This window comes from Lemur catta, chromosome 2, assembly GCF_020740605.2.
Source record: "Lemur catta isolate mLemCat1 chromosome 2, mLemCat1.pri, whole genome shotgun sequence".
In the NCBI taxonomy this organism is placed as follows: domain Eukaryota; kingdom Metazoa; phylum Chordata; class Mammalia; order Primates; family Lemuridae; genus Lemur; species Lemur catta.
Window position 1 is genome coordinate 111,615,490 of NC_059129.1, and position 144,179 is coordinate 111,759,668.

At 35.9% G+C, this 144,179-nt stretch overlaps 2 long non-coding RNA genes and 1 pseudogene across 2 annotated transcripts; all 3 read left to right on the top strand.

Annotated features, from left to right (window-relative positions):
* The first annotated feature begins 22,007 nt into the window (after positions 1-22,007).
* LOC123632232 lies at positions 22,008-38,680 on the top strand. The gene is made up of 3 exons (XR_006733306.1): positions 22,008-22,060; positions 38,235-38,293; positions 38,629-38,680. It is a non-coding gene; the product is annotated as an uncharacterized LOC123632232 (long non-coding RNA).
* LOC123632231 lies at positions 38,676-101,474 on the top strand. The gene is made up of 4 exons (XR_006733305.1): positions 38,676-38,756; positions 73,743-73,806; positions 100,255-100,292; positions 101,452-101,474. It is a non-coding gene; the product is annotated as an uncharacterized LOC123632231 (long non-coding RNA).
* A 13,182-nt stretch (positions 101,475-114,656) lies between these two features.
* LOC123632131 lies at positions 114,657-117,834 on the top strand (annotated as a pseudogene).
* The last annotated feature ends 26,345 nt before the right edge of the window (positions 117,835-144,179 follow it).

Consider the following 144,179-nt stretch of genomic DNA (forward strand, 5'->3'; position numbering starts at 1 on the left):
TTCAATACCAAAATACTTTTATTCATACACAGTAGTTTTGTCCCCCACACCAAATATGCTACATGTACTAAAAATGTTTAAAACTCAAACCTTATTTCATTCTGGTGTATTTAAAAGTGTTCACTGTGAACACACTGTGCTGTGAAGTTATACACCGACTGAATGTGTTTGGTTTTAGCAAAAAACCAGACGCCAACCTCATGGCTGTCTTGTTCCTTGCTGTCTTTCTTTGGAGCAGAAAACTATCTGACACAAAACACAAATTATATTTTCATTCAAATAAATGATCCTTGGGAATACAGAACAGATACTCTTTCTCATGCCAACTCTATCATGACTTGTGATTGAAGCAATTCATCAAAGGAGGGAATCTGGTGAAAGAACACACTTTCAGTGACAGAGATCAACTGTCATGAAGACTACCTCCATGAAAAGTTGCACAAGCTTATATTTTAGTGACAAGGATGTCAAACAACTCATCACATGTGTAAAATAACACACAACTAAGACCTTTCCAATAATATCAAGGTCATGAGGCTTTCATTATTTTCAGACATTGTCATTAAATTTTAGTGTTTCAAAGCATGCTTAGCTTTTGATTGGGCCTTAACTTCATGGGGAAATATGTAGTGAGGAAAAAAATTACCTGCAAATGATACTGATCAGTAAAGCTGGACTTTATAACTTTATATTAGTCCGTAATCATCTAAAAGGTAGGAATTTTCAGAATCATAGACTAGTTGAGTTGGAAGGAAACTTATATTACTCAATACAACTATAGTCATACCAGGTTTTATTGTGCTTTATTTTTTATTGCACTTTGCAAATACTGCATTTTTTTAAATAAATTGAAGGTTTGTGGCAACCTTGCATCTAGCAGGTCTATTTGCATCATTTTTCCAACAACATGTGCTCACTTTATGTCTCTGTGTCACATTTTAGTAATTCTCACAGTATTTCAACTTTGTCATTATTGTTATATGTTATGGTTGTCTGTGATCAGTGATCTTTGATGTTACTATTGTAATTCTTTTAGGGCATCTGGAACTGCACCCATATAAGACAGAAAATCTAATTGATAAACGCTGTGTGTGTTCTCACTGTTCATTGACTGGCCATTACCCTGTCTCTCTCCCTCTCCTCAGGCCCCCCTATTCTGTGAAACACAACAATATTGAAATTAGGCCAATTAATAACCCTACAATGGCCTCCAAGTGTTTAAGTGAAAGAAAGGGTCACATTTCCCTCACCTTAAATAAAAACTAGAAATGATTAAGCTTCATGAGAAAGGCATATCAAAAGCCAAGAGACCAGCCTGAGCAAGAGCGAGACTCCGTCTCTACTAAAAATAGAAAGAAATTATCTGGCCAACTAAAAATATATAGAGAAAAAATTAGCCGGGCATGGTGGTGCATGCCTGTAGTCCCAGCTAATCGGGAGGCTGAGGCAGTAGGATCGCTTAAGCCCAGGAGTTTGAGGTTGCTGTGAGCTAGGCTGACGCCACGGCGCTCACTCTAGCCCAGGCAACAAAGCAAGACTGTCTCAAAAAAAAAAAAAAAAAAAGGCAAGAGAGATTGAAAGCTAGGCCCTTACATCAAACAGTTAGACAAGTAGTGAATGCAAAATATAAGTTCATGACGGAAATTAAATGTGCTCCTCCAGTGAACACATGAATGTTAAGAAAGCCAAACAGCCCTATTGGTGATTTGGAGAAACCTGAGTGGTCTGTATAGAAGATCAAACTAGCCACAACATTTCCTTAAGCCAAAGCCTAATCTAGATAAAGGCTCTAACTCTCAATAATTCTATGAAGGTTGACAGAGGTGAGGAATTTGCAGGAAAAAGTGTGAAACTAGCAGAGATTTGTTTATGAGGTTTAAGGAAAGAAGCTGTCTCCATAATATAAAAGTACAAGGTAAAGCAGCAAGTGCTGATGTAAAAGCTGCAGCAATTTAACCAGAAGGTCTGTCTCAGATAAAGGTGGCTACACTAACCAACATATTTTGAATGTGGTGAAACTGCCTTATATTGGAAGAAGCCATCTAGGGCTTTCATAGCTGGAGAGAAGTGAATGCCTGACTTTAAAGTGTCAAAGTTCAGGCTGACTCTCTTATTAAGAGCTAATGCAGCTGGTGATGTTAAATAGAAGCCAATGCTCATTTACCATTCCATAAATTCTAGAGCTCTTAAGAATTATGCTAAATCTATTCTGCCTCTGCTCTGCAAATGGAGCAAAGTCTAGATGACAGCACATCTGTTGACAGCATAGTTTACTGAATCTTTTAAGCCCACTGCTGAGACCTACTGCTCAGAAAAAAAGATACCTTTCAAAATATTGTTGCTCATTGACAATGCACTTGGTCACCCAAGAGCTCTCGAACTCTCATAGAGATGTACAAGAAGATTAGTGTTGTTTTCATGCCTGGTAACTGAACATTCATGTTCCTACGAAACCAAACACGTTCACGTTGCAGCCCATGGATCAAGAAGCAATTTTGACTTTCAAGTCTGATTACATTTTGTAAGGCTACATTTTCTTTTCAATTCAGGATATTATGGGGGTACAAACATTTTTAAAAACTTTTTTAATTTGAAAATATTAAGGGGCTATAAATGTTTTGGTTACATGGATCACTTTTATAATGCCTAAGTCATGGGTATGAGTGTGCCCATCACCCAAATACTGTTCATTGTACCCATTACATAGGTTCTTGCCTCTCTCCTCCTCCCCCTCCATTTGATTTCCACTGAGTTTTACTTCCTTCTGTGCACATGTGTGCTCACTGGTTAGTTTGAATTTAATAGCAAGTACACGTGGTGTTTGTTTTTCCATTCTTGAGATAATTCATTTACTATAATGGTCTTCAGTTCTATCCAAATTGTTGCAAAAGGCATTAGTTCATCCTTTTTTATGGCTGAGTAGTGCCCCATGGTATACATGTACCACATTTTGTTAATCCATTCATGAATTAATGTAAAGGTATAGCTACTACAGGTAATGATTCCCCTTATGGATCTGGACAAAATAAATGGAAAACCTTCTGAAACAGATTTACCATTCTAGAGGCCAGTAAGAACATTCAAAAGGATTCACCATTCTAGATGTCATTGAGAACATTCATGATTCATGGGAGGAGGTTATAGTATCAACATTAACAGGAGTTTGGATAAAGTTGATTTCAATCCTCCTGGATGACTTTCAGGGGTACAAGACTTCAGTGGAGGAAGTGGCAGTTGTAGTGGAAATGGTAAGAGAACTAGAATTAGAAGTGAAGCCTGAAGATGTGACTGAATTGCTGCAATCTCATGATAAAACTTGAGTGGATAGGAGTTGTTTCTTGCATATGAGTAAAGAAAGTGATTTCTTGAGATGAAATCTACTTCTGGTGAAGATACTGTGAACACTGTTGAAATGACAACTAAGGATTTAGAATACTACATAACTTAGTTGATAAAGCAGAGGCAGGATTTGAGAGGATTGACTTCAATTTTGAAAGAGGTTTTACTATGGATAAAGTGCTATCAAGCAGCATCACACGACACAGAGAAATCTTTCATAAAGAGTTAATCAATGTGGCAAACTTCATCATCGCCCTATTTTAAGAATGGCCACAGCCATCCTAACCTCCAGCAATTGCCACCCTAATATCCAGCAGCCACCACCCTGTTCAGTCAGCAACCACCGGCATTGAGGCAAGACCATCCACAAGCAAAAAGATTATATAAATAACTCCCTGAAGGTTTAGATGATTTTTAGTATTTTTAGCAATAAAACAGTTTTTAATTAAGGTATTACACGGACTTTTTAAAATACATAATGCTATTGCACACTTAATAAACTAGAACATAACTTTTATATATACCGGGAAACCAAAAAATTTGTTTGACTCACTTTATTGCAACATTCACTTTATTGCAGTGGTCTGGAACTGAACCCACAGTATCTCCAAGTTATGGCTGTATATTACTTTATGGATGAGGAAGCTTAGACTCGAAGATATTAAGTGACTACACAGCAAGTCGTGGGCAAACTTGGCCAAGACTCAGTTTTCCTGATCCCCCAAGCTCTGTGCACATTATATTTTAGCACAATTCAGGCACCTCCTGGAGTGATATGCTTTTCTCCATTCCTTATTAGTGACTTCAGCATCTAGAATTTAAAAGAAGAAGGTACCTAGATTTGGGTTGAGGAGATGAGAGTGGATGTAAAACCAAGTTCTGCAGGATATAGAGGCAGTGCTTCTCCTGATTCTAGAAATACTTGACTGCCCACTTTAAATAAGTATAGAGTGAAAAGAATATTTGTCTTTGGAAGACAATGACAAATTCAATTTCTAAGAAAAAAATAAAAATCTTTCCTCCAATGATTTTATCATTTTGATGAGTTTCTGCTGGAAGCTGACATTATCTTTCTGAAGACAAATATTCCTACAAAACCAAAATAAAAAGGAAAATTGCTGTTATAATTTTTTAAATGATCTCTTTTTCAATTCCATTTCTGTGTGTGTGTGTGCATGCATGCATGTGCATAAACTATGTTAGTGTATTTTTAATTATTTGGACCACAAAGAAAGAAAGAAAATTTTAGAAGTATTCATTAAATAAAATGTTCCAAATGTAATTGTCATGTTCTGAACTGGATTCACTTTATGATTATTTTGTTTGATTTTATTAGAAATAAAATTACAAAATTTAAAGCAGAACCTGTTTAACAGACTGAAAGGTTAATCATTGTTAACTGTAGCAGCAGGTGATTAAGAAGGAGTTCAGAAACGATTTTACATGGGCCTCCAAATCATTCATCATTTGAATCAGTTCAGTGTGTTCAGCTTTCACAGACCAGCTTAGTATTGCTGCCAAATTAATGTTGGCAAGTTAAGAGCTTATTGATTCTTTTTGACCAAGTGTTTGGTTGTTGTTTAGAATTTTGCAAAGTAAGACAGAATAGTTATTGAAGGTGGAAAAGTACTTGACCATGAGAATAAGTTTTTAACATCATTTCTCTAAGGATAGTGCTCTTTTTTAATGCCTCATATTTCTCTTGTATCCTAGTGACTATGCAGCTACTCCTCAACACCCATCTCCTGCAAACTTCCCCTATCTCACTTTAACTCATAACAGTCGACCTCTGGCACTATAGGATAGGGTAATTTAACCCTCCAGGAAACTAATACTGAAAGTATTATTTCCAATCACATTGTCCTTTGAAATGTACCTTCAAAGCCACTTAATAAAAGCCAGCTAAAACAAAAGTTCCTATTTTCCCTTTCTCTCATGGGAGTTTACTTTTTCTTAAAAGAGGATATTTTTCATAATGTTGGGAACTATGTTTCATATAGAAAATTATGAATTAACTTCTGAAAATGCAATATGCACAAATTGTGAATTATTTGCAAAATATTTGTTGCCTATAATACATTCTATACATTATGTTAATATATCCCTTAAGGATCACCAAAAGGGCTATCTACCTCATTTTACTCTGAGCAGCAAGAAGAAACCTGATGGGATCTTCAGTGCACCTCCTGGAAATCTCTAGCTAGATCACGCAATTCATTAGGCACATTTTTCACTTTCCATGTTAGTGTAGCCACCAGTGTTGCTAAGTTTCTGCCACTGTATGACAAAGATCTCTTTCTTCCAGGATCCAATAACATTCTTTCAAGCTTTTACTGAAAGTCTCTTCAGGGCCTCTTATGTTTTCATTAACATTCTGCAAAGGTATCTCCAGCTTCTTTCTATTATGTCATTCCCAAAGCCACTGTTACATTTTGAGACTTTGGCTGTGATAGCATCCCACTTCCAAGTACTAAAATTTGTATTGGTTATGTATTGCTTTATGACATTTCAACCCAAAACTTAGTTCCAAAAACAAAATATTATTATTTCTCATAATTTCTGGGGATCAAGAATTTTGGAAAAGCTTCTGGTTGGCTCTGTCTTGAGGTCCTTCATAAGGTTGCAGTCAGATTTCACCTAGGAAAGCAGTCATTTGAAGGTTTAGTTGGGGTTGGAGGATCCACTTTCAAGGTGCTTGGGTCACCTGGCTGGCAGATGGTGCTGGTTGCTGGAAGCAGGCCTCAGTTCATCACCTCAAGGGTCTTTCTTTAGGGGTGCTTGAGTGTCTCATGGCTTTGTAATGTTGGGAGACAATTCTCCATGGATCTCTCAATTCTGTGAGCAGGGGAACTGAAAAATTCCCTTGTTCTGGCCTATCTCTTCAAATATGTTTGTATACCAAATAGCCTTGGTAGATAATGATAGTCCCCTCCAGAACAAAGGTCAAGATTTTTTCTTTCATCTCCCATATAATAAAGATAATATCTCCTTAAGGCAAAGATCAAGCAAATTTATAGCTCATTATAAAAACTTGTGTTTCCTAACTAGGGGTTCAGCTCTTTTAACACAACCCACTGCATGTATAGGTATCGCTTGGTCCTTTTGTATTGGCCTGTGGGAATTAGGGCTCCAAGAATACACATATACACACTTCTACTCTGGCTACTTCCATTGTTTTGAGTAATCAACTGTCCTTTGACTATGACCCAGGAGTCTCAAGTCTTCTGCTACCATTCATGAAACTGTGGCAGGGTTATTTGTTTGTTTGCCAGTAGGATAAAATCTAAGATCTGTTAAAGTTCTTGACAGGCAGCTTATTTCCCCAGAGTAGGTGATACAACGGGCTAAGGCAGAAGCTGACTTTTTGAACTGGCGTAGCAGGTCTCATACCATCATTTCCACGGTGTTCCATTGGCCAGGCCTGATGCAGTGTCGAAAGGGACTGTACACAGTTGGGAACACCAGAAGGTAGGATCATTAGCTGTCTTGAAACATGGCTACCACAGCTCCCCTAAAAATTGTAAAAACCTGAGCTTAGGCATAATACATTGATTATTTTTATGTTCCCTGCAGAACACAAAGTAGTATCTTTTTATAATATCTACTCAAAAATATTTGTCGAGTTGCCTTGCTCTAAATATACTACCTGTGGTATAGGGAGCAATAACGCCATATGAAATGTGATGAGTAACCCTATAAAAATAGAAAATATTTCCTAATGTACCTTTTCTCACCTAATAAATAGAGGTCTTAGCATAGAATTAGAAGCAGTACACTAGCCTTGTGAAGGCCCACTGTAAGAGAAATGACTAGCCAATTTTTATTGCCTAATATTATCTCTTTTAATAATATCTTCTGAATATTAGTGAATAGAATCAAAATAATAAGACTTGTGAAATTTGTAGCCAAATTTCAACATACCCATATGAATTTTTTAAGAATGAGGGAAGGAGGAAAGACAAAAAGAAGAACAAAACCAGTCAGTCCAACTTATTCAAATAACTTAATTGAAGAAGAATCAGTAAAATCAAAGATTTTGTTTTAAATCAAAATTTTTAACTTAAAATAATTGTTTAAATCTTTATAGAATTAATTGTTTAACTAGGGAATGATTTATTCTAATCCTTAGATTGCTTACAGTTATATTTATGAAGTTCAACTGATTTTTTGTGGACTAGTGCTGAAATTACTAAAAGCAAGTGACTTGGGATGAAGTGAATTGGGATGGAGTGAATTGGGAATATTAACATAGAGTCGTATGCCATTTAATGTATATTTAATCTTCTAAATTAAGCTTTATGAATTAAGGATAAAAAGGAAGAAAAGTGATTTTCACAAAACAAGGCTGTTAGCCATAAGCAAATTACTTCCTCTGATGTTCGACAAAAAACAGCAATCTATCCCTACTCCAGGGAAAAAAATTTACGGTTGTGTTGTTCTTGAGAGTTGGAATGATAGCCAAACCATGTTTACTCAACTTCATATGCAGTTTAAAGTACTTCCAAGGTTAATCCTTCACCTATAAATATATTTAGAATTCAATCGCTGAAAATATCACAACCACACTGTGCAACATTGTTATTAAATTTTAAGACAGGGTGGGGGGGAAGAGATTTGAGTGTGGTGATGTATTTCATCTAAATTTATTTAAATCAAACTGCCATCTTCAAGTCCTGCCCAATTTGGTTAATGATATTAGCTCAGCAAAAAGCACAGATTTCTTTGAAGCTCAGTGACTGAGATTTGCCAAAAGGAGCCAAAAAAACAAAAAACAAAAAAACCTCCCATGATCTGTGGAAATAATTTCCAAATTCTTATGCAGTTATTACATTTCCTGGCCTGGAAGCATAATGAGGTTAAAGCATTAATTAGGAACACATTCCATCTTTTGCCTCCCATGGTTAAGCTGTTTAATTAAAGGCCTCAAAGGCTTCTGGGCAAACAAATCAGCACATGGTGTGATCATCTCCTTCTTATTTTCTTTGCTTTGTGCTTCTTCATCTTTAGAAACGTAATTCGTTTATTCTAGGACTGTTTAGCACTTTGCATTTAGCCAACAGTAGACAAAAGAAGTCAGTAGTAGTTTGGTTTTGTAAATTCTTGGAGAGGTTGATTTCTGATGGTTGTAGAGAGAGCCATTCATTGCATAAATATTTGTTGAGCGAGTGCCAACTAAGAATCCTGTTATTATGCTGGGTGCTTTGAAACAATTGATGAATCGGATGTAGCTCTGTGTATACATCTAAAGGAACGCTCAGGAAAGAAGGGGAGATGAGACATGGACATACCTATCTACAACCCAAAAAAGCAAGGGGTAAACGTTGTAGTAAAATGTTATAAAAGTGCAAACAGTGATTATTTCTTAATAGGAGGAATTAAGAAAAGACACATAGATGAGATGGCAGTTAAGTTCTACTGTAAAGGAATTAGGCAGAGGGTGGGGTGAGGAAGAACATAGAAAAAAAGAGAACAAGTAGGCATGGGATTGTGGATCATCAAAGCAAAGGATATAAAAGAAAATAATAGGGAATGTATTTGAGCTAAGGCAAGGCAGAGAAGCTGAACTTCAAATTTCACAGGTAATAGGGAACCATTGAAGAATTTTCAGTAGAGCTGTGATGTAATCTGAAGATTTCCTTAGGACTTGAGGACAAAAAAGTGAAGGTGACAACACTGTTTACTGGGTCAAACCATGCAGGTTTGTTAGGTCTTCCTAATGATTGTAGAATTTATTGCAAGACCAAGAAGAAGACATTATTAAAAGGTTTTAAACTGAGGAACTAATTATTTAGATTTGTATTTTAAATAGCTAACTTGGGCTGTAGTGCAGAGCTTGCATAGGAAGGGGCAAGAATAGAAACAGAGAGAAAGGTAATATGGCTCTTTAACTAGTCTGTCTCCAAGGTCTTAGTATTTACAGTCTGCCCTTCTTGCTTGGTAATCAATTTTAGACAATGACAACCTCTTCTGGCTTGACTTGGTAGTCTCCTGCAAGCATCTTTTTGATATTCACCCTTGGTCTTTTACCTAAGAAATGTACTTTGTTTTCATAGAAACAACACATCAGATCCACTCACTGTATAGTTTCCCCAGTAAGGAGATGGGAGATGGCTGTGTGAGAGGGAATTAGAAAACATTACTGCTATTAATATTTGTCATGGAGGCTATTGAAGATTTTTCTCAGTTTATTTTAGAAATGTGTGCATGTGTGTGTGTGTGTGTGTGTGTGTGTGTGTGTGTGTGTAAATGAGCAGGGGCCCATGTCAGTATTGGGTGCAGAGTTGAAGTCGGGTACAGGAGGGCACGAGGTTGACCCACGTATGCAGGTGAGGGACAAAGGAAATCAGAATTTTTGTCTCAGATTCAGCAGTGTCAGGAATCACAAACCCTGCAACTTTTAGGTCTATGAGAATAGAGAACTGGCAGTGTGTCCAAAATGAAAGGTCTAATTTTGGTTCTGTGAAATGAAAAGGATGTTTGAGAGAAATCCTCTGGGACAATGGATGATGGGAGAAGTGAACATTTTTTTGAAGAAACTATAACAAAGCCTCTGGGCAGAAAGGGGATTGAACATAGATTTCTACTTCCTCACTTTCTTTTATTCTTTTTATTAATTTATTTTTAATTGCCACATTGTACATATTTATGGGGTGCACTTTGATGTTTTGATACATGTATATGTTGTATAATGATCAAATCAAGTGAGTTAACATATTCATCACCGTATGCATTTTTTCTTTGTCGTAAGAACATTCAAAAACCTCTTTTGTAGCTATTTTGTAATAAAACCTACCTTACTGTTAACCATAGTCACCCTACTGTGTAATAGAAAACCAGAATTTATTCCTTCTGTTTAATTATAACTTTGTACCTATTGATCAACCTCTTCTCATTTCCCCTTCCCCATCACCTCCCCAGTCTCCAGTTACTACTATTCTATGATATCAACTTTCTTTTTAAAGATTCCACGTGGTATTTGTCTTTAAGTGTCTGATTTATTTCACTTAACATCATGTCCTCCAGCTTTATCCATGTTGTTGCAAATGACAGGATTTCATTCTTTTTTGTGGCTGAATAGTATTCCACTGTGGATATATACCACACTTTCTTTATTCCTTCATTTGCTGATGGACACTGGAGTCCATATCTAGGCTATTGTGAATGGTGGTGCAATACACATGGGAGTACAGATATCTCTTCAGCATACTGATTTAATTTCCTTTGAATATACACCCAGAAGTAGGATTTCTGGATCTTATTGTTCTTTTTTTTAATATTTTGAGGAACCTCCATACAGTTTTCCATACAGCTATACTAATTTACATTCTCACCAACAATGTACAAGTGTTTCCTTTTCTCCACATCCTTACCAACACTTGCATTCTTTTGTCTTTTTGGTAATAGGCATTGTAACTGGAACCATTTTCTAGTCTCACTTTTCTGCATGTAGATAACCAACTTTCCCAGCACCATTTATTGAAGAGACTGTCTTTTTCCCAATGTGTGGTCTTGGCACCTTTGTTGGCAATCAGTTGTCCATAGCTGTGTGAATTTATTTCTAGGCTCTTTATTTTGTTCCATTGATTTATGTGACTATTTTTAGCTAGTACCATGCTGTTTTGGTTAATACAGTTTTGTAGTATATTTTGAGGTCAGATAATATGATGCTTCCACCACTGTTCTTTTTGCTCAGGATTGCTTCGATTGTTCAGGGCCTTTGTTGGTTCTATATGAATTTTAGGATTTTTTTTCTATTACTAAGAATGTCATTAGTATTTTGATAGGGATTGTGTTAAATTTGTAGCTTACTTTGGAGAGTATGGTAATTTCAACAATATTAATTCTTCCAATCCATGAACACAGAATATATTTTTATTTATTTGTGTCCTCTTCAATTCCTTTCATCAATGTTTTATAGTTTTCAGTGTACAGATCTTTCCCTCATGGTTTAGTTTATTCCTAGGTATTTTATTTTTTTAGCTATTATAAATTAATTTATTTTTTTGTTTTCTTTTTCAGATAGTTTACTATTAGTGTGCAGAAATGCTAATGATTTTTGTATGTTGATTTTGAATCCTGCAACATTACTAGATTTTTAAAAACTAGTTTTAACGGTTATTTGGTGGAATCTTTAAGGTTTTCTACATAAGATTATGCCATCTGCAAACAAAGACAGTTTGACTTCCTTCTTTCCAGTTTTGATGCCCTTTGCCTCTTTCTCTTGCCTATTTGCTCTGGCTAGGAATTCCAGCACTGCATTGAATAGAAGTGGTGAGAAGGAGCATCCTTGCCTTGTTTCTGATTTTATGTCTGTTCAGTATGTTAGCTGTGAATTTGTCATTTGTGGCTTTTTGGTGTTGAGGTACATACTTTCTATGCTTAATTTATTGAGAGTTCTTATCATAAAAGAATGTTGAATTTTCAAATGCTTTTTCTGTATCTATTGAAATGATAATATGGTTTTTGGCTTTCTGTTAATGTGATGTATCACATTTATTGATTTGCATATGTTGAGCATCCTTGTATCACTGGTATGAATTCCCCTTGATCATAGTGAATGATATTATTAATGTGCTGTTGAATTTCATTTGCTAGTATTTTGTTGCAAATTTTTGCATCTATGTTCATCAGGGATATTGGCCTATAGTTTTCTTTTATCTGTGTCCTTGTCTGGTTTTTTGTATTAGGGTAATGTTGGCCTCATAAAATTAGTTTGCAAGTATTCCCTTCTCTTCAATTTTCTGGATTAGCCTGAGGCAAGTTGATAGTAGTTCTCTGAACGTTTGGTAGAATTTAGTAGTAAAGTTATCAGGTCCTAGGCTTTGCTTTGATGGAAGATGAAGATGTTTTATTACTGATTCAATTTACTCACTTATGATTGATCTCTTCAATTTTCTGTCATTGTAATTTAATTTTGGTAGGTTGTATGTGTCTAGGAATGTATTCATTTTTTCTAGGTTATCAAATTAGTTGACATATAGTTGTTCACAATAATCTCTTGTGATCCTTTGTATTTCTGTGATATTAGTCGTTTTGTAATGTCTGCTTTTTCATCCATGATTTTATTTATTTGAATCTTCTCTCTTCTTTTTTTTAGTTTAACTAATGATTTGTTAATTTTGTTTATCTTTTCAAAAAACCAACTCTTGATTTTAATGATCTTTTGAATTGTTTTTCTAGTCTCTGTTTTGTTTATTTTTTTCTCTGAGCTTTATTATGTCCTTTGTTCTACTAATTTTGGGGTTTAGTTTCTCCTTGAGGTCCTAGTTCCTTGAGGTTCATCATTAAGTTGTTTATGAGAAATCTTTCTTCTTTTTTTGCTGTAGGTGTTGATTGCTCTAGACTTCCCCACTAAGACTGCTTTCACTGTGTTGCATAGGTTTTGGTATGATGTGTTTCCATTCTCATTTGTCTCAAAAACTTTTAAATTTCCTCTTTTTATTTCTTTATTGAGCTATTTGTTGTTTAGGAGCATGTTGTTTAATATCCATGCATTTGTAGAATTTCTGAAGATTTTTTTAGTTTTGATTTCTAGTTTTATACCATTGTGGTCAGAAAAAATACTTGATATGATCTCCATCTTCTTAGATTAGTTAAGACTTATTTTGTGGCCTAAACATAATTTTTCCTGGAGAATGTTCCATGTGTAGCTGAAAAGAATGTGTATTTTGCAGTTGTTGGATGGAATGTTAGGTATATGTCTTTTAGGTCCATTTGATCTATGGTTCAATTTAAGTCCAATGTTACTTTGTTAATTTTTCTGTCTAGGGGATCTGTCCACTTTTGAAAATGGGGTGGTGAAATCCTCTACTATGATTGTTTTGGAGTAAATCTAATGATATTTACTTTACATATTTGTGTATACTAGTGCTGAGTGCATATATATTTACAATTGTTATATCCTATCGTTGAACTAATTCTTTTATCATTATATACTGACATTCTTTGTTCCTTTTTATAGTTTTTATAATAGTAAAGTCTGTTTTATCTAATGTAAGTATAGTTATCCTGCTTGCTTTGGGGTCTGTTACTGGAGAATTATCGTGTTCTTTTGAGGGTGTCATCTATGACATTTAGGTTCAATGCAGCTATTTAATGCTAATAAATATAGCTTACAAAATTATTTAAAAAAAGGAGCCATCAAAGCCCAAGCCCACAAACATTCTTTAGATTCTGTTAAATGTTGTTTTCATCATGAAAAAAAAATTTATGTCTGTCACTGAATAACCATATATCCAATCTCATGTAAAAATAACTGCATTTGCCAATAGCTTTCAGTTTGAAGTAAAAAGATAATTCTTTGGTCAGAAAAACCTTTCAAAATGTTTCGTTATTTGCCTATATTAATTTTTTGACATTTATTCATTAATTTATGCCCCTAATAGGTATTTGTTCAATGTCAAATAGTGCAGGTCCTTCTTCTCATGCAATTTATACTTTAGAAGGAAAGACAAATAAGCCATAATTATGTACTAAAAAGCTGTTAAAAAATCTCTCTCTACTTTATAAATACATGAGAAAATGATATGTGGTGGAGTTTTTTTCCAGATTTCTAAATGTATGTGTAGACATCTTTTAAAAATTATTTTTATTATTTTATTATGTTACCATTGAAGTTGGCTTAATTTTTGCTACTCTATGATTTAAAAATGTGTATCTTATATATTTTTATGGTATATTATGATTTGCATTTTTACACTTATATAACTATACTTTCTAGAATTGATATAGTATAAAAGAGAATTTTTAAATGTCTAGCAGTTCACCAAGCACCATATAGCATTTTTGCCACTGAAAACATTATAATAAGTAATATTCTTATTATTGGAAATGTTTCTTTTTATTATTTATTATTTTATTTTTATTATTTTATTTTTTTAGAGACAAGGTCTTGCTCTGTTCCCCAGGTTGGAGTGCAGTGGTATGATCATAGCTCACTGTAACCTTGAACTCTTGGGCTCAAGTGATCCCCTGGCCTTGGCATCCCAAAGTGCTGAGATTACAGCCATGAGCCACAATGCCCAATTGATTTATTATTTTAAATTACTTTTTACTAATATTCTTGGGAATTTTTCTGAACTTATGTATTCCTTTTATACTCTGAATAGCTATTCCAGTGACAATTAAATCATTTTTTAACTGTTGATACTCAAATTAGTCTGGTTCCCACTACAATTTCATTTACTATATAACTTCAGCTAAACTTGTAGCACTGTTGGGCAATAATGTGTCTGTTGTCATATTCTTCCATCTACCTTGTGAATAGTCCAAATTTTTCCTCATTCATCAAAACTGTTATGTATTTATTTAAGAAATATTTATTAAGAAACTACAGCGTGCTAGGCAGTATTCCAAGTGCAAGGGATACAGCAGTGACTAATTCAAACACAGTTTTTCTATTTGTGGGCAAAACCAAACAGATATATGACATCAGGCAGTGAGTGACAAATACAACCAGAACACCATAAAGCAATGTCAGAGGGAAAGAGTGATGGGAAGTGACACTTGAGACAGCTAACCTCTTAAAGGCTTGAGAGAAGAATGTTTCAGGTTGAGGGTAGAACACAGACTTCAACTCCCAGCAAAAAAATTGTTAAGTTCTACTTTGAGAAATTTGATACCATCTGGTAAATTGTACCTTAAAATTCTTTCATTACATTTCTCCGATTTTTTCATTTTGCCATTTCTCAGTGTATGAAATAGTTTTCTTATTTTATGACTCACTCTTTATCATGCTTCTGTTTCCAATCTCTGCTGCCTCTTCAACAGTTTTGCTCTAATCATATTCTTTCTCCCTCTCATTTCCTCTCTTTTCTCTGCTGTCATTTACATTTAAGGATATAAACATGTTTAAGTCTCTCGCTTCTTAAAATATAATCATGATAAATCCAAAACACACTCCCCTGACTCTCTAACCTCCCAGCTATTTTTTAATTACTCTGCAATCTTTTCACATAAACCACCTGTTTCTTTCACTTCTGCATCCTCTTTTCCTCAACCTGTTAGGTAGATGGCGAGAGGTTCTGGGTCTCCTAGGAAGAAAGTGTGTACCATTGCAATTCACCCCCACAAATGGGTTTTCAGAGAGGCTCACAGGAAATCCACATTTGTAATAAGACTCAGGTCATATAACTCCCAAGTGTCCATCAAAGTGGCTCCATAATGACATCTGAACTACAGGGAGGTCCCTACCTGGACACTATAAAACAAGACCCAGACCATAAACAAGCTCTATTTTTGCTAGGACAAGGGCCCAGTCATCATCTGTGGCGTATGTGTCTTGTTCTGTAAACCTATATCTTGCTCTTGCTCTATAATCCTATCTTGCTCCCCCTTGATAAATTTCACCTCATGCTTGCCTTGCTTTGGTGTGTCTGTTCATTCTTCGGCCGTGAGCACACGAAGAACTAAGAACACAGAACGAGACTGCAACCTGACATATTTGGGGCAGTGACTTGGATGTCTCTGTCACCATTCTCTGCTTGCCTTTCTCCATGATAACACTCTTGCTTTGGTTCTTCCTGCCTTCTAGCCAGCACTTGAAGGGGCGCTGGAGCTTGCTTTTGCTTTTCCATACTCACCACTTCTCAGACTGCACAGCTGAGTTCTTGGCTAAACCCAGTTGTGTGATAAGGAGTTTGGGAACATGTCCCTCATGGTAGGGGAGAAGTCTTTCATTTTATTTCACTTTAGGGAATAGGGCTCTGCACTGTAACTTTTGCATTTCCAGACTTCACATTGGTTTTGATATTGTACTTTTCTTTCCGATCTGATGGGGTGTTCGTGGCCCCTTCCAGTGTTAAGGTTAAACAATGTTTCCTCCCGCTCACCTGCTCAGAGTGAATTTATACCCCTGGTAATAAGGAAAGTGGGACTTAGTCAGTGTCTACTGTGTTAAGGTTTCTCTTTTGCCAAGACCATGGGTTTGGTCATTATCTGTGGCATATGTACATTGCTCTGTAAATCTATATCTTGCTCTTGCTCGATACTCCTATCTTTCTCTCCTCAATAAATCTCATTTTCATGCTTACCTTGCTTTTGGTGTGTCTGGTCATTCGTTGGCCAAGAGCACACCAAGAACCAACATTTCAGACCATGACCCAACAAACCCACTAGTTCTGTTCCCATTATACCAGACAACTACATTGAGTTAAGTCAACAATTATGGGGAGAGAGGTATGAGAAACATTGTGAGAGAGCCATGCCTTGAAGCTGAAAAAGAAGAGAGTTTTACAAAGCATGGAATGATAAAAAAGATCAGATAATGCAGATTCTTAACAGATAAGAAGAGACAAATTACATAAGAGATCAGAGTCATAAAGAAAATGTTGCCATTTAATAGGTTGGAAGTACATTAGGTTAAATAATGATAAGTTTTACATGAGTCCAAGGGGAAAGGTAGTAGGAATGGAATGGAAATTGAAATCAATAATATTGTAAACGTCAAGGAACTACGTATTAAATGGGTCACTTGTACAAATTTTATTCAGACTATTAGAATACTGGTGAACTAGATTATGAGTCTTTAATAAAGGTGGAAGAATGACCAAGAAGAGCCTGGTAGGTGACAGCAACAAATAAGAGTAAAGAGTGACATGACTGTAAATACATGATTTATCTAAGAATAATTGCCTGAAAGTAATAACAGGACAACAAGATGACAAGGGAAACACTTTTCTTTCTTCTTGAATTCTAGCACAGGGTGGACAAATCAGGGAAAATAAAATTTCAGATCTTGAATATTAAATGCCCCCATTTTCCAAATTAATCATTTTTTATTGTTTTGTTCCTTACAAGGACCGCTTATTAGGAGCCTTATTTAAACTTATCTTTAAGAGGCAGTATCACGGTACAGTGCCTAAGAGGCCTGGATCTGAAGTATACTTGGACTTGAAGCCTACCTCCCTCTCTGACTGTTGTGTGACCTTGTGCACATTGATTGCCCTATCTAAGACTCAGTTTCCTCATCTGTAAAACAGAGATGATAATAATACCTGCCCTGGTCAATAATATCAGTTATAAATGAAATCAAAGTAGCTCCAAAAGATTAAAGGGCAATTATAAAGGAGAAAATATAAGCTGAAAATAATCACATAAAAAATATTTGTCTTCTGAACCAATTGACCTGTTGACAAAGATAGACATGAAACACCATCTTTTTTGCTTCTACATTTTTGAAGATTTTTGTTTTTTTCTTCTATTAATCAGTATTAGTGATAGTGCTGTAAGTCAGATACTCTATATGTAAAAGGAATGCAAATCGGCACAACCTTACCAAATATCAATCTGGAGACATTATTTCAGAACCTTAAAAAATTACATTTCTAAATATCTATCCTAAGTTAATAATGACTTAGGGGCACATATTGATGTATAAGAATATTTATACAACATTACTTTGAGTTTATTAAACATTGAAAGCTCAACAGAAGAGTAATAAAGAAGTTATGGTTTATCCATATGATGGAATGTATAAAGCTATTCATATTATGTTTTTAAGTTATTCTAATGGCAGGGCAAAGTCATTAAACAAAAGGCTAGGTTTCAAAAAAGAAACAATAAAAACTCAGTACAGGATAACCCCAATTATGTTTATGTAGCACAGAAAAAAAGACCTAAGGGAAATATTGCCACAAAACATTAATGATCACTATCTCTGAGTAATTGACATATGGATAATATTTTGGTTAATTTCTTATATTAAATCTCTGAGCTACTTTTTAATAAATAAATACTACTATAATATTTATGAAGAAAATGTAAGTTTAGGAAAAACTAAAAAATAAAAGTCAAATTAATTTATTAATACTTACCTTGGGAATATTAGCAAGAGCAAAACAAATTGAATTCTAGCAATGAAACTATATTAATAAATAATTTATTGAAAGATAAAGCATTAAACTAAAAAAAATAATAACTGCCTCATAGGACTGATAAGAGTATTAAATTACTTAATACACCCAAAAGATCATCAACTGTGTCTATCGCATAGTAGGAAATTGATATCATTATTGTTAATACTATTATTAGTACAACAAAGCAGCAAAAGTTACTTTATTGAATGAAGACAATAAGTTTTAAAGGTAGTTATATCAAAATATTTTGATATTTCATGAGTGAACTCATTGACTTCTTTTGTTTATGACACATTCAACCAATTATGATAATGTGAAAATATAATCTGAATGTCCCCTTTTATTTTTATTTATCACATGACACAGCTCCTGCTTTAACTCATAATATTTTCTGGACATTTTTTTACCCACAGTAGTTTTAGCTCTTCAGCCTTTCTACAGTTTCTTGAATCCAATTTTTTTATTCTACACTTTTCTTATTATTGTCTGAACAGGAATATAACACAAGTTCATAGAAAATACATGGATATTTGAATTGAACTTGAATTTGAATTTTTGTGTAAACTTTTAATTTGTGTGTAATTTATGTGTCCTTAGTGGACAAATGATTTAATTGCTCTGCGCTTGAATATCTTCAGATCTAAATTGTGAACTATAAAACCTACCTTGCAGGATTAGTATAAGCATTAACTATTACATATCTAAAATACTTTGCAAGTTGATGGTACATTATTATAATCAATGATAGTAGAAAGTTAAACACAAACAGCAGAAAGGAAGTAACATTTCCAACACATATAATAAAAATTAGAATAACCATGACATGTGTCACCTTTAGTTTTGGAAAATATTAAATATTTTAAAAATATCCAGTATGACAGAGGGTTGGGAAAATCTGTAACTCTCATAAATTTTTGGTGAAAGGATAAAGGGATACAGTTCTATAGAGGACAATTTTGTAGTATCTATCAATGTTTAAAGACACATAGTCTTTGACCCAACAATTCTACACTTATTTATCAGTCTCAAGTAAGAGAAGACCGTAAATGCAATCAATGCTAGGCCTCCAGCAAAGCAGTCTAGGCATCAGAACCGTATGAATCAAAACCAAGGTGCAGGATGAAGCATCTTGACACTGAACTAGAGGCCACCAGGTATTCACTAGGTCAATGTTCCCTCTCATTTTCATGTGAGTGTGAATCACCAGGAGGCCTACTTAAAATGCAGATTCTTGGACAAATTTCTAACAAGCTCCATGAATTTCTGATGATTCTGGTCTTCAGATCACACTTGAAATTCCAAGGCTCAAGTACTTCCTGCTAAAGAAGTACTTAAACAAGAGAGGTAAAAGCTGAACACTTGAATTCCCATCCCCACCCCTACCCATGAGTGGCCAATTGCATTCAAACACAAAGTACTTTTTCTGATGATCCCATACTGTGTCTGGAATCCAGCTCAACACAATGTCCCATATTCCAAGTATAAATTGCTCAGGTCTGCTTGCAACATATTCAAATTCTAAGCCACTTTTCACGTTATTTTATGTGGCGGTGAGAGTGGGGGTGGTAAGGATGGGGTGGAGGGTAGGTTCTCAAACTTAGGCATAAAACAGAATCAGCCAGAGAACTTGTTTAAACACAGATTGCTGGGTCCATTCTGGATGCCGGGTGGAGTTTCAGATTCAGGGAGGTGGGGCTGAGAATTTGCACTTTACCAAGTTCTCAAATGATACAGACTCTGTTGGTCAGGGACCACACTTTGAAAGCTGCTATCTTATGCAATTGCTTATGTGCAAGAAAACCAAAACCAAAACAAATAAATTTATGCCAATACCAAGTGATAAAAACCAAAAAGTTCAAAGGAAATATTTTTCTTATTTGAATAAATCAAACTGGAGAAGCAGGTGCTTTTAATCCTCCCAGAAGAAAAAGGAAATAGGATTGGAAAGGCAACTTCAAAGCAAAGGGTACCCTCTGGAAATGTTACATCCAAGCTGAGAACAGTAGAAGTGTGAAAAAAAATTTTAATCACTCTCTGAAGCAAAATCAACATTGATTCGTAAGATGTATAAGTATTGCTCTTAAAAATAACACTAGATAAGGATCCATCTTGTGAATCATGGGAGGAGAAAAAATGTCTGATGTGTACCTATATTAAATATTTCATAACTATTCTCTTAATAAGTCTGTTGAGATGAAGTACTCCAGGTTTAGGTGTAAACTTTTGTTAATATGTAATGCAGGAAGAGGAGAAGGAGAATTCTGTGACCTTCTACCATCCTCGAGCATGAAGAGGACTTAAAGAACAATCAAAGAGAAGCAAAGGTAGAAATTTTTTTATACTTTGGATGAAAAAATGCCTTTAGGAACAAATTTACCTGGCAAGGATAAGATGAAAAGTTACATCTGATGTTCTTTAAGTTTATAATTATTTGATTATTAGCTAAGTTGAAGAGACAGTGAAGAATTCATTCTTGTAACAGTGGGAGAAAGAAGGAAATGGGAGCAACAGCAACGTTCAGTTTTCAAAGGATAGTAGTTAGGGTAAAGGCTTAGCTAGTGAAATAAAAAGACCCCAAAATACAGTGGCTTAAATAGTAAGTTCTCTCTCTCCCGCTCTCTCTCTCTTTCTCTCTCTCTCAACCTCTGGCCAGTCTGGGCTGGTGGAGTAGCTCTGCTCCACACGGGTATTCAGAAACCCAGGTTCATAGCATTTGCTATCCCTAATGTATTATCCTCTTCTGTGTGGAGAGATGTGGTCTCTAGCTAGACATCTGTGTGTTCAAAAACAAAAATATTAGATTTTAGCAATTTTCCACACTGGAAATGATGCTCCTCACAGCTGCTTCTGAAATGGAGAAAAGTTGCTTTGCCCCTAAATTCTGTAGGCCTGCCCAGTACGTGCCAGAGGCCTCATACAGTGTCCCTAGGGATGGGGAGAAAAATGTTTACCAGGTAAATAGTTAGTATCTTATGAAGCTAGGGCAATGTTAATTTTCACCAATCAAGGTACCACTTTTGGAATAACAGCTAGAATAAGATTAAGTTATTGATAATTTACTCATTCTCCAAGATCCATCTAACCATTTTCCCAAGGGCTGATTTGCAGGGTCCTTCTTAAAGAACTTTCTAGGTCTAGAAACTGAATGAGAGGCTACAAGAAGTCATGAATTTTCTCTTTGGCAATTCAAGTCAGAGCTCTGTTTACCAGACATATGCTTTTTTCCAATTATATAGATCAAGTAATACCTCATCAACTTCCCATCCACTTTATTCCAGGGAACATTGTCATTAATTAGCTACAGCCACAGATTCCTGCAGGTCAAAACACTGATTGCCACTCCATCTCTGTGGCTGATTATGATAATTGCAACCACCTTTCTCTGTGGGTTAAGCACTACCACATGGCCTTTCCTACCCCAGGATCCCATTATTCCCATTGAAATGAGAAATCCCAGGACATAAAATTCTAATACAATGGCAACACCCCACACCTTTATTTTCAGTTTGCCAAGGAGAGCCAACTCAGAGCTTTCTGAGGATGCTATTCTCTCTTTGGTGAATATTCTTACTTGCTTTGATGGAAAGAATGTTAATTTTTTATTGCCTTGATAGGAAAAGTGTTCTCTGGCATCTCTTGATGTACATAGAAGGAAGGCATGTAGGTTGTATATAATAAATCCACTTCAAGTATCTCAATGCTCTAAATTCTTGGATTTCTTCTTTTGCATTAGGGGAAGGAAGTTCTGGCATCTCAACAACATGAAGTGTCGTTTTTCATTGGATCCAGGTTTCAGTAACCAACAAAGGAAACTACTAGAGGTACTTAAAGCTGTTTTGGCTGGTACACTAAATTCAAAATACTTGGTAAGTGCATCTATTATTATTTTATAAATTGGCCTAATTCACCCTTATATTTTGTCTGCCCCAGTTTAACACTCTTAGAAACCATCCTCACACAGACTACCAGGTCCCTGATGATATAATTTTAAAAGATCCTTTAAGTATTATTATGTATACTCTCTCTCTTCTCAAAATAGGCTTAAAATTCTCCACCTGAGGGCTGCTGGGATATAGCTCTATTTATGAGTATAGAGGCATTGGGACATAGTAGGGGTAGATTTTGAGAAGAACTGGCATCCCCTTGTGAGTCAGAAGCCCAGATGAGGTTATTGAACAGTCTTTCTGCATGGAAGGATTATTCTTTCATACAGAGAAGACAGTAAACTTCTTTATGTAAAATAATCTCAAGATGATTTGAGAAATCAAAGTTCACACCTTCAAATGGTTCCATCCAAATATCCTTATCCCAAGTCTCACTGTCCAACTTCTCAAACAATGCTCTTACCTTATCATAAAGGTTTTGGTAATGTAGGCATTTACAAAATGTAGCAATTCTGCAACCTACACAATTATACTTTTGGGCCCAGTTTTGAGGCAACTCTACCCTGTAGTTACTAGATATAAGGGATTCTTTTGAGGTCATTACAAGAGCTACCTGGTTCTCCACTAGTGCTTTGGATTTGGAATTTAAGTTTATGTACTTACTGTTTTGCTTTTGTAAGCTCCCCAGCACAGTCATAAACAACTAGTTCAGCTTATACTCTTTGTAATTACTGTTATGGCCATAGAAACCAAATGCAACAGCCATTTGGCACCTGACCCTCAATTCCACATAAGCACTGGCAATAATCTGAGTGCTTATGATACCATAGCAAGTCATATCCAGTTTCCCACTCTCCTCCAGGAAGACCATGCTTTCTTTCATCAAATGTTTTAACAAACCAGTCCCAGAATACCATATTGAAGAGCTACTTTGTGTGGCTACTCCTGGTATTAAATACTGTTATCAGTCACAGTCACTATGGGAAAAAGAATTTTCCCCAGATGGCTCAAATGGAGAAAATTTAACAAAGTACTACTTCATGGGGGGGGGGGGTGAAAAAATAGTGAGGCATCCATAGTCTAACATCAGTAGGAAAGTATCACTTCCAGAACCAAAAAGTGGGGGAGGAAAGCAAGTTATTTGAACACAGAGAGAGCTAGAATTATGAAAAAGGACTAACCTGGCTGAAGCTTTGGTCTTAGAGAGTTGCAGCTAGTGCTGAATCTACCTTTCAAGGCATGGAAACATCACAGAGAAATACTCTGACCTCTCTCCCTTTGTATTCTCCAGTTTTCTGCCAGTGCTCCCATTAGCTGAACCGCACCAGAAACCAATCAACAAGGGAAACCAGGAGGTGCAGTTCTTGAGGTCAGCATCCTGACTGCAGAATAAGGCAGAAGGGAACAAATTGTGGAGAAATGTGGGGATGGAGGGAGCTGCAAAAAAAGAACTATCAGCAAAGGTCACTATCTCACATCATTTCATTTTATCCTTGTACAAATGCAATCTCCATTTCCCCACATTATATAAATAAGGAAAGTGAAGGTCAAATCAGCCAAGCTGTTGAAGATATCATAGCTAGTAAATGGCCAAGCCAAAGATGAAACCAGATCTGTTTAGTCTAGTGCATACGTACATTCCTTCCTCTGCTGTATCACGTCATGACTTCAACATTTACACCTCAGTATGTAAATGAAAAGAAATTGAAAGTGATGGAGTTGGGATGGGGGAAGGGGCTTAAACAAAACATGCATTTCTGACATTCTTGAAACAAATAATTTTAGAGACATTTATTTTCTTAATAGAATTTATCACAATCTGAAGATTATTTGTTTACAAGTTTTTCACTGACTAGAAGTCTCATAAGGATAAGAATCTTATTTATTGCTAATATTCTTGGTGCCAAGATCTGTATAAAATATTTAGTAGATTCTCAAAGAATATTTGTTAAATTAAAAAGTAAATGAATGAATAAATGAGCGGTTCAGGATATACATATATTCCTTTGGAAAACTGGGAGCATAGAATTGTATCCTGAAATAATAAATTTGCAAATAATGCTTAAAACCATCCAAACTTTCCTGAATATTTCCAGGAGAAGAGATATTAAACTGTATAGGTATTTCTTCCCTTATCTAAATGCATCAATGATTATTGTTATGCCTATAATAAAGCCAATCAATTTTTTTATTCCAAGTTTTGACCTCTATAATAACAAAGGCATATTTTGACCACAGAAACCTTTTAAATAGTAATCAAGATAAATTATATAATTATTATTTCTCTTATTTAAGATAAAAGCAACTTGTTCCTTTATCTCTTCCTTATATAAACTAATTTCCAGTTAAGTTACTCTTCTGGGTACCCTCTGTGCATAGTCCCATTTTTCAATAGTTTTCTTAAAATGTTAAAACTTGGAGACATAAACTTAGTACTCCATATGTTGACTGACATGTCAAGAGCAAAGTGGGATATTTGCCTCCCTTGTCTTGGCAGACATATCTCTATTAATTAACCTATTGGAAAAAAGAAAACAATTTTCCATTGTAGCCATATTCTGTTGTTAATTCAAACTGAACACACAGGGAACTCAAAGCATTAAGTAGTTTTCACAAAAAACTACTCAAATCAAATTTATTGTGTACAGGTACACCTGATATTTTAAAACCAAATTTTGAGCTTAACTACTGGACAATTTGCTTAAGTACATCCCTCTCTGTTTTGATCACCTCTTTATCTGTTACACTTGACACGGTAACTGGAATACAATAACAACAATAATGGCTAATAAGTATTTATGTTCCAGGCATAGAATGGATATCAGATCAAATTACTGTTTCAGTCAATAGAGTTGACTTCTGATTTAGTGGGACTTTATCATTCCCAGCTTTGGCTACGTATTTTAAATTCTAAGTTTAGGATGATGAGGGGAATCCATTTTATTGTGATTTTCTCAGTGGCTCACTGGGTACTGAATAGAGATTTCAAACTCCAGACTGTTTAGTCTGCATAGAGTCACAGCGGATATTGTCAGAGCTGATTCACCTTACGTACCTAGCACCCAGTTTTTCTTATACATTTTCCTTTTCTCATTTCTTAATTTTTCAGTTATTTTTTCATATAACTTTCCTCATTCCATGCTTTACCTAAAACATAGTGAGGCAGACAGAATAAAGGAAATTCACTGCAATATGCAAAGATGTGCTGGAGTTTGGGAAGTATAATTATGTCTAATGAATGTGAGAAGAAGACAAGTGTTTGTATATATGCCTGCTCACCTGTGTGAATGATATGAAATCCTATGTCTTGATCTGTGATTGGTATTATTACATGGAGTTGATAAAATATATATTTTCTTAAATTAAACACAGGATTATTTTATTTTTAATGGTACCTATTGTAACATATAACACCTGTAGCAAGTCACACCAGGTTTAAAGGACAGCCTGAGGTGGAGTTAATAAGCAATGGGGTGTTTTACCCTACTACATCCATTCCTATTGGTCACTGTAGTAGATTCAGTTATTTTTCCTCAATTCTCCCTCATGGCCATGAATAGAGTATGTTTCTCCATTCCATAGATGTTAGGGTTGGCAATGTGACATTTTTGGCCAATGGATATGGAATTCTGAGCCGAGGTCTTAAGAGGCATCACAGGCTTTTCTTGTCTTCTTGGCCTCCTGTGAGCTACTGTGAGGAGGACATGCTTTTGGTAGCTCCTGCTCCTAGGGGTATGTGGAGAAAAACAGAGCCCACGTGTGGTTAATCTGAAGCCTGGTACCAAGCACAGCCAACCTGTATCCTGCAGCAGAGCCACCAAGACAAGCCACAGACCTGTCAGAGAGAAAATAAACGCTTGTGGTTACAGTGCACTGAACTTCTGAGGGTTCTTTAATGTAGTATTAGAGTCATCATCACTGAATAATATAGTTACATTAAATTTGGGGGAAAACATGCCAAAAGAAGGGATAAGAAAAAACAAAGTTAAGAGTGATGTTAGGAAAACGGCACAAGAGATAATTTCCCTTTTTAAAAGTTGAGAAAGAAATGAAAGTCATTAAAAAGAACCAAAGTCCCCATTGCCTTCAATTCCTGGCCTCCTCTCAAGCACTAGATTAAATGAAATGTTACACTTCCCAATAATAAAATTTTAGTTTTTAGGGTGCCTACTAATGTGAGTAGTGAATAAAAGATATCTAATAGCAAAAGAATAGTCTAGTTTTCTTAAATAAGGGTAAATTGGAAGATGAAGTGTAGGCACAGATGGGCTGTGGTTCAGTCCGCATGAATCACACTTTCCAGTGAAATTCTGTGTGCATCTCAATTAGGTTTAAATGTTAGAAGTCCATTTATAGAGTACAGCATATCTGCTTTTGATATCCCGATCACATGCCATGGAAAAGATGGACTGGGAAGGAAAAAAAAAAGTAAAAGACAACATTCTTCTCTTGGAAAAAAAAAATTTTCTGAAACATGCTGAGTTGAAGCTTCCTTTTGGGTATCCATTCGCTCTCATCCTGCTAGGAGAAGCTGAATGGAAAAACTGATCCACTATTTTTAAAATGGGGAAATTAGAAAGTTACTCTTCAATGCTTTTATGAATATATAACTAATGAGAAATAAATCCAGTTACATTCTTTAACTCCTACCCTCCCCCTCCAAGAGTGATGGCTCTAATTCAGCATGACCTGCTGTCAGCTCAGGAAATTTCCACCCTGAGATTTCCCTACCAGATTCAAAATCAGTCACAGTCAGAAACAGATAAAGAATTTTTTTTTTGTGAGAGTGCCTGAAACTGCAATTAAATTCTATCTTAAAAAGTTGCAAACAGGCTAATGATTTTCCATAGTGTCATTTTTAAACTATTTTGGCATGTTCTATGAACAGTACATACATTTAATGTTAAAATATTAATAAAAAGGCATTATATTTCTTGGAACAGAATATCTTTACGAAAGCAAAAAATCCATCCTGTCCCTCCGACATTATCCAGAATATTAGGGGTGACAGATTTAGGCCTGGGTAGACCTTGTCCTGGAAGTAGATTAGCCATGAAAGAGAAATTTGCAACAGAGTGGTCTCTCAGGCAAAATGATAGTGTGGCTTCCAGGTGGAAGAAACAGAATGGGTTTTGGAAAAGTCTCCACTCCTTTTTCCCAGCTGGGTTAATAGTACATTCTCCAAAGATTTTTTTTCTGTACAAGTCAAAGCCTCCTGTAGGAAGAGCCCTTAGATCTATTCATGTTTTTCTTTATTTCTTTCTCTGAATTCTGTAAGCCTGTTCAAAAATACCCAATGAAGAGGCAGAGACAACACATTTTGAGAATGGAGTTGTAAATAAGATACGGATTCATAACCTGGTCAGTTATTAATTGCATAGTGAGTAGACTCAGAAACAAATAGAGAACTGTCAACTCCCTATCACTGGGATAATGGAAACAAGATGGAAGAGGAAAGAGCTCACAGACAATCCAAATTACTGTTAAAGCAAAAGTAGACAAATGGATTTAATAAAAACATTTGTTTAGGCCAGGTCCAAAATTTGCAAATAAATTTACTATTCTGCAGACATCATTCAAAAGTGTTAAAAGAATATTAATTTAGTTCAAAGACCTTAAATTTCAAATAAACTCTTTCATAAATAATGGCCAAAAGGTTTTCTGGTAGTCTGAACTGTTTATGTTTTAACGGATCTATCTTTTGCCAATTATTGGAATGGGAGTTGATTAAGGCAGAATTAGAGTCTGGCCTCCCTTCCCGTCCTCACCTCATTCCTCTAATTTCACAGCCAATATGGTGGCTTTGGGTGCTGACACTGAGGTTAGACTTAAGCTGGGATTAAATTAGATCCAGGACTGAGCCCACCTTCTCACCACCACCAACACCCGGCACAGTACCCAGCATGGAGCAGAGGCTTCATAAATATTTGTTGTATGAAAGCATGAATGAGAGACTGTGGGCCAGAAGAGGAGTGCTGGCTTTTAAGGGCTCAATAAACAACACCTCTCTACTCTGCTCAGTTTATGAACCATCAGAGAAGTAGGAAAAAGAGTAATTCAGATGGAAAACAAAATAATTTCCAATAAAGCTAAAAAAACTAGAATATGGCTTAAATGTATGAGCAAGTGGACTTCCTAATACTACCTACTTTGGAATTGAATAAACTTATCGACCAGGTATGAACAGTACTGGACCACCAGATGCCCTCTCCCAAAAACAAAATGGGGAGGGAAAAGGGCTAATTTATGTATATTTAATTTCTTTCAGATTTGCCCATCAAATTGAATCTTCTGTTTTTTTGAGGAAAAATAAATGAGTGAGTGGTGAGATGCTAGAGTATCAAATCAGTGGGATTCCTCCACATAGAGACATTAACAATGCAGAAGAGCCATCTCCCACTGCCCAACAGGGGGCACTGTTACAGCTGACTGGTGAGAGGCAGGGACATTCTTCTCACACAAAATTGTGTCCATTGGTTACTTTTAGTATCGGACAGTAAATGCCTACATTTTTTGTTGACTTTTAGATAATTTGTAAAAATTTTAAGAGTTCACAGATGTGTTGTCTCACTGTTTATCTCCACAAATAAGCATTAATCAGTCCCCAGATAATTATGTTGACTCTAAGTTCCCAAACTGCCTTTCAGGTGCAGAGAAAAATTCTGAGAACGTCATTGTCACTTAATAGAGGTGTCTCTGAATGAGGCCCCTGATGGAATTACGCATAAATAATGGGAAAAAATCTAAATGCCAACTGTAAATATTTTGAAGCTATCTGGGGATTTGTGAGATATGGTAGTCTATTAGAAATCCTTTGGTTAATTCTGTCCATAATGGTGTTTTAATACCACAAAATACACCCAGGAAGAGCTTCAAAACATTCAAATATGGACTTGTATTTCTATGAAAAGCAGTTCTAATAAAAGCAAAACCTCACAAAAATTTAACTGTAACTGATTTAAGGTCAAAAATCCTAGAAACTACCAAGCAGCACATGATTGCCATCAGAATATACCTTATTCTGCTGAGCCAAAAATTCACCTCTGAATTGTCAAATGGTTTAAAAGCCATTGAGAACATGATCAAAATTATTAAATTATACTCAAGGAAAAGTTTTACTGTACTTCATTTTTTATAATGGAAATTTTTTCTGATTCTATTTATCTGAAAACAGCTAAAGCTTATTTTGAATAGTGACAAATGATTGAAAGTTATTAAATGAAATTATCTAAATAAAACAAAAGGATTACAAAGTTATAACTATCTGGGAAACTAAGAAACTGAATAGGAATGGTTTAAAAGAGGATAAGAAAAAAGTTAAATAATCAGGCCAAACTATTATATTTAGACAATTAAGTTTGCCATGGAATTGTTTTCTTCTTGAATTGAAGCTAAGTCAGTGGAAACTTCTGATAAAAATCACACATTTGATAAAATTTATGAATAATTCTGTTTCTATTTTTGGCTACCTTTCTTATGGAAAAAGTATGAAAAATCATTAAATCACTTTCTAAGTCCAACTACTATGAATTAGTTCTGATTTCATATGGGTCAATCACAAACAGATATTTCTTAATAGTTTAGACCACCTCTTCCTTGACTTTTCTTTTCCTATGATGTTTACATAAATGGGGCATAATGACCTCTTAAAATTCTTATATGTTCATATCATTTTGTAGTAGTATATTATCATATGGCATATAATTTTGTTCAATCTTCTTTTCCGAGATAATTTTAAGGAAAATTTGTATGGAGAGTCATATAAATATAAAAATACATAGAATATTACAGAAATAAAGCTTCTACATTGCTATATTTCTTATCTTTTCCATTTCTCTTACTACTACCTCTTATTTTTCCAACATTCTATTTATGACTATTTGCCCAACCTTCCAACGTGTGTATTGACTCAGAAAGCTTCTAATCTAATGCTTTCACACATTATATTCAGAACCATTTCTCTCTCACTTGTGATTCAATTCTAATTTTGTACTTCCTAAAAGAATAATTTTTGGGGAAATCCATGTTATCATCTAAAGCTCAACAGTTATAAACAAAACTCATTGCTTCTCCCTCACACTGACTTTCCACTCCAACTTTGGGCAGCAGTCGGGGACACTGTGTGTATACGTCTCTCAAGCCAGGAACTTTGGAGTCATCTTTTTTCTCCCTCTTTCCTCCCTTACATCTATTCCACCCAGCCTTTTCCTTACACCTAATTTATAATCAAACAACCAAGGTTGTTTTAAATGAAGTGTTTTCTATATGACATAGTTCTCTGATATACTGTATTTTCTACTGTGGGATGCACAAAAACACCATTGTTTCAGAGTACAAATATTAATTCCACTACTATAGAGATCACTCTGAATAGAAACTGAGTTACTACAAGCTGGATCTCATTACTCTTCACCATGGCAAAGTTTGAAGGTAGATGTATCTAGCTGGTGCCAAAATGACCATTCCAACTATGGATTATCAGCAGCCCGATCAAAATATAATGCTATGTATTTCTTTTAGATTTAGGGGTATGAAATTATCAATTAATATACACAAAGTATTTGAATCCATTCTGTAGCAAACAATGACTCTGATATTGCCTTACAGGAACTCTCAAGGTGCCGTCTCTCATTCTGCCTTCTTGCCTACTTGTGTATAAATTCTTTGGCTCAGCACAGCTTCTGATATCCTGAGTAACTATGATTCTTTAACCCTTGTGGTATTGTGACACAAATATGGTGACATTAGATGTTTATATTCCTTCCTTTAACCTTACCTCCTCATTCCTTTTCTTGCCTGCTAGTAGATTGAAGAGCCAAACATCTTACGAGACAGTTTTAAATTCAGTCCATCTAGAAGCAGACAGATGGATAAAACACATTTCAAGATTCCTAGAAATTTTATTTATTTATTTAAAAAAATTATTTGATAAGTAAGTGCAGTGATTCTGTGTCAGTGTAACCATGTGAAAGATGAGTGCAGGAAAAGTGTCATCACATTAAGGTTTAATCAATATGCAAAAAAAGATGGTTGTATACTACTTATTCATATTAATTTAGTTTAAACAGTTGTAGGCTTTGCTTTCCTCTGAATACTATTTCTTTGTCAAATAATATAAAAACTTCACTAAAATTACAGCAAGTTATTGAACATAACTATAATTTAGTTGATGAAAGATACATAAATGAGTTTAATTGATCAAAATGCATAGCTATCTCATTAATTAGCTAAGAGAGGCTTAATCAGTAGTAATTAGCCATCAGCCTCTTGTTATGGTCATTTTACTAATTAAAATGTTAGCTTTGATTTGCGGTATAGGAAATATAAATTGAAAACTACTTATTCTGACTACAGATTACAGTGAATTACAGTGACCAATACATTATTGGTTTGTCTGTTAAAATTTCTGTGAGTTGATATATCCAAGTCCTATGGGGATTTCCGTCTTAAAGATGAATGGATGTATGTAAAATTACTTACCATGTAAATGTCAAATCAAATGGAAGAATTCAAAAGTACATTTAGCTGTTATTGTCATCCCATTTAAGAAAAGTAAAAGAAAAGTTTTTATTCAAGCCTGTAAATGATTCCTTATCAACTGTCATCTCATTGAGTATCTTAAAATTGTCAAAACGGAATTTCAGCCCATTGCAAAGGACTAAAACGTCCCAAGATATGCTTGTCTTAGGTAATAAACTCTTCTGTTGCTAACATAAAAATTTAAAAAAGCCACAGGTGAAAGGGTGCAAATGAGGGATTGTTGTCCTGTTATCACTGTAACTGATATGTTTATAAACATGTATGGGGAACTGGAAAGAGAATAGAGGGAAAAAAATAAGAAAATCTAAGTTTGTGTTGTTCATTCAGGTCCTTACAGCTGTGGGGCCCAGGAATTACTATCAGTGGGCTTCCAAGTGACCATTTTCCTTATTTACCTGAAAGATTCTGTTGTGATACAAATAATACTCTTGAAGGGACCCTCAGATATTGTTTCGGGAATCCTTTATGTTTTAGGCAAACTTACACACAAATGCTCATATTAGACAAAACTCTTATTTTTATGGAGAATTCCACAGCCCCCCTGAACACCCCATTCCAGTGTTTAACAACTGTCATGAAGTTCTGCCTTATTCTATAAGGTCATTCTTTCTCCCTGCTCTGTGCTCTGACAAGATTGAGAACATCTGGTCTTCATTCCTAGTATAATGACATTTCCTGCTCCAGAGTTCCTTTTAAAATCACCCTCAACCTTCTCTTCTTCAGGCTAAATTCCAGGTCTGCTTACTCTTCTCCAGAGTCATATGTGCCCAGCTTTGCAGTATCCTTGCCCTCCTCCACCTTCACTAAAAACCACTCTCCTCTAACCGAGAACTGGTCCCTTGGCTTAGAGGAGCAGAATTTCCCACCCGACCTTTGCTGAGCACTCACACGACCACCTTCCTCGTCTCCGTAGGCAACTGTGCATTCACTACAGTTCTCAAACATGCTCAAGGAAAAGGAACTATTCTATTTTGGAAAGAGAAGTTTCTTTCCGTCAACTTGCTTTCCCTCTCTGTCCCGAGGGAAGATTGCAGATCAGACTGAGCTTTGGGAGTCAAGTGGCAGACAGCTGTGGCTTTGGCTTCTAGCGGTCACACAACTCCAGAGGGACTGGAAGGTCAGGGGAAGCATGTAGAACCTCAGGCTGTTCACGTGGCTTGGAGGAGGAGATGACCAGCCCCTAATAAAACACCGTCTGCCTGACATGCCATTGGGACTGGCATGCTAATTGAAAACAGCAGGCGTGGCTCTGCAGTTCTTTGACTTTAGCACTCAGCTTAGAATAACTTTTCCTTCCACAGGAAAGGCAGTACTCAGCCAGGAAAGCTGTGCTATTTAAAAAAAAAAAAAAAGATCTGAACAAACCACTGCTATAGTAGAAGATAAAGAAACATTTCTTTTTATTTGTCTTTTTCAGGAAGTTTCTATCTTATTTAATGTTTTTTTCTCAACTGGGCCAAAGCTTGACACTACTGTCCACAAATATTTTATCATATTAAGATAGAAAATATCTATTAGTCCAATTTTTTTCAGTATTATGAGTGCCATGATATATTTACTACAATTTAACTTTTTTCTGCATTAAAGTTACACAGGCACATAGTTCAACAGTTCTATATTATTTTTATGGAATGGCAGTAAACTGCCCACCTCACTACACCCCATTTTCCTTTCCCAGAAGCAGCTACTTCATACTCTTAGCAATTTCCTTTGTTACATACCTCTGTTCCTGTAAATAATATACTTACTCTTAGTTTGGTTTTCCAATTTTAGGCATTAGATATTGACTCTCTACTGTGAAAAATGAACATTTAACTTGTGTCATTCCACCTCTTCCTCATTCATCTTTTATTTTCATTTCTTTTATTTCAATACATTTAGGGGGTACAAGTGTTTTTGTTACATGGATGAATTGTATAATGCTGAAGTAAGAGCCTTTAGTGTATCTGTCACCAGAACAGGGTACATTGTATCCAACAGGTATTTTTATCCCTCACTTCCTTCTCATCCTCCCCCCTTCTTTGTTTCCAATGTCCATGACACCACTTACATATATCATTGTTTAGCTTCCACTTATAAGTCAAAACGTGGTATTTTCTTTTCAATTCCTGAGATACTTCATTTAGGATAATGGTCTCCAGTTCTAAGTTGCTACAAAAGACATTATTTCATTCCTTTTTATGGCTAAGTAATAATCCATGATATGTGTGTGTGTGTGTGTGTGTGTGTTTCTGTATCACATTTTCTTTATCCACTCATCAGTTGATAGGCACTTAGATTGATTCTGTATCTTTGAAATTGTGAATTGTGCTGCAATAAACATTTGGATGCAGGTGCGTTATTGATATAATGACTTCTTTTAATTTGAGTAGATATCCAGCAGTGGGATTGCTGGATTGAATGCTAGGTCTACTTTTAGTTCTTTGAGGAATCTCCATATTGTTTTCTGTAGTAGTTGTTAGTACAACTAACAACAATGTTAGTACAGCATTTACATTCCCATAAATAGTGTGTAAGTATTCCTTTGTCACTGAATCTGCACCAACATCTATCGTTTTTTGACTTATTAATAATGGCCACTCTGACAAGGGTAGGTGGTATGTCACTGTGGTTTTAATTTGCATTTCTCTGATGATTAATGATGTTGAGCACTTTTTAATATGTTTATTGGCAATTTGTATAGCCTCTTTTGAAAAAATCTGTCCACGTCTTTTGCCCACTTTTTGATGGAGTTTTTTTGGTTATTTTTTTCCTGATTTGTTTGAGTTCTTTGTAAGTTTTAGATATTACTCCTTTGTTGGATGTACTTGTTGGGAATATTTTCTCCCATTCAGTAGGTTGTCCATGTACTCTGCTGATTATTTCCTTTGCTGTGCAGAAACTTTTTAGTTTAATTAAGTCCCATTTATTTATTTTTGTTGTTCCTGTATTTGTTTGGGGGGTATTTGTTATAAATTCTTTGCCTGGGTCAATGTTCAGAAGAGTTTTCATACATTTCTTCTAGAATTTTTTATGATTTCAGTCTTATATTTAAGTCTTTAACCCATCTTGAGTTAAGTTTTGTATATGGTGAGAGATAGGGATCTTGTTTCATTCTTCTGCATGCGGCTATCCAATTTTCCCAGCACAATTTATTGAATAGGACATCTTTTCCCCAGTGTATATTTTTGTCTCCTTTGTTGAAAATCAGTTGGTTGTAGCTATGTGGTTTTATTTCCGGGTTCTCTAGTCTCTTCCAATGATCTACCTTTATACCATTACCATGATGTTTTGTCTAATATAGCTTTGTAGTATAATCTGAAGTCATGTAATGTGTTGCCTCCAGACTTACTCTTTTTGCTTAGGATTTCCTTGTCTATTCAGGCTCTTTTTTGATTTCATATGAAATTTGGGATTATATTTTTAGTTCTGTGAAAAATAATGTTGGTATTTTGATGGGAATTATATTGAATATGTAAATCACTTTGGGCAGAATGGACATTTTAATAATATTGATTCTTCTAATCCATGAGCATGAGATGTTTTTCCATTTGTTTATGCCATCTGTGATGTCTTTCACCAGTGTTTTGTAGTTCTTCTTGCAGAGATCTTTCACCTCCTTGGTTAAGGGTCCAATTTCATTATTTCATATGTGGCTATCTGGTTTTCCCAGCATTGTTGAAAAGACTTTCTTTTCCCCATTGTGTGGTCTTGGCACCCTTGTCAAAGATCATTTGACTGTTCATGTTTGGGTTTATTTCTAGGGTCCTACTCTGTTCCATTGGTCTATATGACTGTCTTTGTCACTTTCACACTATTTTGATTACTGTAGCTTTGTGGTGTGTTTTGAAGAAAGGAAGTGTGAAGCCTCCAGCTCTATTCTTCCTTCTCAATATTGCTTTGGATCTTCTGGGCTCTATGTGGTTCCATATGAATTTTAGGGTTATTTTTCTATTTCCGAAAAAATTGTTATTGAGATTTTGATAGGGACTGCATTAAATCTGTAAGTCACTTTGGGTAGTTTGGGCATTTTAACAATATTAACTCTTCTAATCTATGTTTCTAATATAATCTATGTTTCTTTATCTGGGAAAGCATTTATCCTTCATTTTTGCAGGACAGTTTTGCCAGTTATGGTTGGCATTTTTATTCCTTTTAGCTTTTTCTGTATATCATCCCACTTTCTTCCGGCCTGTAGGATTTTTGCTGAAAAATCCACTGAGTCTTATATAGTCTCTCCTGTATGTGAGAGCTTTACTTTTGCTCCTTTAAAAATTCTTTCTCTTTCTCTCTCTTTTTTTTTTTTTTTTTTTTTTTTTTTACTTTTGACAATTTGATTACAATGTGTCTCAGTGTTTTCTTCTTTGGGTTCATCTAATCTAGAATCTGTTTGCCTTCTTACATCTGGATGTCCATTTCTTTCCCAATATCGGGAAGTTTTAGGTCATTGTTCTTTAAATAAACTTTCTTCCCCTTTCTCCCTTTTTTCTCCTTCTCTCTCTCTCTTTTGTTTCTGGGACTCCCATAATGTGTATTTTGTTCCACTTGATGGTATCCCATTAGGCTTTATTCTTTCTTCTTCATTCTTTGTTTTTCTACTATGACTGGATAATTTCAAATGACCTGCATTTTAGTTCACTGATTCTTTCTTCCATTTGATAAAATATGCTGTTGAACCCATTTAGTGAATTTTTAAATTCAGTTATTATATTCTTCAGCTACAAAATTTGTTTGGTTTTTTAAAAATAGTTTCTATGTCTTTATTGATATTTGCATTTTGTTCATGCATTATTTTCCTTGAGCTTATTCCAGCATTTTTATGATGTTTATTTAAATTCCTTGTTAGGGAATTCACGTACCTCTGTTTCTTTAAAATTAATTTCTGGAGATTTATTTTGTTCCTTTGGTTGGGCTAGGTTTCCCTAATTTTTTTCTGTGCCTTGTTACTTTGTGTTGGGATCCATGCATTTGAAAACAACAGCTACCTCTCCCAGTCTTTTTGTTTGTTTGTTTTATTGAGACAGGGTCATGCTCTGTTGCCAAGGCTGGAGTGCAGTGGTGTCATCATAGCTCACTGCAACCTCTAACTCCTGGGCTCAACTATCCTCCTGCCTCAGTCTCCTGAGTAGCTGGAACTATAGGCATGCACCACCATGCCCAGCTCATTTTTCTATTTTTTGTAGAGATAGGGGCTATCACTCTCACCCAGGCTAGTCTTGAATACCTGGCCTCAAACAATCTTCCTGCCTCAGCCTCCCGGAGTGCTAGGATAATAGGCATGAGCCACTGTGCCCAGCCCCTCTCCCAGTCTTTATGAACTGGAAAAGACCTTCACTAATCAACACAGCTAGAGATTCTGGAATCTCTCAAACCTTTTCTGTGGATGTGTCTTCTCTGAACTTGTGCATGTAAATCCCCAATTAGTGAGGTTTTGCCAATTTCTTTTTTCAGGTGCTTATAATCTCCTTCTTTCTCTGGCATTTGTCTGTGGTACTGCAGGTTCTGTGGAGCTACTGTAAACTGCTTATCTCTTTTTTGTTTTCAGTGGCTTCCCAGGCATCTAGATTATGCAAAGTCCTGTCAATGCTCCAGGACAGGTGAGACAAAAACCAGTCTCTCAGGCATCATCCTGCAAAGTTGGAGCTTTGGAAACACACTACTACTACTACTACTGTTCACTCTCTCCCTGCTCCAAAGGGAGAAACTGCCAAAGTATATTGTTTTATGTGTACTATACAAAAGGTCCTCTGTAGCATCTGTAAGCTGCTCAGCTCTTTTTTCTCAGAAGTCCCCAGTCTTCTAGAGTGTGCTAGGTCCCATCAGTGCTCTAAGATAGGAGAGACAGAAATTAGTCTCTCTGGAAGCCTCCCTCCAAAAGCCAGAACATTGGATGCATATTCTACTCTTCTTCCTCCTCCTCCACTACCACCACTACCACCACCACTCCCCTGCCCTGAGAGAGAAGCTGCTGAGCTATGTTGTCCCCTTCTGCTGTACTGTGGTTCCTTTGATGCAACAGCTTATTGTCTAGCTCTTTTTTTGTTCTCAGTGGCTCCCAGGCATCTAGAGAATTCCAGGTGCCATCAATGCTCCAAGTCAAGTGAGACAGAAACCAGTAGCTAGACAATGCTCTAAGAAGCCAGAATGTTGGACACATACTCTACTTTAAACTTTCCCTCCCAAGGAAGAAGCCATGGAGCCATATTGGCCTCTTTCTTTTGTGCCCTGGATCCTCTAGAAGAGCATGAAGGTTTCTAGCTCTTTTTTGTTGTTATTATTCTTTCTGGCCCCCAGGGATCTATAGTATGCCAGATCCATCAGTGCTCTGAGAGAGGTGAGACAGAAACCAGTCCCTCAGGTAGCCTATGAAAATCTGGAATGTTGTATACATGCTCCAACTCATTCCATTTGCAGGGAGAAGCTTAGAGTTGGGGGTTTCCTCCCATTCGTCCCATGCTGAGCCACAAGAAGGGGCAATGGTGAGTGAGTACAAATTAGTTTAACTGTCATCTTTATTTTCAGTGACCCCCAACCTGGTGCCTTTCCTGTCAGTTTAGATTCAGGCAGGACAAAAACCAGTCCCTCTCAAAGAGCTAAATGTAAGATGTATGTTTCATTTTTCTCTTTCCTTTCCCAGAGAGAAGTTGGAATTTTCCTTCCAATTGCAATGGGTTGTCACAGGAAGGGCTCTGGCAAGTAAGTTCCACAAATTCTCCTACTGGCTTTAGTGCAGCTAATTTCACACTCACCTGGGATGCATATAACCTTAACTGGTTTCTGGATTTCTCACAAAGGAAATTTGTCTGTGTACTGTTATTGAATCAGTGTCTCCACTGGGGAAGGAGAGGCTGGGGCTTTCTACTCTGCCATCTTTCTCTTGTTCATGTCCTTACTCAAAGATGATTAATTTTATAAACAAGAACAAATTTCTCTAAAATATGAAACAGTTGTTAAAGCATACAGATAAATTATTAAAGGGTATTCCTGATAGCACCAACTCCCAGCCTTCCTTTTCTATCTCTCTTCTCCAGGTTACACTGCCATTGAAATTGAAGTTTGGATTCCAAAGAGAAATTCTGAAGAAAGGGGACTGTACAAGGAAATTGTACATGGGGGCCTACTGATATTTTTAGAGCATCCAAAATAAGTCTCCTGTGAAGTAAGTTTCTACAATTTCATGTCTTGTCTTTTCTTCATCACTCAGCCTTGAAGTTGGAAAACCATATTCTATATTAGTAGCTTTACACAATAAGCATCAGAAGTTGTGTTACAAGTGGTTCATATCACCTCAGTTTACCTACCCTTTTTCTCAAATATCTTTTGCGTGGAGTGATGAATCCCAACTGCAGAATTTTTACTAGCTGTCAACTTTCCATTGACCAGTGGTTCATTTTCTCATTTAATAAATCATTTCTACTCTGCTCTGCAGTAGGAAACTTCCTAAAGCATTTCCAGCATAATTGAAAAGTTTGATATTCTCAGCTTCTCCCTTAATATTTGAGTGAAGATATTAGAGAACCTCTAAAATCTCTACATTCCAAACACAGGATTATCACACAGTTTGTCAGAGTGCCAAAGAGCCAAATAGAAGAAAACCACAGTTGAAGGAAAAGCATTCTACTGGCCAAAAGGAAAGATGAGTACAACTGGGTCATACATTCTAGTTCCCAAAAACTGGGTTCAGCTATCTATATGTATATCTCCACAAACATAGAATGGAATTTCAATAATAAGCTATTCATAAATATTCTAGAAACTTTCCCCCCCTCTGGAATAGAGTATATTACTATACTAGATTTCCATTGTTTTGGAGCTCTCATTTGTCTTACTTCCATTTTCTGAAATAATTTGTTTTATTTACTAGTTACAGTGAGAAAGGCAGATAAAACACAGAGTGTGAATAAAATCTTAAGTCAAGAAAAGGTTAACAATAGTTAATTTAAAAAATACCGATTGCCAAATAACTTTCTTTAAATGAACAAACCAACCTACTCTGGTAGGATATAATGCCATTGGTGAATGTTTTGGTATATTTGGCCATAACGGTACCGGTGAATTTTATCCTAATATTAATTTTAGAAATAATATAAACAATCTTCAAGTAACATTTATTGAACATTAATCTGTTTCAGCCACTGTTCTAAGTGCTTAATACATATACATATGTCATCTAATCCCAGTGACCATATCAGAGAGGAAGATGTTGAGTAACTTGCAAAAAGTCACACAGCCAGATAGTGGCAGAACTAAAATTGATATTGAGCAAAGCAAATGCTATGTTCATAAAAATTATATTACTCTTTTATTCTTGGTTTTCAATGAGTTACAACACAGACTGCTTGTTCTATAGCCTTAAATTATAAAGAGATGTGATAGGAAAGGATAAATTATAATAGCATCATCCTACTTTGTTTTATGATAAAGCAAATCAGTCATCACAAGAGAGAAAATCACTATATATAATATATACACACATATGTAAATATATATTATTTATAAATTATAAAAAGTCTCATTTGTTATCAACATGCCCCTGCAAAGACTGAGTTGTGTGCACTACACCTTCTCAGTGCTCTATCCAGGAAAGGATAAGAAAGTTTATGTGCTTCTTTTTTTTCCTAAATGGCAAAAAGCCCAGACTTTTCTGTTACCGTTCCATGGTAAACATTTGTCTCTCCAGTCACCCAGATTCATGATTCATTTGTTAGGGTTTTAATGGGCACATTTTGGCCGTCAGCCTGCCATGTGCCCATGCTGGGCCTTGAGTGAGTTCTGTATAGAGGAAGTATCTCTTTTTTGACCATACAAGAGCATGTGCGTGGACCTTCTAACCAGACGCAGCTTAGCAATGAGAAAGGTATGCAGCACAGGAAGGGCCTAGGAGGCCCCTCGCCCATGAATTACCACAGGAGCCACACTCAGTCCTGAGCACTGTCGGTGGAGAACTGCAGCCGTAGAGCAGGAGCACAGCAGCTGTACTGTTTTATTGTGCCTCTCCATGTGTTACACAGGACATAGATGTGACTGCTTTCAGGTCCCATCACTGTTTGGAACACATGCAAAGCAAGTCTAGAACTGCTATACCACATGACAACTGGGTGCTTGTCTTATTTCATAATGATTCATAATGGTCTTTTGAGCTACGCGGCCTCACTACTTCCATCATTTAAAAGTAATGTGAGACGCTTATCCATGCTGAATCTAAAAATCTGCGTAAGACTTTTGTGCTGCGCCCCTCCCACTCCTCTTTTACCACACTTGTTGGAACTCAAGCTCTCACCTTCAAGCCAGCCATTGTGTAGAACCACAGCCATAGGAAACTTGAAGAATAGCTGAGAATGTAAATGGAGAGAAAGTGAAGAGGCAAAGCATCATCAGTTAAAGCCATATCTTTTCTTTTCTACTTTCTGTTTCTTATTTTATTCATCCTTTTAATGAATAATTACTGTATGCCTTCTATGTGCCAGGCACTGTAGTAGGAACAAAAGGGGAAGGAGATAATCATGAGGCACAGGACATTGAGGGGCAGGCTGGTGCTGGGTAGTGTGCCAATAAGCCTAATTTAATACAGGAAATGAGTATAGCACACCCAAATAACAGCGATATTCAAGTGAGAGAAGAATAAATATAAAGAAGTAAAAAATTCCTGCATATATTGCCTATGCTAAATTTTATCCACAGCCAGCCCTGTTGCCAGGAAAGGAGGAGTAAATATGTGTTTTCTGCCTCCTTCTTCCCTGAACTCAGAGCTCTGTCTCAAGTATAATAACCACAATTCAACTTAATTACACATTCAATGGGTTTCAGGTGGGAGAGGCTATAATTTGAAATATTTTCTGAGTAATTATGTTTTAAGAGCCAAACCATTTACAAGCAAATTTTGAGGGCTGTGTGCACCTACAAGGTATCCTGTTCTTTCTCCTTCGCAAGAATTAACTAGTCATATAACTATATTTTTAACTGTATAAGTATATAGAGTTTAACTACCTATGTAAAGGCAGGCTGGATATGTGGCAAAATTTTCTTTCTTCACAGTTAAAAGTTCAAGATCTATTTATGGCCAATATCTTTCTACCTATTATTGACCCAAAATGGTTTTCTTGTGGTTTTCTAGTATGAGACATTTTTATCCTAAACTTTCACTAATCATATATTAATTATACACTTAAAGTGTTCTCTTCTTGAGATTAAGTTTGTGATAGAATTCTTCTGCAACCACTTAAAAACTTAGAATTCATCCGATTGTTTCTTGGTGGAGTTTTCAAAGCAGTGAAAGGAAGGATTTTTGTTTTTCAACTCTGTACCAAGATCATTCCAACTAATGCTACGTACTTGCATTCTTACAAGTAATTATAAATGATTTGTTGAGAGATCAGCTTAATTACTCAACAAAATTTAAGGAAAAAGTCATGACGTCTAAGGATTCTGTGCTTATGGCACAGGTACATTCTTCTTACATTCTTTCCTTCTCTAAAATTTTTAGCCCCAAACACTGTATCAGATTTAATTACTTTGTAAGAATTATATTTAGAGACATTTCAGTAAAAGTCATGAGACTTCATCTGGTGTTTTTATGGGACCTGAATCTAAAGAGATGAATCAGAGCGGTTGTTAAATCTGAATTAATATTGTTGAAATTCCACTATAACACAACTACTGATTTGGAATATTTGTTGTGACTTTAATACACTTTAGTCATGAAGATTGAGTATAAAATATTATAACATTTCATAACTCGTTACAAAGTTCATTTTGGGTCGTTATTGTGGTTCCTATTTGTATTTTTCTGGTTACATATTCAACAGTAAAGTCAATGTCCAATAGGACTGACATTCTGGGGAAAAGAATAAACTGAAAGGTTTTTCTACTTTTATGGACAGAAAAATCACAAGAGAATCTAGATATCTCAGAAAGGCTATTAAAACCATACGGCTGAAATCTCCACACACTGAGTTATTGCATAGTGTAGTCACTCCGAGTCTAAGGGTGAATCTTGGCTCTGCTGCTTCATTTAACTCAGAACTTGTGATTTTATGTAAAATATTTAAACATTCTTGGCATTGATATGCACATATGTAAAATGAGAGAAATAAATGATACCTTACAGAGTTATTATAAGGCCTAAATGAGATCCTTTACAAAGAGCACCTAAGAAAGTGATTGGGACATAGCAGCTTTGCAATAAATGGTAACTGTGTAGCTGTAGATACCAGGGAAAGAAACGTTGAACAAGTAAATCACCACAACCCTGTGAATCCTGGGCCTGAGTCCTAAAGAGCCCGTGAAAAAGCATGGCCTTTTTATTAGCTGGTGTGTGTTTTGTGGAGGGAACATGTGTGTATGATGTATGGAGATTGAAATTCAGTTCTCTATTTTCTTTCACTCAACAGACATCGGAGTCTTGTGCTTTTAACTTCCTTCTTCCTAATGCTTATTTGAAGGATTGAGTCTATGCTAAGAATTTATGATTGGTAATGAAAATTAATCATATAAATTAGACCCTGAACATGTGTTAGCTACTGCTTTACCTTTCTTTGGTCTAGAAATGCCCTAAATTTATTAAAAACCTTAAGGCATTGCAATGCTTTAAGAAGGTATTGAGAAATTGTATTGTTGGAAACTTTAGGAAAGATTAGTGGGGGGTCGTTTGAAGACATATCCTATAAATTATCCTTACCAGACTTCTTTATACCCTTCTGCACACAAGGCCAGTCCTACCTGTGGCTTCTCTGTTGTTTTCACATAAGGTGGGACTGAGCTGGTTTAATCACAGCAGCCCATGTGACTTTGTGTTTTACTTATGGGATATAATCTCTTTGGAAAACAACTTAGCAAAATACACTATGAGCCCTGTAGATATCTACATATTCATATTCAATTACAATTTAGTAACATAATTTATCCACAAAAAGTAATTTAGAGACAAACAATATAGGAAAGCATTATATACAAAGATATTTACAGCAGTATTATTTATAGTAATGTCAGAAATGACCTAATTATTCAACAGGAGAAAAATGGCTGGATAAAAATCAAAGTCAGTCAATGAAATATTACGTAGTTGCTAAAGTTATAATTATGAACATTATGTAATAACATGACAATGTCATGGTATAATGTTAATTAAATAAAACAGAACAAAGATTATATTACCTCACCATTACAACTTCAGAAAATATGTAAGCATGGATCATTACTAGAAGTAAAAACTGAAAATTTTGTAGTATGATAGTGAAAATTGTGGGTGTCTTTCCTTTCTTTGTTTTGTCTATTGCCATAATTATGCTTGTACAAAATAAATAAATATTGAGTAAGTAATAAATAATTAAATATGATCTACAAGATATGCATCATTATACAAAGTACATTCAGGTAAAATTCTATATTTCAAGGTTTAACTTGAGACTACTTAAATTAATAATTGTACAGATGTTTTGATACATATAGTCACTTTTGTTTTTCAGTTAGCATATCTAGAAAAAACAGACAGTAAATGTAATGAATTAGAAGCAGAAGACATGGATTATTGCCTTGACTAAACTACTAACTGACAATTTAACCTGAGACAGTTTATTTTTTTGAAACCGAATATTCTTATCTGTAAAACTCAGGAGTTGGACTGGAAGGTATTTTCAGGTATGTTTCCAGTTTATAGTTTTGTGATTTTGAGCTTACAGTTCTCTATTCAACCCTATCTAATGTTTACCCCCTCTATTTCAGGCACTATCATGTATAATAATAATATTAATCACCATTATTGTGTTTATTTAGAACATCTGTTGAAAGTATGACTTAACTAAACCCTAAATGGTGACAAGTCTTATCTACTAGTAATTTTTTTTTTCTCAATTCCCTATCAATCCTAAGAACTTAATCTTTGGAGCTGCCTAAAGTAAAAAATATATAGATAATCAGCCTATCTGAAAGTGAAAAATAGAGTGTATTTTCTTTATACATGCTTTTTTGTTTTTCAACTTTTCAACATAAAAAAGGTTTGGTGCCCACTTTTAATTTTGCAATTGAATTATAGAATCATAGAATTATAAATAAAATTTTCCATAAAAATTGAATTGGATCAGGTATAATTTTCTTATTAATTATAACTACCAACTATAATTAATTAAAAATTGGTAAGTAAGAATTTGGAGTGAGCAAATTAATTTTTTATAAATATAAAACAAACTACTGAGGGTATTTAAAAATAAGCTCCGGTAAGGAAGTTCAAAGAACCTCAAAAACAAAACATCTTCTAATTCCTACCAACTTAGAACTAACTAGAATAATTACAAATGAACTATAAAGTTAGGGCCATTGAGAGGCAGCTTACTTTTTGACATTTTCTTCTATGTCAGGAAGGAAACTAATTACCTTCAATCACAAACTTTGGTAATTACTACAATTCAGGAGCTCACCACCTACAGGAAATGAAAAGACAGAACATAAAGTCTGTTATAGCAGCTTATGTTGCTTTGATCTTCAGCAAAACCCTGTTTGCTCTGCAGTATCCTGGCATTCTCCCCTTTATTGAATGTGAGTTTATAATGGACACAGCATGTTGCCCTCTGATTTTAGTGAGGAAACCCCACCTCCTTCTCTCTTATTTTTGTGTTTAACAAGAAGCTCTTCTTCCTAGAGATAAACTCATGAAACTTTATCAGATATGGCATGAGGTAAAATAGTGCCAATTTGAGAACATAGACAAGTTTTGAATGAACTACAAAAACATTTAGACTTTGTGGGGACCAACTAAATTTTATTGTAAAATCTTTCTTCAAACAGGTTACAGTGTACGTTCAGTCACTTATCCAACAGTATTTATTTTTCACCTATCTATTTATTTGTACCAGTACATAGATTTTTTTAAACCTCATGAAAAGACAAAAATCACAAAATATTCAGCACCAGCAAGTCAAAATTTAAAAATTCCATGGGTTTGGGGGTTTGATTATTTACTCCAAGTTGTAGATCAGATGAGAGACCTTCTGGTCAGAGGAATCATTGTTTTAAATGCCTTTTTTCCTTTGTAATATTTGTGATGTAGAGCTTCTGGAAATATAGGGTCAGGGAAGGTGCAGAAGGCAACATTTCCACGAGAGCAGGTAGAGCGCTTAAAGAGAGAGATACAGTAACAGGTAAAATAAATGCTTCCCATAACCTGTGTTTGCTACTCACCCAAGTGACTCCTCTCCCAGAAAGCAGGGATAGAACTCACCCAAACAAAGCCTGTTTGAATCAATCCAACATTTACTAAACCTCTCCCATGCACCAGGCACTGTTCTGGTCGGAGATCTGGTATTGACTGCCAAGGCAGTCCCTAGTAGGAGCAAATACTCATTTCAAAGCCACCAGCCTAAAATGGCTCCTCTAGTTTTTGTCCAGTGACCATTCTATGTAACTTCTTATAGTTCTGCCATTTATATATCTTGCTTTTGAACTAAGGCAATTAAAACAAGATAAAGAGAACATTAAGACTGACAGGGAAAAAAGGACTTTAGGTCTATTTACTGAATTTGCCTCATGAAAGGCTCCTCAGTGACATTTCACTAAACTGAAATAGCTACAATTATTTACTTCTAATTGGAAAAAAAAAATGTTTGATGTGGCTTGACTAGAGGATAAGGGAGCAAGGGAGAAGTGAGAGTTAGTTAACTGCTGTGGTTTGAATGAATCCCCCAAAGTTCACGTGTTAGAAGTTTAATTCCCAATACACCAGTGCTGAGAGGTGAGACCTTTAAGAGCTGACCAGGTCATGAGGGCTCTGCTCTTATAAATGGATTAATGCCTTTATCTTGGGAGTGGGTTAGTTATCTTGGGAGTTAGTTCCTGATAAAATGAGTTTGGCCTTCTCGTCTTGCCCTTCCACCTTCTGCCATGGGACAATACAATACAAAAGCTTTTACCAGATGCTGACACCTTGGTATTGGCCTCCAGAATTCTAAGAAATAAATCTGTTTTTTTTTTTAATAAATTACCCAGTCTCAGGTATTCTGTTTTAGAAGCTCAAAACAAGCCAAGATATTAATGATTTGCTCCATTCTTATAATTCATTTTCTTCCATTTTTCCTTTCAATTAAATGAGTGCCAGTATCTAAGCAATATGTACTTTTTAACCATAGTCTTTCTAATTGAATGAAAGCTTAGATATGGAAAATGCAAGAATTATGCCCATATCTGACAGCTTTTACCTGTGAAAAATTTTCATATGGTTCTCCTTGCTCCTTCCTTATTTTATTCCCTCCAGTAAACCTGTAATCTCATGAACAACCCTCAAATTTGAGATTTAGTTTCTAAAATTCAAAGGTAACTTTTTAACCTATTTGTTTATTGACTTATTATTAACCTTCTGAGTTCTGGAACAGAGTTTTAGAGCTTAGTTTTGTAAAAGTTTGTGTAGTCAATTCCATTAATTTATGCTAAGGACGTGAGGATTTTTTTTTGTTCTGGATTACACAATTTGTTTCCTGAAAATTTCCTGGAAATTAAAGGGAAATTTAGTTTCCTGAATCCCATCAATTTTCTTTCTGTCACATCTTCTTATTATAGCTTTTAATGCAATAATATGTATAAATGGTGCCTGATTTTTTAAAAAAAATAAATATTTCTGCTAATAACCAGCAAAATAAACATTGGACCCCAGATGGTGAATTTTATTGAGGACCCATAATCCCTGAGAAATCGAGGCAATGAGAGAAAGAAAACAAGAGCCCTCTCAGTCTCTCTTGATCCCAGTCACTTCTCAATAAAAAAATTCTCCTCTACCTGAGCTTTTTTCTTCTGAAGGACAGAGCTTCCTTGTGTAATTGTTTCAGATGCAGGATTGTAAATAAATTTATCTGAGCAACAGCTCAAAAATAAAGTCCTGTTGTTGTAATGCTTTATTTTAATAGCACCCCTGAAATTGGTTGCAGAACATACATTTTATCTGATTCTAATTATGTGGAACTCCAAAGTCATTTTGCTAAAAGAAACCGCTCCAATCTGTTATTAAACTCAGGATTTATATTTTTTAAAGGAATAAAAATTGCTTTGGTAAGAACTTTAAAATTCAGAAAACCATTAATGAATCAGACCAACAAACGTAGTCAAACGAAGGGTCTGTATCTTTATTCATTGTTCAAGCATTACTTCCACTTAATTAAAAATGAATGTCTTTAATCTTTTATGGTTACACATACAATGTAGAAAATGGTTTCTACCTCTAACCCCTACTTTATGAAGAATTAGTGAGATATAGACATTGATAAATGTCTCTAAAATTGCATTTCCTATGGATGTATCCATTTAGCTCCTGATTCTTTTGTTAACACAATGAATAAGTAAGAAAAGAAATCAGAGCTTTTCAAATTACACGCTAATATATGACCAGCAATGTTAAGAGATTTTGAAAAGTCTACAAAAGTTAAAATAGGGTATGAAAAAATTGGAGTAAAATAAAAAAAGAAAATAAATTAGCTAAGCAGTTAAGCTGTATTTATTTCAAGGAAGCATTTAGAAGTACGTGCTGATTCTCACATTCTCATACTTCAAGGTGAGATCACGTTGGCACAACCTACTAGGGTCCTCACTCTTGTCCACATTGTTTTGGCAAGCTTTAAGCAGATGCTGTTATACAGTAACACCTTCTCTTTGGATAAACTCTTCACTTCAAAGCAATCCGTAGACATTACACCTCCAGGTCTAGGAGACCTCGAGGCATAAAGTAAAAACAGGATGAATTTCATCATGGGAATATCCACAGTAAGGCAATAACATCTACAGGTAAATATGTGGGCATCAGGCCTCCTGCTGTACCACCCAGCATTTCACACAGTTCAGCGAGCTGACTCAGTCATAACTTTAAGACTAATGAGAATAAATTAATGATTCATCATTAGTAAAGGGGCAGAGTATATACCTTTATTCCTCAGTAGGGTCAAATAACTCTCCTGAGTACTTCTGAAGCAAATGTATATCAACTGCTTAGTTTTTTAAGTGACTAAATCTATGTATAATAATATATGTATTCAGAGAAGACATGAAGTTTTCAGAGTTCTGGTTTACCACTTGTCAGGCAAGGGAAACTATAAATAAATGACTCATCATATATTTAATGAGGAAAAAATTAATTGGCAAATAAGCATTGTTATGATTCTTAATAATGAATCATAGTTTTATGTGTATGGTGGGATGAAGCAGTCAGAGATCTGATTCTGGCATTTCTGTCTACATGTTCATAATTCATCCAAGGGAGGCGGCCTTTGTTTAAAGAAAGACCTTTATTTTGGCCTGCCTTTGCGTTCAGAAGTCTCACACTCTACACAATAACATTTTTCACTTCTTTCAGGTGATGTAATGATAGGAATGTATTTAAGATCAGCAGATAAGACATTACATTTAAAAATAATGTGCTAATGACAGAAGCCAAAATACTCATTTAATTGCGAGAACATAAATTCACCAAGAGTCAAAGTCCCAAATAAGAGGTCCATGTTAATCAGGGCTTGTTTTAATAATATTGACTACTTCAACAAATTATTTTCCTTTGCTTTTCTCTATTCATCTAAAATATTTAACAGCTTTATTGAACTATATTTTACATACCATAAAATTCACCCATTGAAGGTATGCAACTTTCTGATTTTTAGTAAAATTTAGAATTGTGTATGTATGATCAAAATCCAATTTTGGATAACGTCCATCATTCTAAAAACATTTGTCATGACCATTTTCAGTAAAACCTACTCCTACCCCAAATTCTAGGCAATCGCTGATATAATTTTCATCTATTTAGTTTCGCTTTTTCTATAAATTTTATATAAAAGGTGTGGAAGGTGGAATAAAAGCCCTCCAAAGATGTCTACTCCCTAATTCTTATACTTGTGAATATGTCACCTCGCATGGTAAACAAGACTTTCAGATGGGCATATTACCCAGGATTATCTTGGTGGGCCCAATCTAATCATATCCTGGATTTTCTTCTAAAATTTGTATAGTTTTAATTTTTACACTGAAATCTAAGATCCATGTTTATTAAATTTTTGTGTATGGTGTAAGGTAAGCACCTAAGGTTTTTATTTTTATTTTATTTTTTTTGCATATAACTATGCATTTGTTGTAGCACCAGTTGTGGTAAAGATCATTCTTTCTTCATTGAATTGCCTAGGCACCTTTGTCAATAATCAATTTGCCATAAATGTGTGGGTTTGTTTTGGATTCTTCAACCTGTTCTATTGATCTGCATATCTGTTCTTCTATTGATGTCATACTGTATTATTACTGTAACTTTATATTAAAATCTGAAATCACATAAGACCTCCAACTGCATGCTTCTTTTTCAAAATGATTTGGAACCATTGCTATTTGTAAATAACAAACTCTTCTTTCATCAGCATAAGAACATTTTTAAAATAAACAAAATAGATGAATCAGTTTGGATAAAAAATTAAGATGTCCAAAATGGTTTCAGAGGATTTCACCATAGTAAAAATAGTAAATTAATTTAAATAAATATTATTCACTTATTATTTTCTCAGTGGCTATGTTGCATAATATTGGAATTGATTAACACCAAAAGCAATATCCAAAAAATAATCAGTGATCTCTTCTGAAAGGATTGCTGGTTATTTATTGATAGGATGTAACTTGAGCAGCATGCGTAGATGTAAAAAGTTCAAGCTGTCCTTGTTGGACTCAAAATGTAGAACCCAGAAAGGCTGGGCATTTAATTTTCTACCACCTCTTTCCTCCCATGAGAACACATAATAAAGATTTTATTGGTTTTAATTTCTATTTTGCTGTTTCTTCACTGTTACTAATTTAAGAAGAACCATTTAAATTTTAGTTTCAGTGAAACATTTGAGAGTATGAGCTGGTACACTCATTTTGAACAGTCTGTATGAACAGGATGAGTATCTCTAATGTTGGATCTCTCTGTCATTATCAGACCATTCCAAAATGAATGAAAATGTCAAAATCTAAAATTTCCCATTCATTTCTGACTCTCAAGAGAGACAAGATGGCACACTTGACATTTAGCCTAATTATCATAATTACAATAATCATTTAGGAAAATGTCAGTGAACACACAATAATATCCTTTGTTTTATATTACCTGGTTTAGTAGTTTTCCCCAAGCCTTTGTGGGAGAAAACTTGGAGAAGCTCCTCATTGTCCGTTTATGCTTGAGCTGGGTTGTGTAAATATGTAGGAGAATATCTGGACATCTTTCAAGACAAATAAAGTTTGGATTAGGGCTAATCCCAACCCACCTATTTAACATGTAGAGTCATATTTTATTAGAATTCAATAAAGCAGTAGGTAGCATTAGGTGTTATTTGTATAAATTATAAGAAGAAACTCCCCCAAATGGTTAGGATATGTTAAATCACACATGTAACTGGTTAATAATCCTTCCTAAAGATTATTTTTCATATTCTTGAATGGATAATTGCTGGACTTCAATTTTTACATTTTTGCTGATATGAGGAGGCATGTTTGAATATATGACCCAGAGTGCAGGCAGTAATTTCTGTCTGCAAATTTTAAAAATGAATAAAGGTATGTTTATTTCATGACATAAAAATGTTTTGAATCTCACTTAAATAAAAAAGATAAAGGACAAAGCACAGTGATTTCAATACTGAGATTAGTTCAGATTTGTGCTCCATAGACAAAGATTCTATTTTTGACTGAGGCATCCGTATGCTTTCAGGAAACAGTAATTGCCATTAACATTACGTTAAAATACTTTGAACTCTTTGCTGACTGATGTGTCACTCATCCCTCTGCACTTTTTCTAATCCAAACTTTTATTACATATGCACTTGTAAAAATTGAAGTCTTTGCCATTTGTTTCCTTATTTTTATGTATTTATATATTTTAAATTTTACTAGGGAAACATGAACAGAAAATTAGACTATTATTTAGCACTTCTTTGTTGGTCATGAGAATTTAGAAACTAAATCCCTATAATGTTAGTGGCATATTACTTTTTCAAATAATTGTTATAGCATAATTCATAGATTTTAAAGAGCATTTTAAGATTACTTTCGTATTATTTATCACTATTTATTATATTCTGGTTTTTGTTTTGTTTCTCTTTTCATGAAAGAATAAAAATATCAATTAGATTACCAATGGATACTATTTTAAATAGTATTATCCAAAATAAGATTGCTTATATTACTACTATTTCAATTTATTACTTAAAGGGGACCATCTTTAACATGGTCCTGCTTGAATTGATTCTTCAGTTTTTCATTTATCACGTATCATACTATTTTTTCTTTTATAAAACATTATATTTTACATTTATAAATTTGTGTAGCACTCAGTAGCTGACAAAAGTAATACAGGAAGAATGTTTTCTTCCAGAGTGGTTAGGGGAATTGTGAGAAGCCTTCCACACCTCTCCATGTACAAGAAAATCTAGAATTTCTTTAAGGACTCTACGCTATGCACCATATTTTAACTTCTATTTATATGGGGAAGGAGACATCTTTTTACTTTTAAAGAGGAAAGCAAGGAGAGAAATACTCTCTAGATTTGTTGTACTTATATACCAATTTTGCATTGTTACACTATTTTTCAATATTTTGTAAAGTATTTTATAATGAGTATTTGATGATGGGAGTCACAAGAGGATATTTCTAGCTATAATGAAGTGCCAGTTTATCTAAACAGGTTGGGTTTCTATTTTATGAAATCAGTGGCTTTTCTGGTAAATGATAAGTGTTTATATACTTAATGTTATTTTGAATAAAGGTTGAAGATTCTGATATGGTTTGTTGAAGTTCCCAGTAGTTTTCAGTCTTTTCTTTCTAAGTCACATTAAACATGTATCATTAGAGGTAGAATGGAAATATGCAAAGTCATTTTAATAAAAGCTAAGAAGGTTCTCTTGGCAAAAGCAGCATTATTAATAAACATAACCCTTTTTGTTTATTGTCTATGGTGACATTCTTAGACTTCAATAAAAATGAGAAATGTAAATACATAGTCATTTCACAAACTAATGGTTCATACTACAACAAGTTCTAAAAATGTAATTTCCTTCTGTCAACGATCTTTGCCTTCCTTGTCTGGTTAACATGTTAAGGAACATCACTTCTGACAATAGTGTCGGATGCTGTATTCAGTGTGAGTGGCTGAGTGTAAGCAGACGTTTTTCCTCATGTCTCAGATGATATGGGCTGGGACTTGGTCTTGCCTGGCATCTTGATAAGTCTAAATGACACGACTTTTACTCTGTCTTTCCAGCTCATTGTTTTCTCTGTTGACTAACAAGACAGCATTGACATCCCCCAATGTTTCTACAAGACTCCGTCAGAACATTAGGGGTGCTGTAGTTAATACTAGTAAGTGTGCTTTGTTACTTTCTTTAAATAGTTTCTGCCATTTTTAACTGTCACAAGCAATGTATTGAATATATAGGAAACTACATTTTAATAGAATGTCAAAATAGAAAAAGGGCAGATTCATCACGAGAATTTTCAAAATCATTGTTCAAACATGATGTTTCTCAAATATATTGAATAATAGCATATGCTCTTTTCTGGCATACCCAAATCCAAATTTGAATGTCAAAACCTATTTTTTGTTGTTTCTCTATAATTTTCAAGAAAATTCTCAGACAAAATTACAGACCAATCATCAAAGGGAATAAAGAGATAATGTGACACAGTATCTTGTATTTTTTCAAAACAAATTTGGTCTTGTTAAACCTATGCACAAGCATCTGGCTTTTGCTTTCAATGAGTTAGTGGTCTTGTATTAATAATAATTTTAATTCTATTAAAGATTTTGTGTATCAGAGGTGAATTAATTATACTAAGACTTGATTTATAATTTTTAATGTATGTGGACATTAAAGAAAATTTGCACATCAGGAATTTTTTTATCATGAAAAAGGGGTTCACTTTCTTTTATAATCATTTGTGATTCTATATATGATGGTATGTGCATTTAAGCGTACCTGTATACTATCATATAATTTTTAAAATATAAGATTATCATTAGTTTTTAAACTGAAAGAACTTAAATCATATTTAATTTGGAATTTAAAAACTCAGGCAATAATGAAAATTAAGGGTTCCCTTCTAAATTTACTGGGTCAGGATGAAGTACCAAATATCATGAGCACTATCCTTTACAATTCCCAGGATTTTTTTTACCTTTGAGAGTATTTTGTTGTATCATTTGGCCTACTTGTTCTACCTCCATATTTGCCAAGACAAGTCTCAAAGGGGTGTATAAAAGATATTTGGGGCCAAATAATACAGTGTGGTTGAACAAACACTTTCCTCGTGTAAATATAATCTTACTGAAAGAATACTAAGATTTGCATCTCCAGCAATAGTACCATGTGGTCTTGGAAAACTCCTGATATTGTTGCTTTAATGCGTTTAGATGTAGAATTTTAGAGACTTGATCAATAATATTACATATAAAATGATAAATCATTCAAGTTGTTAAGTTGAAATTCCTTGTAAATTAAAAATCAGTAATGTTTGGTTTCAATGAAACATTTTCTTTAAAGGATTGTGGCAGAAATAGTTGTCTAGAAGAAAAAAGGCATCCTTAATATAATAAATGCTATCTTAAAAAGATTGTGTGCTGTTTACTATCTAGAAAACAAGTTTGTAATGGTATGACATTATACATATTATAATAAATCTTTCCTTGGATCTTATGCCTGCTTGTTTATGTTGAATTATAGAGTAGCCATTGCAATGGTTCTGCTTCTCCTAGTATTTTGCCTCATGGTGGAGGCTTATAAGAGAAGATTTTTTTCACTTAATAGCAATGCTATGGGAGATATGTTATGCATGGAGAGCTTGCTGAAACCCACTAGTCAAGGACTATATTGCACAACTCCTGACAGTTCTGTGTCTCCTCTCACAACTTGTAATTACAAAACAAATTTTGTTGCCAAGGTTCAAGGCAGGAGGATTGCTAGAGGACAGGAGTTCAAGACCAGCCAGGGTAGGACAATAGAGATTTGCCATCATACAATCCCTGGTTAAAATTCTAGTTCTGAAATATTTTACTATGAGGACAAGTTTCTTAAGCTTTCTTAGCCATAGTTTCCTCATGTATAAAATAGAGCTAGGAATTGAAGCTCAATAAGTTAATTATCTTATATATTTACTTCTGACTATTTAAAATAAGGCTAGCTTGTAAAAAGCTGAGCAAGAAGGATTACATGAAATACAATGGAGTACATAACAATGAAACACATAACTTGTGTCATGAGAGATCCTGTGAAAACATCCTTTACAAACAGTAACTCATGTATGTAGGATAACTTGTAATGTGTATAAAGTAGGGACAAAAACAGATGTTATTTCCTTTACTATCAATACAACCTCTGGGAAGGTTGATGGAGTGAGTGTGGTTGCTTAATCTTCCTTATGTTTATAAATACCAATTTGTATGTGTGTGAGAATATGCACGTGTATGTGTGTGGTGTAGGTGTGTGTAGATATGAGTGTGTAGGTGAATTGCTTGGATTCAGGAGATCTGGGTTCAGTACTCAATCATTACTCTCACTTGTTCTGCAATCTAGACCCTTAATTTTGGTTTCATTGTATTTAAAAGAGGACAATAACAATTTCTTTCTAAATGTCATCAGATTATAATGAAAAGCACATGAGATAAGTATACGAAAGTGATTTATAAACTGTAAAGTATCATAAGATGTGAGTCAGTGTTATTCAAGGTTTGTATATCTGCATTCAGAAAGCAAATGCCTCCAACACTCTAATATTCTCTCTCTATTTTTAAATTATAAAATAAAGCATAAATAAAGAAAACCTCACAAAATAATGTATAACTTAGTGCGTTATTATAAAGTGAACATCCTTATAAATACCACCCAGACCAAGAAATAGAACTCACCCACCTCAGAACTCCTCTATGTGCTCCATCCCAATCATAAATTGAATGCCCCTGGTGGTGGGTGGGGTCCTGGAACCTCAGGTGATACTAATTCCCTGCCAAAGCTGAGGCTGGTGGGGGAGTGCAGCTCGGCGGGGCTGGGTTGGGTGAACATCCTCAGGCTCCACAAAAGCTGGCAATGTACCTCTTTCAGGAGGGGTCAAACGTCTGCTCCCAGCTTCTGGGCAAAGCCACCAGGTAAGGCTGAATTGGCCCCACTCAACTGAAAGTCTCTTCGTGGAGGTGGGGTTGTCTGAGATTCACAGTCTGGCAGTCCAGGGTGGGCCTTGCTCCTCTGCCCTCCTCTGCTCTGAGGTTTTCCCCACTGGAGTCTGCCAGCAGGCAGGAGCTCAAGCCAGCCAGGCTACCCCATAACTATGATGTGGGCCAGCAAGTTCTCTGCGCAGGATCCCAGCCTGAATTGAAAGCGTGGCCTGCCTGTGGGCGGAGGGGTGCCCTGTGAACATGCTACAGCTAGGACCCACACTGCACTTTCCACCTACCCCTCTGCCCATGTGGGCTCCCTCACCTCGTAAGAATAATCCCCCCTCCCTGCCCCAAACAATGAGATTGAGATCTAGAGTTTTGGGATCTGGTCTGAGGGTCCATCCCTGGGTTCCCAAAGATCAATCCCTGACCATGCCAGGGAAAAGTGCACTGGCCCCAAGTTGCCCACGGGTTGCCCAAGCAGATTTCATGCCCCTCTGCCTCAGGACGTGCCCCACTCTGATAGGATCTCCAGCAGGCAGCACAAGGGAGAGCTGGCAGGCAGGGAGCACATAGTCCCAGCACCCCTCAGTCCAGTGCAGGGCTCCAAGAGGAAAGGTCTGATTCCCCACTCTCTGTGGAAACCTCGTTGAGGTGGTTCAATTGTCTCTCTCAGCAACTGCCGGTGGGGAGGTGAAGGGGAGAAAGAGAATCTGGATGGAGGAAAGCTAGCACTCTGGTTGGGCCTGTCCCTCCCTCCAGGAGGCTGCCCACCCAAAATGTCCAGGCACTGTAGTCATGCAGGTCACCCAGGAACCACTGGATCCCTGTGGCCCCTGCTGTCTTGTCTGGAGTTGGAAAATGTCTATGTGGGAACAAGCAAAAAGAAACCTGAGGAGTTGAAGCCTCCTGGGGAAGACAAAGGTGCACAGCTGATAGAGAAGCAAGATGGCACCTGTCATCCCGGCTCGTGTCTGTGGGCCAGGAAGTGCCCCAGTGGGGCTGGGAGCCTGGTGCTCTGTCCACAAGAAGCTCAAGCTCACTGGCGGCAGCAGCTTTGGGCTGGTGTAGGCAGAAGGTCTCTCCAGCAGCTTGGGAATGCACCATCTGTCAGAGATGCAAGGGAGGGAGAAACAACCACTCCACTTACCCTTCTCACTGCATTCCAAGCCTCTCAGGGGTTGATCTCTGCCAGTACCTTTCTCCTCCCTGTTTTGCTTTGCAGCTCCTTCCTGTGGGGTCTCTGCTAGGTTCTGGCATGTTTTCCTTGAAATCATAACTAATCTATCTTTGTTTGTTTGTTTGTTTTCATCTAAAACTGTTCCTTCTTTCTCAATCTGGCAGCTGGTCTGCCATCTTGATTCCACCCCCAGTTCAAGAACTAACTGTCTTACGATGTTTCATTAGGTTTTAGGTGTGAGGTCATGCTAGCCTGATAAAATATGGCAGAAAATGTTTTCTCTTTTTTCTATTTTCTGAACAATATTGTTTAAGACTGATATTGTTTTTTCATTATATGTTTGGAAGAATTAACTGGTAAGGCCCTCTGTACTAGAAGTAGGTTTTGAGGGAAATATTTTTATTACACATTTGAATTTCTATTTCTTTTTCAGGTCAGTTTTATTAAGGTGCATTTTTAGAAGAATTTTCCCTTTTCATTTAAGTTGTAAAATTTATTGGCATACAGTGGTCCATAATGATCTTATTATCTTTTTAATATCTGTAAAATTTTTACTGATGCCCTTAAATTCATTCCTGATATTGATAATTTGCCTTTTTTCTTTTGTATTCTGGATGCTTTATTATTAAGAGATTATTAATTTTATTAATCTTCTTAAAAACCTACTTTTGGTTTTGTTGATTATCTCTATTGTATATCGATTTTCTATTTAATGGAAATTTGCCCTTTTCTTTATTATTTTCTTTCTTCTATGTTCTTTTATTTACTTTGAAATTTTCCTTTTAGCTTTTTAAGATATAAGCTTAAATCATTGATCTAACACCTTTGTTATTTTCATATGAATTTTGTTCTATAAACCTCACAGAGAGCATTGCTTTAGCTGCATACCATAAATATTCACATGTTCCATTTTCATTAGTTTTCAGTTCAAAATATTTTCTAATTTCCATTGTGATTTCTCCTTTGAAATGTTTCTTTACTTTTTTTTGCAGATATGCTATTGAGTGTGCTCAAATTTTGTATTGTTATGTTTCTCTATTGAATTGAGAGAAATTCAAAATTCAGTAAACATCCTAAGATATTTCTGTTATTTTAAACATTGATTAAAAAATATATTTACACATTTACCCTTTTAAATACTCCAGATTTCTTGCTATTGTCCTAGAGTTTCTGGATTCCTTTGACTTGAATAATTTATTTTTAGTATTTTTTTGCAAAGCCATTTTGTTAGCAACACAGTCTTTCAGCCTTTATTAAATTACAAGCATTTTAGTTTGTTTTTATTTTTTTTATTTTTTATTTTATTTTTATTTTTTATTTTTTGAGACAGAGTCTTACTCTGTTGCCCGGGCTAGAGTGCCGTGGCATCAGCCTAGCTCACAGCAACCTCAAACTCCTGGGCTCGAGCAATCCTCCTGCCTCAGCCTCCCGAGTAGCTGGGACTACAGGCATGTACCACCATGCCCAGCTAATTTTTTATATATATATATATATATATATATATATATATATATATATATATATATATATATGTTTTTAGCTGTTCGTATAATTTCTTTTCTATTTTTAGTAGAGACGGGGTCTCGCTCTTGCTCAGGCTGGTCTCGAACTCCTGAGCTCAAACAATCCGCCCGCCTCGGCCTCCCAGAGTGCTAGGATTACAGGCGTGAGCCACTGCGCCTGGCCTGTTTTTATTTTTGAAGACTATTTTCATTGTGCATAGAATTTTAGGTTGGCATTTTTCATTCTTTTAGTACTTTAAAGATGACATTCCACTGTCTTCTTTTTTTTTTTTTTGAGACAGAGTCTTGCTCTGTCACCCAGGATAGAGTGCCCTGATGTCAGCCTAGCTCATGGCAACCTCAAACTCCTGGGCTCAAGGGATCCTCCTGCCTCAGCCTCCCAAGTAGTTGGGACTACAGGTGCACACCACTACGTCTGGCTAATTTTTTCTATTTTTATTAGAGACAGGGTCTCACTCTTGCTCTGGCTGATTTCGAACTCCTGACCTCAAATGATCCTCCCACCTCAGTCTCCCAGAGTGCTAGGATTATAGGTGTGAGCCACCATGCCCGGCCTCCACCATCTTCTAATTTTCATAGTTTCTGCTGAAAAGCCAACTATTAGTTTTTTTGTTTCGTCTTGGAAAGTAGCATTTCTTTTTTGCCCACCTGGTGGATTTTAAGATTTTTGTCTTTACTTTTGGTTTGACTAAAATATGCATAGTGTAGTTTTCACTGAATTTATCTGATTTGGGATTTGCTGACCTTCATAAACCTAGTGATTGGTGCCTTTCATTATTTTTAGATACTTGTCCATCATTTCTTCAAAAACTTCTTCGGTCCTATTCTCTTTCTTTTCCTTTTGAGACACCAATAACATGTTTATTAGACCATTTTACTATACCCCACAATTCTCTTATACTCTGCTTTTTTCCATGCTTTTTTCTTTTCTGTGCTCCTGTTTAACTAGGCTTTCTTGACATTTCTCAAGTTCATTAACCCTGTTTTCTGCTGCAACCCATTTCTTATTAAACTCATTCAATGAAATATTAATGTCTATACATTTATGTTTTTATATAGATTCATCTCATTTTTCTGTTGAAATAATCTTTTTATCTTTTTTAGATTTGTTTTCCTTTATATTGATGTATTAATCATACTTATTTTGAACTCCTTGTCTGCTATCTAAAAATATCTGGATCATTTGTTGATCTATTTTTTCTGCTCTTCTCTTTCTAATCAGCCATCTTTTCTGTTTCTTTCTATGTCTAGAAATTTGTATGTATGTAAAAGAACTTTGGTCTCCAAAAGATATTTTCCACCAGCTAGGTCTCCCCTTTAGTCCATTAAGTGGATAAGGTAAAAGTTTGATCAGTTTAATCCAAAGGTCAGGCTGTGTTGTAGTTTAGGAAGACTCAGATTTCCTTGAGTTTGTCAATGCTCCACAAGAATGGTCCTTTAAAGTTATATTAATTGAGAGCCTTGTGCAATGTCTGTTTATTAAGCCTTCTAAACTGACTAGAGGAGATTGAACTCTTATCTTTAGAGGTTTGGGGCTTAGCTCTTTAGAATTCCATCCCACACAAATTCTGGACAAAGTTTTGTGAGGGAGACTGGTCATATGTTTGAGGCACACCCCTTCTCTTTAGTGAGACTTTATTTTCCAATCACTGGGAGATTTTAGGAAAATGTCAGTCTGCCTTCTAGAATGTTTGACCCAGCCCACCAGCCTCCTGTGTAGTCCTAGAGTCTGCCAACAACTTTAAGTATAAACACTATTTTTGAATGCTAAATGATAAAGGCACTTTTTATCTCTAGAGAATATTATATTAAAACTGATATAAAATGAGAATTTATTTTTACTAATTTTCTTGACCTACTCATGTAATTTACAAACATTTATTCATATGTTCTCTCACATTGCAATCAATGTCGTTTATATATTATATTAAATTTTACAATGAATTACTTTTGGAAATATTTCAGTGATAATAGGACTCTTAGAAAACTATTTTTTTTTTTGCTAAGTTTCTTCTTATGATATCCATATGGCTTTCTTAAGTCACTCTTATCTCCTGAATGCGAACAATGAACTGTTTTTCTTTTCCTGTTAAATATTAAAAGTTGTCAAATAGTAAATATTCAGTAAAGTAACAGAGAGAGAAAAGAAAGGCCAGAAAATGATACCGCACTTTTTTCCCAGGGCTGTGTAACTAATTCTATCACTCTAACATGGATGATGTGGGTTAAAGAGGAGGAGTAAAGGATGAGTTTGGAAATTTTTCAAACCTATGTTTAGTTAAACTTTAATATCTATAAAGTTACTCTGTGAATATTAACATATTCCATACCTACAATGGTTTAATGGGAAATTATTGCTTACTTCTCTAGTTGAAGTAGAAACTAGGACGCCAGAGGTCTCATAGAATCAAGGAGAAATTGCGATTTTATAGACTAAAGCCTAAAGACTAAACACTAAAAAAACAGGATGTGTTTTTTTCTTGTTTGGTTGGTTTTTTTTTTTTTTTTTTTTTGCAATCCACCTACATTTGTGCAGTGAATGAAGCCAAGATTATTTTAATGATAAATTGAAGCTATAATTGATAGGTTATGTTCCAAATAAATGCCACTCAAATATGAGAAGCAATTATGAAGGCACAGAACAAGATTTTTTAAAAAGCAAGTAATATTTATATTTCAACATTGTATATCAAAGCTGCAAATCTACTGAAAGTTCTTCAAACTTGCAGGTACTCTAGAAAAAAATCAATTCATTTAAGAAAGCTATCAAGTTGTCTCAATGTTCTCAATACAGCGCTGATTAAAGTTCATTTTGAGTCTCTTCATTTTATTACAGAATTAAAGTCATCAAATATAAGCTCTCTCACTTAGTTGCTGAAAAACTTAATTCATAGAAGTAACTGCATTAAGTAAAAAATGTATGTAGGAATAGCACCAAGAAAATGTCTGAGAGAGTATACCAGGACTATTTCTATTTCAATTCAGAAGGAAACCAATTCAAATCAACTTAAGCAAAAAAAGAGAATGTATTGGTCTGTTCAACTGACAATCCAGTTTGAACAGAATTTGGTCACAAGCCAATCCCCAACTCATCGTCATAGATGGAGACGATGGAGGGGTAGAGGGAGACATTAAGGTGCTTGATTGGCCAAACCTGGGCCAAGAGCTCTAACTCTGAAATCCCAGACAAAAGTGTGTGAAATGTGAACATCTGAGCCAAAATTGCAGGATGAAGGCTGCATTGAGGATAACGGAAGATGAATTTGAGAAGATAATAAAAACAGAAAGTGAGAGAGAGAAGAGAGAAAGGAAATAAGAAAACAAAAAGAGAATTTTCATTGAGTAGTTAAGGATTGCAGTTAGATTTCATTTTGTTCTATATTTAAAAAATTTATATCTCTGATTTGATAAATAAACTGAAATATTTACAGTTATTCTCACTGTGAAGCACAAAAATAATAGGGAATTAGGAATAAAACCTAGGGAACTATCATATGTAGAAAAATTAGACTCCAGATAAGATGATCTGTGAGGGTCAATTCCTAGCTCAATCAACTTACTAAAAGTCCTGTATAACCAGGGTTTCTGTGCATTGCCAAGTGAAATAGTGATTCTTAGGGTTGTCAGGGGCTTGCAGTAGTCACCCTCTTCATGGAATATATCTGAGGAGAGTTGATGCCAAAATGTGTACATCAGGCCTTAAGCAAAAACACTCTCAGATTCTGAATTGATCATGGAGGTTCTAATCTTTCCCTTGGGAATTTTAATTTGTCCAGTGAATGGATCAAGAGGTGTGGCTAGGTTCAAAACACTAAAATTCAATCCTTAGAGTCAGAATCTCAGCATCAGAATTTGTCCCATTAATATATCTCAGTATCATTGTGTAAAAAGGAGACACATAGTTGATACACTGAACATTTCAACATGCTATTGCAATGGAAGCATTTACAAAATAGGTTTATTAGAAATGAATATGGGTTTTCTTTTGTTATTACAATAAAGCATTGTCATAAAGCTGATTTTCTATTATGTGCCTTTCCAACGGTAGCTGTCTGAAGAAAGAATGGGTCGCACCAATGAAATAAGATTTCTTTTTTTTAATTTCAAAACATTATGGGGGTACAAATGTTTTTAGTTACATGTATCAATTTTGTTATGCTTGAGTTGGGGTTTTAAGTGTGGCCATTACCCAGATAGCGTTCATTGTACCCATTAGGTAGGTTTTCACCCATCCCCTGCTCCCTGCATCCCCCCCACCCAGATTTTCTCTGAGTTTTATATCCCTTTGTGCACATGTGTGCTCATCAGTTTGTTCCAATTTAATAGCGTACTACATGCAGTGTTTGTTTTTCCATTCTTTATATACTTAGGATAATGTCTCCAGTTCCATCAAAATTGTTGCAAAAGGCCTTAATTCATTCTTCTTCATGGCTGAGTGGTATTTCATAGTATACATATATCACATTTTGTTAATCCATTCATGAATTGATGTACACTGGGTTGATTCCACATCTTTGCATTTTGAATTGTGCTGCAGTAAACATTCAAGTGCAGCTATCTTTTTGGTAAAATGTCTTCTTTTCCTTTGGGTAAACACTCAGTAGTGGGATTGCTGGATTAAATGGTAGGTCTACTTTTAGTTCTTTGAGGAATCTCCATACTGTTTTCCATAGAGGTTGTATTAATTTGCACTCCTACCAACAGTGTATAAGTGTTTGTATCTCTCCGCATCCACACCAGCATCTGTTGTTTTTGGACTTTTTAATAAAAGGTATTCTAACTGAGATAAGGTGATATCTCATTGTGGTTTTAATTTGAATTTCCCTAATATTAATAATTAGTGACATTAAGCATTTTTTCAAATGTTTATTGGCCATTTGTCTATCTTCTTTTGAAAAGCTTTTGTTCATGTCTTTTGCCTACTTTTTAATGGGATTGTTTATTTGTTGATGATTTGCTTGAGTTAATTGTATACTCTGGATATTAGCCCTTTATTGGATGTATACTTTGCAAATATTTTCTCCCAATCTGTAGGTTGTCTATTTGCTCTGTTGATTATTTCCTTAGCTGTGGAGAAACTATTTAATTTAATCAAGTCCCATTTATTTATTTTTGTTGTTGCTGTGATTGCCATTGGGATCTTCTTCATAAATTCTTTGCCTAGGCCAATATCTAGAAGAGTTTTTCCAACATTTTCTTCTAGCATTCTTATGGTTTCATGCCTTACATTTAAGTCTTTTATCCGTCTTCAATCAATTTTTGTGAGTGGTGAGAGATATAGATCCTGTTTCATGCTTCTGCATGTGGCTATCCAATTTTCCCAGCACTATTTATTGAATAGGAGTTCTTTTCCCCAGTGTATATTATTGCCTGCTTAGTCAAAGATCACTTGGCTGTATGTGGATGGTTTTATATCTGGGCTCTCTGTTCTGTTGCTTTGGTCTATATCTCTATTTTTGTGTCAATATCATGCTGTTTTGGTTACTATAGCCTTGTAGTATAGTTTGAAGTCTGGTAATGTGATGCCTTTAGCTTTGTTCTTTTTGCTTAAGATTACTTTCACTTTTAGGGCACTTTTCTGGTTCCAAACAAAGAATTATTTTTTCCAGTTCTGTGAAATATGATGTTGGTATTTTGGTGGGGATCTCACTGAATCTGTAAATTACTTTGTGTAGTATGAACATTTAAACAATACTGATTCTACTGATCCATGAGCATGATATGTTCCTTCTAAGACTAGTTTGTTGAAGGTTTTTATTGTGAAAAGTTGCTGAATTTTGTTGAATGATTTTTCTGCATCTATTGAGATGATCATATGGTGTTTGTTTTTGCTTCTGTTTATGTGTTGAATTACATTTATTGATTTATGTATGTTGAATCATCCTTACATCCCTGGGATGAAGCCCAATTGATCATGGTGGATTATTTTTTTGATGTGCTGTTGATTTCAGTTTGCTATTATTTTGTTGAGGATTTTTGCATTTACATTCATAGGGATATTGATCTGTAGTTTTCTTTTTTGATGTGTCCTTTCCCTGCTTTAGTATCAAGGTGACCAAGGTATCCATCCGGAACCTAGACCCCCAACAAAGCACCCACAAGCAAAGCCAAAGGTTCTTACCCAACATATGCTACAGATATTCCCCTACAAGTGAGAGGGGAAGAAAAAAAAAACCCCATATACCCAAAAGACAATTCAAAAATAAGAAGTGACAGCTGCCTCAGATGAGAAGGAATTGATAAAAGAACTCTGGAAGTATGAAAAATCAGAGTGAAAGGACACCCCAAAAGGGAACACCAGCTCTTTAGCAGTGTATATCAACCAAGATGAAAATATTTAAATGACAGGTAATGAATTCCAAATATGGATTGTAAGGAACCTCAATGAAATCCAAGAGAAAATGGAAAACCAACTCAAAGAAACCAGAAAAACAATGCAGGAAATAAATGAAAAATTCATTAAAAAATTTGACATATTAAAAAAAATAAAAACAAATAGAACTTCTGGAAATGAAAAATTCATTGAAGGAAATACAAAACACAACGGAAAGTTAAGAATAGTCTAGACCAGGCAGAAGAACGAGTCTCAGAGCTTTAAGGTAATTCTTTTGAGTTAACTCAGTCAGGCAAAAACAATGAAAAGAGAATTAAGAGGAATGAACAAAGCCTAAAAGAAATATGGGAGTATGTAAAACAGCCAAATATAAGAATCACAGGCATCCCCGAGGGAGAAGAAAATGCAGAAGAGCTGGAAAACCTATTTGAGGGAATAATTGAGGAAAACTTCTCTGGTCTTGCTAGAGACTTAGACATCCAGGTACAAGAAGCCTAATTATCACCCAGGAGATTCATTGTAAAGAGACAATCACCAAGACACATAGTCAACAGACTGGCCAAAGTCAACATATGAAGGAAGAATTCCTCCAAGTTGTGAGGGGAAACCATCAGGTAACTTACAAAGGAAGACCTATGAAGCTAACTGCTGACTTCTCAACTGAGACTTTACAAGAGAGAAGGGATTGGGGCCCATCTTCAGTCTTAAACAGAACAACTGCCAGCCTAGAATTTTACATCCTTTAAAATTAAGTTTTATATGTGAAGGAAAAATAAAGACTTTTCCAGACAAGCAAACACTGAGGGAATTTGTCAAGACTAGACCTGCCCTGCAGGAAATACTCAGAACTGTATTATACATGGATCAGCACAATAGACACCCACCAGTGTAACACTACCCAAAAGCTGAAGAGCTCATATAAAACAATAGCACAAGAGGTAAAACAAAGCAATAAGGTACTACCCAAAATTATAAGCATATCAATTGTGTAAATAAATGTGAACATTCTGAATGTACCACTCAAGAGACACAGGCTGGCTGAATGGATGAAAAAATACAACCCAACTATCTGCTGTCTTCAGGAAACACATCTAACCCACAAGGACTCCTTTGGACTCAAGGTGAAAGGATGGAAAAAAATATTTCATGTAAATGAAAACCGAAAGAAAGCAGATGTAGCCATTCTCATATCAGATAAAATTGCCTTCAAATCAAGAACAGTATAGAAAGACAAAAATGGTCATTACGTAATGGTAAAGGGAGCAATTCAACAAGAAGACATAACAATAATAAATATTTATGTACCTAATACAAGTACACCCAGATTCATAAAGCAAACCCTACTAGACCTAAACAAAGAGATAAACAGCAACATTGTAATTGCTGGGGACTTCAACACCCCATAGCAAAACTGGACAGATCCTCCAAGCAGAAAATAAAGAAACACTGGACTTAAATGGGACTCTAGAACAAATGGGCCTAACAGACATTTATAGAACATTTTATCCCAAAACTACTGAATATATATTCTTCTCATCAGCGAGCACCAGGCTTTTATCCTTCCAGAAATATTACATTTCATGTTTCACTTTTATGGAGAAGTCAGTAACAAACCACTCACCCATCTGTTTGCTTAATAGAATATTCCAATCAATGAGGCTGGTGTCTGGAGCCAGGCAGGCTTGGTGGCACTGGGCTTTAGCCAAACGTCTCAAAACATTTTTCTAAGTGTTTTAGATCCAGAAAAATACAAAGCTAGTTTTACCAAGTACTTTTTCTCTTTAACTTTTTAATTTGTGCATATTGTGAGGGAAATATAATCCATCTGTTTCACTGGCACTTAATTGGACAAATTATTGTCTTGTAAGAGGAGTTTGATGCCCAAGAACCCTTGTGAGCCTTTTTACTCTCCTCATTAGAACTCCAGGGAAGAGGGGTTTTCCAAAGACAAATGAATCTCAGAGTCTAGAAGGCACTGGGTTAGTGAAAATATTGCGATCTTAATATTCTCTATCCTAGGAAAGTTTCATCTAATACCACCAGAAAAATTAATTAAAAATACAGTCTAGTGGATTTAATTATTAAGCTTTTGTTTCCATTTTGTTGACTTCTTAATTCTTTCTAATCCCAACTACCCCTATGTGGTGTGGTATGGTACATGATTCCCAGCATAAATAATTGCTTTTTTCCATACTCTGACCATGAAGACGTTATGTTTTTCTACCGAAGGCTTTGATTGCCTCTAAGTGATCCCATTTCCCTAGGACCTGGCTCTGGACACTGGGGTATGTTTACGCAGTCCGTATAGGAACACCCCAGGCATATTCCATACCACTAACGCTGCAGGATCTTAATATGCCTTATATTTTAAAAAGCTTTGAGGACTTATGCATTGTGGAAACACCAGGTTAAAGGAGGCTAAATAGGTTTTTTTAGTTTAGGATTTCGGGGCCTTCACTATTTTAATGAGCACTGTTCATGCCCTACAGAGGACAGCATACGGAGCACTGCAGAACTAAGCTTCACCATGGAACACACTTTTCTCAGAGCATCTGCTTGGACTGGAGTTCTGTGGGGAAAACTTTGGAAATTCTGACCTACATCTTTTCTCTTTGCGTTTACTTCATTACCCTCCTGGTGTCTAGTGTCTATTGTCTAAAGACAAACAATGAACTGCCTTCTTTTAAAATTTAATTTAGTTTAATTTAATTTTCGTTAGAGAAGACAGGATTGTTCTGTTCACTGAAGAGATAATCCTACCATCAATAGAAAATCTGAAGTATCATAGAATATTTTGCAACTATTTGAACAGAAATCCCCATTGGTGGGCTTAGTGGGCAGTGTGACAGCTTGGTGCTAGAGGAGCTGCATTCTTTGATTAATTTCTACTGAATTGCACTACTATAGGCACTTTTCTATTTTTGTTTAAACTCTCTGAGAATTGGCACATATTTACTAATCTGGGAAAAAAGGAAGCATAAAGAAATTTTAAAAATAGCATAAAAGTAAAAGAGAAATAAGCCTTTTCTATAAAGGAGAGTTCCGTCTTTCCATGCATACATGAAAGGATATAGAAATTTGGAATTATTGTTTTTCTTTCCTAAATCATCCTGAGGCTAACCTCTCTGAAATGTCTTTTCGGTACTCGTCTCAATCCCACGCTTCAATTTTCTACCTGGTTAAAGCATCACTCTGGGAGATGAGTGGGTGGAGAAACTGCCTATCTGAAAACACCCTTGAGAACAGTCACATCCTTTGTGAGAGCCTATATAAATCTTTCAATTCATAAATGCCTGGGGACGTGTGTGTTTGTGTGTGTGTGTGTGTGTGTGTGTAGCAAGAGTCAGGTCATAAATTTCTGACTCAGAGAAGGAAAGAAATAACTTCCACCCTTTTCTCAGGTGAGGCAGTTCTACCCCAGGAGTGACACGGTCTTTGTTGAGTAGCTTGTTTTGGCTCTAACTTCAGTGTCTACCAAAAGGGCATAGGATGCCACTACACACACAGTCCTTGTTCACTGAAATCACCTGGGTTACACTTAAGCCTTGCCCCTCATTCCATCCATACAGTTTGTTCTAGAATGATCAATGATGATGCCCTTTTCTCCTGCCCTGATTCTGCAAGTGTCTCTCAATATTGTTCCTCTTAACATACAAAGGAAATCATAAAGGACTCATGACTTTCTGTTTACATGCCATGTTTTTTGCATTATATATGCCACATTAAATTATCCATTCATAAGCCATTCATGTGACTCTTCATTCACTCATATATTCATTAATGTATGCATTAATTCATTTAGCAAACATTTGTTCAGAACCTATTATACAGAGCTTCAGGATTTTTTTAAATTTCAAAATATTAAGGGAGTATAAATGTTTTAGGTTACATGGATCACTTTTGTAATGCTTGAGTCCCAGCTAAGGTGTGCCTGTCACCCAAATACTGTCCATTAGGTAGGTTTTTGTCCCTCCCCTCTTACCCCTTCCCCCTGGTTGGTTTCCACTGAGTTTTACTTCCCTTTATGCACATGTGTTCTCATTAGTTAGCTGCAATTTAAGGATATTTTTAAAGTTCCTCACTTTCTAACCAAGTAAAAGTCATACCATATTTTCTGCAAAAGACTTCCAGATGAAATGTAAATACAGAAGAAAATAAATATTAAAGGCCAATAGCAACATTAATGACAGGCTTAATTCATTTTAGCTTAGAAATGATGTTCTTTTCTTGGGCTCATATAATCTCCACATAATTCTAGGATTAATATGGGGTCCAGAATCCTAAAGAATAATATTTCACTTTAATATAATATTACAAATAGGAAACCGAGTCAGTATTTTACATTATCCCTAGGATTCACTTTCTGATTTCATTATGCTATAGTATGGCAATACACCTTTTATTTTAGTTGTTAAGTGAAATATCACTTTGGAATGAAAATATCTTAGAATGATATAGTTTATAGCTGCAGTCCCTAACCCCCAGGCTGGGGACTGGTACTGGCCACACAGCAGGTGGTGAGTGGTGGGCAAGCCAGAGAAGCTTCATCTGTATTTACAGCTGCTCCCTCTCGCTCTCATCACCACCTGAGCTCCACCTCCTGTCAGATCAGCAGTGGCATTAGGTTCTCATAGGAGCGTGAATCCCACTGTAAACTGCACATGTGAGGGATCTGGGTTGTGTGCTCCTTATGAGAATCTAATGCCGGATGATCTGAGGTGGAGCTGAGTGGTGATGCTAACACTGGGGAGCAGCTGCAAGTACAGATTATCATTAGCAGAGAGGTTTGACTGCACAATAAATGTAATGCACTTGAATCATCCCAAAGCCATACCCTGCAAATGGAAAAATTGTCTTCCATGAAAATGGTCCCTGGTGCCAAAAAGGTTGGGGACTGATGGTTTATAGGATAAGTCCCATAATAGAATTAAATACTTCACTGATATTTACACCATACTTTTTGTTGGTATTAGCTAAAATTTATATAGCTAGTCTGGAAAAAGGAAATAATTTCTCCAAAGAAGTTTTCAATACATTTAAAATGAAATAATTTCCCTTTTACACCTATATCACCAGCTCTCTTAAATATTTGTAGTTCTGTGCATCTCTCAACAAAGCTCACTTTTCTCTACTTCTGTTTACATCAGATCTCCCAAGAATTATCTATACTCACTGCCTTCATTTTTTTTCCTTCATTTTTTTTTAATTAAGTAAATCTTGACTCAGCTTCACCTCAATCACTGTTTCTAACTCTATCCTACCAATTGCCCAGGCTGAAGAAATTGGGAGTCGTTGACGGTGCTCTCTCTCTCTCTCTCTCTCACCCCATCCAATCCATCGGCAAATCACATCAATTCAATGCAAATTGTGTCATTCCTCTGCTTCAATGATTTCCTGTTGTTCTTAAAATAAAGTTCAAACCTCTTGACATACTGTCTTGGAAGGCCATTTGTGACCTGCCTCCTGCCTGTCTCTCCGGTCTCAACTCTCATCATCTTTTCCCTTGTAGGCTGTGAGTGTACCCAGCTGAGCTATTTTTACAATCTACAATGTGCCAGGCTGAATTCTACTGTTCCTTCCAGTATAATTTCCTCAAGGAAGTACTCTGCCTTCCACATTATTATCTCCTGCCTATATACACTCTGTAGACTGAAGTCAAGTGCTCCTGCTTTGCATTTCCCCAGCACTCTGAAGTTCCCCAGAGTACGTGTGACATGTTATTGTATTTGCTTCCTTAATCGTATCTTTCTCACAAAACTATAGTAATAATAGACATTGAGTGATTACTATGTGCCAGGTTCTCCTCTAAGTGTGATGCATAAATAAACTCATTCAATACACACAACACCTAATGAGATAGGTACTATTTATGCCTTGTTTCATAGTTGAGGAAACTAAAACACAGAGAAGTACAATAACTTATTTAAGGTCACATATCCTGGAAGTAGCAAAATCAGTATTTGAGGCCAGAAACTGTTAGCGTTCTTAACGCCTATGAATTTTGTGAAAAAAACATAATACTGTAAATATTCTTTAAAAACATTTTTTGCTTTAATTGTAAATAATTCTACAGCCAATAAAGCAAACAACAGTAACCAAAAGCAAAGACTTGAGCTCTTCCTGAAAATGCATCATCTGCACTGGACCCCGTTCCCGTCATAGCACAGTCTTCTTTACAAGAGCATGCACCTCCCAGTTTTCCATGATCTTCACTTTCTTTGTCTTCCTAATAGAACTCGTTTTCTCCCTCCTTTATAATATTTTTTTTCACTGTGGGAATTAAAGTTTGTGATTACTGCATATAAATTTCTTAGGAACAAGGATCTTGCTTATCTAACTTACTACCAGATTCCCAATATTCAGCAAAGTTCCCAGGCAAAAATATAGGCACTGGATAAATACTTACTAAGTAAATCAATTAATGAATGCCTGAACTGAAGAGAAAGTAAAGAAAGTAGAAAAGGTACATTCAGATAGGGAAAACTACCTAAGGAAAGCAATCGCCTAAAGATATTTTTATAAGGATGTTGTAGTTATGTTACCAATTTTTCTTGAGATCGTGGGCTTCTGAAGTTTCTCTAATTAGGTTATTTTTCTGGCCTTAAATAGTAGGGTGGGAGTAAATAATGACAATTCTTTGCTGTACCTTTTGGGCATTCTTGAATTAATATTAGAGCATCATTACTGATTTTCATCTTTTCTCTATTACCATGTATGCAACATGCTGTCCAGCCAATCAGTGACTACATTCTATGAGAGTGAAGTTTGTTAGCATAAAGCAATCAACAAACAAACCCCAAAACATTCTTAAATCAATACCATGAAGATGGTTAATATCACTGTTGTGGCAAAGACTCCGAGGACATGTTATAAAGGTTAATGATGATGTGATTTCTATATCCTGGAGAAATAGCAGGCTTTGAAGTCCTTTGTGGATGGTTGGTCTCTCCTTCCCTTTGGCATAGATTTTCTCTGCCCAGCAGAAATCAATTAATCTTTTTATGCCCAAATTTATGCCTCTATAAACTGGAGAAAACCCTTGCTACCTATGCTCAGAAGAATGTTTTGATAAATAATGAAGTCATGTCTGAAATGTACCATATAAAAACAAAGTATCATTATGATTTTTTTTGCTTGGAATTAGCTGAGTTTTTGTTTTTTGTTTGTTTTTTTTTTCCTCACAGTTTCTAACTAGTCTGTTATAAATGAAGGATGGTCTAATACTTCTTGACCCCTTTTTCTGGGTTACTTGAGCAGCTCCTAGGATTGCTAATGTGCACAAAAAGCACTCCTTATACTGTAAACTATTTCATGCATAAACCAATAGTATACAAGCATGGTTCAAGGCACTGTTAAAAAGAAAAGGACATAAATTTGTGTCATTTTCAATGCAACTTGTTCCTTTATATGGTTATATTCACTTTCTGTAGTAAATGTTCAAAAGCCAATTATTGGGGAAGAGCAAAAATGTGCCATCACTTTCTCTGAGCCACTAAAGAAATCTTCACAGTTTCCAGCAAAAGAAATTTCATTATAGAGCATTGGTGTTTTGGAAAGCACTTGGGTGTTGATGCAGCAAATTGTAATTAAACGACCAGTTGTTTAAAAAGGATCAGTCTGACCTCATCTTTTCACTGATATTTGTGAAGTACGGAGTCTTTATGATATACTTTTATACTAGCAGAAAAGGATATTTCCCCATATTATGCAATTATGCACTGCCTCTGTGCAATGTCCAATTATTTTTAGAGTTTGGGATATTTAGGGAAATGTCTTTACAGTTTTATGTATTTCACAACATACAATTAAATTCTAATTTTCATGGAGCAAACACACTCTTTGTTTCCCCCATGCAATTTAACAGAAAGTTGTCAGAGTATTAGCCACCTTAAACCTTTATCAAGATGTATTCGAACAGGGAAAGGCACATAATAGACACCTGAAGTTTTGTTAAAGATGTATTATTAAGATCTATTGTATTATGATTATTTTCTTGCACTTTTCTAATTATTGCAAGTGGTCATTTATATATTCTTCTTTCTGCGTCAAATTTCTTGTTCTAAAAGATCTTTGCCAAAAGATTTTTTTTCCTCTTTTTGAATAGGAAAAAAGATCTTCTGGTTCTTTATTGAAAAGACATTTGCTCTGGCATCCCTTCTCTCTTCAATTAACTGAGAAGAAATCTGAGGTGTGAGGAAGAGGTGTTATCCCTAAGAAGATCAATCCCATGTTATTGGTGTTTAACCTATCTTGGTGCAAAAGATCTGGAGAAGGGAGGAGACACAAGGGGATCTAGTTTTACACTGATAAGAAAGAGTTGTAAACATTGAATTATGTTGTAGGAGAGGTAAGGCCAACTTTCAGTTTGAAAGTGAAGGTGAGTAGGGCTAGAGAACTTCAAAGGCTCTACCTTTATTTTGGAAGAAGGGGAGGGCTGAGCATGTTTACCTTGCATTTGCCTATATAATTCCATCACTCCCTGGCATAAGCTTCCTTCTCACTTACCAGAAGCCTCCTCACACCCAGTAACATATGTTTTCAATTGGAAAGTGCTTACAAAAAGACCACCTGCCAGCAAAGGGAATGTTTTTCCTCTCCCAGTGGGGGTCTTACAGACAGGATTGAATGTAGTTAAATAGGAACAGAGCAAGAAGCCTAGAATAATGGTGTTACAGGCTAGCGTGCTGGAGATTTTCTTTTAAATAGAAAAGAAAAATGTATAAGATACCAGAATGATCATGTTTATTCCATTTTAGTGGGTCTCCATCAGAACTCCAAATCCTTTCTTCCCCCGGCACCTCCTCTTGGTATTTTTTTGTTCAGTCATGTTTTGTGATATGCCCTAATAGTTTTGATCAAAGAAATAAAATATCCTAAAATAATTTCCACTTTTGAGAGTTACTACTTTAAAGCAAATAAAAAAGTATCTGTGATCATGCTTGTAGATGAAACAAGTCCCGTTGCTTACACTGCACCTATTTTAGTTTACAGCCGCCAAAAGTGGAGAGGGAATTGTGAAGGCTACCGAAGAACTAACAGCTGAAACATGTAAGTATTGAAATTAACCTCAAGTACCAACTGACAAACTTCTGCACACGCAGGATACAGTTGTCTGGGGGGAAATTGAGGAAGAGGAGAATGAAAAGGGGAAGAAACTGAATATCCTCAAGGGGCTAGGAATGGGCCCATTCCTTACTTTTGGTGTCTGCCTTTTTTTTTTTTCACACATACTCAATCACTCTATGAAGTGTAAACAGATGCTGGGGGACTGAGTTCTGAGGTTTGATGAATTTTTTTTTTTCTTTTTTGAATGAAAGGAAAACTGGATGAGGAAAGCCCAGCCAGAATATTGGGTGAGATAAAAAGCTGTGGGTAAAGGAGTCACTACATATTTCGGTTCATAAAAATCAATCTCACAATCAAATAGCTAGAGGGACTGCTTCCTCCTTTGACATTCTCTGAATCCTCCTCCTCCTCCCCATTAGAGGTCATTACATGAATCTCACAAACATGGGGAGTGCAAGTAAAACAATTCCATCAGCAGGCACAGTCTTTTGTGGGAGTCTGAGTGGACTGGCCCTCATGCAAACACTGCAGACACATTCCACAGGGGTGAAAGTGATCTCAGACACCCAGCTACAGTTGACAAAATCTAGGAATCAGGTGACAAAGCGGTGACATGGTCAATGATGACAGCCAAAAAGCAGTTCCAAGTTAATGTCACATGCAGAGACTTGAGCCAGCTTCATTCTGTCTCATGTTGTTATGTGGGAGAGACAAACTACAGTGAGGAAAAAAAATAAAAATAAAAATTCATTCCACAGGCCTTCACTGTTGCATAATGAGATAACAATACAAAGGCTTGCTACCTATGGGAGGTCTTTGAGCAATTCACCACCCAGGAACCCAGAGTGAACTAGATGAACTCTTCTTAAAACAATAAGCTGAAGGTTCTAAACTGCATTACCTCACCAGGCAAAAGTGAGGAGAAGAAACAGGAATATAATAAGGAAATGGATAAACTTCTTACGGTTACTTTCTCATGACACAATTCTCTTGAGAATTTGTAGGCTAGCACTGTTTATATTAATAACTTCCTTTAAAAATAGCATGACAGAAGCATGTGCAATTCGTGTGTAATGACCCGAGAGCAGTCTTTTGGTAAGATGGTGTAGCTAAGTCCCTGCCAAGGCAATCCCTTTTCTATAATCCTCTAGGAAACAAGGATCGAGAATATTCCAGAAATATCCATTGCTTTCTCATTTCTTATGGAAAATCTATTTTTAATGTGATTTTTATGTTCTTTGTCCCAGAAGCCTCATTCTGCAAATCATGTGATTCCTTTTTTCTTGCTCTATGGAACAAAATCATTTACTTCTGCCAAAGGAGTTAGTACTTATCATACAGCAGTCCTCCTTTACCTACAATTTTGCCTTCTGCATTTCCAGTTACTCATGATAAATTGTGGTTCAAAAATATTAAATGAAAAATTTCACAAATAAATAATTCATAAATTTTAAATTGCACACCATTCCAAGTAGAATGATGAAATCCTGTGCTGTCCCACCTGCATCATCACCCCTTTGTCCAGTGTACCTGTGCTATAGATGCTACCTGCCCAGTTAGTCACTTAGTAGACATCTTAGTGATCAGATTGACTGTCATGGTCTTGCTGTTCAAATAACCCTTATTTCACCTAACAATGACCCCAAAGTGCAAGAGCAGTGATGCAGACATGTTTTTATAATTGTTCTATTTTATTATTACTTATTATTTTTAATCACTCACAATGCTTAATTTATAAGTTAATTTTGATCGCAGGCATGTATGTATAGGAAAAAAAACATACATAGGGTACAGTACTATCCATGGTGTCAGGCATCCATTGGGAGTCTCGGAATGTATCTCCCTATGGATGGATAAGGGAGAACTACTGTATTTATTTTATGTATAGATGATAGCCCAAAACTACATGTCTCACCAACCTTCTCTTATGTTGCATGTCTTTAGTACTAGAAATAAAAGAAAAAAACATCACAATTGAAGATAAATCTATTATTTTCTTCAGAATATTCAGAGAGATAATGTGGCAGAAATGGACATCAAGTTTTAGAACAAGATGAAGGGCTGAAAAATCACTATTTTTTCTCTTTTCATGACTTTAAGACCTTGAATTTGACCTTTATGCTTGTCACCTTGACAAAGTATTATTGCCTCTCCCTCTCAACATCCCTTTCTTGCTCCCTTCTTCCTTTCTTCTGTTGACAAAAATTTATCAATGACTATTTACTCTGTGCCAGACAATTCTGCTAGGCTCCAAAGGTGACAGAAAAGTAATGGAAATGAATAGAAAGTTTTCTCTTTTACATTTTACTTTGTATGCTTCTGAAATATTTGCATTTTGTCCTAAAAAGTATATATCAGTTTTTAAAGATATTCCAAAGAATTTTATAAAAACTAATTATTCTAAAACAGAGGTCAGCAAATTTTTTTTGTATAGAGCCAGATAGCAAATATTTTAGACTTTGTGAGCCAGATGGTTTCTGTTGCAACTATTGAACTCTGCCACTGTCGTGTGAAAGCAGCCACAGATGATACCTAAATAAATGGTTGTGTCTATATTCCAAAAAAATTTTATTTATGGAAACAAGTGGTGAGCCAGATTTGGCCTATGGGCTGTATTTTGCTGACTACTGATCTAAAATGTCAAGATAAGGCCCTGTACTCCAGTGAAATGTAGTCTAGTGATTAGTTCTAGTAGCATCATGCATGAGCCATAAGTAAGCATTAAATTAAATATCAGAGCACATGGACCTTAAGCAACTTATTAACTATCTTGGGTCTTCAGTCTTCTTATTCACATATTCATAAGGAATCCTAATTGGATATTTTTGAGTGTTTTTTTCAACTCTATATACAACCAAACTTTCAAGAATAGAAGCTGCCTGCTATAATTTCTCTGAGCAATGTGTAGAGAGAGAACAGGCATCTCTTGTCCTTAATAGGACCCGAATGGCAGAAGCTGGTGATCTGAGGGGAGTCAATTATGAGTTCTGTTAAATACATAGTAATAAGATAAGTCACACTTCATTTAAGAAGTATTTTTATGTGCATATTCTCATATGGTCTTCATTGTAACTGTGACCCTCATTACAACTATATTAGATAGCAAGAATAGACATTATTTCTGTCATCTTTCAAATAAGAAAGTAGGACGTTAGAGAAATTAAATGAGTTACCCATTGTCCTATATCAAATTCCTAGCTGAGCAGAATGTCATGCCAGCCAGGTCTTAATTTAGAACTCTTCAAACCCTGCCAGCCTCCTTCTAAAGTAGACACTTTTGAATTACGTAAAAAAAAAATTGCAATGTGAGAATAAAGTGATGGGCAGCAGTACCAAAGTGACTATTTAATAACGCCAATAAAGGTAGGTGTTTTGTAATGAAGTTCCATCAAGTAGAAAACAAGACATACCACCACCAACGGAAACAGCATAAGATGAAGCAGCTACCTACAGTGCCTGTAGACTGCACCAGAATAAAATCTCTCATGCTCAAAAGTATGAAGAGTTCAGGCCAAGCAGAGCTTTTCTGTTCTGCCCATATTTACAAAGACATCTCATTTTTACTTTCTAGAAGAAAGTATAATGATCAAACTATTAATATCTTTCTACTTAACATCCTTTAAAATAAAAATACATTTAAAAGTGGAACTCTTTAAAAATTATGTTTTTCTCTTATTAAAGTTGAACATTTGCCATTCCAGATGACAAAAAAACTCAGTTATTTCTAAAAACACTGTTTTCTTACTGATTTAGTTTTCACTTTTTTTTATGTTTTTCACACTCCATCTGGTTTTATGTATTCAGTGTCCTTTTCCTTTTTGTCAAGTTCAAAAACATGCACATGCATCACTCTGCATCTTCAAAGCATTTTACAAACGCTACCAAATTGAAATTCTTTAGTGGTTTAAAATTAGCTCCATCGAGTTTTTCTCTTGAGCTTCTAAATTAGTGGTCCCCAACCTTTTTGGCACCAGGGACCAGTTTCATGGAAGACAATTTTTCCAGGGAGGGGTGAAGGTGGAGCTCAGGCAGTGATGGGAGTGATGGGGAGGGGAGCAGCTGTAAACACACATGAAACTTTGCTCTCTAGCCAGCTGCTGGACTCTTGCTGTCTATGCACCCCCCCACCCTTCCCAAGTTTCATGGAAGACAATTTTTCCACGGATGGGGTCGGGGTTTGGAGGGATAGCAGTGCAGCCCAGGGACGGAGGTGGGGGGTGGGGGGAGTTGGAGACCACAGTTAAATAAATTACCTCAGTAAATGGTTTTTCTTTTGTTTCCTCCAAAAAGAAACTTCATTTCCATATTTAAACAAGTATCTCAATTTCATTCAGCACTTATCAGAACATACATGTAGTCTAAGCTTTTAAGGAAAAAAAAAACATTAAAAATGGGGAATCCATGTTTTGTTTTTATTTTTCTGTTAAGTTCAACATTGGTTTGCACGTTCTAGGTGTCAAGAGCTGTGCACAGTGTACCCTGATACGAAGACAATGAATTGAGCGTGCCTTTTGGGAACTTACGATTGTTGAGGGAGACAGATATGAGCATACCATTTCCTTACAGGAAGGCTGTGTTGAGCACTAGGACGTGGGAACAATGACAATGACAGTGATGGTGACAATGACAACGATGGCTGAAGCAGCAGCTAATACTAAGTCCTTACTGTGTGTGAGGCATTTTCTAAAAGCTTTCACACAATTAAGTCAGTTAATACAACAAACTATGGGAAACAACAAAGTATTTTGCAGTTATGGTGGGGCAGCCATCCCCAGGGACGGGTTTCAAGGAAGACAATTTTTCCACGGGTGGTGGGGGAGGGATGGGAGAGGCAGAGCTCAGGTGGTGATGTGAGCAATGGGGAGGGAGCCATTGTAAATACAGATGAAGCTTCCCTGGCCTGCCACTCACGTCCCCCCTTCCTAAGTTTCATAGAATGCAATTTTTTGATTGACAGGGGAGTGGGGGCACGTGGGGTGTGGAACTCTGCGGCCAGTCCCTACAAGGCCTCAGACCTGTACTGGGGGTTGGGCACCACAGTGGTAAGGGATTGGAAATTAATTTCAATTGCTTGACCTGTATTCAGCCAAGTTTGCATTTTAAATACTCTCAAATCATTTTTCTTTCCTTGCCTCTCACAGTGGTTTTATAAAGATACCTTTATGGCACTTCCCCCCCCTTTTTGATTTTATAGTCTGCAACAGCCCTCTCTTATGGGCTGAATATTACCCCCCTCCCAAATTCATATGGTGAAGTCCAACTTACAATAGTTCCCAATGTGAGTATATTTGGAGATAGAGTGTTTACAGAGGTGATTAAGTTAAAACGAGTCATTAAGTCATTAGAATGAGTCTTAATCCAATATGACCCTTAATCCCTTTTACAACAAGGAGACATCTTGTCACAGATGGGTACAGAGGGAAGACTTTGTGAAAATACTAGAAGATGACCATCTATGAGACAAAGAGAAAGGCCTGAGAAGGAACCAATCCTGCAGATTCCTTGATCTAGAACTTCTAGCCTCTCAAACTGTGCAAAACGAAATTTCTATGTGCCTGCTGTAGTACTTTGTTATGGCAGCCTTAACAAACTAGCCTACTCAGTTGTGCAGTTTTCTCACGTGGTTTTCATCATGTTTACTTCTAATTTATTTATTAATTTTGTGTATTTTCAATAATCTTGTGTAAAACTGACACAATCTCTAAAAATCATAACAGAAGGGAGCACAATTCAGGTGATAGGTACACTAAAAGCCCTGACTTCACCACTATATAATTCCTCCATGTAACAAAAATCATTTGTACCCTGTAAATCTATTGAAATAAATAAATTAATTAAAAAAATAAAATGGGAAAAAGCAGGCTCCAACATGGCACTACTTGGGCCACCAACACATCCAGTGACCTTAAGCCATTCTTCTGTCCACCTCTAGAGTTGGATTCCAGGTTTACATTTGCAGCCCTGATAGTAGAAACAAAAGCATAATTGTCATTTATAAAGTTTAGAACAGATAAAATTCACATCATCATAATAGAGCTTTGCATAACTGGAGTAAAGATCAGATGTTTCCTACTCTTTTCCAACTCAATTCTAAAAGATAATTACACAATTTTTGAAGCTGTATGCACTTTTCTGAAACATTAATATTATTAACAGCTATAAGTGTGAGTTGGGCCAGAAAAATTAATATTTTTGGAAAGCCTCAAAAAATTGTATAAATTATTATCAGAATGATTTTTAAATTCTGAGCACTTACTGGGAAAAATATCTATTAGAAGTCACTCTTTTTTCAATTAACTTATGCAGGTCTCATAGAGCTTCTAAATGTTTTAAATTAAAAATTCTCATAGCCTAGATTCTGAGATTCAGGACTGAAAACAAATGCAGAATGACTCTTTGAGACTTAATGGTTTCAATGATGAAAAATATTAATAAATAATTTTAAATTACTTCTTTCTTTCTGTAGTAAGCATCCCTTCTCTCTATGAGCAATTACTGAGACTCCTGGCTCTTCTCTGGCAGGGACTTCAGCTTCTGCCTTCTCACCTTAAAACCTTGCATGGCATAGAATCCTACAACCTGCTTACATGCACTAATAAGAAACACTTTTTTGTGCCACTGCCTTTACTCACTTGGAACATCTTAGCTGGATTGCTTTTTTCTCCCTTTCTAAATTTTCTTGGAGAATATATTTCTATTAATAATTATTATTGAACTATAATAGACTTCAAAAAATACATACATTTGAAATATATTTTTTGAAATTAGTTATCCATTTAATCTAGATTTATAAGTGCAATGCTTTCAAGTTTATTGTCTTCCTATAATTTTTCAATCTCTATTGTTTCATATTTCATTTCTGACAAATATTTGTACCTTTTAATCTTGATTATACTTGCTAACGTAGCTTATCAATCTTTCAAAGTATTGTTTTTGTTTTTATTCATCAGTTTTTTACTTTTTATTATCTTCTAATTAGTTGGTTTATGCTTTTATTTATATTATCCTTTTCTTCTATTTTATGTTTATTTTATTTTCATAGGTTTTTGTGTTAAGAATATAGGTTATTATTTCAATCTTCTTTTCAAATAGACACATCTGAGTTCATACATTTTTCTCTCAGTCTTGCTTCAGCTTATACCCTCCAGTTTTGTTACAGAGCATTTGAATTTGTTACTCAGCTCCAAATAGTTTACAATTTCCATATTGATTTTTGCTTTATCCTAATAATTACTTGGAATTGTGTTGTATGTTTAATTTCCTTGTATATGGGATTTTTTTTGAGTTGTGCAATTTCTTATAATTGTTGATGAATAAGTAACTGTAGCCTGTATAATATCACCTTTATGGAATTTGCTGACATTTCCATTGTGGTCTAACGCATGGTAAATTTTTGTGGCTGTAATCTGTGTGCTTGAAAATGATATGTAGTTTTGAGTGTATGGTAGATTTCTTTGCATAGCTACTCAGTCAGGCTTGTTAAGCGCATTACACAACTCCTCCGTATTCCTCCTTATTAGTTGGCGGTTTCTTGGTTGGTTTCTGAGAGAGGGATGTGCAGCCTCTCACTGTGACTATGATTTTGTGCATTTTACTTTGTATAGCTATGAGTGTTTGCTTTATACATTCCCTTTTGCGTGCCCCAGTTAATCATCGTGTTGGTTGCTCTAGACTCTGTGGTCCCTGGTGTCTACTGCTGAGGGCATGAAGCAGCCTTGTTATGTATCAGTTTCTGTGACAGAACTTTCTCTTGCATGTTTTGCATTCATTGTTTTTAATTTGACCTCTGCTTTCAGGACTTCTTTTCACGTTTGGCCCTCTGAGAATTCTCCTTCTTGCTTTTGAGCATCGAACATTTAAAATGTTCTTTTCTAACTTGTATATGAATTTGGTAAAGGAAGTGAGAGGACAGGCTAAAGCATGTGCTTATTTCAAGCGTTTCAAGATTACATTTGAGTTATTTCAAGATGCTTTAATAGTCTTTCTCTTCCACTACCCGGCCTCCCCTCTGATCATGCCACCTCTTGTCTAGACTTTCCCAATCTTGTGATTTTTACACATTAGTTTTCTCTGCCTGGAATCGCCATTTTTCTTATGATTTACCTGCTAATTATATTTACCCTTCATGGAATTAAATTAAATGTCACTTACTCAGACCCTTATTGGACAATCCAATATAAACCATGTCTTTCAATTCTACTTTATTACAGTAACTATACTTTAAGTAGAATACATTTCACAATCATGTATTTATCTAATTATTCACTTATTTATTCTTTCTTCCAAATTAATTTCAAATTCTAATTGGTCAGAGACCATGTCTATTTGTTCTTCAATGTAACCTCATTACCAAGACAGTGCCAGAAACAAGGTAGGTGTTAAAAGAACATTTGTTAAATGAATGAGTGAATACTAGCCCCAAATATGGGTTGCACATTTTAGGTTGAGGCTAGGAAGGTTACAAAAACCAGTATAAGACTAAAATTCCATATTGATTTTACAGAGACATACCAATTCTGAGAATTTGGGAAAATCAGAATAGCTACAAGCACAAGGCATTTTGTATTTATTATAGCTAATCTTTACAATTACACTGAAATTTACAGATGAGTAAATTGAGGATTAGGGAAGTCATGTACTCACCCAAGATCAGGTTCATTATAAGAACAGAACTGGGATTTGAAACTAGATATGTTTGTTTCCAAATCTTGCCCTTTCTTTATCGTAGGTACCATTATGCAACATTTGACAATCTAAGCAATATTATTAATTTTATTTTGACAGCAATTAATTTTAAGGAAACTAAAGCGACATTTCCAGTTTTGAACTTCATCTAAGGTGAGACAAATATAAAATCTAGCTATCAATCTAGATTTTTTTTCAAATTTTATAGAACTGAAAAAAATATTCAAATATATCACTTCATCCTAAGTTGTTCGTTTCTGTGGACAGAACCTCTCTAACAAAGTTTAATGAGTTCAATTTACCAAAATAAATAAGCGTGGCCATAAGAATTGATGGCGATGTATGAGCACCACTTTCTATTTCTTCATTAGGGCTGTGTAGATGAGCTCCATTTAATACTTTCCTCAGTCTAACTGTGCTGTACATTAAGGTAACAATTTAAGTCAGTTTGTTTCATTCAATTATTTCACATAAAGTTGACAAAAACATCTGGACAATTGATCAAACATCTCCATCCTTGATTAAATATGTGATTGAACTGATGGAACACTTGGGTATTATAAAAACAAACCAAGAGATATCTTTCTTTGACTCTTGGACAGAAATGGAAAAATCAATATTTCTCTTTAAGACCTTTCTTCACCTGCGTAATAATCTAAATATGTCTCGTAAGAAGATGAACATTGTGTGTGTTTTACATTCCTATCCTCCCTAGAGGGGTTTTGTTTATTTAGTTTCTGTGGCTGAATATTAAAACAAAAATGAGGAGAACAACTTGGAAAGACTTTTATAAAAACAATAGATTCGCCCCACCCTTATTACAACATTATTTTTATTTAGCCAGTTTTTTAATAAGTAGTTTTGCAATAAAAGCAATAAAGGATGCAAAAATCTAGAATCTACTAGATTATAAGAATTCAGAAAGAAAAATCTGACTAATATTAATACATAAATATGAAATATATCTACATAAGAAAAAAGTTAAATGATAAATCCATAAAATAAATTCATAAAAGGAAAAACTGAATACAATACATTTGAAAGAATCTCACATGCAATTCAACAATTATACTTAAATTACAATGATCATTTATACTGACAAAAAAGCTCACAATATAAGAATTAGTAATTATCTTAAACTTAGTAAATTTTATAATATTGAATTAAAATAATTTATATTATTTTTCCAAATTACTAATTTTAAAATTTCTTTTATTCACTTTTTTCCATTTTTATTCACTTTTGAAGATGTTCACTTCCAGTACAAAAAGGCCATTGTGCCTCCTCTATGTGACACATACATAAAAGTGTCTATTGGCTTTGTTAGAAATAAATAAAGATAAGCATAAAATGGCAATTAAGATTATTAGTCTGCAGCCATATTACTTTTTCATCTAAATCACATATGTAAAAGAGACATAATCCATGCATACAAAATTGCCTCCAATTTCTATTTGTATGAGCTCTGGAAAGTTATTTAATCTCTTTGTGCTTCTGTTTACCTCACTGGCTAACAAAAATAATAACAATGACCTACTGATGTCATTTTGTGAATAAATTTGATAGTACACTGAAAGCAACAGTACTTAACATAGAAAAAAATGCTCTAAACCATTAGGAAGAAAAATAATTCACTGGTGTATTTCTAGCATTAGGTGTATAAATGGGGTTCTATAAATAAATATTCATTCATACTTGTTTAATGAGTGGCCCAGTGTCCTAGGGCCATCTTTTTCACAGACAGGTACATGGAAGGGAATTAGACAAAAGACCACAAGGAAGAAGACCCAAGGGATAAAGTACAGGGAAAACTAAGCATTGGTTTCTGTAGCACAAGAGGATATAAAAGAAAAGATACTCGTCTTTGTCATGTGCTACCTTGAACATTTCACAAACTTGATCTTACTGCCTTGAAATCTCATTGTTGCTCCCTGTGCTCTATGTCATGAATTGCAAAGAACATTAGTAATTAACTCTGTCTTGAGTTTCTTCTTCAGTGTGCCCCTCATGCTGCATGTGACAATGTAGACCAACCTCTGCCTCACTCCCTTTTCCTTTTCCTTTAGATAACATGATGATATATTGATATTTTTTCTTTATCCATTTGTCCTCCCACTCTTTTTTCTCTTTTGATATATTTTCTTTTTTTTCCCCTTGGACTTTCTCCAAGAATTTTTATACTAGATAAATGAGATATACCAAACCCAGTATCTGATATATAATACATGATCAAAAAAATATAAATGCACTTTCTTCTCTTAAGCCCTTCTTATCTCAGTGATGTCACCAATGTTCATGATGTTACTAATCATTTCCACATAGAAAGGCTTAAATTTATGTCTTCTACTCACTTATCTTCTCAGATTTGCTCCTGTGTCCCACCTGCCTACTGGATGGTCAACAGCTCAGCCTCAATTCTTCCTTTCCCTGCCCAGCCCACATATCACTACCCCAGCTTATCTATTCATATTTATGGTACTGCTGATTTATTTTGGTTATTCTGTGCATATTGGGGCTGCCTTTCACCCTTTGTTCTTACCTGTACAAGACACTAGGTACTGGAGGATCTACCTTCACAGGATCTATCACATTCACATTCTCTTTTAAATTCTCATCATCATCTTACTTGTTCCAGACTATAAGTATTCAAACATGGATAATTTATCATAGACTAAACAATTGCTTATTCCAAATCTATGTTTTCACCATTTGTTGTCACCACTACATTAATCTTCCTATAAATGTGTTTGGAGACTTTCTTTGATTATGCCAATTCTTAAAAAATTTTTTCCCATGTATAAACTCAATATTTCTATAGTATTTATCATAAATTGATAAAAAGCTAAGTTTATAGACTTAGCTTTTGTGATTTTTAATTCTTAGCCCATGTTTTAACAAAACTACATTATTAAGAGTTCCCTGCTTCTGTCATATTTTTTCTTACCATGTCTTTTCCTTTATGTGAGGTTTTTCCCCACTACAATCATCACCGATTGACATTATGCCTATAGTTCAAGGCTCAATGTATATACCATTGTCTACATTGAGTAGCCCTATTCAAGTTTCAGGCTTAGACAGTGGAAAACACATATAAGACAGCTTTTCAGTATTCACAGTATCCACCACGATGCCTTGCACTTTGTAAATAATTAGTACATTTGATGAATGTAGGGATACATTTGTTCTTCTTGGGTTCCAGGTATTAATACTTGTCACTATGTGCTGCTCTAGAATAAAGCCCTTTGAGAGAAGGGGCTTTGTCCTGTATTTCATGTTTGATTTTTCTACAGTTCCTAGGAACATTCCCAAAACACCTAAAAGAAGGGGAAAGGGTTTTATTTTATTTTGATTGTTGGTTTTGAAGACAGCAGACAGTTATATCTCACAGATAGAAATATGAAATGACAACTAGCTGTGGTCAGAATAAGCCATGGCTAGAAGTCTAATTTATCAAAAATGCAATTTCAGCAGCAGGAGCAACAACCACCATAACCACCATCAGATTTGAGCAAAATATGATAGGTCTTACACTCAAAAAGCTCAGCATTTGTGATAAAGAAAAATCTAAACAGAAGCCATTAAGAGGAAGGGTCAGAGGGAGAAAAGAGTCAGTGCTGTTGACGGCTTCTTAACCAGGAAATGGGGCTGGGGGTGGGTGGGGGGATTCTGAACCTCAGCTGCTGTTGAAAGGGGATTACCTTCTAAATTGTTTTCCCTATGTTATCTTCTAATAGTTTTAAAGTTTCAGGTCTTATGTTTAAGACTTTAAGGTCTTATGTTTAATCCAACTTATGTTGATTTTTGTATATGGTGAGAGATAGGGGTCCTGTTTCATTCTTCCTCGTATGGATATCCAGTTTTTGCTACATCATTTATTGAATCATTCATTGAAGAGAATGTCCTTTCTCCAATATATGTTCCTGGTATCTTTGTCAAAAATCATTTGGGTATAAGTACATGGATTTATTTCTGGGTTCTCTATTCTGTTCCATTGGTCTATGTGTCTGTTTTTATACTAATACCATGATGTTTTGGTTATTATAGGCTAGTAATATATTTTGAAGTCAGGTAGTGTGTGATGCCTCCAGCTTTGTTCTTTTTGCTTAGGACTGCATTGGCTATTTGGGCTCTTTTTTGGTTCCCACAAATTTTAGGATTTTTTTTTCTATTTCTGTGAAAACTCATGTTGGTATTTTGATAGGAATTACATTGAATCTGTAGATTGCTTTGAGTAGTATGGTCATTTTAATAATATTAATTATTCTGATCCATGAGTATGGGCTATCTTTCTGTTTGTATCTTCTTCAATTTCTTTCATCAATGTTTTGTAGTTTTTCTTGTAGAGGTCTTTTACCTCCTTGGTTAAATTTATTCCTAGGTATTATTTGTAGTGATTGTAAATGGAATTGCCTTCTTGATATCTTTCTCAACTATTTCATTATTGATGTATAGAGATGCTTTTGATTTTTGCATGTTGATTTTGTATCTCACAACTTTGCTGAATTTATTTATCACCCCTAAGAGTATGTTGTTGGAGTCTTTAGGTTTTACTAGATATGAGATCATATAATCTGCAAAGTGGAACAATTTGAATTCTTCCTTTACAGTTTGGATACCTTTCATTTCTCTCTCTTGCCTAATTGCTCTGGCTGGGACTTCCAGTACTATACTGAATAGGAGCAATGAAAGTGGTTTTCATTGTCTTGTTTCCGTCCTTAAAGGAAAGGCTTTCAGCTTTTCCCCATTTAGTATGATGTTAGCTGTGGGTTTGTCATATATGGATGGCCTTTAATATTTTGCGGTATGCTCTTTCTATGCTAGTTTCTTGAGAGTTTTTATCATGAAAGGATGTCGAATTTTATCAAGTGCTTTTTCTGTGTCTATTGAGATGATCATGTGGTTTTTGCCCTTCATTCTGTTGATATGATGTATCACTTTTATTGATTTGCATATGTTGAACCATCTTTGCATCTCTGGGATAAATCTCACTTGATCATGGTGAATTATCTTTTTGATGTGCTGTTGGATTTGGTTTCCTAGGATTTTGCTGAAAATTTTAGTGTCTATGTTCATCAGGGACATTGGCCTGCAGTTTTCCTTTTTGTTTTTGTTGCCCTCTTCTCTGGTTTTAGTATCAGGGTGATACTGACCTTATAGAATGAGTTAGGGAGAATTCCTCCTCTTCAATTTTTAGAATAGTTTGAGAAGAATTGATGTTAATTCTTCTTTGAAAGTTTGGTAGAATTTGAGAGTAAAGTCATTTAGTCCTGTACTTTTCTTCTTTGGAAGATTTTTTATTATTGATTCAATCTCATTAATCATTATTGGTCTGTTCAGGTTTTCTATTTCTTTCTAATTCAATCTGGATAGCTTGCATGTGTCCAGGAATTTATCCACTTCCTCTAGGTTTTCCAGTTTGTTAGTGTATAGCTTTTCATAATAGTCTGTGATGATCTTTTGTATTTTGTGGTATCAGTTGTAATGTCTCCTTTTTCATTTCTGATTTTGTTTACTTGGGTCTTCTCTCTTTTTTTTCTTGGTTACTCTGCCAAGTGTTTTTTTTAATTTTATTTACCTTTTCAAAAAATCAATTTTTTTGATCCTTTGTATTTTTTTTAGTCTCTATTTTAGTTAGTTTTGCTGTCGATTTTATCATTTCTTTCCTTTTACTACTAATTTTGGGTTTGATTTGTGCTTACTTTTCTAGTTCCTTTTAGGTACATCATTAGAGTCATTATTTGAAATCTATCTACCTTTTTGATAAAGGAATTTATGGCTATAAACTTCCTTCTTAGCACTGCTTTTTCTGTATCCCATAGATTTGGGAATGTTGTGTTTCTATTTTAATTCATTTCAAGGAATTTTTTGAGTTCCTCCTTAATTTCTTCCTTGATTCAATGATTATTCAGGAGAATTTTGTTTAATGTCCATATATTTCTACAGTTTCCAAAATTCCTCTTGTTATTTATTTCTAGTTATATTCCATTGTGGTCTGAGAGGATGCTTTGTATGATTTCAACTTTCACAAATTTTTTAAAACTTGTTTTTTGTCCTAATATATGGTCTATCTTGAAGAATGTTCCATGTGCTAATGAGAAGAATGTATATTCTATAGCTATTAGATGAAATGCTCTGGTAATGTCTGTGGGGTTCATTTGTTCTAATTTGAAGTTTAAATTCAGTATTTCTTTTTAAATTTTCTGTCTGGATGATCTGTCTAATGCTGAGAGTGAGGTGTTGAAATCCAGCAATTATTGCATTAGAGGCTGTCTCTCCTTTTAGATCTAATAAAGTAATATTTGCTATATATATCTTAATGCTCTGGTGTTGAGTGCATATATGTTTAGAATTGTTATATCATCTTGCTGAATTGATCACTTTATCATTATATAGTAACTTTTTGGGTTTTTTTTTTTTACATTTTTTACTTAAAGTCTGTTTTATTTGATATACGTATAGCTACTTCTGCTTGCTTTTGGTTCCATTTGCATGGAATATCTTTTTCCATCCCTTTACTTTCAGTCTACATGTGTCTTTATGAGTGAGATATAATTGGGTCATGTTTTTTGTCCATTCAGACAGTCTATATCCTTTAAGTGGAAAGTTAAGTCCATTTACATTCAAGGCTATTATTGATATGTGAGGGCTTATTTCTCCCATTTTGTTGATTGATTTCTGATTGTTCTGTATATCCTTTGTTCCTTTCTTTCTCTCTTATTGTTGATCATTGTGCTTTGGTGGTTTTCTGTAGTGGTATGATTTGAGTCTTTTTTCTTCCTTGTTTGTGGGTTTGCTCTCCCAGTGGATGTTATATTTTTATATGTTTTCATGATAGTAGATATCTTCCTTTTGCTTCTGGGTGTAGGATAGCCTTAAGTATTTCTTATATGGCTAATCTAGTGGTGATTAATTCCTTCAGCTTTTTGTTTTCTGGGCAAGACTTTATTTCTCCTTCATTTATGAAGGATAACTTCATAGTATCCTTGGGTGGCAATGGTTTTTCTTTCAGCATTTTGAATGTATCATCCCATTCTCTCCTGGCCTGTAAGGTTTCTGCTGAGAAGTCCACTGTTAGTCTGATAGGGTTTCCTGTGTAAATGACTAGACAGTTTTCTCTTATTGTTTTTAGAATTCTCTCTATCCCTGACTTTTTACAGTTTGACTATAATGTGCCATGGAGAAGATCTGTTTGAATTGTATCTATTAATAGTTGGGGATCTCTGGGTTTCATGTACCTGAATGTCTAAGTCTCTTACTAGATTTGGGATGTTTTCAGCTATTATCTAATTATATAAGCTTTCTAACCCTTTAGTTTTCTCTTTGCCTTCCATAACCAAAAAGTTTGAATATTTGGTTGCTTTATGGCATACCATATATCACATAGACTTGCTCAATCTTTTTTTTTATTCTTTTTTCTTTATTTTTGTCTGACTGGGTAATTTCAAAAACCTGTAACCCAGTTCTGAGATTCTTTCTTCTCCTTGATCTAGTCTGTTGTTGAAGTTTTCAGTTTTAATTTTTATTTCATTCAATGAATTCTTCAGTTCCAGAATTTTCATTCTTTTTTATGATGTCTATCTCTTTGGTGAATTTCTCATTCGTCACCTAAATTATTTTCCTGATTTATTTGCACTATTTTTAAGTATTCTCTTGTATCTCATTGAGCTTCTTTAATATCATTAGTTTTAATTCTTTTTCCAGGATTTCATAAATTTCTTTTCAGTTGGAATCTGTTGCTGGGAAATTATTGTGTTCCTTTGGAGGTCTCATGTTTCCTTACTTTTACAGGTTTCATGTGTCGTTGTGTTAATATCAGTGTATCAGATACAACAGTTTCTTCTTCCAAATTTTTAAATTTGCTTTCATAGGAAAGGACCTTTTCCTGAAGATGTATGTATGGTTTTCATTGGGTAAGGCACTTTGGCTTCGGTTCTGTGTGCCTACTGTAGTGTAGTATCTGCTTGATTTCTTTGGCTGTAAACAGGATCAGTGATGTCTGTGATATCATCAGTGGCTTAGGGTGCAGTTGTTACTGGGCACTTGGATGCCAGATGGGCCAGTCTTCAGTCACCTGTAGTGGCAATGGTGGGCCGAGCATACCTGTCCTTGGGCCCCAGGGTGGCCTACACTGGCACTAATGTTATTAGATCTATGCAGGTTGATTCCTGGGCCTCTAGAGGGCTTGTTCACATGCTGGGAATGGCAGCAGTGGGCTTGATGAGTGGATGAGTTCTTGGACCCGTAGGTAGTGGGCATGGTGTGGGTGACAGCAGTAGCAGTGGTGGGACAACCTTCTGGGTCCCAAGAGGTCCAGCTTGATGTTTGTGGTGGTTGCAACTGACTGTGTGGGCCAGTCCCCAAGCTTGTAGGTGGTATTTGTGGTCGGTTGTCAGCTGTGGTGGTAGCCCCAGGTTGGCTGGGCCTGACCTCAGGTCCCCAGGAGGAGTGTTCAGGTGCCAACAGTGGTGGACTGGGCTGGGTGATGATCCCCAGGTCCTCAGTGGTATGTACTGGGGAGAATGGAGCCAGGCTGAGTGGTCCTGTCCCCAGTCCCCCCAGGTGGTGCCTGCAGACGTTATGTGTGGTAAGCAGGGGTGGGGTAATCCCCAAGTCTCTGGTAGAACGCTCAGGTTGGGGCAGCAATAGTTGCCTTGTGGCCCTTTTACAGGAGAAGGCAGGGTTGCTTCCAGTGGTAGCAGCCATAGGTAGGTAGCTGGGGGTCACAAGCTTTGCTTGCACTTCAGCCCCAATAGCAGCAGCCTGCAGTGGATGGCAACTGGAGGCAGAGAAGTTTGTCCTGTATTGTGCAGGGCAGGATTGCTCCCAGTGGCTCATCCTTGGGCCCTAACTAGCTGGGGGTGGGCTAGCCTTCACAGCCTTTCTTCTGCTCGTGGGAGTGGGGTCACTGTGAGGGCTCACCCTTTATCCCCAGTGGTGGCAGCTGCTGGCAGTGGCAGTGGCTACAGGCATGGTGGCCTTCATGGTCACCCCTCTGCTGGGTGGGGGCTGGGTGGCTGCTGGCAGCTCCCACCTTGGCTCCAGTGGCAGTGGCTGCAGGCAGAGAATACCAATGGTGTTGTAAGGACGGGAGGTGTAGGGGCTATTGGCTCCAGAGCAGTCTGGTGGTGACTGGGCTCTCACAATGGCACTGCTCTGGAGCTACTTAAGACTTGAGGGTTTATAGGACTCAACATGAGCTACTTCTCTGGAACAGTGCCCTTGCGTGGTCTCCAGGCAGCTCCTGTGTCGGTTTCCGGGCCTGTGTGGAGTAAGGGGCTCTCTGATGGTTACGATTGCAGGAGACTATGGTGAGAATGTGGACCCCTGGGGGTCTCTCACTCACCTTTCTTCATGTTGGGGGGGTCTTTCCAGGCTTCCAGCCAATCCTGGCCAGATAGGCTGCCTCACTTCCTTCTCCTTCCTTGCTTTAGGTATTTCCTATCACTTTTCTGTAGAATATCAGTGTTCTCTCTTAGAGGATCTATTTGAAGTGTGGTTATCTACTCACTATTTTGTTTCTTCTTTGTGGAAGAGGTGAGTACCAGATGTATCCAGATGTATCTAGGTAGCCATATTGAAGCCTCTCCTCTGTTTCCTAACAGTGTGGAATTTATTTTTTCTTATTGTAATTATGTGACCTAAACAAAAGGCAATTATTCTTTCTAAAAAACAGAATCAATGTAGACTCCTCAAACCCCTCCACCCCAGTGTATTCCTGTAAGTCACATAGATATTATTAGTTTCTATGTAGAATATGAAAAAGATGGGAAATGCTGCTATAAAGAAAAAAATTGGGTTCTTTTTCTAAAGGCAATAAACAATTATTGAACTATATAAAACCAAAAGGACACAAGAGCTTTTCATATAATTCTACTCACCACATTGTAGCTAGGTGACTGAGTTTCCATGTCAGGAAGTTCTTCACATGTTTAGACTTTAAAACTTTCAGCTACAGCTGCCTCGTCATGTTGAAAAGGATGAGGCAAGACCAGATACACAGAGAACATCTGCAAGGTGGTTGTAATGATCCAGGTGAGAGATGACGTAGTCTGAATCAAGGTAGTGTCAGTGGTAATACAGAGAAGTAGAAAGACACAGGAGACATTTATGAATTAAAATCAATGTGATTTTTTATTGATTAATGTGATATAAGGGGTGATGAAGCAGCAAGGAGGAATCAAGGTTTCTGGCTTGAGCAACACAATTGGCAAAAGTCCCAATGGAGAGCCCTGTGTTACCCAGGAGCATGGTGTAGGATGACGATCACATTAGTCCTCACCTTCTTCATCCATAGAGTGTGGTGGTGGCCTTCAGGTCCTGTTCTCAAAGACACCAAAGAGCACAAGAAGACCATCAGCTCTTTGAAATTTTTTTCCTTTACCAAAAATGAAAGAGAAAATCTTTTTCCTCCTTCACAAAGTCCCACAAGTCTTCCCAGAATTCTGGGTCGTGTAGAGGGAACACCTTTTAGAACTACCTAACCTAACTTTAAGTAACCGGATTGTGGCTTCCTGAACTAATCTTTATTTCACTTAAGTGAGAGCTTACTCCTTAATCATTCCCACCATGCATTCATTTAAGGAAATAGATCTACTGTGCCTTTGGGGGATTTCTTTTTCAGAAATTACAAAGATAATCAGCCCGACAGGAAAGAAGTAGATCAGAGCACATTCAAGATGGGAGGCACCTTGGAAACTATTTGATCCATCTGTTTTATTTTATAGGCAGGAAAATTGCAGCCCAGAAGTAAGGTACTGTGGGCTGGGATCCGGGAAAGATACAGTGAAAAATGTGAAAGAAGGTTACTAAAAACACAAATGTAAACGGATTCATGAGTCAGATAAATTCTTCCATCTTAACAACGATAATATTTCACCAAAATTAAGATACCATCAGTTCTAAGGCATGGAAAAAAAACACTGCCAATTAAATTATGACAAATTGCTAAGATATCATCACTGTAAAATATATCCCAGTTTCAGATTTAAGTATTAAAAAATTTAGGTGTCTTAGAATTGATGAACTGTTAGCAAAATTTCCAATCAAAATTCCTATGGCAGATGGTGACATTTCTACCCTACTTTTAAAAGTCAAGAATCTCTTAAACAGTAAAATACACAATCAGAACTTGTATACAACTCAAGCCTTTAAAACTTTTTTTTCCTGTATTATAGAAAAATGAACTCACAATTCTGTGTTTGGGCTCATTCAGAATTTTAATTACAAGAAAAAATTGCAATGATGCATAATTAGCTATTTGCATTCAATGACTATAAACTTTCATACTTTGGAAGAGGTCACAGACCAAAGGACTCCTCCCTTCTGCTTTATTTCAAAGCTCACAGCATCAGTTGCAACAAATTTAAGTAACTCTGGAAATACTCAGATGGTACAAAACACACTTTTATTTTGTAACATCCCTTAGACATGAGTCATTAGATGAATTCCTTGTTCTAAGTAAATTTACTGAATTTTTATTAGGTTATAAAATATTAAGTCAGAAGAGATAATGAAAGAACATGCTCTAAATTAGTGGAAAAAAGAAATAGGAAGGTATAGAATGTGGTAAAATGCATGAACATGTAAATGTTATCCAGCCTTCTGAACTCGGTGATTTTTTTCTTTTAAGGTCACATTCTTTCATGATATGCATGGAATAATTTTTTTTAGGGGGTGTAATTAGAAATGCAGCACTGAAATCTACCTTCCTGCAATGTGGCACGACTTACTCCTGAGAGGAGGAGTGTGATATCAAAGCATACATTTTGCTTTAAGTTGCCAGATCATTTGGAATCTTCTCCCAACAGGCTTAGTATGGTTGAGAAATGCATATTTCAGATTTGTCATAAGAGATTATCATATGTTCTGCTCACCACATTGTGTCTCGGTGGCCTTTGGGTTTTGATGCTGGGAAGTACTCTTCTTATATTTCAGAATTTAATAGCTTTTGGAAACAGCAAGCTCATTGCATTCTTGAGAATAACATGTTATACAAACATTCAGAAAATTGTATAGATTAATATAGACAACATTTTCTTTATTTTTTTTCTCCTCAGGGATCATTATAAGTGATCTCCACAATTGCATAGTAACCTCAAAGCTTCAGGAGATGCATTTTAAAATAGTTTGTGCTTACCTATCATTTATCTTTCCCTACTCTTGAAGTTTTCTTCTTATGAACACATATATTTCTTTAAATATATCTTGTAAACCATCTTTCTTTCTAGGCCTAAGTAATTGAGATTGACCATGCAATCATTATCTCCAGTTACCAGTAGCTCAACTGCATAATAAATTTCAACTTGAGTTTTAAACACTAGCTAATACATCATGCACCAAATGACTGTCCTAATGAAGGGTGTGTGTGTGCTTGCATGTGTGTATGTATTTGTGTGTATGTGTGCATGTGCGCACATATGTGTATATCTTTGGATGTATAAAGAATTTCACTGGTCTCTTGTGTCAATACCTCTACAATCCAATTCCCAAAGTGCTAATCTCTTACTGTGATGTGTGTGCTAAAAATAACAGTATATTTTAGTCAATTTCCGACCCACTGACCCACTTCATTTTAAGCCTGGTATAGTTTCCTTTAGATATTGAAAATTGACATTTTCATTTATGCAGCCTATTAACTAAGCTCGGAAGAGTAGGGCAACTCTACAGTGAATTTAGTTACATAACTGAAAATGACTCTGTGTTCTTCTTCCCCGGGGAGAGCAAGAGGAAGGGATTCAGCTATTGCTCTTCTAGGGACCTAGGTGGGATTCAGGGACGCGATGCCTTCTGGCTTACTTTATTAGAGGCTATGCTGGGAACTTACAAGTCATTCAAAGTATAGAGACCAAAATCAAGTTCTAAACCACAAACAGAACAAGATGAGTAAGTAAAGATCAAAGTAAAGAGGGTGTGGGGTTTGGAGTGCCAGTGGGTAGGAAGGTGTGCCATGGGAGGGAGAGGGGAGTGTCCTGGAGACGTCCCTGTTACCAACAAGCCAAAGAGTATTTCATTGAATTCTTTGGTGCATGGGTATTGGCAAACCTTGTAGGCTTCAGGGTCTAGTCTAGGCGAGGACAATGAGGAAGCTGACTATCTGCAAAACTCGTTAGACCTCTTTTTGACTAATGGGACTGGAGGACCAACTGGTAGGTTTTATGGCACTTTCACTCCCAGGAGTCTGTTTCTTGATTCATTCTGTCTCTTTTATGGCGTCCTTGGACATTTGTCAAGTCATATTATTTGAATATATGTTCACTGTTGACATTTTAAGATATTCTAGAAAACACCACAGCAACAGGACTTCAAACAAACATCTGAACCCAACATGTATCTCCAATCTCTGATGCTAGCTAGAGTTGATTTTTGCAGAGAAGTGAGCTAAGAGTCTTTTATTAATACACCAGTATGTGTATATGAAAATCAGAGAGTAGTGATAGTAGGCAAGTTTGAAATGTCATATTCAGTAGTTTAATTACTGTAGAGTTTGTGTGTGTGTTGTATGTGTGTATGTGTGTGGAAGAGAGAGAGAGAATGAGAGAGAGAGAGAGATCATATTTAATTTATTTGACTATTTCAATTAACCTGAAATAAAGGGATTAGATTTTTTTTTATACCTATTGAAAAGGGATCTGGGCTAAAAAATTGAGAGACAGATTTCCTATTTCATGTAGGGTTGGGGGTACGTGTGATTCTTTCCCAATCTACAAGAGTGGGGGTGGACAGAGCACAGATAGTTGTAATGTGTGGAGCTGGAAGCTGAGAGTTGCAATGAGGAAGGCTGAGCCACACTGGTCACTTGACCTTGTAGCTTAGATCATCTTGGTCACCAATAGATTATTGTTGCATGATATCATGCTGTTTCTCCTTTCATGTACTAGCTTAATGCTTCTGAAGGAATTTATTTTATGCTTTTAGTGCAGATTTCTCACTCCCAGATTCATTTTGAGTCCCCACCATGCAGGCCACTTCTTACTCAGAGTTATGGACGGCACTCCCCAGCTCTGTCCTCATGGATCTCATTAGGGCACATAGAACATACTGAAATAAAGACCGAGACCTAGACAGGTACAAATACAATGTGGTACCCTTGGCCCCATGCGAAGTATATAATAGACCTGCAAATATTTTTGAAATATTTTTATTAACATATTTTCTTCTGGACTTATGTACAGGGAATAAATAAAGAAGATAAAAGTTGAAATATAAAGATTACTTCAGAATATAGAAAGGGGCATTAATAGGTCAGCCCAAATCGTCAAAGACATAATTTTTATTTCTCAGCTGGTAAAGTCATTTGACACATATTTATAGAGCAACATAAAAATTTGGACCAAATGTCTATTGGCAAAAATATTTAATAAATCAATATTTTATTAGAAGTTTGTTGGAGATGTTGGTGTTATTGTAGCTTTTGTGAGTGAATAAAAGGATATTTCGGCAAATAAGGTGGTTAAGGGAGGAATGGAAGGAATAATCACAAATTATTACAGACTTTGTAGAATACAATTGAAAATGTTTCCAAACGTGTGACCTAAGCTGTGTATTTGTGAATGACAGATAAATATCTAATTTTTTTAAATTTCAAAAATCCATAAAAAAATCATTCTAGAATAATGTTTTCAAGGATCTTTTAGCAGTAGATTGGTAGTTAAAATTCATATCCTCTGTATCACACTGGGAGGCAGAGAATAATTTATGGTTAGACATCCCAAATTTCAAGTCAGTTTCCTTCCAGATACATCTGTGCACCAAATGAAAATGCAAAGCATTTCACTGTATATCATTTGATTTCCAATCAATAAATGGCAGATTTATACCTAACAGTTTCTTTCTCTGTTCACATTTAAATATATAATATGGAACGTGGAAGGAAGTTCTAATTGGGTAGTATTTCAATTACAATCGCCAAAAGCAATGATCTATATTTCAAGAAAATAACAGTCATTACTACTTCAGCTAGTAGATAAAACATCTTAAATGTTTCTCTTAAAAATAAACATGCCTTATAAGCACACCTCTTTCCCAATGAGCCTCAGTATATTGTTATTAACCACTCTTGCTGTTGGGTAAAGAAATTGCAGAACTTCTTGTGCACCCTGTCTTTACTGCTATTTGAAAAGCAGAAAAGATTGCTGAGGTACCTCAATCTATTGAGTGTTGGAATAAACTCACTAGGAGAGAATAATTGTAAAGTGTAAAATAATGAAATATTGTCTTGAGGAAAGAAAGGAAAAATATGTTGTTTGTTTTAGAATTCAAACAAGATGGAAAGAAATGACTTCAATTTTTTTGTTTTGAAAAATTAGAGATTCATAGGAAGTTGCAAAGATAGTATAGGAAAGTAGTATGTATGTACCTTCCACTCAGTTTCCCCCAGTGGTTTCATCTTACCCAACTGTACACAATACCAAAACCAGAAAAATTGACATTGGTACAAGTTGTGTGTATTCTATGACATTTTATCATGTGTGTAGCTATGTTTAATGAGCACCAAAATCAAGGCACAGAGCTATGCCATCACTGCAAACATCTCTCTTCCCTCTTGCTACCCATCTATAGTATCCCCATCCCTGCCCGGCCACCATCATCTATAACCTCTGGCAACTATTAATTTGTTCTCCATCTCTATCTATAATTTTGTTATCCTGAAAATGTTATATAAATGGAATTATACAGTGACCCTTAGAGATTGGCTTTTTTTTTTTCATACAGCATGATGCCTGAGGTTCACCCAAGTGGTTGCATGTATGAACACTCTATTCCTTCTTTGTTGGAGTAAATATCCAGCAGTGTCAGTGCGGGGTCATATAATAAGTGTACGTTTAATTTTTAAGAAACTGCCCAACTGTTTTCCAGAGTGGCTGTACCATTTTACATTCTCACCAGCAATATGTGAGAGGTCCAGTTTATCTCTATCCCTGCCTGCCTCTGGTATTGTCACTATTTTTACTTTGGCTGGTCTAATAGGTGTGTGGTGTGACCTCATCATGGTCTCAAATTGCATTTCTCTAATATCAATGATTTTGAGCATCTTTTCATGTACTTATTTTCATCGCTATATCCTCTTCAAAAAGGCTATGTCTATTTATTTTAAATATATTTATAGGATGCCAATGGATATCACAGAATACCAAATGATTTCTTCAAGTAGTAAGTGAATTTATTACTGAAATATATTGGTTTTTCCTATAGAGAGTACTTGGTGATGTAACTCCAGGAATTGCATACAGTAAAATTACAATGCATATACTATTCTATAATTAAGGACTGTTAGTTAAGTTTAAGAATCATTTTCAAAATAGTAAAAAGCATAAATAACATAAACTCTCCACATAAAATGAAATGAACACAAAAATTAAACCCTTAATGTTTTCCAAATAATTTAAAACAATAAGTAAGGTTATATTACAATTCTCTTACAAGAGAATACAAAGGACAGGCTCATAATAATGTTTTGTCTGAAAAAAATTTTGTACAGGATAATATGATGTAATGAATATATTCATAATAATCAGAAAAGACAACATTTAATCTGATTGCATTTCTACACAGGATTAATTGTTCAAGTGGCATTCGTTTATCCTTGTTTTCACTTTTTATTAATAACACAAGGAAATCTACTGACTCAACACACAATGCGATAAGTAGATTTATCATAGGGGAACCAAATGTTGACATGATGGTTGTTGAAATTATATCTTGAAAGTTGCTGATAATTTTCCTCAATGAGTAAATTAACTTAGGTGAAAATACTCATTTATTCACTCAACCAATATTTATTCAACACCCAGAGTGTATCTTTATTAAGCAAGTACTGTGTAAGACCCTTGGGATCCATGGACAGACAAAACATATTTCATGCTTTTAAGAGACTTAAAATATAGTAGAGAGAGAGAGAGAATTATAAAAAACTTAAGTGCATTAATGTTTTCTTAAAAATTTTAAAGAAAAAGAATAATATCTTATGGTCCAAGATGGCTACCTCTCTGAACTTTTGAAAAAAACTGTTCAGAATATTTTTTGATATTGTTCATTTACATTACATTAGCAACTTTGGCTGCTAATTTATTTTCATTTATAAACTGTTTTAAGTTCATGAAAAAAACCTAGCAAAATAACAGAAAGATGAAAAGAGATAGCAGTTGAAAGCAACATTCTATACCTAATAGTTATGAATTATATTGTGTTCATTTTGCTCTATCAATTTCTCCAAAAGATCAGATTTGTTTCTGGCTAATGGCTATGTATATTTGTTATATGCTGTGAACATTTATATATTTTGATTATTTAATAACTAAATGCATGTACAGATACCACATTTTACATATAGGCCTGAAATGAATGGCATATTAGAATTCAAAAAGGCATAGTGGATAGCCATTTTCTATAAATCTGATATGTTTTTCAGATCACCAAAGATCCCAAGGAAGAAAAAATGCTTGTATAAAGTAATTGTGCTCCCTATAGACCTAGAGGGATTTTTTTCAGGGAGGAAATGGGAAGAATTATTCTGAATTTCACTCAGGACCAAATATAAGGACATGAGGAAAAGATGTGATTTAGACGATTTCTTGAGTGTTTCAAATTTGAAAAAAGGAAATGAAGTGTGTTAAAAAATATCCACCTATGTGAAAAATATCTAAAATAGAATTTTCCTTTTCAAGGTCTAATGAGATGGGAAGCTGGACTGGATTCCCTCTCAAGGTCACGCTAACCTCTAAGGAATCTACGTGTTCTTTTCTGTAGGAACGGAGCCTTCTCCTCTCCTAACCCATCCTGATCAGGTGAGGTAATTGGCATGTTGAAACTGCTTTCTAAATATGTTAATACGATAATAAACAGTGCCATCTACTGACTAACTTATATTAGTGACTACCTCGCAAAAGCAGTAAATACCCATGGGATTGCAAATCCTACTGTGATGTTTGTTATATGTTTACACGAGTCACATGTCGTATATACTTCAAGCTGCTGGGAATGTAGATGTCATCTGTTTTGATAATTTTGTTTTTTTTAACAGATGAAGAAATTCAGATCCAAAAAGATCAATTAATTTGCCCCAAATTTTGACACAGTATTTTTCAGTGAGTACCGCTGAGGATGGAAGGAAATTTAACACTTTAGAGATGAAAATCAATCTCCAAAGTTGTCCTTCCATTGGGAAAAAGGTCTGACAGATATGATTAATGAAAAACGTATGAAATCAATATAGCAGAGAAAGTTGGAAGACTGCTGATGTAAAGTTTGGGAAGAAGGAAATGCTTGTATGTAGGCTTAAGTAAAAGAATGAAAGAGGAAGTAAATTAAGGCTATTGTGTTCCTCTCTTCTTAACAACAGAGAGTTGCAACTATCTGATGATTGTGACAGAAGCCTGCTTTGTCCTCACGAAAGCATGGTGTATATAAAACGAACCCATTATGCTTTAAGATGCATCCTGTCAATACCAACTTATAGCTTGAGAACTAAAATAAGTATAGCCATAGTATATAACCTATAAATTTATGACAAGTAGCAGAGCAAAATAGAGTCAACTCAATGAAAAGGCTTGCATTGTTTTTATTATGAAGAATCAAGCCATGTTTGGTTTTGATTTGTGCCCAAGATATGAGTGATTTCTCTAAATATTAGGCCACATCTAACTGTTACATTCAAATGGATTCATAGTTATATTATTCACAGTTTTAGTACAGGGCCTTGTTCATGTGCAGGGATTAAAAAATATTTGTGGAACGGAATACTGGTGGAAGGAATTGCCTCATTCTCATTTACGGTAGTAAGCTATCAGGTTGATTACTATAATAGGCCCAGGTATTTAGTTGTTGTTTTTAGGCCTGCACAAGTTTATCTAAAACATATTAGAAATATACAATCTTAGAATATTAGAAAATATATAATAAATTAATGAATTGAGAGTTTCATCATATTTTCTATCTTTTAAACAGAGAAGACACTAAAAGCACTGAAAACCCAGGTTAGTAATTTGGGATCATGTAAACCTATAAGGTTTCAGAACGTGGTTTTCTTTCTCTGCTACCAATAATCCCAACACCTTTCCGTGAGTCAAACATCTACGGAACCAGAATCCACCAGAGTGAAGACACCAAAGGTAATAACATAACAAGAGCACCGGAGAAATGTGCTTTCATAAGAGCCATTCTGCCCTGCAGGATGTACATGACATTGAAAGTGGTTTTGGGATTAAAGACAGGGCCCCATGCTGAGGGCATACTGCAAGTCTCCACAGAGATGTCCTGTTGGCACTGAGGCACAGGTCAGGACACAGCCCAGAAATGCTGACTGCAGCAGCTGGAGCAGATCCCGAAACCACATGACCATTCAGCAGAACACACAGATACTTGTTCTCTGTACATGTATATTGGGGTTTGGATAGGGTTTCAAAATAGTTCACACTCAGCATCTTCTGTTTCCAGGCTCTTATTTGATGACCCCTTCTCTTTCCATTATTTGATCGGAAGACTTGGAAAGCATGACTCTTTCTACTTCACTTTCCTGTTCATCTCAGAATTAATGTTTATGCTCTATTTGCCATCTTTGCTATTGCATTTATGTTCTGTCTTTTCCTTTATCCCATATTGGCAGATCTTTAGATCCATTTAGATTATATTTATTTGTAGCTGGTAGATGAAATCAGGATAATACAGTATGAACAGGTTCCGTCTTCTTCCCGCTTTCTTTCTATGGTGGTAAACTTCTCCAATCCTTAGACACCTAAAACTGAAAGACATTTACTATATGATTAACCAATATCTGCAAGCTAGTCATAAATTGTTTCATATAAATTTTGCATTTAGAAAACTTGATCAATTCTAAATTTAATGGAGAAAGGGTATATGTGTGTGTGTGTGTGTAAAAGAGAGAAGAAAGAGATCAAAGCACACACACATTTATAGAGACAGTGGTAACAACAAATTAAGAATATTCACTCTGAGAAGGTAAGAAGCTCAACCTATTACTTCATTATTTTTAAGCACAAATGGGTTGTAAAGAGTTTTTAAAATATAGAGTACACCACAGATAACACAAAGAGAAGCAGCAAGGCTCTGTTTAATCACATACAATTTGCCATAGAAGCCCATTTTCAAATTCAGATAACAGCTCCCTAATATACAGGGAGAAGAGTTCTTCTACCACTAAAGCTCTAAAATGTTTTTTTTTCCCTGTGTGTGTGTGTGTGTGTGTGTGTGTGTGTGTGTGTGTGTGTGTGTGTATAATGAATGAAAACTTAGTATTATAAATGGTTGAAAAATCCTGGCCCTTTACTATTTATATCTCAGGTGACTAAGGTTTAGTGACATATAATAGCAACTAGCCAATTAGCTAAGCAACAGACAACAAAGCTTTAAAAGGTAAATTATTTGTTTCAGGTCTCTCAATTATCACGTTTTAAAGTAAAGCTTAAAAGTTATTAAAATTATAACCAAGAACCTGCCACTAACTGTGATCAAAAACCAGTCCTGTGGATCTTGGATTAGTTTTAAAGCCCACTAATTTGGGAAAAGAAAAATCCATGTCCTGCCTACCAACATCTCCTCCTAATTAATCACCTTTCTAAAGTGGTCTGAGGGGGAAGGACAGGGCTAGCCCCTGCTTCAGCCACCCCAGTCCTTTGGAGTCCAATCCATGGAACTACCTGTATATCCAGGTCCACTCATAATTTCAAGCATATTTTGATAAAGATAGATTTGTGGTTGCCTAGGGCGGGGGTTTGAAAGGTTAGGGAGTGATAGCTAGGGAGTGCAAGGTGTTTTTTGAGAGTAATAAAATTGTTCTAAAATTAATTGTGGTGATGGTTGCACAACTCTGTGAATGTCCTAAAAGCCAAGGAGTTGTGCACTTTAAATGGGTGAATGATATGGTATGTGAGTTGTATCTCAATAAAATTGTTTAAGAAGAGGTAACTAGGATATTTTGTCTTGCAAAACAATAGGTCAAGGACACATTAATAATTAAGAGATGGGAACAAAAAAGACAAATTTAAAATAGAAGTGCATAGGCAGTTAAGCCAATTACTAGTTAAATCATGAAACATATAACTCAGTAAGGGATGATTTCTAAAAGATCCACATATAGAAAGAATGGCCGGAGTCCTTGGAAGTTAAAAACCCAGTTGAGTAGTGATATAAAGATAAGTTGCCAGAGCTAGGGAAGATGAATTAGCATAGCTGGGCAGAACCTACTAGATGTATTCCTGATGGAAGATCTGTCCATTAAGCCAAGAGGTAGAAATAATAGTTGAAAAATATAATGACTGTTAATGCGTACTTACATAGGAACGTAGTTTCTCCTCAATTTAGGATAGTGGTTATGAGTGTGAGATATGAAATTTAAAGCCTCTTGGGCTTGAATCCTTTGTAGTTTAATAGCTGTGTGACCCAATTCAATATTCTTCACCTCTCTAAGCCTTAGTCTCAGCATCTCTAAAATAATATGTACTTTATAAGTTGTATAGTAAACAGAAATGCTCTAGGTATACAGTAAGCATTCAATTTGCTGTTTTTATTACTTCTACTTAAAAAAATCAGATACAGGCAGTCATAGCTTGAAGCATCTTTCCTCTGGCAATAGATTGCAGACAAACATAAGGAAGTGAGCACAAATATCTCCTGATGAGACTGAAATTTTAGTGTTGAGTTGCTGTGTGACTCCAATGATGAGTGAGGATGAAAATCTAAAGAGCACTTGTTAAGTTGCAAATGATACAGTATCTCATCCAATGGAAAATTATACTGGTTACTCTGACAGTGGAGAACCATGAGCCAGGGCCATGAAAACATTTCAGTTCTCTGTGGATTAAGCGAACATTTGTACATATTATATTTCACTATTTGTTGTATATTTTGATCTACTTTAAATTTTAAAATGCTTCATTTTATGTTTTCTTGTGCTTTGGTTTTATCTCAGCAAGTACTGGTTAGTTTTTTTGCTTCTTTCTCAAGTTTCAGTATTGGGAAAAATTTAGGAAAATCTCTATTGTGTCTTGAGGAATAACTGATTATGGTACTTTGAAGTTTCCTGAGATTGCTAATACAAATATTATATAAAAGATACAATGATACCATTAAGTTATAAATTATTTTAAAGAAGAATATATTACTTTCCATTTTACAAAATAGTTGAAGTAAGTATTGGCATAGAGAAATACTTATTGTTGCTAAATGAAGAGACCACCTCTTTTTTTGTTAAACTTTCTGAACTACATCTGGGGAGAAATATCTACTAACATATAAGGAGTGGTTTTAATATAATATGAAATGTAAAGACTGCTAGATCTTGCATCAGACTATTGGGGTTTAATTTCTACTTCTCCAGCTTGCTGTGATGTTGGGAAATTACATATTCTGTGTCTTGGTTTTATTAACTGTTAATAATAATATTATGATAAAAATACCTATCTGATTTTCTGTTTTTGTTAGTATGTGAAAATATTTAGAAGAGGACTTGCATGTAGTAAGTGCTTAATAAAGGTATTATCAGTTATTTTTTTTAATAAATAGTTAAATCAAGAGGGCAATAAAATACCCAGATTCCCTTACATTAAAATCTTCCAATTATTTATGACTATTAAATAGAAAATGACCTTCTTAGAGATAGAGGCTGTATTATAGCAATCGTTGCAGCCCTGGGATTTTCTCCAGTGTCTGTGTGTAGTTGGTACTTGATAAACATGTGTGGGGCATCCCTCCCCAAGACAGGCATGCCTGGGTCCTCTCGCCATTTATTCTCAACTTCAAAGTCCTTGCCTCAGAGGATCACCCAGTTACAAAGAGTTGATCACTCCTCACCATTCTCAGCCCATTACCTAGTTTATATTCCTCACATCTCTTATCACTACCACAGATTATCTTTTCTTTGCTTCCTTCCTTATTATTTTTTTCCCACTAGGATATAAGGTTTGTGGAACTCAGGAGACTGGTTGGTGTTTTAATTTGTATCACATCAGTGCCCTAAATAGTGCCAGGAACATAGAAGTTTCTCCACAGATACCAGCCAAATGAAGAAACTTATTTTTGGATGGAGATAACAGTTTTGTTAAATAAGACAGTACATTGCTTAAAAAAAAAAGATACTTCCCATTTTTTCACTTTGTTGCATTTTGGGTTTTCCAGGAAGTAGACTTTGGGTTTGAGATCTTTATTAGGGAGTGTCCTTGGGACCAGTATCTGTGGAAGGAGAAGGGACACATAGGATTGATCAGGGGAGAAACCAAGTTGTGATGTGGACCAGCAGCCTCAGCCAACTCCCTGGGAAGCTCTGGAGCTGAAGCGGCTCCTCAGAGTTTCCCCACGTTGAATGCAAGTGGCCTTGCCTTTCCACCTCCGTCTCAATGGGTCATTGTCTGTGGATCACCCACAATGGCAAGGGCGTCTCCGCAGCTGCGGTGATCCTGGAAGGGACAGCTGAAGGCTGTGGGGCAACAAGTCCTCCTTCCTCACAGACCGTACATCTTCATGGTCGCCACACCTTCTTTACTTCTCATGCTTTTATGCTTTTGACTCATTCATTCAACAAATATCAATGTGCATTTTCTATGTGCCAGGCACAGTCTCAAGTTCTGGGGATTTAACGCCGAAACAAAACAAAGTCCTTGCCATCAAGGAGTTAACGTTCTAAATGAGGAAGATAAGCAATAAGCTAACACTGACACATAATTAGTCAGGAAATAATAAGCAGTAGGAGGAAAACATACTTCAGGATTAAGGCGAGGAAGCGATACTTTAGCTGGCGTCTGAAGGAAGTGAGGGAGCAAGCCACGTTTATAAATGGACACAGAGCACACGAGGCAGGGAGAAGCCCTGGTATATTCAAGCAGCGGGAGAGGCCCACGCAGGAGGGTGTAGGCCAGGAGGTCAGTGAGGTAGCTGGGAGGATCGATGAGTTGTATTCTAAAGTTCAAATTTTGAAAACTTAATTTTTCTTTTCAGTAGTTTCCTGAATTTCTGCCCAAAAGTTACTCTTTCATTCTGACAAGGGATATCTTAGTCAGCAGGTAGGAGGAGATTTCATGATTCCTCCTATTTATATACTTTTCCATGGACTTATTTGTCTGTTTATAAGCAAGGGACAAGGCAAGTCTCTGTAACCAATGATTGCAATTTTACTTCACCGCTGAAATCTGCCAGATGTTTGTTCTGTTTTCCACAACGCTGAGAGAGGTTTTAGATGCATTTGCTTGTAGAATTAATATGTTACATCTTATTTTCCTTTCCTTGGAGGATTTCTGTTCTTTTGAGAAGTTTTATTTCTAATTACTTTTCTTTTATACTGTTAGTGTTGGTGATTTGAGATGAATGTGACATCTATCCTGGTACACAGTACCCCATAAAATTTGTCACAATAGCAGAACTGCTGCTAAACAAAACCAAAACCAAAAAGACAATGATATGCATTCTAATGGGGTGGGGGGAATTAGTCATTCCTTCTAGTATTCTTTAGAGGAACCAGGTGGTTTTATCATAAAATTCTACTTAAACATATGTAAGTCATTATGCATCACAAAGGAAACAGGCAAACAAGATCAAAGTTCAAATCTTCAACTGGTACTAATCAAGAGAAGCAAGAACAGAAGATGTGGTGGGATCAGGTATTCTCAGGGCCCAGAGGAAGCTAATCCACTGAACTGCAGAGTCAAGCACTTCTTTCCCAAAACTTATGGCAGCCCAACCAAGAGCAAACATAAGCCTACCTCAGCTGGAGCAGCTTCGCCAGCATCTGAGCTCACGACTGTGTAGTCAATTTGTCCTGATGGTCCCCAGAAGGCTGGTTCTAGGAGCAATGGTCAATGGTCATTCTCATGCTTTGCTTGGAGACTCAGAGTTTACACCTATGCTAAAGGTAGTTTAGAATTACTCCTATTTATCCAGGGATAAAGAAAGTGATAGAAAGTGAAGGGAAATATTATACAGGTTTGAACTGAAATTAAAAACCAGAGAGTAATTTCTTATAAGCCATGTATATTCTTCTCCCCGAATGATACACCCTCGAGGGCCCTAGTAGAGCTGAATAGTCAGGGCCCATGTAAAGGCAACAAACTTTTCAGCAGGCACTTGCAGGTAGCCTGCTAGCTGCTGACATTTGACACATTATCTTTACTCTCCTACCAGGAAGAAGAATATAGAATTAGAATAACAGTCTTCATCCATCTACAGCCAAGAAATGAATGATAGGGGCCACAAGAACATTAAAAGACACTCATGTGGAATTAAAAGCCCAGATCCTGCAGCAAAGACAACAGTAAAATGGTATCTCAGAAATCCTAAATTTTTATTTCTTTTGTTTTCCAGATGTGCCTTTCTTTCTTTTTTTTTTTTTTAAGCTTTGCACTTACTTCTGACTTCTACATCTTTTCTTGCTTTTGGTCTTCTGTGTTAGATTAGATGCTAACAAGACAGTACAAAGAAATGAGACACTGATATGGCCTGGAGTGTTAAGAAGAACATTATGGGAATGTAGGACCCAAAGTTGAAGTTAATTTGGTAGATGGAAAGGGAATGGATATGCTAATCAGAAGAAAAAAACAAGAGCATGCAGTACACATCAAATAGTTTTTGATGGGAAGAAGTTTGTATGTGGCAGGGATTGGGGGATGATGAAAACGGAGGAGGTTGTAGGTGGACTAGGGCAGGAGCCAGGAGCCTTAGTGCAGATGACAACTATCTTTCTGTATATGTCCATGTACTCCTTCTCTGTAAATTTCTCTCTCTTCAACATGATTGCAGTGTAACTCCACTCCTTATTCCCATTTGATAGGTCTAATCATTTTCTCCTGCCCTGAGATGATGGACTGAATGCTTACGCTGAAAGTTCTGCATAAGGATGGAGAAGACATAAAGAAGAATCTTCTTCTGATTCCTGACTATTCCTGGACTATAGAATGTAAAACTCAGGTATCATCAAGAGTTCTTTGCAAACAACTGAAATGGTTCTATGAAGCAAAGAAGAAACTATAAGGATACTGAGGACATAATAGAGATCATAAGAACAGATGAACAAATTTAGGGAGAACAGATGAACAAATTTAGGGACACATAAGAGCGTGAATCTTTGGCTCTAGTATCAAGACCTCAGGGACCATCTCCTTAGAGTGCTACAATTGGAGGCTGAGATCCATCACTTTACTTTTTCATTTGTCTTCCTTTGAGATACAAATTTCCACACAGAAAGTGTGATTGAGGTAGCTTGAATCGCATATCAGCCACTTTGGGGTGGGATGAGGGATGAGCAGTGAGGAAGAATCCTGACTGTCATCCCAGCAAAACCAGGTAGGATGGGGAGAGGGCGGGACATGCACCCATAAGAAAGAATATCGAGAAAGCCCAAACCAGATGGATCCATTATGATTTGTGACCTGACAATGTTCATGTTTTCAATCACGATAACAAAAAAGTACAGCAGAAAAAGGGAGGTGGGAGGGGTATAGGGAGGAAAGAAGAGAGAGCACAGGTGAGTAATTGGAAATGTCAGAAATTTCAGAAGATGTCAGGTTTGCAGCTGAAGGAACCACTGTGAGTTCCTGGCACACAACTATTTGAAACAAAGAATATAAATGATATATCCATTTGTCTTTGAAATAAAATGCTAACTATAGATTTATGTCATGAAAAATTCTCTTGAAACTTATTCTGGTAACAGTGTTTAACAATGTATTTGTATCTCTTTTTCCCCCTTCACCTGTTTTACAATCACAAATTTAAAACTTATACTGGGTTAATGGCAAACAGTAAAGACTGTGCCATTTTATAAAGAATTTTTTTCTATTACTACAGAGTTAATTGAAAAGGGGACCCATCTCCAGTTCCCCTCTAAGGCAGGTAATACATGGGGTACCTTTATAAGCTCCTCACTGAAGGTCACTAGTAAATTTAAGTGACCTCAGTCACTCTGCCCTGAGCTAGGACTTTAAAAAAGTTTTGTTATTATTAGTGCCAGTTAAAATAATGGACTCATACAACTTTGATAGAAGATTTACTTTATATTATTTTAAGAAAAATTTTTTCACTTAATTTGATGTTTTCATTTTACTTTTCCATTTTTTATTACATGCAATATATATTAAAACTTTGAACAGTCTTATTAATACCTTTTGATAATAATTATAATCCATGGGAATGTTCATTAATAAAACAGTGCTTAAAGAAACTATGGCTTATACATATATGGAACACTATGAAGCAGTTAAAAAGAATGAAGCAACTCCATCTGCACTGCCAAAAAATATTGAGTGAAAACATCAAGTTGCAGAACCTACATTATATTGTATAATTCACATAAAAATTAAACAAATGCAAAGTTACATACATATGTATATTAAATGCATTGAAGAGGGTCTAGAAGGGCCTGGAAAGGTATGCATCTGGGGAGGGATTAACTGAACACAGTGGAAAAAGATACAATGGATTTTTGGTATCATTTGAATTTTGAAGGGAATGTATTTCTTAGCACAATTAAAAACAAGCCTTGAAAATTTTAAAAGAATTATCTAAAGGGGCTTAAATAAACCTGTAAAAACAACGTGAACAGTTTCCTTCATTACCACAAATCTTCAATTTTTTCAAGCACACTAATTAAAATGCACAGATTAGCCTTCCTAATTAGATAATAAGTTTTTAGATACAGGTCAAGAGCCAAGTCCTTCATATCAATGTTTGACACCTCTAGTATTGACTATACTGCCACGATCCAGATGGGGTCAGTACCCCAAGAATCAATGCTTGTTTCCAGTTCTACTTATTCATTTAGTAATTGTGTCTTTTTGTATGCCAGAAGCTTAACATTTTAGTTCTCATTGAAAGAAAACAGGTATTCTCAACAAACATACCATAAAAATTATTAGCAAACTCATATTAAACAACTACTATGTACTAGGCACTGTTATAAGTGGTTTGAAGACATAAATCTTATTTAATAGTTTTGATAATTCAGTGAGGCATGTCAGATGTTCCCAACAGTTTCTAAACCTTAGAATCACCAGGTGAGCTTTTTAACAATACCTTCTTATTCATTTAGGAGAGGTGAGCATCACTCTTGTTTAAAAACTCCCCATTTGATTCCAAATGTAAAGTGGGTTAATAATCACTGAAGAAAGCATTATTAACACCTACATTTTTCAAGAGAAAAACCTAACTGAGAGAGGTTAAATAACGCAATAATTCCATGATGAGTCCAATCTGGCTCTAAGACTTGAGTTCTTAAACAATATGATGGTAAAAACATCCTTTGGCTTAGACACATCTGGATTCAAAACCTTACTCTCCAGTTAATAGGTATTTGGTCTTGAGGAAATAATTTAACACCTTTAAGTCTTAGTTTACTCAGCTATAAAATGGGAATAATGGTAACTACCTCACTGTGCTTTTGTGAGGATTAGAGAAAACAAAATGCATGTAACATGGTAGGTGCTCAATAAATGGTAATTGCTATTACTAATACTGAGACACTGGTATTATTAACAAGCTCTGAGAGATGGAGAGAGGAAACCTCTATCTTGCCAGGATATGCTTATTTCTTGCTTGCTATGAGCTGCTGCTTTTTCCTAGCATTTAAATATTTAATTAGTAGAATATAATATTATTATAATTCAGGTGCTGCTTATCCCAACGTGAGACCTTGAAATAATGTTTTGAATTCCTAATATTTAAGTATTAAGTTGAAAGCATTATATTCAGAACACAATTTAAGGCAAATCAGGGATTATAAATGAAACCTGCAGCTCATCCTGTGGCAAGTGTCTTCTGGAAAAGTTACTAGTTATATGACACATGTATTAAATTACCCGCTAACGTATTTGGCATTTGCTTGCTTCTATTGGTTTTAGTCTGACCTTTCATAAAACTGGTCTCTTTTGTTTCCATTACTTTATTTGGAAGATAATGTGGTCTGAGGGCTAGACCTGGTGCCAAGAAATGCCATAGTTCTAATCTCACTGTGGTCCTTGAAAATTAATAATTATTAATTTTAAGATCTGCACCTACAGAGTGGATCAAATTATAAAATAGCCCTAGTGAGGTTCTGAGAAATAAGGCATGAACATATGATCACAAATGAATAAAATGTTTCCATTTATTTACTCTCAGCACCCTATTTCTAAAATGGCAGCAGCATTTTAGAAAGGCAGCTGCTCCAAAAGAACTGTCTTATCTTCCTGTCAGTAAAAGAAGCTCAAGAAAGGAAAAATCTTTGCTCATTAAGAAAAAATTCCACTCCAGATGTTTATGGGAATAGACATGTACAATATGTGTGGTTTACCATATGCAATGACAACAGTCTAAGATAGAGCAGGGCATATGAAGATGCCCGACTCTAGTCTTAATTTAACTGAAGTACTAATTCACTGAGTAGTTTCGGTGTTTTTAACTATGGTGTCTTTTTTACTTTCAGTAAAGTTTAGGAAAAAATTGAATGGTGAAAATGATGTTATTGACTTTGTAGGCAGTATACAAACATAACTCCACATGTTGCTCTTCCAATATCATATCTCTGCAATTGTTAGATACACAGACATTACTGTTCACATGGAATACAGATGAGGACTGAAAAAAAAATAGCTATCAGTTATCTCAAATATACCAAAAATTAAAGTTTATTATCTCAACTCAAGATGCCTCTACCAGTGATTCAAAATAGTAATTGAAGAACCCATAAAAACTGATTCCTTTACATAGTTCTAAATATTTAGCATTTTATCATCAATTACCAGCAGAAAGAGAAAATATCTTAAAAGTTTTCAACTAATTAGTAAATTTACACTTTGCAGAATGAAATAGTGTAAAATGTAGTTAATATTATTTGTCTTTCTTTACAAAAGGCATTACATTAATAAATATACAGAATTACTGTTTTTCGGTTTTTATTTGTTAAAGTGATTTACACATTATTTTAAAAATTGAAGTGTTAAGCCTTCCCTCCCATCCTTTCCCCTTTTCTTGTACTGCAACTCAAATGACTTCAAGGACATGACCTAGCTTTGTAAAATAATGTTTTGCTGATACAGAAGATAATAATTCAAACATAGATTAAATTTCACTTTCTAATCTTAAGGGCTTTCTTAAAAATAGAAATTTGTTTGGAAAGTAATAGTTTGGTGTTTACTGAACCTCAGACTTTCAGACAGAATCTTTGATCTCTTACTCACTCTCATAAATCTCTCAGCAGCAAACCATACTTCGGTAACATAAAAAACCCAGGATCACAGCTCTCTCCTTTACTGTTCAGAGAATTTTCTCTATGCTAGACCTTTTTATAATAAAAGAGCATCTCATCGTAAACTCCACAATATCTTCCTGGAGTTAATTATCCTAATGCTTTAGTCTTCAGGATAAGCAGCAATGGAAAATAAAACAAAAAACAAATTAAAAAAGGAAAGGAAAAATATTTTTAAGATGGTTTTAGTTTCATTTTGAAAATTCAATTCATACATGAAAATAATTTCCTATTCATTTTCTTTGTGTTTTGTTTTGAGAATGTATGAAAGATTGACCTAATTTTTTTTTCATTTCTTTCTCTGCCTTGAATCTGGATTTTCCTTTGTAAAACTTATTAAATATGTTTGAAGACTATTGCAATATTTTCTGATAATCTTGGAGAAAAACAAAACAAAAATCCTGTAAACTGTTATATAAATAAAAAACAAAATGATTTATATTACTTTCCTTTCTTGTCCTTTGGGCAACTCTGCTCCTTCTCTCTCAAACCGAGCAAGTCTCGATTGAGGTAGCTCCTTCCTTCTCATTACAACTATGTCTACAAACACTGGCGTAGCATCCGTCCATCCACTCATAGAGCAAATACAGCACTCCTGAGAGAGGAACATAGTGCAAAAGTTATTTTTAATGTTTGTGTACTTCAGTCATTACTTTTGAGTCAAATAAATATAGAAAAGCAAATTATGATTTTGGTAAGAAATTGGAAAATTTTAAAAAGCTCTTTCTTTCTTGTTTCTTTTTTTAAACTATGTGGTTGCCTTTATGAGTGGTTAATTAAGTAATAACACTCAACTGCATACTTGCATTGGATTTGGGAAATTCTCTTATGAGAATTTTTGAGGCATTTATAGCCATTAGCTAAGTATTTTTTCATACTTTCATGGTTCAAAACAAAAGAAAATTTAATTATTCAGATAATATATTGAAATTAGTTGGAATCAACATTGTTCTGTAAAGAAGGTTATTCTTCAAAATAGTTCATGTCTGTGTTATAAGGAAATACATCTCTGTATATTGTAAACAAATGTTAGATTAATATATTAATTGAACATTGCATTCTAAGATTGTCTTACAAGTATAGGAACCCAAAAACAAAACCCCTAAAATAATAATAAGGGCACACATTTTAAAAGTGGTATTGTTCTAGTTCAGCATTTTTAAAATGCTATGTTTCATGGTTTGTATCTTATCAATTGCCTTTTTTGCAATATAACAATGCCAGTGTGCTCATTCTAGGAAAAAAAAAAAATCCCCTGAAAGATATTATTTCCCAGGCCAGTGTATATTTGGCCCTAACTTAAAAAAAAGGACAAAATATGAGAGGAAATACATAGGTTTTGCACAAACATACATGGGACAAATGAAACAGATCTGAGACGAAGCAAATTGTTTGTATGTGTGGCTTTATCTTTACAGCCAAAACGACTTACTCAGTCAAACATGTGAGCTGAACCTGGCTTCAGCTCTAGAAATTATCTCAACCTAGGCCATGCTGCCCACGCAACCTCCCAACTCTGTGAGAACAATTTAACTCTGCACACTTACATGTGGCAGGTAGTGTGCTAGGCTCTGTTCTAGACACTGTAGGTGATACCAAGACATACCCAGAGGGCTCACAGGGCACCAAGCCCAGTATTTAAAGAACAAAAAAATACAGTAAAACATAATTTATGTTCATAGGGATTCAAAGACCACACAGATTCTGCACCAATTTAAGGGGGTCAGGGGACAAAAGAGTTTCTTGGAGGAGTCCTTCAAGGATACAGAGGATTTCAAGTGGTGGAGATAGTGGGAGAAAAGTTGAGAGGCCAAGAAACCCAGGAAGAGGAGGTAGGAAGTAAGCCTTTAATGGTAGGCTGGGGATAAGGAATAGGATTAGCAATGTCTTATACTTTCATTTCTCAAGCAAGACTTGAGCCAATTAAACCATGAGAAAGATTGCTTTGCCATGGTAAGAACTACTTGTTAACAATTAAAAATGAAAATCTCTTTCATATGACTGCATCCGGCTCCTTAACTCAGTTTAATGGAGCATTCAATGTCAATATAATTTGATGACATTACTTAGAACTGATTTTATTGCTTTACATATATTTAAAACTGAACATTTTCTTCCTATACGTGCAATAATTTACAGTGTAAACTAAATGGGAAAACAATATTTCAACAGGACATTTTGTTTCATGCATGAAATAAATGTGAGTGGTACCTGTACTCTGCCAAATAACTTATTTTTTCAGAGCAATAAATCTCTGGGAATTTTATAGACCCCAAATCCCAATTTTCTCATCAGCATTTTCATTTTTCTATTAGCATTTTAAATGTTATCTAGGAATCAAAACTAATCTATACATAATAATACTTAACAGGAATAGTATTTCATGTGTGTGATTACCCTAGTCTGAAAGGTATTGGGATTATATTTGAACCTATGACTATTTTGTTTACTCAGGAGGAGTGAATTTTGTCAAATTTTTTTGATTTAATTTTTTATACAGATTTATAGAGTAATATTATAATTCTTATTATGAGAAAACTGGTGATCCTCAATGTAAAATAATTTACCCAAAAGCTAGTAAATGGCCTGGCCAATATTCAAATACAGGCCTATTAAATTCCAAACCATATATTCTTTCCACTATATTACAATATCTTTCTGAAAGAAAAGTATATAAGACCCTTCATGTCAAATTGTAGTGTTTAGATATAAATAGGTAAAATTATTTCTCAGTTTCCTTTGTTACTGGTGTTTTGTTTATTCTTTTTAGGTTGGACATAACAGTAAAATTTTAAGGCCTCAAACAGACATTGCCTATTTCATAAACAAAAGAAAGCGGTTTATGGATATTTGCTCATATCATCTCTATCCTGAAATTGATAAGGCACTAAATATTTCACATCAATGAGGATAAAAACTCAGTAGTGTTTGGGATTGGAACATCCAACACTATTTCCCAGATCTGAAATTTATTTTGCCAAGAAATTTTTCCCACAATTTAAAAACCATGTCTTGTGTAAAAGATAATAGGGAAATTTAATCCAAATATTTCTGATTCATTTATACTCAGGCTCATATTTTTGGGGGGAGGGTAAGGGCAGTGATGAATAAAATTATTTTCAAGAACTGAATAAAGCGTTTTGACTTTTTTCACAAATACAATGTTTAATGGAGTGGAGTTTAAATTAATTCAATATTAAAGCATTGAGGGTTAATTTAAAACCTAGGAACTGACCACCTCTCTCCACACGTGGTGCCACCACTGCTATCAGCCGCTTGTCCCTGGACCCCGCTCCTGCCGCCGTGCCTCCCGACCAGCTCACCCTATTTAGTGTCTCTGACAAAACTGGCCTGGTGGAATTTGCAAGAAAACTGACTTCTCTTGGTTTGAATCTAATCGCTTCCAGAGGGATTGCAAAAGCTCTCAGGGATGCCGGGTTAGCCCTCAGAGATGTCTCTGAGCTGAGAGGATTTCCTGAAATGTTGGGGGGATGTTTGAAATCTTTGCATTCTGCAGTCCATGCAGGAATCCTGGATCCTAATATTCCAGAAGATAATGCTGCCGTGGCCAGACTTGATTTCAATCTTATAAGAGTCGTGCTTGTAATTTGTGTCCCTTTGTGAAGACAGTGGCTTCCTCAGACGTAACTGTTGAGGAAGCCGTTGAGCAAATTGATATTGGTGGAGTAACGTTAGTGAGAGCCCCAGCCAAAAACCATGCTGGAGTGACAGTGGTATGTGAACCACAGGACTATGCAGCAGGGTCCACAGAGATGCTGAGCTCTGAGAGTAAAGGTACCTCCTTGGAGACTAGACACCATTAGCCTTGTAGGCATTCATTCATATGGCACAATATGATGAAACAATTCCAGATTACTTCAGGAAACAGTACAGTAAAGGGAGATCTCAGATGTCCTTGAGGTATGAAATGAACCCTCATCAAACTCTGGCTCAGCTGTACACCATGAAGCCCAAGCTTCCCATCACAGTTCTAATTGGAGCCTCTGGATTTATAAACCTGTATGATGCTTTGAATGCCTGGCAGCCAGTGAAGGAACCCAAAGAGACATTAGGCATTCCAGCTGCTGCCTCTTTCAAACATGTCAGCCCCGCAGGTGTTGCTCAGCAAAGATGAGGTCAAGGTCTACATGGTCTCTGATCTCCATAAAACCCTTATTCCCATATCAACTGCATATGCAAGTGCAAGAGGGGCTGATAAGATGTCTTCATTTGGTGATTTTGTTGCATTATCTGATGTTTGTAATGTACCGACTCTGAAAATTATATCCAGAGAAGTATCTGATGGTATTATTGCCCCAGGATACGAAGAAGCTTTGAAAATACTTTCTTAAAAGAAAAATGGAAACTACTGTGTTCTTCAGATGGACCAGTTTTATATACCAGATGAAAATGAAATTCAAACAACCTTTGGTCTTTGTTTAAGCCAGAAGAGAAATAATGGTGTCATCAACAGGTCGTTATTTAGCAATGTTGTTACCAAGAATAAAGATTTTCTGCAGTTTGCCCTCGTGGACCTCATCGTGGCCACCATTGCTGTCACGTACACTCAGTCAAACTCTGAGTGCTACTCCAGGAACAGGCAGGTTATTGGCATTGGAGCAGGACAACAGTCTGGGATACCCTGCACACGCCTAGCAGGGGATAAAGCAAACTATTTATTGGTGACTTAGACACCATCCACAGGTGCTTTCAATGACGTTTCAAACAGGAGTGAAGAGAGCAGAAATCTCCAATGCTATTGGCCAATATGTGACTGGAACCATGGATGAGGATGAATATTTGATAAAGTGGAAGGCACTGTTTGAGGAGGTCCCTGAATTATTAACTGAGGCAGCGAAGAAGGAATGGGTTGGCAAACTAAGTGAAGTTTCTACCAGCTCTGATGCCCCTTTCCTTTCAGTGATAACGTAGATAGAGCTAAAAGGAGTGGTGTGGCATACATTACTGCTCGCTCCAGATCTGCTGCTGACAAAGTTGGGACTGAGGCTCGTGATGAACTGGGAATAATCCTCGCTCACGGGAATCTTTGCTCTTCCACCACTGATTTTTATCACACATTATTTTATGGTCTGCATATGTGCAGGTGAATTCATGCGTGGAATTTTGAAAATAACTTTAAAAAAAAAATAAGACATTAAATCTTAATAATTGGATCCATAAAAAAAAATCCAGGCACTATAGATAACACCAGTTACATAGAATAAGGAAGAAAAGGAGGGGAAAAGGTTGGAATGAAGGGATAGAGAAAGGAAGGGGAAAGGAGGGAACAGAGGAAGGGAAGGAAGGAAATAGAGCAAAGAAAGGTAATTATTTATCTGATATTTTCATATTGCTTTAAAATTTGAAATATTTTTCACATATTACCTCATATTTCCTATAATTTTCAAGTATACTACTTCTCATTTCCTCACAACTTTGAATTCAATGTCATAATTTGTACTTTACAGCTAAATAGATTCAAATTGTTTACATGAAGTGCTTAAGGTAACACGGGGAGTTGAAAAGGAGCCACTTTAAAATCTTTCTGGAACAATTTGGGCAATGAATGGTAGTGTAGCTGTGATTTATATCTTCCTACGCAAAGTGCAGAGCTTTACCTCTCACCAGTGGTTCTCAACTTGAATACGCATCTGCCGACCCCGGAAGTCGTGTTAAAACACAGATTGCTGGGCCCCATCCCCAGAGCTTCTGATTCGGGACGTCCAGGATGAGGCCCAAGAACATGTATCTCTCCCAAGTCCCCGGGAGAGACGACACTGCTGGTCTGGGGCCACTTTGGAACTGCCGATTTAGCCAACCTCCTGGAGATTTGGCCTCTGTGTAGGAGGTCTGTATCAGCCACTACTGTTATCATCATATGTGAGCTAGGACTAGAAATTTGGAATGAAATCTAATTTTTTTCCTTCCTCATTTTTTTTAACTTGTCTACATCAGGAAGAGTTCCTTTTACAATGGGCCTGGGTGGCACAGGCTAGAACATTCACAATCCAACAACCAACGTGCACTGCCTACCTCCAATTTCTCGCTCTATGGGGCCTTCCTGACTTCTAGAGTCACCCAAGCAGTGTCATTTCAAGGATTCAAATGACTACCTCCCTTGCCTTTCAGTCAAATTGCCCAAAATTCAAAGTTACATTTTTTCCCCCACACATTAAGGAGGTTTCACCTCACATTTTCCTTGGCCAATTGCAAAAAGCTGGGGAAATTATTGGCTTTTCAGTCTAAAAAGTGGGATAGCCCACAGATATGGAAGACAGTTTGGTTAACATTCCACAGGAGGAGAATGCAATTCCAGAGCTCAGGGTGGGAAAGGGGCAGGAGGGAGTAGACAACCAGAGAAATATGCCTACTAGGTTTGGGGGATGTGGGAGGAAGATCCTGAAAAGATGGAGGGAAGGTACAAAGAAAAGCACAGAGGAGACTCTTGCTCCAGTGGCCGTGCTCACCCTGACAGGCCTTCCATGTTCACACCCCACCCTCCTAAACAGACAGTGGGGGACTGGGGAATGATCAACCCTAAATGGTCAGACTGGTTTTTTCAGAGCAAGAGAAAACACTCAAGAGAAGAGTTTAGCTAATGTACCCAGGACATCGTCAGAAAAATATGATCTACAGGAAATGAGAATATTGATAATGTTAGACCACTGATAATGCTAAAATTATTTGAATAAAAAAATGATAAGACTTTGGAACTATAAGACTATCTCTCTGAGTTGTGAGCCTGTTCAAGAAGTCCTGCAAAAGAAAAGAGAGTCAGTTTTACCTTTTGAAAACCTCCGATGCTATTTTCTTAGTTTGTAACTTTAAATAGCAAAGGCTCAAGTCCCTCCTGAGTCAGAGTGATGTGAGGAAGCTGTGACTGTGAGTCCCGCTGTCATTTATTTTTCTTCAGTATCTTTCTGTGAAGAAATATTTGGATGAATGACAGGAAGCATCATGAGTTGTGCACCTGCAAAAGATATTTCACACATTCCTTTTTGGACATTTTGTTATTTTTCTCCAAGTCGATATCCTTTCCATCTTGTGCAGGAAAGATCATTAAGCATTTGAAAAACATAAACATTTCATGTTCAAAACTTTTGAGACTTCAGTTGTAATACTGTTATTACAGAATATAAATCTAAAATAAAACTAATTTTTCTGCCCAGTATCTATCAGATATAATTTAGGGGAAGTTCCTTTATATTTTTACCCTATGGGCCTAATCAGGTAGAAGAGAGAATTTATTCTTTGTCTTGTGTAATGCCCCCAAGTCTCCTAGGTCACAAATCACAGAAAGGCAATGTGGTTTCATTCTTCTGGGGAGTCAGCAGATATACCCTCAAAGTACTTTTGCCAAATGCATTAAAGTAATCAGTGTGAGTCTTTCTAAAATGTTATTATTATCATTATATGCTGTCAATGTATTTATGGATTATAACTCATTTTTGTAAGTAATATGGCATTTGGTCTTTGCAACAATTCTATAAAGTTATCCTATTTTGTGGACCAGAAAACTGAGGTTCAGGATCATGAAGGGACTTAGCTCAATCAACTGGTCAAGAAGTGATGGCAAGGGATTTGAAGGTGCTCCAGGTTTGGTTGGGCTTTTGCACTAAACTATAAGTCTTGTCTTTTAACAGTTCAAGATGTTTAGCTCTTCAGACACAGGACGGAGAGGAGGAGAATTCACCCTCAGAAGCGTAGCACTGAGATTCAGAATCTTTCCCCACTTCCTCCTCCTCCTCCTCATGCTTTTCCTGACCAAGCCTAAATTGAGCAGCTTTGCTGCTGGTTAAGGACAAATTCCTTCAGGCCCAGTGCTACAAGGACATTACTAAGGTTTAGGGATCTCTCTTCTCCACCTAGCCAAATGCGAATCATGCCAATTCCTCAATTCCTCCTTCAGGCAAGCTTCCACTGGGGAGACAGAGATGGGGCGATTTATCAGTAACAGTCAAAAAAGCCAGTTCCAGTTCCTTCGAGGTACAGATGCAGGGGCCTAGATGTTGTTACCAATCCTTCATAAAAGGTTCTGTGCTCTAAATAAAAATGTTTAAATATTTAAGAACAGATCCAACCCCATAAAAATGTGTGTTACAGGCTGTCATGACATTTCATCTCCTTCACCACGCGGTGGCCAAGAGAAATGAGCTCTCTGCCACTTGCATCCTTGACCCTCCAACATCTCAGGGGTGCAGCAGCCAGTGGAGCCTGCTAGTGGCAAGGGAGGCAACAGAGGGATGGGACTGCCCCATCGAGATAGCCACAATGACCCAAAAGGGAGCCTTTTTCATATTTAGGCTGGATGTATGGATTAACTATCAGCCAAAGACTTTTGTCTTTAAACAGAACATTTTGTCTCTTTTATCTTTGATAAACAGAAACCTTAGATTTAGGTTCTTTCTGATTTCACTGTTGCCTTTAAGTTTTACCTCAAATGAAATCCGGGATAGATTGAATAAAATCATAGTTTTTCTCTCACCATTTCTGCCCCTACTGCCCTTCCCCCAAATCTCTGAGCCTGTCTGATTTTACTGTTTAGGGAAGATAAGCTATTAACCTAATGCGGGAATTTTCTAGGGAAAATCTGCATGCATTATTGCTGCTTTACTCCCATTTAGAAGCGCTGTACTTTTTTTCAGTGAGAAATGGAGGGCAAAGCACATTGTAAAACACATTATTCAAACACAGTTTAGGCTCATTATAGGACAGTAGTCTGCAGCAAATAACAATAACAAAACAAGAATGAATTTCCAAGGAGTGTGGGGTTGTGTCTGGAAAGTAAACCAAAAGCCATCTGAGGGTAGAACTAAGTCTTACACCCTTGCTTTAATCTCCTTCTGTTCTTAAATAGCTTCTTATCTACAAAAAATATGTAATAATATTTGTATCTGTTTCTCTATAATTTTTTTTTCCTCCAGCTGACAATGTGGCTCCCCTTACCAAGGCCAGTGCAAGTGAAAAAAATTAAAACAACAAGCAGCCTGAGGCTAAAATAACAAGTAGACCCTGTTGCCCTGGGTATAATCCCAAGGCTGTCCTAGCTCTCTGGTGACACCTTGGTGGTCAATCAGTATTTGCCAAGAGGAAATAAGGATGTTAATGTAATTTACAGGCCATGCACTATAATTAGAATCAATTCCAAACGTGCAGATTGTCATTCATGCTCGGTATCCTGGCTGGGTGTGGACTGTAAGAGAAGTTTAAGGGTTATTAGAGGGAATCCAGTCCTCAGCTGGCCAAATAATGACAAAATTGCTTTGGGAAACGAAAAACTAAGAGGCAGTTGGGATTCCTGGAAAACCAGAAAAAGCCATGGGATAAACATCCTGGATTTCCCCATAGATGAGACCTCTGAAGTTTCCAAAGAAAGCTGAGAGTTCAACCAATACCATTAAACAAGGTGATAAAATAAGGACACTATTAAGATTTAGGACGTCACATAGTGACGTACTTGCCTAGCTGGACTTATTCATATTTAACATGGAGAATTTATAGAGAGATTTCTGATTTTGAGAAATTTTTAATAATTTTTCTGGGAAAACACCAAAATTCTAGGGCTTGGAGACAGGTTTTCTTGCTCCCTGTCTCCCTGAAAATCATCCTTTATATTAAAAAGTTAAAGTTTTGGTTTGGAAAAGAAAAATGGCATTGTACTTTTAGGCAGCTGGCTCAGTTAGGACCCAGATGCCACAGAGGAGCCAGATGGATTCGTGTTAATAATATTCTTCCTCCCTGGAACCCTATAAGCTATTACAACTGTGGTACATTAGGATTTTGTATGTATTTATGGCAAGCTGTGCTACTTCATCACCTGATCATCTTTTCCTTAAGAGCAGAGATTATGCCTTACTCATTTTATACTCCTTAAGCGCTCACCACTAGTTCCTAGTAAGTATTTGATAAATATTCACACATTATCTTAGTCCAAATTCCCCAGAAAAAAAAACTGGGGCAAAATATTGTTTATTAACGCTTCTTGGGGAGTGCATTCCCAGGGAAGCAGGAATGCAGAAAAAGAGAAGAGGAAGGAAAGGAAAGAGAACAAATACAAAGGGTGCGTGACCTAGTTGGTCACTGCTTGATATCAAACAGCACTAATTCTTTGATCTTACAGAATTGTCTTTAGAGAGAACATGTGAATAAGTGCATCTCAGGACAGTCCATCCAAGGGGGAGAAAGAAGATAATGTTTTTCAATATCCTCTATCTCTCATTGAGCAAAGGTTTGCCCCATAGGCATTAACTCCCCTGCACTTCCAAGTTGCATATGCCTGAGCCCTGAGTATGCCTGCAGCACCTCTACCTGACAGCAACAGGTAAACAGGAAGTTGACTAGAGCCCACACGGGCAGTCAACATATCATCATGGGACAGAACAAGTAGCCAAGGAACCCAAAGACATATGAGACCAACAGAACCTCAGATGAGGCTGAGGAGGTACCTGCTACGTTTCTCAAAGTTGCTAGAGTTCTCAGATTAAGCACTGGCTAAAGAAGCAAGATTTTGTTAAAACTATTTTTGAGGTGTACTGGAACCAACATCACTTGACCATACTTGTACTATACTGTTAAGGAACTGCCTTGAAACATGTTTATCAGAAACGTTTGTCATGTACACTCTCTATGAACCATATACACTGTGAAATGTATGTACCTCCCCCCGCCCCCCAAAATGACACAACATAGTGCTGAAGTCAAGCTTATCAATTGAACATCACACAGTGGAACATACTGTTAATGGTACAAATGCTCATTTTTCCTCAAGATTTTCCAACTGTGAAAACAGTGAAAAATCATGAGAATTTGTTCATAAACACAGATTAGCATGGTGGGTCAGGGTATTTATTCCGCACAGGTAAATGCAATCTAAAAGGTTATCAAGTAAGCTTCTACTCTGACTCAGACAGGTGCTGAAGATGCATGGATAAGACAACCCTGCTTTCAAATTGCTCACACGTGAGGAGGATGAATAGCCATCTATACAACTGTATTGGAGTATTAGCGTTTCCACACTAAGTACACACTCAGTGGAGGGAGTGGTTAACCAAAACCTTGGGAAACGCTGGAAATTTTTACAAAAGAGGCTACGTTTAGGTGAGGCTTTAAAGAATAAACAGAAATTCACTAGGAGGAAGAGAAAGGGAATGGCATTCTAGACATAAGCAACGGCAGCAGAGATAGCCTCCTATTCCAGTCAACATGATCCTTACTGAACTTGAGAAACACTTCTTTTCTATGAACTTTATACGCATATGGTGTTAGAGACTTAAGAGTGTCTTTCATGTTACCCCTGGACTTGAATTTGAATTTGAATTGGAGTGAAGAGAAAGGATTCACTTAAAGAAGCATTACAGTGAAAGCCAGAGGGGGTACCTGTGCTCAGATCCCCAGGGTACAGCCAAAGCCAGAAACTCTCCTTCCACTGCTCTACTTCTTGCCTGGGGGTGGGATCAAGCCCCTTTCCCTTTGTTTAGTTTCCCAGGAGTACTTCAGTTGTTAACATTGTCTCAAGTGATGGAGGATGGGTAGTGAGCAAAGTGAAGGCATGGAAAGTTTAAGAAAATTCTGACAGGGTTGAAAATTCCCCTGGGTTCTACCCACCTCCCTCAAAGTCCGTTATTCTTCTGTAATAATTATTTTTAAATATGGTAACTTAGAAAAAGCAAAAAAAAAATTAAAAGATTTTCTTTACTGACTTTTTGCAAACTAGTAAAGATGTATTGCTTTTTTCTTTTTCTTTATTTTGTTTTTGAGAATTAAGTGTCCCCTTATTTAAAAATTCATAGAACAGTATTAACATTGTCTTCTTCTTCTCCACCAGACAGGTTCAGGAAGCCTTTTCAGTAGCACGGTAAGGAGAAGGGGAAATTTTACTTGAGGAACGTCTAGAAAAAATGATGAGTCTTTTTTTTTAAGTGTTTACTTATATATTGCCTTTCCCATTGAAAAATATTCTGCTTAGCTTAAGAACAACTCGACACAACTTTCTGGATGACAATAATATATTAAGTAACCCGAAAAAAATTCTTTGTGGGGGAGCCTTGGAATCCTAAAAACATGTTGCATTTTACTTTTAGTTGATTTCCAAATACTGATGCACTGTGCTGGCAATATGTACTAAAAGATTAATAATTTATCTTTTATTAGCTTAGAAATGTCATAATATTTAAACTCCACAGCTAAATATCTGTGGTGAATATCAACTATTTTGGAACATATTATTTACCTACACTATAAACTGTCAAAAATTTTGCTCAAGAAAGAAATGCAATTTCCAGTACTGTGAACCATTTTTTTGGTGTATAGACACATACCTAATATACTTAATGTTAAATCCTGGAATACTTGCAAATCAATGTATTAACAAAAATCCAGCTCTTCTTTGTTTATATACACATTACAACTTCCATTTTTATTCTGAACTGCCTCATCTGTAATTTCTGTGCTTTCCAGAGATTACAAAAATGTGATACAGTGGGGGTTATCTTGAAAACTACTAGACCCTTTCAGCTACTACAAAATGCAGTGGCAGCTTGCTTGCTTAAGGGTCTCAGGCAGATGGATCATATTACGGCTTGCACTGGCTACCAGGGTGTTTCTGGATGTAGTTCAAAGGGTTGACTTTGATCTTTGAAGCTGTATACATTTTAGGCCAGAAATTATTTATCCTAAAATCACCCGCAGTGGGCAAGATGAAACAGGGGACCATTGTTGAAGCTGCTAGCATCATAATTCAAAGTTAGTACCTTTCTCAGTCATGTCCAGCAAGTTACAACTACCTGGGAAATTCAACTACACTTTTACCACACTCTTAACTGGATGGTCTAATGTAGAAGATAAAAGCATAATTTTTATATAGCTTAATATTTCATGTATTATAGTATAAATAAAGCTAAATACTTTGGTAAATTTAATTTGCACTTTAATATCCTACACATCTTGGTTAAAGTACGTAACTGTTTTAAAGACACAGAACAGGCCCTTTTGTTACAACATGGGGGTCCATTCATCATCTATGGCAAATGTATCTTGCTCTTGCTCTGTGAATCTGTATCTTGCACTTGCTCTGCAAACCTATCTTGTCCTTCCTCAATAAAAAAAGACACAGAGCATCTTTCTTAATTTCAGATAATATTTTATATGCATACAGATTTATTATTATTTTAGGTCCTCACAATTAAAAAGAATAATCTAAATAATCCATGGCAGTTTTTAAAGAAGTGTGACTACATGCAAATAAGCCAAAAGAACAAAAAGAATTAAAATAACCTATCATCCTATCACCAAGGTATTCTATAAGGTTAATACTGGCTTTGAATTCAGCAAAATACTATGTATCCACCATTATTAACTAAATGCAGATACATTCATTTAGCTCCTTATTTATTCATTTATTCATTAAGTAAAACACAGGGCTATGGACTGAGTTAAAAGACAGATGACACTTAGAACCTAGTTTGAATTAAGAAAAATCATGTAAATAATTAATTGTAATATATATATAAGATAGTATCATAATTGTAATATTTGAAGAATAGTATATTAATAGGAAAGTAGTGGTCCAGAGGACTTATTAACTAACTCAGCCTGAGAGGTCAAAGTAGAATTTAAGAAAACATTAAAACTCAAGCTAGATTTTGAAGAATGAATTTATCTGTGTCAGACGGACATGAGTGGAAGGAAGAGGAAAAGCACTAAGCCTGGGCCCAGAGTATCTGGTTTTGAATCCTGGGCTTTATCTGACATCTACCATGTGAATGATCTCCTTCAAGATCATTACTCAATTACTATTCTTCATTTATTTAAAAAAATGGGGATAATAGTATTTACTTCAAAGAGTTGGAGTTGCTTGGACATTAAATCAATTAATCTACATAAAGTACTTAGAATAACATTAGCTACTAATACAGACATATGAGAAATATCAGGATACATTTGAGGAACTGCAAGTATTTGGGCCCTTGAGTACAGAAAGAGCTTGGCATTTGCAGAAAATGAAGCCGTAGAGTGAGTTGAAATCAAATAATGAACAAGCTTAGTTGCTAGCCATGATAAGGAGTTCGGACTCTATCCTGGAGGTAAAGGAGAGCCAACTGAAATCTGTAAGGCAGAGGAGTAAGGTAGTATGATTTGTGTATCAGCAAAAGAATTCCGGTGGCAATGGGGAGAACGGACCTTAGAGAGAAAGAGATGGGAGGTGGAGAAAATAGTTCAGAAACAAATTGCTACCACAATCATGTGTTACCAGCACTTAGGGAAGCTCTCCTCGAATTTTTCACATTTTTAATGAAAAGTTTAAAAAGTTACCAAAAAAAAAAAAAACAGAAAAAGAGAGAAAGACAAGCAACATAAGAAACACATATTAATGCCATTTTTCCTCTTCCATTCCTATAAAATATTCCAGGTGTCTTTAAAGCCCTATTTGCATCCCACCTCCTTGAGGCCTCCTCTAAGGATTCCAGGCCTAGGGCCAGAGCTGTGCTTCGTTCAGATCTCCAGAGGACCAAACAGAGCTGTAAATCTAAATATATTTAGAAACTGACAAATAGCTTTTGATTAATTAATATCAGGAAACATGTTCAGACAAATTGCATTGGAAGGAGAGTGGTGTGCCTTCTGGAAAGGAGGAACCAGAAGTAAGAAAGCACAGGGAAAGAAAAAACACTAACATTTTAATGAAATAATAAGACCAGCTTTATTAGAATCAAAAACTATATAAGGGGCTCGCAGTAATACACATGAACATAATTTAACTATGAAACATAAAATTGCCAGTAACATTTTCTTTCTCTCATTCAAGGGCAGGCAAGACACCACTTGTTTTGATTTGTTTTAGCTTTTGCTTTTCTGTATATTTACACACTTGTCAATCTACCTCATCTAAATTGTTATTTTATGATGTTTACTTGAATAAATTAAAAACATTTTACTACACACTTTTTTTGGTATTTTTTTCTCAGATACTATTTATAGGAAAAGTAATCTAAATTTTTCTAATTCATCTCTACTGCAACTATTGGTAGAGATTAGAGCCATTTCAAATGTAAAATATATGTAATTTTTTCTCTTAAAATATGAAACTCCTTCTCAGACTTAAAACATACAAACATTGACTCCAGTGCTCCAGTATGTTCAAACCTAAGTAACACTTTCTAGTCTATATTAAAAAAATAGCTGCACACTTTCTGTAAAAGAAATTCTACACCAGGGAAATGTAGAAAGGAAAATCTCTAGTGAGTAGCAAGGGGTGGGAATAAGGGAATGGTGATACGTCTCTGAATTAGAAGTTATAATAAACCAGGGGCCTGATCTGGTACAGGGCTTTTCATACTAAGGCTGGGTAGTGGAAAATGTTAAGGAGAAATTTTCCATTCATCTCGCATACTTCACCGCTTAGAAATATGAACCACCTGTAACAGGAGCCCCAGGGGATTAACAAAAGTCGTGCAGATTACCCATTAATGGCTCAGACCCCCTTCTGTTTGAAATTTAGCCCTTTTTTTTCCCTCTGAACATTTCATGATCTCCTCCACTAATTATTTGGAATTTGTTTGTAATAAATGCCTTATGTTTCCCCTACCGAGACATGCGTGTTCACTAACATTTCACTTTTTCTGTGTGATATGAGCACCACAATAGAATTCCAAATGAAGAAAAGATAAACTTTTGGTTGAGCTGTGTTTGCTTCAGAAAAGGACAGGAAATAACAGTGTTTATTTGGGTTGGGCTGAGCGGTCTGGTCATTGCATTTTCTCGGGTGATTCTTTCATTTTCTACTTCACTACAGACAGAAAATACATTTTTTAATTCCTGGGGAGAATCTAACTTGTCATTGGACTGAGTGCACAAGGCTTAAACAGTTATTTTAAAGATGGTGTTCTATTGTTTATTTAGTCAGCATACACATATATTTGGATCCAGGACTCCAGTAAAGTTTTTGAGCATCAGGCTTTGGGCTACAGCATGATGCCAGATGATATTTTTAGAGACCTGCACCACAGGAGAGTTTCCAAGAAATAACTAGTCTCTGTATCTGTATGTCTGTGTGTCTAAGTGTATACAATTTCTTTTCTTTTAGAGCAAGAAATATTTTTATAAGATACATATCAGTTCCTACTAATAAAAAAGCTAACAGATCATTTTGGTCATTGCTCTATCAACCTCTAGACCAGTGGTTCTCCATAGAGGGCAATTTACCACTCCCATCCCTCCAGACAATCTGGCAATAACTGACACATTTTTGTTTGTCATACGCAGGAGAGGGGTGTGTTACTGGCACTTAGTGAGTAAAGGCCAGTGAAGGGGATAAATATCCTATAGTGCACAGGACAGTCTCCACAACAAAGGATTATCCTACTCAAACGGCAATAGTGCTAAGATTGAGAATGTTTACCTGGACAAAGTGATTGATTATCTCTGAGCTTCACTTTTGTCACCTTTGAAAAGGACATTGTTACAAAAATTCCTTGTAACCTTTTCATGCTAAATAAATGTGGCTCTTTTCCTTTTCCTATGTTAGGAGTTATAGACTATACAAATTACATTAGAGATTCCTTTACATCTTTGAAGAACGCAACTTCTGCACCTGAGACACAGAAAACCATCTCACACATATATTCGATGATGCTTTTAGAACAGGCTGTAGCAAAACAGCTTAGCCCTATCTGGTTGCAGGAGAGGTTTTTTAAAATGGCATTGAGAACACTGAGGAGGCACTATCAATGGACTTTGCAGTTGGCAGCCGTCAAATCCTGGCGCAGGTATCCAAGCGGTGAGGTATTGAAAGGATTACCCTTGCATTTACTGAAGCAGCCAAGAATTAAAATAGTAATAGCACAGGGAGAGTGGCAGTGGATCAGGAACTAGAAACTACTGAGACATGCAATGACTGATCCAGGCATTAGTAGATGATAGCAGTAATGAGAGGCAGTGAGTATTATAATCATAATTGTGTACCTTCTAATAATTATAATAATGTTTTATAATCACTTGTTTATTTCAAGGGGCATGTAGATTTTTGTTGTGTCTTGTCTCTAATTATTTACCTTTTTTTTTTTTTTAGAGACACAGTCTTGCTCTGTCAGCCGGGTTAGACTGCCATGGCACCAGCCTAGGTCACAGCAACCTCAAACTTCTGGGCTCAAGTGATCCTCCTGCCTCAACCTCCTGAGTAGCTGGGACTCTAGGTGCACACCACCACACCCAGCTAATTTTTTCTATTAGGAGTCTGGCTCTTGTTCAGGCTGGTCTCGAATTCCTGACCTCAAGTTATCGTCCCACCTCAGCCTTCCACAGTGCTAGGATTACAGGCGTGAGCCACCATGCCCAGCCCCTAATTATATACTATGATGAATAAAGCAAAGTCTTCTATTTTTATTAGTAGTTCATCTTCCTTTACCCCAGTAAGGGGATAGGGAAATAAGCTTCTTTTTTCAGTTCCATTATTCACTGAAGTATTATAACAAGATACTTTCTTGTCTGAGTCCCAGATGAACTACTCAGTTTCTATATCCATGAAAATATTCCTTGCTCAAAAATGTTCATTGATTGATATTTACAGACTCCTTCCAGCTTTCCTCTTGTCCCTAAAACAAGTCAAGTTTTTTCTTCCATTAGGGCCTTTCACTCACTGGTCCTCCAACTGCAAAAGTGGTCCCCAGGAGGTTAACCTAATTGGTTTCCTTTTGCCATTCAGACCCAAGCTGAAATGATACTTCCCCAGAGGGTCTTCCCCCAACTCTAAAATGGAAGATTCCCTCTCAGTCATTCTGTTTTGTTCACTGTAAAGTGTTTTGTTTACACACACACACACATACACACACACATACACATATGAATATATATATTATGCTTAGCACTTATCAATAGCTGGCATCATTTAGTTATTAATACTTATTTTTAACATTCCTATTCTCTCCCTCACTAGAATATAAGAGGGCTTGCCTTAATCACAGCTGCGTTGTCACCACTAAAATATTGCCTGCTAAATAGTAGGCACTTGATAATCATTTGTTGAATAAATACATAAAGAAAGGAAGGAAGAAATATAGGAAGGAAAGTAGGAAGGAAGGAAAGAAGGAAGGGAGGGGTTGGTTCTGAAAATCTTCTATGTTCCAGAGACTGTCAGGGGTCCTGGAAAGTGCAACATGAGTAAAACAAGCTGGGTATTTGTCATCTCACACTAGATTGTGAACACTTTGAGAATGGAAATTAAGTATAAGTACTATAATAGAGGTACAGAAAAGGACTTTGGGAACATCAAAGATGCTGTATACTTGCTGGGGGGGCATCAGAGAACTCTTCATAGAGGAGGTGACAGTTAATTGGACCTTGGGGTATTCATATAATTTTTCCAAAAGGGAAGGAAATTCCAGAAAAAAATAGCCTGAGCAATTGTTAGAAGGCAAACATACAATATATGGCATATTTTGAACAAGGAAACCTATGCTTGGAAGAAAATGTTCACTTTTTCCACTAAGATTTTTCTAATGAAAGTAAAATTGTTATTTTATCAAATAAATTATTACTTTTGTTATTTTATCAAATAAATTAATACTTTTGCTATACTTATATCTAAGATTTACGCATATTCACATATATTTAAGTGTTTTTGGTGTATAATTAAAAATAATTTTCCCCTTAATTTCTGGAGTTAGAGAACATGATTTTGCTATTTTTTGAAAATTAGTACAATATAAAATCACTTGAAAGCTATTGTCACTGATATTAATGCCTGTTGAGTTATTATATGACCTCAGCTTTATAAGTCAATTTGCATAGTTTCCTGAAGAAAGGTCTCAAATGTTGGCTTAAGAGAAATAAAGCCACATCCTCCATTCCCTATGCCTGCATTCCGCTCCTCTCATCACGGCCACTTGCACTTATTTTCTCTAATTTGTGTGCCAGAAATGATACATCCTGAAACTGAAATATGCTGTCAGGATGCGTAAAAGTACATTCCTCCCCAATATAGTTTTATTTTCATTTGTACTCCTGAGTCATTGATATAAAATTTGCTCTTTTTTTTTTTAATTCCACTCTGTCCAGTTCCTCCCTTTCTTTCTAATCTGAGTTACTACATAGTAGGGTCTCAGTAAAATGCTTGACTTTATTTATAAGAAATATTTCTTATTCTAGTTTATTGAATAAAAATATCAGACAATTATTTCACTGATTTAAGCAATATTTCTCAAAAATCTACTGTGAGCTAGGTTTGGAGGATCCAGCGATGAAAAAGACAGTAGAATTCTCTGCCCTCATGGGGCTTACATTCAAGAGGGAAAAAATGTATTTATAAAAAAAAGACATCAATAAACATAGTAATTTTAACTAAATATACCAGATGTGAATAAAATAACACAGACCAAAGTAAAAAGAGCAACTTGGAGGACAGAGTTTGATAGGGAGATGACAGAAGTCTTCTCTGAAGAGCGGATAATCCAGCTGAGATCTTAATATAAAACAGAATCAGCTGCATAAATATATGCTACAATCACCTTCTAGGAAGAAGTAAACTTGGTTATATAGGTATTTAATAAATAGGTATTCAAAAAATTACAATTTATTCTTTAGTGCATTGTGACATCTGTAAGACATTTAATAAAAATCTCTCCTGTTATTTGGTGAAAGAATGAAAAATTCCTGAATCTGGTGATACTAATTATGTGTTGTCATATGTTTGTACCAAAAAAGCATTGATGACTGGATTTCTGCCATCTGGAAGGATGTCCCTCTCTGCTGTCATGCCCATGCCTCTACCCTTGGCCAGATGTGTTCAACATTTGGTTAACACTTGGATGAAGACAGAGAAGACAGGATTATTGAAGTTTTAGAAGACATAAAACTGGAAGAGAGAGCTAAGAAGAGAGATGTTGGAATCAGCACACAAAATATTCTCAATAGGCTGACAACATGGGCCAGAAATAATAAGGAGAAATTTAAGAGCTAGAAACATGAAGTTCTACGTTTCTGTTAAAAAAAAACATATATCCTTACACATACAGGATTAACAGCAATTCATGTGAAAGGGTTTGGCAGTTAGAGTTGACTGCAAGGTCAGAATGAACTTGCAGCATGACTTAGCTGCTAAAATAGTAAAGACAATTTTAGGCTGCATTAATAGAAGTCAAGTGTCAAGGACAAGGGAAGGGTGGTTCTGTTGTGCTCTGCTCTGATCAAAGCCACCTGGAGCATGTCCATGTTTTGAGGCCATGATTTATTCCTTTATTATTGAATAGCTGCAGTATGTCATGTAAGATTGAAATTGTAAGAATACAAAATTATATCAAGCAGAGATCCTAGTCCCAAAGGTTCACAGCAGAGTGAGGGAAAATTGACACATACATAAATAGCATACAAGGGAGAAAGAGATAAGTGCCTCTGGAAAGATAACAATAAAAATAATGTAGATGTTTTAGATAGATATTGGTCACTATCAATTGTAGAAATCAAGGAAGTTGGACTTCATTCTATAGGTAATGGGGTAGTCACTGAAATGTTTGAATTGGGGAATGATGCAATCAAAGCTATGTTTCAAGAAAGCAAGAAGAGAGAGACACATACCCAGCAATTTACAGATTAATTTATATGATCCTCAAAGGAACTGTCTGGTGGGATTTAGCCACTTGAGGAAGAACCAGGAAAAATTGATGAACTGCAAGAAGACAGATTTTGATTCAATATAATGAAGAATTTTCTACCTTCCATGCCGTCCTAAGATGAAAGAACCATTGGTAAGCAACTGACCAACCTATTCACTGGAAGAGTTCAAGCAAAGGCTAGATGGCCACGTCTCAATCCCTGCATGAACTGATGTAATGGTTGGTGTCAGGATTTCTTTCCAGATCTATGGATTTTAAAGGTACATGTTTTCATGGTGTATCAATATGCTGATTAGTTAATATGGTGAATAAAACAATCATTTCTATATATTGTCAGCTTCATATTTGTTCCTTCTATTATCTATAAAATGTACTATATACTTTTATACTTTATTATTATTTTATTACAAGATTATATTAAGGAGTTTTCTAACTGCTTTTGTCACATTGTTTTATTTTAAAATTTTAAAAATATTCATTATACATTTTGAGAAATTTGATCAAATAACATTAATTTTGTTTTTAGTCCCAATAAGAGATATTACCAAATTTAAATTTGAGCTTCAAAATCTTCATTTTAAGATACAAGGACCATGAGATAAAATTAACCACAAGTATATGTAGTTTGGGGTTATTATTATAATTATTACAACCAATAGGGAAAATCTGGATCCTATGTTCCCTCTATGTTAAACATACACATATACTAGAAATATAAAAAAGGTGACTTAGCTTCCTAATTATTTTAATTTCAAGGAGTAATATGGAATATATGCATAACTTGTACCACAAATTATTATTCTGATTTAAGATTTTTTGCAAAACAATGTTTTTCCAATTTTTTGTTAGCTTTATGTTCATTCTCAATATTATCCATAAAATACCAAAGCATATGCAAAAAGCCCATGTGTCTACCTTTTTTACACTAGAGAGAGTAAGAATCAATCACTGTGCTGTCACAGACAAGGAAACATCAGGAAACAACAGGAAAAGGTAGCACAGCACAGGCGTGTAGTGATAAATTATACTGCGGCTAGTGCTTGCAACTAAGTCAACAGTGGCCTGATTAATGGCTCTTCCACATAACACTGCTGAATGAAAAAGCAAACTTTGCAAGTTTTCATCGGGGTGTGTTTTTAGTGCACCTACAGGCACAATGAGAGGAAGAATGTATATGAGAAATTTCTCTTTTTAAAAAAAAATGTTGATTAAACTTGGATTAATCTGTAACAGAAAACTTACTCTGAGAAAATTAGACTTCTACTTGTACTTCATTATGTTTTTTTAAATTGTTAGTTTAGGTAAAATTTGTATTGTCTTTCAGAATCCTATATGATAAAATCCCATTTTGCTAACCAAAGCAAGAGTATATCTGACAATATTTGTGAAGTTTAAAGACATCTTTTTACTGACAAGTAGAAATTAGGATCAGATCATGTTAGATAACAGAAAATGTAAGTACAATGCTATAACTGCTAGCAATTCCCTATTTATAGGAATGAGCCCGTTTGGTTTTTTATTTTAAAATTTTATGTTTTTTACATTTTTTCAATATTTCGTTTTTGATCCGGTGTCCCAATGAGCCCTCTTTTTCAGCAGCCAGGCTGTCAATTCCCAGGGAATGGACTCCTCACTGTCTGCTTCTTCTGCTCTTGTTTCAAAGTAGCAGAAATTTTGAGGGAGGGAGGGGTCACGATACAAGACAGACAGCCCATGCAACAAAAACTCAATTTCCATCCCTCCACAACAAAACTTCTCTGATTTTTTATACAATCCATATGCCTTTCTTCTCTTTTCATCATCATCATCATTAACTAAAGAGCATACTATATTCATATTTCCTTAGTTTTTACCTAATGTCTTTTTCTGTTATAGAATGTCACCCAAAATGCCACATTACGTTTCATCATCATGTCTCCTCAGACTCCTCTTGGCTGTGACAGTTTTTCAGACTTTCCTTGCTTTTGATGGTCTTGGCAGTGTTGAGGAGTACTGGTTAGGTATTTTGTAACAGGTTTCTCAATGGAGATTTGTCTGATGGTTTTCCCATGGACAGACTGAGATTATGGGTTTTTTAGGAGGAAGAACACAGGTCAAGTGCCTTTTTCATTGCTCATATCAAGGGTACATACTATTGACATAACTTACCTCTGTTGATGTTGAGCTTGATTATTTAGCTAAGGTAGAGTTTGTTCAGTCTTTCCACTCTTTTGTCTCATTTTCATACTTTTTTGAAAGGAAGTCACTGTGCTCAGCCTGTACTTAAAGCATTGGGAATTAACTTTGTTTTCCAAATCATCCTAAAATCTAATCACACATTTCTCAGGAATGTTGCAACAACATAACTGGCCATCGACTTTGACATAGAGATAACAACACGTCAGCCAATGTTATCACATTTTGGGTACTCTCCCGGCTCCCACCCACATGGCTTCTACGAACAGCTATGACCCCTGGATCTGGGGCCCACAGAGACATGAACCTGCTGAGTGAGTCTATAAAGCAGAATGGAAGCCAAAAGTGTACAGTTCATTAGTTACTCTCATCTTTAGTTCTTACTTTTTGCTTACTTTGCTAAATTTTTCCCCACTTTTAAATTAGCTTTTAGTCATTCCCACTCTTCTCACTCTTTTTTTCTTACTCTGCCTTACTTTATAACTTTCCTAGTCCCAAGTGTCTTCTTACAGGTCACATATAATGAGTTAGAAAAAAATCTGATGGGATAAACCTTAAGCAACATCATGCCCTACTTTCCACAGATTGCTAACCAGAGCCGCATGCCTATGTGTTAAAGTTGAAATATGAAATTCCCCTGAGCAAAGAGTAAAACAGCAACTATTTCCTCAGTGATATCATTACAAATTAATTTTGTAAAATGCACACTTTAGTTTATATAATATTAATAAAGAGAGATTCTAAAATCCAAGGTGACACCAATTTTCTGCATTAGCTTTCAAAAATATGTACTTGACATAGTTTATCCCCACCCTATGAATCAAATGTTGAAGATATAAAGAAATAGTCCCTGATATTAAGGAGCTTACAGACGAATAGTTAGAAGTTAGCTAACTGCCCACATGGTATAACTGAAAGGTTATCTCCTTTATTTATTTATTCTGAAATTGCAACTATTACTGCAACTCTTTTTGTAAAGGCTATATTAAAAGGTACCCTAACACTATAATTAGAGGATTATAAATTAAATAATATATTTTTAAGCCTGATTAACTATAATTTAAAAGATTGAAAATATGCAATATTGTTAGGATGTATTTTATTACAAATTGATTGCTCATGTTCTTTGCTGATTTTTTACGTAGATTATTCATCTTCTTTGTTTGTGGAAGTTCTTTGTCTATTTGTATTACAGTCCCTTTACCTATCATAGATTTAACATGTTTTCTGATGTTTGCTCATATTTTTATACATTCATAACATTTTTGCCATTCAAAGAATTTTAGCTTTGGCCAAATTTATTAATGTTCTCCTACTTTCCTTCTTTCATATCCTTTTAACATTCTAACTAAAAATGTTAAGTGGAAAATGTTAAAGTTCAACATTATATAAACAATACGATCTCAATTTTGTGAATAAAAAATAGAAAAATAAAAAAGAAGAAAAATTGTATTTTCCAAATTTTCCAAACGTTCTTTACTCAGCATGTATTATTCTTATGATCAGATCAAGCTGTAAATATAACAAATATTTTTAAACATACAGATGTATCTGAAAAAGAAAGTGCATAAACCCTTTAGCACTAACTATCATTTCAGCATGGAAGGGCCAGTATCCTTGGGAACAGTGCTTGGAGTAAGTGCATTTTAAGCAAATGCTGGGGGAGAGTTCATTTTTCCTTTTGGGAAGACATCTTCCTCTGCAAAGACTGGTAAAGCTGGTATCATCTAGACATTAGAGAAGGGACACTGAACAGCTGAGAAGTATAAAGAACCAAGAAGAAAAAATAAAATGTTGAGTAAATAATATGTCATTTTTATTCATATTTGAATGAAAGTTCTCTATTTCAATCAGTACCTGAAATCTGTAAATAATCTGGGAAAGGCAATAGAGACTTGGAGCTTATTCCCCTTTTCATTAAAAGACACTACTTCTGAGAGTCTATAAAATACAGCCATTTAGACCAAAGGGATCAAAGAAAATATGAGAGTTTTGAAGCAGTGCCATTCAACTAAAGATTGGAACTAGCAAAACGGGAAGAAAAGTGTTGCGTGGACAGAGAAAGGAAGGATTCAAAAGAACTCTGACCAAGAACAAACTGTACCTAGGAGCCTGAGGAGTAATCTTCAGACCAAGGGACAGCTTTGTACACTAAGCATGACTCTCTCTTCAGCCCGTGTGGCCACTGTGCCGGGGAAGAGCCTGGCAGTGGGGCAGCAGTGTTTGGAGGACTTGGGCTTTCAAGCCAACCTCAGCTTCTCCACTTACTTACTCACCACTGTGTTACCCTAAGCAAGTCACTTAGCCTCTCTAAGCCACAGTGTCCTCAATATCAGTGTTGGCACAGAAGGTGACTGTGAAAGGTGTTTGAGATGATGGCTCTAAGGAGTGTGGTCCAGCCCTTGGCCCACCACCTAGACCAGCACTGACACCTGGTGGGTGCTCAGTAAGTCGTTGAACAAATGAACAGAAACCACTAACAATGCCCTAAGATGAGTTATTCTTTAGGAAGGACAGTGGCAAGTAAATGGTATAGACATACGTGAGAATTTGCAAACAGGGGGACAACTGCTCTGCTTGGGTGTGGTATGGGATGTGGTCGTAATGGGAGAGCTAGGATTTGATGTGGCCCTTGAATGAGATAAATTTGAACGGATAAAGAACATGAAAAGGAAGAGACAAAAAGAATAGGGTGAGTAGAAGCATATGGATGAGGCTGCACAAATCATTTTTGACTCAAGCAAACAGAGAGAGGCAGGAGATGAGGTGGAAAAGTAGGAAAAGTTGGACGGGGCAGGGGGAGCTAATGCAGAATAAATTATATTCCATTGTTTAAAGCTGAGTGGTGGATTCACAAGTGTTTTATTATCATCATTATTATTATGCTTCAAAACTTACAGGTATGTCATGTATATTTATTGGTATGTATCAAATATTAAATAATATTTTTAAGTGAGCTACAGCTGGAGAGGAAGGATTGGTGTGTTAATTACAAAGTAGAAAGAAGATGCCTAAATTTATGTTTAGTGGAAAAAAAACTCTTCTGGGTCTGGTATAGCTAATGCCTCTGTTTTCTCTAACATTTTGCACCTGTCCTTGTGAACTTAATAAAGTGGTATAAATTTATTGTCAAGTAAAATTATTAATAAAACTTTAAAAGAAGGGTGTTATGTTTTCTACAATCTCTTTCATCTCAGAAATTCAAGACTGCTTAACCAATTCCTTAGCATATTTCTGGACATTCTTGCATTGCTACTTGACTTAGTGTAATGTCTAACTCTCAAATAAAGTACCTAAAATTAATTTAGCTCACAATAGCCCCTATGGTTTCCTGCTGTTTTACTTACATAATGCATTTTTGCTGAGAAACTGCCTTAGAATTCAACCTGTTTATCAGCATTTCCTTTTGATAATTTTAAATCTTAACCAATTACAATGTGATAAACATAACATCTAATTTCAAAATAATTTTGCATAAAGTTTCTTCATAAGAATGAGGAGCTTGCTCAAGACAGAATGGCGTCTCCACCAGGCAGAAGGTTGGAAGAGGGCTAAATTCACTGGAGGGGAGGACTCAGGGTGGGGAGAGTGGGAGGAAGTATGAATTTCAGAGACAGCAAGGTGGAAGAGTTCATGCTGAGACCAGCAGTTCTCGGATAAAAGTGAAGAGAGAAACTTCTGAGTGGGCCGAGGGCCAATGTTTGGGGAGGGTAAGGAAAAGCACTAGAGAGGCACTTACAGGAAAGGCCAGAAGAATTTTAAATAAGAAACAGATTCACACTCCAGCAAAATGTGCAAATTTGTGTCCATTACTGAAGGAGATTTTGATGTGAGAGCTAACACATATCTGCCCTTGCTAACTGCTAGCAAATTCACATTAAGGCTATCAGAGCCCCATCATTAAAACATAACAATAACAATGATATCAATAAAAATACTAGCAGTGGTTATTTATTGAGAGGTTTCTGTGAGCCAAGGCGGTACTAATTGCATTACATAGATTAACTCCCTTGCTATTCCTACGATCTATGTGTGGGTGTCATTATTCCAACTTTGTAGATGAGGGTAGGGAGACCTGAAGAAATTAGGTAACTTGCCCAAATTCACAGGATTAGTGAGTCCTCAGGGAAGGTGGGAGCTGCCAGAGACTGTAGAGTTTTCTGTGTATATTCAGGGCACTCCCCACCATATCCTGACCCTTTTAAAAGTTGTCTTTAAATTTTTGGCTCATATATCTCCTAAAAGAATTCTGAAAAGCTTCTATTCCATGGCACATTTATAAGTTAACATCTGCATTTTTCCAAGGTTTAAATAGTTACAAATGTGGTAATTTCTGGTGCAGTTTAAATTTATCCAGTGGAACTTATACATTATAGTGTTTTAATACCAATCATTATTCATTTTAAAAATACATGAACAATTTTTGAAGTTACTATTTGATCTCTTCCTTTTCTCTCCTTGAACTCTTATTTCCATTCCACTTTCCCCCAAATAATTTTACCTTATTGTAATATATCTTAATCCTTAAAATCACTCTAGCATAATTTGCTATAATAAAAACATGTGATCCAGCAATCCTATTATTGGGCATCTGCCCAAAAGAACAAAAGACATTTTATAAAAAAGACTTCTGCACTCGAATGTTTATAGCAGCACAATTCACAATTGCAAAGATGTGGAAACAACCCAAGTGCCCATCAATACATGAGTGGATTAATAACATGTGGTATATGTATATCATGGAGTACTACTCAGCTATAAGAAACAATGGTGGTATAGCACCTCTTGTATTTTCTTGGGTAGAGCTGGAACCCATTCTACTAAGTGAAGTATCCCGAGAATGGAAAAATAAGCACCACATGTACTCACCATCAAATTGGTTTCACTGATCAACACCTAAGAGCACATTTAGAAATAACATTAATCGGGTGTCGGGGAGATGTGGGGGGGCAGGGGCTGGGTGTATACACACATAATGAGTGCAATGCGCACCGTCTAGGGGATGGACATGCTTGAAACTCTGATTCGGGGGGGAGGGGGGGCAAGGGCAATATACATTACCTAAACTTTTGTGTCCTCATAATATGCTGAAATAAAAAAAAAGATGTGGATATTTTTGAATTTTTTATTTAATTTTCTGTAACTTTAACCTCTGAGTTAAAACAATTTCTTCAGATTTGACCTATTGGAGGGAAGAGGAGGAAAAATATCTGAGCTATTATTTCAAATATTGTTTGTATACAATGATCCAAACAGTATAACCCAAATGTTGATAGTTATTAAACATAAAACTATAACTTCATGAGGAATACATTGTTAATTGATGTGGATGTTTTTTTCCAACTGTTTGATGCATTCATGAATAATATTACTTGTTGCTGAATGAGTCAGGATTTAGTAAAAATTAATAGCAAAAAGGAGAGAAAGTATTCGGCCACTTCAGGGCATCATTTACCAAAGGTGTATTAGTCATTGCTGTTAAGTCATATTAATAAATGAGAGCAGAAGTGGTAAGGAGTGACAGTAGGCAGAAGACTTTTGTTCACCTTAACAAGAAAAATATGGTAAAGAAATAGTTTCTCCTACGAGTAAAAAAAATGTTGAAGAAAACATAGTACATTGTTCTACATCATAAATTTTAAATTTTATAAATTATTAATTTAAATTAATTTTTCTTATATTTGCAGGCTTAACACTGGTTCTTCAGAATCCAGTGTGAAAGTTTTTAGCTTCTCTTCTATGAAAAATATATAATGGAGTCACAGATGAGCACCTTGACTAAATAACATTTTCCAGACATCAATATTTTGAAAACTATTTTTTTGTTGTCATGAAATTATCTTTTTTTTTTATTTTTTAAATACTCTGGGACAATACCCAATGGCAAGAGTCTTAAGATGTCTTTCTTTTTAAAATGTGAGAGTGGTAGATGTAATATTGTGATATAATATGAAGCATATATTTGGTCTCTGCCCCTGGTTCCTGATGCACAGCTCCTAAAACCCTTGGAATCTCCAGAGTGAAGGGTGTCTTTTATATGCTAATGAGATGACTGGAGGTCAAGGGCTCCTGATTGGCAGGGGAACCAATGCAGAAATTAGAGGACTGGAACTTTCAGCCCCACTCTCTGACTTCCAGGGAGTCGAGTTGATCACCAATCAATAGTGATGTAATCAATCATACCTATGTGATGAAGGCTCCATAAAAAACAAAAAAGACAGGATTTTCAGAGTTTCCGGAGAGCTGAACACATGGAGGTTCCCAGACTATGGCAGGCCCAGAGAAGGCAGAAAAACTCTGGTGCCTTACCCCACTCCTACCTCGCATGATGCATCCCTTCCATCTGGCTTTTCAGCTATATCTTCCATTATATCATTCATAAGAAATGGGTAAGGCAGGCGTGGTGGCTCATGCCTGTGATCCTAGCACTCTGGGAGGCCAAGGCAGGGGGATTCTTTGAGGTCAGGAGTTCGACACTAGCCTGAGCAAGAGCAAGACCCCATCTCTACTAAAAAATAGAAAATATTAGCCGGGTGTGGTGGCAAGTGCCTGTAGTCCCAGCTACTCAGGAGGCTGAAGCAGGAGGATCCCTTGGGCCCAGGAGCTTGAGGTTGCTGTGAACTAGGCTGACGCCACAGCATTCTAGCCTGGGCAACAGAACGAGACTCTGTCTCAGGAAAAAAAAAAAAAAAAGAAAGAAAGAAATGGGTAAAGGTAAGTAAAGTGTTTCCCTGAGTTCTATGACCCACTCTAGTAAATTATTTGAACCTGAAGAGGGGTCCTGGCAACCCTTATTTATAGCCAGTCAGAAGCACAGGTCAAAACCTGGGGCTTGCGATTGGCATCTGAAGTGTGGAGCAGTCTTGTGGAACTGACCCCTCAACCTGTGGGACCTGACTCTATTTTCAGGTAGATAATGTCAGGATCTAGTTAAATTATAGTACACCCAGTTCCCTAGCCTGCTGAATTGCTTGATAGGTAGGGGAAAAAAACCCATGTCAAAAGTGATGTGTTGAGTGGTAGGAAAAGCACTTTGGTTTTTCCTTTTCATAATAGTAGATGTGAAAGAGAAGGTGGAAAGTTGAACTCAGCTGGCCCTGACCAGAAACGAGTGCTGAAAACATGCCAGTGAACCCCTTGGAAAGTCTTCAGGTACCCCCAAGAGTGCTGATGTTCAAGTTTGAAGTCTGCTGACACGTTTGAAAAATAGAGTGGAAAGAACATCAGCTTTAGAATCAGTCAGATGTGGTTTAAATCTTACTGCTGCTGCTCATAACTTGTCTGAGTTTAAGCAAGTTACTGAAAAATCCCAGATTTTTAATCTGTAAAGTGAAAACACTGAAAAATCCCAGATTTTTAATCTGTAAAGTGAAAACCTCTATGCTGGATTGTTAAGATGAGACAATGTGCATGAATCTCATAATGTAGTGCCTGGCCTGGACAAATATTCTTAAGAAATATTCATTTATTTTTAATGTTTTCTTTACTTTCTAACAGTAACAATACTACTTATTCCACAGGATTTGTTGGGAATTTAAAAAGAGAATTTGAGGTTCGTTTTTCTTCTCCATTAGAGTGTCAGAAATTTGTATTTATCAAACATTTGACTATTTGATTCTTTAAATATTTATGGGGCGATTGGTATGTGCCAGATACTGTTCTTGGTGCTTAGGATGCAAAAATAATAAGACACAGTTCTGGGTGTCATGTAGCTCACATTGTGGCCAGAGATGTAACTACTAACTATATTGTAATGAGTTAATTACTTATTAGATTTAGGATATTTTACTGACCTCTGAGAAAACAATTTCAGTAAGATGATGAGAACAGATACTAAATTCTCATTCAGTAAGGAGTAAATAAGAAGTGAAAAAGTGGAGACAGAGTACATAGACTACTTAACCATGATTAAGTAAATTTCTTGAAGTTTAAGTTAAAATAGAAGAGGATGAAGAGGGTGGTTGATCAGAAGGCAGAGTAAAGAAATGTAGGAGATGCTAGTACATTTATAGACCTAGCAAAGGGGACCGGTACCTAAGATAGGGCAAAGTGTAAGCCAGTAATGTATGCGTTCCAAGGTGCTTGAAAACCACAGCATTAGGGTACAATTGGAAGACAGGAAAGAAAGGTGGATGAAGAGGGTGAGACAGGGAAAGTCAATTTTGGTTATTAAGTCTGAATTTCTGATATCCAGTCACAGCTAATACCCATCTTTCAATGAAGAGGCACCTTGCTCCTGCCATCCTTATGCCTGGTCCATTGGCAATGTCAGCACTCACAGGACACTGAATTTGAAAATGAAACTTTAATGATTAACATAAACAAATGACAAAATCAAGAAGTTAATCAAAAGAATAAAGTTATGAAAAGACTCTTTATATTGATTTTATTTAGACTTTCAAATAAATATGTTTGTTTTCAGAAATGGCAAGAAAAAAAGAAAAAGTTTAAAGTATATATGGAATAAAAGACCCCTGGAAGAGGGGTTGAGCAGATATTACTCATGGAACTGTGAAACATACATACATACACTCAAGCCAACCCTGTATCTACTAAATTAAGAGTTCCAGGGGTCTGGGCCCAGAATATATATTTTTTCAAGCACCACTCCCTCCTCCCCTGGTGATTGTGATTAATTCTTGTGAACTAGTGATCTAGAAATCAGACTGAAATCT